The sequence below is a fragment of the Nuphar pumila genome, chromosome 2, assembly GCF_984573655.1.
Source record: "Nuphar pumila chromosome 2, dmNupPumi1.hap1.1, whole genome shotgun sequence".
Lineage (NCBI taxonomy): Eukaryota > Viridiplantae > Streptophyta > Magnoliopsida > Nymphaeales > Nymphaeaceae > Nuphar > Nuphar pumila.
This window is the reverse complement of record NC_143250.1, coordinates 75,102,092-75,246,270: the sequence shown is the minus strand read 5'-3', so window position 1 is coordinate 75,246,270 and position 144,179 is coordinate 75,102,092. Positions and strand designations below refer to the sequence as shown.

Here is a 144,179-nt window from a genome sequence, read left to right as displayed (position 1 = left end):
AGTTTCCCCATTCTGACGAGGAATCCATATTTCTTTCATTCTCGTTCAGGTTAGGGTTAAACCTGAGCCTCATTTTGATGATGTATTTCTTTCATTCTCAATATGGTTTCCCCATTCTGATGAGGAATCCATATTTCTTTCATTCTCGTTCAGGTTAGGGATGGCAGTGGACCGGGGGAAAGCAGGTCCCTGCCTCGCCCTGTTTGGACTGGGGATGGAGGGCATGAAACGGGGATGGAGGCGGGGATGAAGGTTAAAATTCATCCCCTTGGCAGGGATGGAGGCGGGGATGGACCGACACTTTCCCCTGACCCGCCCCATCCCCGCCCCTGCCCCATCCCTGCCCGCCCCATATTACTAAAAGACCCTGAATAAAAAAATAAACCCTAATCCTATGTTTTATCCGTCTGAGTCATCATATCTTTCCCTTCCCCATTTGCATTCCCGTCGTCGCCTCTTTCCCTAAATTTCTCGTTGGAGTCGGGCAGTCGCTGACCACCGTTGGCCGACGCCATCTCTCCCTCCTTCCTACCTTCCTTCTTCCCTCACTCCATCTCTGGCGCTGCCCTGTGCCACTGCCGTGAGCCTCGTCTAGGGTTAGCACTGGAGCTTGTGGAGCATTACCCACATCAAAGATTGCTCTTAGTTTGATTTTATAGTTTAGGTTTCGGTTTGGTTTATCTTGTAGAAAGACAAAGTTCAGAATGTTGCAATACTGAATCATTAACACCTTTTCGTTTTTCTACGATATCTTGTGTTTACTAGGCAATATTGATCTTTGGTTAAGATTTTTCTTTCTTTGTTGCAGATACATAGTATTGAATATTTTCCCCTGAAGCGACAATGAGTGGTCGTTCATCTCGAACAATATATGTTGGAAATCTGTCAGGTGATATCCGAGAGTGGGAAATTGAAGATCTTTTCCACAAGGTTCTCTTTATTCACTTGTATTTCTTTTACTGATTGACAAGTTGAATACATTTTTGCTTTGATTTCCTGTCCACTGATAAATTAGTGCTTATTTGTATTGTTTGAAATGGATTATGCATTGTTTTCTGTTGATATTTGGTTTCTTCCATCGCATATGACGTTCCATTGAGAAGATGATGAATACTATTTGGTTTCATTTTCAAGAAAATGGGGACGGGGCAGGGCGGGGCAGGGCGGAGCGGGGATGGGGCGGGGACGGGGGACGAGGCGGGGGTGGGGACAGGGATTAGTATTTTGAGACGGGGCAGGGGTGGAGGTCCAAAGTCTCCCTCGCCACGGGGTGGATCGGGGATGAAGGTTAAATTTTAGAGACAAGGCGGGGGTGGAGACCTTGTCCCCCGCCCCGGTCCACTGTCATCCCTAGTTCAGGTAAGGGTTAAACCTGAACCTTGTTCTGACGAGGTATTTCTTTCATTCTCAATATGGTTTCCCCATTCTCACGAGGAATCCATATTTCTTTCATTCCCGTTCAGGTAAGGGTTAAACCTGAACCTCATTCTGATGAGGTATTTCTTTTATTCCCATCATAGTTTCTCCATTCTAACGAGAAATCCATATCTTTCATTCGCATTCATATAAGGGTCAAACCTGAACCTCATTCCACGAGGTATCCTTCGTCCCATCCAGGTCAAGGGCTAAACCTGAATCTTTTCAAAGGCTTATCTTTTCTCGGCCATAAGATTTCACTCTTATGATCAAAATCTCTCCTTTTTACAATCTTAGGATCTTCATCCAAAAGTCCCATCATGATTTCCTCATTCCTTTTATCCAATCATTTCATTATCGAGGACTTTGTCCTTCTCCAAGCCATTTAGGATAAGGTGCAAAACTTGAACCTCACTTCATGAAAATCATTCTCACAATCAATTCTTTCGCACCCAGTCATATTTTTCTAACTGGGGCATTTTATTTTTGAAATTAGGTGTGTTTTTCTTTGCTACTAAGTTTGGCTTTCAACCGGCTTAACAGCAAAGAGAGGCATCTGTAAACACCCCAAATTTTCCAAGTCCATTCCAAACATCTTCATTTCACAGATGTCATTCCTCTGCAGAGCGATATCGAGTCTCACCCCTAGGTTTACCCTAGTCTAGAGTTCAGTTTTACCCCCCTTTCAGTCAATAAAATTATCATTTTACCCCTAGGTCACCCCAAGAGTTCTCGGCAGTTAGGTTTAACCAAACTCATCTCGAGTTCAGAAAAGTTAGAATGATTGTCATTTCTAACTCCTCTAAGCTCACGATGAGCGAATCTTGACCATTTCAGCTAATTTAGCTCATTTCAAGCCAAATAAGCTCACTTTAGCTCAAATTTTAACCAAACTATCCTTGAGTCAGTCAAATCCAGTAGATCTCATCCCAGTAAGTCTGATCTAAGTTCACCAAGAGTTCAAGTAGCTCAGTTTTAGTTCAAAATCACTTTTTTCACACTCAGACCTTCATTTCAGCTCATTCGAGCTCATTTTTAGCTCGTTTGAGCCCAATATAGTCCAGATTGAGCTGCCTCCAGCTGGTTGAGCTAGTGATTTAGCTCCAAAATCAGTTCATCTGAGTATAACTAGCTTTTGAATTAGTTCATTCCGAGTCAGTCTAGCTCAAATTCATTCAGACCAGTTTAGTACTGTGTTTTTGCCCTTGCAGGGCGGAGATCCAAAAAAATAAAATTATTTGGGACACTGTTTCCAACAATTTTTGAACTGTGACAAACCCTTAAATTCGGACTCGGATCCATTTCTTCACCTAATATTTCATCAATATACGAGATCTGATCCATTCCAATTCGGATATTTGATTCAATGCTGGATCTGGTGTCTAATTTCTTCTCAGACCTGGATTTTCATCTAATTCATTCAGAAATCCATATCCAGAGTCCAATTCATTCTTTGAACCTGGAATATCTCATCAAATATCCAGGATCCAATTAAACCATTTTGGATCCAGTTCAGTCTAGATCCACCTTCTGATCCATTCAGAAGTTCAGTTCAATCAAATTCTGAACTCAGATTAATCTAACATCTAAAATTCAATTTTACTTCTGAGATTTTGATTCAAATCTAGACCCAACTTCATTCTTTGAACTAGATCCAGATCTAAAATCTCAATTTTATTATGAATTCAGGGCTTTCTCCATTTGCAATCTATAATTTAGGGCTTGATTCCCATTTCGAACCAAATTTTTATCAGATCAAGATCCAGATCCAATCTTTTTCAAAAATTTTGAATCCAGATCCTTTTCAAAACTCAATTTTTTTATTCTAATTTCAAAATCAATCTTTGGATTTTCAAATGCAAAACACCCAGTTTATAAAAATCTTTTGAAAAATACCCTGGATCCACTTCAAAATTCAGTTTGGATTTCGAAATATTAAAATGGATCCAGAACCAATTTCAAAATCCAATTTTTATTCAAAATCAATTTGTGGATTTCATATTTAAAATCAAAATCATATTTTTATCCCAAAATCCAAAAACAAACCTTTGAATTTCAAAATTCCTTTGAAAAATATCCTTGATCCAGTTCAAAATTCAGTTTGGTTTTCAAAATGTCAAAATGGATCCAGATCCAATTTCAAAATCCAATTTTTATTCAAAATCAATTTGGGGATTTCAAATTCAAAATCCAAATTTTATCCACAATTTTAAAATAATCTTTGAAATTTCAGAAACCAAAATCGGTATTTTTGCAAAATCTCTCAAAATTCAATCTGATCCGGTTTTTGCCCAATTTGAATTTCGTAAATCAAAATTGAATTTTTTGAAATCCAATTATTTCCAAATTCCCTTTTTTCTCATGTTTTATTTTCTTTTTAACCATAATTTCAAAAATATTATTTTCAAAAAGGGGCGCCACTTGGCATTTTCAAGATTTAAAATCAAAATCGGCTTTTAATAAATCTTTAAAAACCCCTTCACTTTTAAAAACCCACATGAACATCACACTCTAAGGTGATGCCATGTGTCAAAATTTCAGCCAAGTACCCATTTATGAAAGATGAAAAAGACCTGCATGGGCACCTACTTGCAAAAGGGGTGCCATATGTCAAAATTTTTATAAAGTGGCATTTTTGCCCATTTGAAAAAAAAGAAAATGCCCACCTGGGCTTGGCACCACTCTTGCTGGAGATTGTTTAGTCCCATATCTAAAGTTTTGCAAAAATCAACCCCATTATCAAACTATAAATAGACCCCATGGGGGTCTCTCTTCTCAACAAGTAGAAGTTTGAGAAATTAAGAGAATCAAAGAAATTCTCTCTTTCTCTTCTCTTCTCCCTCAAGCATCCCTCCTCCTCTTTGGCTCCTCTCATGGTGGTTGAAGTGAAGAAAAAGAAGGAACCTCCTCCAGCCCAAGGTAGGCCATCTCTCTCCCTTTCTTTTGATTGTTTTTCTTTTCTTTCTATTTTCTTTATTTTCTCAAACATTTCCCTTCTTTCTTCTCTTCTTTCTTGCATTTTCTTTCAATTTCATGTAATAATAGTGTAGATCTAGTTCAATTCTATGTAAATTTCTATTTTCTATGCTTTGATCTATTCAAGCTGCTTTTTACTTTATGCGTTTTTATTTTAGCCATTTAGAATTAGGATTTGATCTTTAATAGATCAAATTCTACGTTCTATGGGCAAAATCAGTTTTAATTTATACCCCAATGCTTTTAATTTCATTTTATATGCTTTTCTTTATGTTTTTACATCATTTTTATTATCTTCAATGATCTAGAATGTTAGATCTCGCGTTTTGATCATTGGATTAATCCATTTTGAGATTTTATTTCATTCAATGGTGTTGAGATGATATTTTTTATTTTGGTTCATTTTTTCTTTCATCATTTAGCATATAATTAGGTATTATTTTGATATGGGTTTTTTTTACATCTTTACTAGTATGTTTTCGGGATCCATACCAAAAATCAGATCATTTTGATATGTTTTGTCTCTCAAAAAAATCGGGATTCGGACCCTACTGTTTAGCATCGTCCAGATTTTCTCTAAAATTAGACCAACTTGTTTGAGTGATTTCTCCCTAACCAAATATCATCTTTCAAATCTCTAAAATAGAAAATCTTCAACATTGAGTCTAGTTTCTTCATGTAAATTTTTATCAACTTATATGGTGTTTTGATATCTATTTTTGACCAAAAACTGCAACTATGTTTACTCTGTCACTTTTGTGGTCTAATTCTCCCTAATGAAAGATCATTTTTCGGATCTGTAAAAAGGATCCTTTTCATCTCTATGTCTAGTTTTTTCATGTAAATTTTTATTCATTTCTATGAAATATTTCTATTTATTTTACATTTTAAGTCGAAACCTTGCTTGTTTGCAATTACAGGCATTATTTCAACTTAAAACTAACTTGTTGCATTCATATCTTCCTAATGAGAGATCATTTTTTAGATTTGTAAAAAGAAGTTTTCTCCTTATAATGTCTTGTCTATGCATGTCAAGTTTCATAATTTTTCATTAAGTTTTTGTCTATCATTCGGGTAAAAAATCTGAAACTTGTTGAAATTTCTTTTATAGGCTTTTACAGATTTTTGATGAACTTGATTAGATGAGATCTCTCTTATGAGAGATCATTTTCTAGATCTGTAAATTGAAGATTTATTCTTTACATGTCTAGTTTATCTCCCTAAATTTTCAAAAATTTCTAAAAAGTTTTCATATACAATTCTGAGCAAAAGTCAAAACACTATCATTTTGCCCTTTTAAGCATTTCTCAAGCTTCATTTTAACTTGATTTGATGTGTCCTCTTCATTGAAAATTCATTTTTGAAATCCGTAAAAAGGGTTTTCTTTAAGTTTAGTTCTAGTTTATCTACATAAAATTTCATAATTTTTTGACAGGTTTACGGATTTTTCTTTTATTTTTTGGGGCATAAATAGGCAAATCTTAGGGTTTTCTTTAATTTTTTAATAATTTAAGAAAATCCATAAATGCCTACATTTATTTCTAACATATTTGTTTATTTTGCAGGATTTTTGTTTTCTTTTTAAATAATGTAATTCATTAAAGTGTTGTAATAATACATTAATGAGAAAATTTACTTTATGCTTAGTTTAGAATGAATGAGCATCTTAGTTTAATTTTCTTCATTTTAATTTGTTGCATATTTTTTTATTTCTTAAAAATACTATGAAAACACAAATGGCATGTGCACCCTTTAATAAAGGATAAATAATGTTAAGTAAAGTTCGTATTCATGGCCATAGTCGGGATATGAATAATACTTAAAATTGTTATTCTTTGTTAAAATTGTATTCATTTTAAAAGATCATCATATTTCAAAATACATTTTCTTCCTTTATTAAAATCTAAAATAAAGATTAAATTAAAGTATATTCATGGCCATAGTCATAAATATATGAAAAATTAATCTTGTTTTAATTATATAAAGGCACAAAAATTCATTTCATTCTTTATTGGAATTTAGATAAAGATTAAAATTAGAATATGTTTGTGACCATAGTAATGAATATATTAAACTTTTATTCTTATTTTAATTCTATTAAATAATGAAGTTTGATTTTGATTTTAATTTTAATTTCAAATAAATTCTTTTAAATATATTCATCATTTAAAATAGAATTGCATCATTATTTTCTATTTTTCTAAATTATTCAAAGTATTCTCAATTTTAAAATATTTTCCAAGTGATTTTCGAAGTTTAATTTCCATTTTGTTTTCAAAAGTAAAGTTCAAAAATATTTCGAAATTGAATTTCAATTTCAAATTTAAAATCATTTGCAAATTCAAAGTGTTTCCAAAATCATTTTCAAAATCTAAAATAATTTCAAATTTGACTTCGATTTCCAATTTCATTCAATTTTAAATTCTATTTCAAATTTCTATTTTTAATTTTCAAATTTCAATTTTATTTCCCTTTCCCATTTTCAAAATTTTAATTTCAACTTCTTTTTCATTTCAAATATTGACTTCAAATTCTTATTCAAATTTCAAATATTGATTTATTTCAATCTTAAAATGAATTTCAATTCTCCATTTTCGAATTCTAAATTTTGAATTTCATTTCAATTTCAATTTTCCATTTCCTTCCAAAATGTAATTTTAATTTTCTATTTTATTTAAATTTTGAATTTTAAAACTCGAATTCCATTTTCAAATTCAAATGTCAATTTCAAATTTTCTATTTTCCAAATTTCAATTCTTTATTTCATTTCAATTCTCAATTTTTATTTCGAATTTTATTTTGAATTTCTAATTCTAAATTTCAATTTCATTCCCAAAACTTCAAATTTCAATTTCTTTAGTTTAGATTTCAAATTCAATTACATTTTCAATTTATGATTTCAATTCTTCAATTTTAAATTCAAAATTCAATTCTAATTTAAATCTAATTCTGATTTTCAAATTCAATTCTAAAAGCAATTTCAAAATTCTAAGTTTGATTATGAATTCACCTCTCAATGCAAAAATCAAATTCCAAATTCAATTTTCAATCAATTCAGACTACATATTTTTTAATTTAGAATTCAATTTCAAAATCTTCAAAATTCAAACTTTCAAATTCATTTCAATTTCCAAATCCAAATCGATGTCTGAACTTCAAAGTCATCTCTTAAAGAATACCTTCAAATCCATTTCAAAATCACTTGAAAGATTCAAATTTCTAAAAATTTATCAAAAACATACATATTCTCAAAACTTAAAAGCATAGCACAAGCATGATTCAATATGCATTATAGGACTTAGAATAATTTCTTAAACAATTTTAGGCAAGTCAAAGGCATAAATTTGATCCTTGGTTCAATTACCCCTAGTAAAGGCGCCAGGAACGATTGAACCTCGTACCGACGAGTGAATTTCGTCTCTATATTTTCTCATAAATTTCAAAACGGAGGCTAGTAATTTTAAAACATCTTTTTAAAAGGTCAAGTGAGTCCTTGCGAGAGTTTTTCTCTTTTTCTCTTAAAAAGGAAAAAAAAATCAACGATCACAAGGGTGCACGCTGAAGTATCCAAGTGTATGAGGATCTACATAAATCGGTGCACATATTGAATCGTAATAACCAATTTGCAAAAAATTAATTTTCATACCAATGTGTTCAACAACCCTAATTTTTTTTAGTGTTATGTGTTAATCAGCTTAGTTACAAAGTTTAATCTTTTAGTACCTCATGTAGTTAGTTCGTTAAAACGTGAATGAACCTATGCAGTAATTTAGTTTATTAGATGTGCCTTACAGTAAGTAATTAGCATAGTGAATTGGCCATTCCATAGTGTATTATAATAGTTAAACATTATTTTGTGTTAGTTATCTTCAGCCGGTAGCTTAGATTAAAATACTTTTTTTTACCTGATTTCATATCATGCATAGTTGATTTGGTTTGCAATTAGTTAATAGAGTCTTAGTCGGCTATCAATAAGTGGGTTAGATTCACAGTTCATTAAAGAGTTATAGTTAGTTGGTGTTCTTGTTTTGCATTAGTGTGTTTTAGCATTGGTCTTGTTTTGTTCCTAGTCGAATTTAATTAATTGGTTTTCTACTTCACACCTTCTTGAATTAAGGTTAGTAAGTGTTTTCAAATTGATTTTTTTTGTTAAATATTAATCGAATACATGATTAGTTTAATTGCCTTAAGTAGTTGAATGTTCTATTGTTTCAAGAAATTAGTTTGTTCTTATAATATTTCATAGTAGTGCCTAATAGTTATTAATCTAGTCAGTTTGTTAATTAGTTTCATAAATGGTTATTAGTTTGTTACATTAGCTAGTTTCTTTATTGTTATTTAGTTAGTTTTGTTATTTTGTCTTTTAGTGAAGTAGCTTATTAGATGTAGTTAGTTTGTTTTACGTTAGTTAGATGTTTGTTTTTTGTGATTTTTGATAAAACTAACATTGAATTTATGTCTAGTTTTTTGTGTTTTGTTTTTGTCTCATGTTTGTGTTTTGCAGGAAAGCAGTTGATCGTGCAGTGAGCCCTCAAAAGTACCCTTGAAGAGCCCTCTGAGATCCCCAAAAGGTCCCTTCAATCTTTTCAGAGAGCCTTTCAAGGGAGCCCTTCATGAATAAGAGCATAAATCAAAGACATCAAAGGGACTAGAAGCTAGAGCATTGAAGACCCTTCTTTTATTTTTAACTTAGGATTTATTCATTTTGGGTTTGTAATAAGATCGTTTAATTATTCTTTTATTATTTGTTTAAGCCCTTTACGAAGGGCCATACTCTCAATTGATTAGTTAATTAATTATTTTTATTTTCAAAACTATAAAGAGTAGATTTCTGTGGAATACAAAGTTTTCTTTCATTCCCAGAGTTCGACTCGGACTCCACCCTAGTGTGAGCCAGTTTTTATTATTTGGTGTCTGGCTTGCATAAATCATTTTCATCAAAAATATCTTTTAAAAATCTATTTCATAAAACTTACACTAAGACACCAAAGAGTTATTCAAGAATTAACAAGACTATTAAGAAATGATGGTTCTTGGTCTTGCCGTACATCGCACTTTTGCATTGTATCTTTATTCATCACCTATGCTCCATGAAACGAGGTCAAAACTCTTGCGAGCTAGTAAGCAAATCTACATAATATGCATAATGATAATTAATCAAGCATCTATCATGGATATCATAGCATACTTTATAACGATCATATAATTGTTGATAATTCAACATGTAAGTCTAAACATCATAATATGGAATCTCAAGTACATAAATATCATGGATAACATGAAGAAACAATAATCATGTTAGTCAATTAGCAGTGTTAGTAACTTTTGTTTTGATGTGCTTATACCTATGGGTACGCAATGATAATTGTCATCGTGTCTGCTAGAGTATACTACAGTGTTCATTATATAAATTATATTTTTGTCGTAGTACCTACAAATCAGATATACACATCCAATCTCATGGTCCGTGGCTGAGACACCCAAGCCCACGGTTCGTGACAGAGAAATTTTTGGCACAAGGGCAAATCGGATTGCAATCCCCTACTACTGCAATAGTTGAAGTATACCACTTTTGGGCAATCTCAACCTCCCTAACTCTTAAGTGATTGGAGCTCCAAGAATGCCTTTGCTCCTTAATTCAAGTTGGAATGACATTAGCTAAAACGTACATATGACATCATTACTCGGAGTTATATTGTTCCACCCTCTCTAAGGTGGTCCATGGTGTGAATGGGTTATATAGGCGATTTCATCTTTATTAGGGTAGTTAGTACTATATGCCCTCACTTTACGAGGCAAATAGGCTCAATAGTCTTTATATTCTCCTATATATGTCATGACATGGTTTCACCCAACCCAATTCATGTGTTATGGCGCCTTTAGCCCATATGAGCACCTCGCCAGTGATGGTGATAACAAAGATCTTTAATGTATGGATGTATTCCTTCGAAGTGAAACTTCCTCTCACAAATATGGGGTTGCAACCCACCCAAGCTCACAAGAGAGCATTGCCCAACAATGCATTTCAATAGTTAGTTCATATTTCAGATAATATTCACACGCAAGTCCAATGATGTTCATATATGCCTCAATATTTCATATTATAGCATAACTTTCAAATGCATATAGATGTATCTTTTACAACATACTATATACTTCCTTTATATGTAGGCTTCATAGCCAATTCGTGAGGCAATATCTTACATGAACAATTTATGTAAAAAATAAAGAGCATCATTATCATATGCTTTTATGCATCATATGCTACTTATATGAGCTTATACAATTTCTTTGAAACAAGTATAACTTTCATGTCATATGCATTTTATCTCATTGCATTTTCGTATAGCCTTAGATATTTCATATGCAATTTGACATGTTGCATTTAGCATAAACATAAACATTTTATGTCATATGTCACTCGACACTAGCATGGATATTTCCTATGCATTTTCAACATATTGCATTCATCACAAGCATAAGCATAAGTAAAACATAATTATTTCATATGCAATGGTCACATTGCATTTATCGCAAGCATAAACATAAGCCTAATATGATTATTTCATGTGCAATGATCATACTGCCTTTGTCATAAGCATATATATATTTCATATGCAAGTATCACACTGCATTTGGCATAAGCATAGACATTTTCTTATGCATTTTATCATATTTGCATTAGGCATAAACTATGCATGAGCAATTTGTCATAATTTGCTTTTGGCATAAAATATTTCATATGCACTTTTCTGAGTTTTCATTAGCAAACATTCATATGCATGAGCATTCTGTAGCATAGCTCACTACATGCCCAATACAAGGATTTTTCAATGGTTCACGTATGGAAGTTTGGACCTGTACATAGATTTTACAAGTATGTGCATAAGATGGTTTTGCTAATGCACTTGAGCATATCACATATATGCTTGCATATGTAATACTTAGATCAATAAACACGCAAGCATACTACTTAATTGGATTCAAAATCCAAAATAGAAATCCATTTAGAATTTAAATAAAAATTTTTTATATGAAATAGAACTTAGGAATTAATTAGAATTAATAAAAAGTAGGATTCCAATATGGTGGAACATCTCCTATGTGAGCCCCTCCTATATTGTAAAATTCTAAAAAATTTAATAAAATCTTCTATTTGAACCCAAAGTTAACAAAGTATATTAACTTTCCTAATTTAAGACAATAATAATTAATAATGGACTTAGTAGTAAGATTGGGATCCTTTGTGAAATTAGAAAGAGTCTTTCCTAAAGTGGGACGTCCCACCTTAGTGGGCCTTCTTAAATGGGTGGAACCTCTACAAGAGGCAGGCCTATTACAAATTAAAACATACCAAAATAGTTTGATAAGGCCTAAAGCTAAAGTTTTCAAAATTTCCTATTATCACTAGTAAGTTAAATAAATATAGGACTTTTGGAAAAGGAAAAAAAATCAAAAGGGAAAGTTTTGGGATGAAAGTGGGTGAGAAAAAGGTAATATTAGAGGCATATTGGGAGTTTGAAATCCCAATGAATTTATAAAAAGGGGCTCGCACGCCCCTCTATTTTTGCTCTCTTTCTCTCTCTCTAAATTCTCTCTTTCTCCCTTGATCTTCTTCTCTCAATTTTGGACCAGACTTCCTTCTCTCTTCTTTAAGGTGGTGACCTCCATTAAAGTGGAGGCATAGCTACGAAGGAGAAGGGCCAGCCGAACGATCTTGCGGGCCCATGCAGATCGTGTACCTTACGACTTGGGGCTCGATTTCGTCTTAACAAGGTAGGAGTTCTAACCCAATATTTGTAGGTTGAGATTTGTATGCGTGAGCATACTCCGGGGGTGTATGGGGTTGAACCAGTATATCGATCCTAATCTATGGTAGGGTCAATATCGATTCAGACACAATAAAAAACTCAACCCAAATTAGTCCCTACGTATTCTTTTCAAAAGGGGGGGGTGTTGTGTAATGCTTGAATCCCTGGGTCTGATCAATTTATGGATCAGACCTGCACCAAGATGTGGGAATGGATCAGACCAGTCCCAGTTGGGACATAGTCTGTTCGTTTCTGTTAAACCTGTTTTAAATATGATAGTAAAAAAAAACAAGTTTGGCATATAGGGGACGTGGGTGTAAACACACCAAATTTTCCAAGTTCATCCCTGGACACCCCCTTCACAGATGTCAACCCTGTAGTACAATGTAGGAGTCTAACCCCTAGGTTTATTCTAGGTTAAAGGTCATTTTATCTCGTTTTACCTATAAAATTATCATTTTACCCCTAGGTCATCTTAGATCCTTGTTAGTTAGACCCAGTCAAGCTCGTTTTAAGTTTAGAAGAGTTAGAATGTCGATCATTTCTAGCTCACGATGAGTGAACTCTATTCATTTCAGCTAAGTTTGGTTCATTTCACATGAAATGAGCTCAATTCTAGCTCGAATTCTACCAAATTGTTCTAGAGTTAATTAATTTCAGTTGGTCTTATCCCTCTGAATTTAACTTGAGCTCACCAGAAGTTCAAGTGATCCAATTTTAGTTCAAACCTGTTTCTCACATTGTTGGAATCCATTTCAGCTCATTTTAGCTAAAATTGAGCTAACCCCAGTCAACTTAGCTAGTGTTTAAGCTCCAAATTTAGTTCACCTCAGTATAATTGACCTTTATTTTAGCTCAAACTCAGTACATTCTCGTCACTCATTTTACTCTATAGTAAATTTCTTATCATTTCTCTGAAAATTATGTCATTTCTCAATCACTTGGTCTAGGAATCTAGTTGAGTCAACATTTTTTTAGTTCATATGAGTTTAAAAACCCTAGAAACTAGTTCAATCCAGTTTAACCAGTTCAGTCTAGTGTCACTCTTCACCCTGCAGGGCGAAAATCATTTCTCAGACATTTTTATTTAGAATATCAATTCTGTCAATTTTCAAGCTGGGACAATTCTCAATCTAGACTCGGATCAATTCCTTTATCTGATATTTTATCTATATTCGAGATCCAATTCACATTTCAATTCAAACATTGGATCCAATACCCGATCTGATATCCATTCTCTATTTTGAACCTGGATCTTTTATTCAATTTATTTTATTACCTATATCTAGGGTCTAATTTATTTTATGAACCTGGATTATCTCATCAGATATCTAGGATCCAATCATTTGCCATTCTAGATCCATTCTTCAATTTTAATATCTAAGATCCATTTTCATTACATCATCCTGGTCTGAATCTAATTTTCAATTCTATCTTTGATCCAAGATCCAACTTCTTTTCATCATCCGGGATCCATTTTAAGTGTTTTATCTTTGATCTAGGATTTTTTCATCCTTTTCAAACATGGATCAAGCTCAGGGTTCGAGATCCAGACCCATTTGTCATTTTTAAAATTGTGGATCCAGATTCGAATTTAACATTCTTCTAACTTGGGCCCAAAACTGATATGTTAAATCTAAGACCCAGTGCTTTACATTTGATATTTTGAAATACTTTTTCAGAAGAAAAAAACATCTTTTTCAATGTGTCAGATATGGATCCGGATCGGATTTTTTATTTGGATTTTTATCAAACTCAAATTTTAAAATGGGTCTTAGATCCAATCCAAATCCAAAATACCCACCTAGGTGGCATCACTTTTGAATCATCCCTTTCATGTTATTTCAGAAGTTTAGTTGTTTTATAACTTTGTTTCACCTTTTATTTTATTTTTATTCCTTTATTTTCAACTTTGTTTTTAAAACCTTTTTAAACCTATAAGTTCTTTTAAAATCAAATGTGGGGACCACCTAGGTGGCGCCACATTTGGAGTCCTTCTTTAGAGTTTTAATTAGGTTAGAGTCAATTAGGAAAAGTCAAAACCAAACTTTGAATTAGAACTCCTCTAGGAAAATTGTCCCCCTAATTTTCCCTAATTAAATGGTAATTAGGCTAATTAGGATCCCTATCTTTAACCTAAAAAAACATTATAAATAGGGCTCTAGGGTGGACGTCCAACCCATCTCCTCCTTCTCTCCCTTAGGCCTACTCTCTCCCTTAGCTCCATCTCCTCCAAACCCCAAGGTAAAAATCCCTCTCCTTCTCTCTTGTTTATTTTTTTATTTTTTCATGGTGTCGCCCCTTTTTCTTTTCTTTATTCTTCTTTCTTTAATCTATTTTTTGTGTGGTAGCATCAATGACCAATTCAGCTGTAGGTAAACCCTTATTTTTCGTGCTTCCTTTCATATTTTTGATGCTTGAATATCGATTTTATTTCAACCATAAGAAAGGAGATTCGATCTTCCATAGATCGAATCCTTCTTTTGATCGGCTACATCAAAGCAAACAAATCCCATGTTGTTTTTGTTTTCTGTATTTTATTTTATTTATGGGCATATAATATTTAGATTTACATTATTTCATCCATAAAAAATAAAAAAAAATATTGCATCTATAGTTTTTTTTTCGTTTTATGCATGTTAGATCAAGTTCTTTAATTTTATTTGACAGCCCTGCATGAATCTTTATTTTGACCATGCGTTAGCAGTGTTATTTCATGTGCATTTTTTGTCATTTTGATTTGAATTTTTTATGAGGGTTATATCCATATATTTGCATGAATCTGGCAAAATTTCATGATTTTTGGGCATCTGATGACTGTTTATAAATTCAAGAACCGAAACTTGTTTTCTGCACCATCAAAACTTTGTGCAGAATCAGGAGCAACTTGCCGGAGTCATATCTCCCTAACCGAAGATTGTTTTTCAGATCCATAAAAAATAGCATCTTTGTCTACGTATCTAGTTTCTTTTGTGTGTTTTTGTGATTTTTGACGATTATTTACTATTTTATTTGCATCCGAAATTGGAGTCCGCTTTTCTTAAATCGTCAGGCATGGTTCAGATCCATGAGCATCTTGCCGGAGCGATATCTCCCTAACCGGAGATGATCTCTCTGATCCGTAAAAAGTGACTGATTTGTCAACATGTCTAGTTTGTGTCATGTAATTTTGGTGATTTTTGCAGATCGTTTGCTATTTTCTTTTAATCAAGAATCAACATCTATTTTTCTTGAATTGCCAGGCGTTGCTGAGACCCAAGACCTTCTTTCCGGAGTGATATCTCTCTAAACAAAGATGATGTTGAGAAACTCTGTTTTGATGTCACATAATATGATACACTGTCGTATTTGATTTTATATGATATGATAATATGTCCTCTTGAAAAATGTTATATTATGACTGAATATGTTTTTCCATAAATCTAACGAGTATTTGATGCAAGGATATCTCACCCAAAAAGGATGGAGACTTTCTGTTCAAGTACAACTAGTGCAATCATACTCCTTGAAGAAAAAGCTTGATGAGTCATGCATTCCTAAAGATCAACTGAAGAGATCGGCTACCTCAAGATGAAGACTTTTTTCTTCTTTAGAGTCATATGTAACAGAACCTTCAGGAACATGCATATTGCATATTACATACTCATTCATAAAAACTATATCATAAAAGTATACGATAGTTTCAAAAAGCTCCTTTTTGAAAACTAATAATTGTACTTTCTTACAACCCTTTATGAAAAAGGTATTTTGACATGATTTCAAAATGTAATAATTGTACCTTACATCATATACAAGACAACATGAAAAGAAATGTAGGAAAAAGACAAAACATGAAATCGGCTACATAAAGAAAAACAAATATAATATGTTTTGAAAAGACTCTAGTTACCTTCTTTAAAGAAATAATTTTAAATATAGGAAAAAGACAAAACATGAAATCGGCTACATAACAAATATAATATGTTTTGAAAAGACCCTAGTTACCATCTTTAAAGAAATGTCTTCAAATATAGGAAAAAGACAAAACATAAAAATCGGCTACACAAAGAAAACAAATATAATAAAGGTTTTGAAAAGACTCTAGTTACCTTTTTACAAACCCATAGAATGTCGACTTACTTGAAGTCATCATTCTCTTTGTATAGCATTAAATACCTCCTGTAAGAAATCCTTGTTAAATATCCTTCTCAAGAATGTCGACTTTCTTGTAGTCCTCATTCTCTCTGAAGACTTTGAAAAACACAACATAAAGAAAACACTTGACATGACTATGTACAAATAAATATCTCAAAGCACTCATTGTACTTACACTCATTTAAAGTAAAGAAGTACTTATGTACCTCAAATCATTAATTAGAATAAAGACAAAACCACAATCCAACGTTCAATGTACTATTGTAAGAAATAGACTTTTTACATAAAATATGTATTACCTAAAATATTACAACGACTAGTGTACCCTATATTTTACTTTTATGGAAAAAGACTTTTTCGAATTTCTCCAAAGATGTTTTTGAAATGACATATCATTTCACATCTCAAGAAGGCTACGATTTCAAAATGTAACGACTACTTTTTTAAAGCTATATAAACACACTCAAATAAACTATTCAACATGGAATGGACATGTGAGCTTACAACGAGAAAAATTCTTATTCGATATTTGAAAAGAGAGCCTTGAAAAAGAAAGAGAAAAAGGAAAGAAAGAAAGAGAAAAAAAAGGAAAAGAAAGAAAAGAGAAAAAGTCAAGTCCAGCTCTTTGACAAAGAGTATCCTCTGAGTGACAAACAGAACATTCTGAGAATCCTTCATTCGTGCATTCATATCATTCTGAAGGTTCTATAGGAAGTATTGTAACTCTGTTATTCACTGTTTTCCTTCTTTGTTGAAAGAAGTAGACCTCTGTGAAAGAGGGTGTTGCCCTTCTCTGTTGAGAGAAGAAGACCTCTGTGGAAGAGGGTGTGCCCCTTCTCTGTTGAGAGAAGAAGACCTATGAGGAAGAGGGTGTTGTACTATTTATCCGATGACTCGGATGTTATAGTGGAAAGCTCAAGTGGTTTGCTTGGGGACTGGATGTAGGTCTGGGTATTGACCGAACCAGTATAAATTCTGTGTTTTATGTGTTGTGCCTTATTGCCTGATTATTTTATTTTATCGATCTTTATCGTATTTCACTATTCACCCCCCCTCTAGTGGAATTTCAAATGATCTTTCTGGTCCATAAAAATTGATCTCTCTATCTGCATGTCTAGTTTCTTCTGTGTGATTTTGGTAATTTTTTACTATCGTTTGCTATTTTCTTTTAACCCAAAAGCAGGATCTGTTTTTCTTGAATCATTAGGCATTGATCAGAATTTAGTGCATCTTATCAGAATCGTATCTCTCTAACCGGAGATAATTTTTCTGATCCATAAAATGAAGTCTTTGTCATCATCTCTAGTTTATCTTTGTAAAAATTCATAAATTTTCATTGATGTTTGATATTTAATTCTGATCTGACAATGTAACATGTACAAGATGGCTTGTTATACAACCTATTTTTCACCTTTTTTATTTAATATTTGTTTCCAGCATATTTGTAAAATTTATTTTTTGATTGTACGTTGTTCTTAGGGTTGTTAACAGTGTCCATATCAATTTTCATGATTTTTGAAGGTCATTTGATATGTTATCTTACTGTTTTGCAAAAACTGGTTCCCCTAGGAGCCCTATTTTGCAAAAATACGGGCAAAAATTGATCTTTTTCTGTAATACCCGTGAATTTTATCCGATAAATAAACTTGAAATTTATGTTCTTGAACTGAATATCAGATAATTTTATTATTGTATGTGTTAATTGTATGTAGATATCGGATATTCTATTTGGATCTTCAATGTTGGAACCTTTATACCCTGTTCAGAACTTCGATTTTCCATTTGAATCTTAGTTAACGGATCTTAAACATTTTAAGTAGATAACCAATAAGGAATTTTAAGCAAATGGATTGGATCTTTGATATTGGATCCTCCATATCAGGGTCATATTGGATAGTGGATCCAGGACAAATGGAGTTGATCCACGATGTTAAAACCGGATTTTAGTGAGGAAAATTTCAATATCGGATCTAAAACACTTTCATGGGATCCGTAGTAGCTTATGCGAAGTTTAGACCCACAATATTTCTTTTGGATCCTGGACATCGGAGAGGTAAAAAGGGTAGGGAACCAATTAAAATTTACTTGGATCCGTTATAAGCCACGTGGAAACCACAATAGTGTAATCTGGATCCACAGTTCCAAATCATATAATCAAAATTTTGGATCCATGGATCCAGATTTAGTAAGGGGACTTGCGAAGCCGAATGGACTTTGGATCCATAATAAGTTGGTAGGGATCCATAATAATGTAACTGAATCCACTGAATTTTATTAGAGTTACATTTTAAAAACTTAAATATCTAATAAGTTAAACGTTTTAAAACGGGTCCGGATCCTCTGGTGGACCCGGACATGCCCAAACCTGGACCCAGCTGTGAGGGGTCGCGGGTCACGGGTTCGGTCAAACCAAACCCGCAACAGTGGTGCGCTAAAAAGGTAAACACACACACACACATACATTTGGACCCGGGTCGGCTCCGGATCCGACCCGGATCTGCCAACCCGTTAGGGTTAAAAACTCGCATGGCCAGGGGGTTCTTTTAAAATTTCCCCTGTGCCGCTCTCCCTCTTCCTATTTCTGCTGGGGTTTCCTGATCAACGCCCTCCCGCACCCTTAAAATCACGCAAGGGTGAGGGGAGGCCTTCACCCCTGCACTCTTTGGCCTCTCGCTCACCGATGGCCTCAGCCAACACCCTAGCTTCCCCTCCCATTCCTTTCCAGCCGCCAGCAGCAATCGCTGCCATTTCCCCTTCACTCGTGTACTTCTGTTATCTCTCTCTTTCACGATTCAAGGAAGAGACTCTGCGGAGTCATGGCTGATCGATAGTCGCAGCAATGCTAACAGGGTCATCGTCGTCGGAAGGCCTTCCGACCACCTGTTGTTCGGTCACCGGTCACCTCCTGTCGCCAGCCATCTCCAGTCGTCAGCGACAACTCTTCCGCCGGAAAAGGTAGGGTCTGTACACTTTTCTTGTTCGGGGTTGATTGGATCCGGGTGTGGTTTGGGTTAATCAAGAAAGAAAGCCTGTTTAGATGTATCGGAGTTTGGGGTTTCTCGTGTGTAACCCTAATTAAAAGAAGGGTGGGAGTTATGGTTGCCGGAAAACTCGAGTTTGTCAATTAGGTATTCCAGCTGACATTTTGAACTGTAGGGACCATCCGTTGCCATAGATCTTTTTCGACAGACTGGGTATTCCGGTTACCCTACATTCCATTGGTTAGGTTGCAAGAAATTCAAATCAACCGGTTTATGTTTTTTTTTTGGGGGGGTTTCTGTAGATGTTGCCTACGGGAAAACCCTGTTTCATACATAATATGATCTGGTCTTCGGTTGTATTTCGGATATTTACTTTAAAATATGTTACAATCGTGAGTGTGTATTTTTTTGTAAATAGCTTCTTTTTTCATATATTCTGTTTACGAATCCTGCTAAATTCTTTGTTAAGTCATCGATAATAACGGAATCTGGATTTTTGGTTCTAGTAAACTACAACTCAGTCGATCTTTGTAACTGCATTAGTCTGCATAATGTTAAATAATTGATAGTTTGATTTGGGTAATTTCGGTAACTGTTCCTAGCAAAAAAAAAATGTGCATACTTTCTTGGGTAATACTCCTGATCTGAGTAGTTGGCATTAGATGCATAAATTGTCATTCTGATAATGCTTGAACCCTGAATAGGATATTCCTTATTACCGAATGATTTTCAATTAAGCTGTTCAGATATGTTCCTTTTGAATCACTCTACTTATACATATACCTATATCTATATATATGAAAAAATTAACTAAATATATATATACATATATATATATATATATATATATATATATATATATATATATATATATTTACACCTATCGGAATAAAGACTGACCTGTGAAGTCTGAGTGAGCATTCAATATTTACTAAAATGTTTGTGCATGCATCTGTAGGTGCTTATGAGTCTGATGATCATCATGTATGCTATAACTTTGTATTTTGAAGGCCTGACCAACTTATAGATTTTATTTTAAATGTTCCGTACAATGATAGTGAACATGCCATTTGGTTAATTAGGTTTATGCTAATGACAATACTGCGAGATCTTGACGCGAATGCTGGCATGTTTCTTGTTTTGTCATCTTTGCCCAAGAAAGAACAAACTTCAACACTTGAAAGATAATATAGGTTGAATTTTAAGAAAATAGAAGTATTTTGGTTGATTTACATATTTGGTGTAATGGACCATCTTCTATCTGCAAGTTAAATGGGACATCTTGAATTCTGTGTAACACAGGTCGTAGTAAGTTCAATCCTTAGCAATTGACATATATAATGATTACATGTTATATTATTTATGTTCAAATTATGAATCGGATCCACATAACTTATAGTTCTGTTAAAATAGCAAATCTTTAAGTGTATGATAGTCTAAAGATGTTATATTATTTTGACGGTTTTAATACTTGAGTAATACGTAATTTTGTGGATTGCTATTAAGTCGGATTTTCCTATTATTTTGTGGGTTGTGATCAGATCTGAGTACTTGTGATCATGTATAAGCTTATACAGTTGTATGCATGATGTGTGAAATTAAATATGTTGCAGTCTCATAAGCTTTTTTCTCATCGTTTAAAGTATGTTGACTGCGATTTGTTTTAGTGGAACCCATATGCCTTCTCAGAGTAAAACTGATTCAGTCCTGTGCTTCTCAGTGATGTTTGAGATACATTCTCTAGTATGTCTTGTTCAGTTGATATTGAAAATTTGGTGTTCAACTACATAGTAACTTGTATATTCAGTTGATAGTTAGTTGCATATTAAGCTGCATAATTTATGATGTTAATTGCATATTACTTAAAATGTTCCAATGCCTATTATATGTATATCATCTAGAAGATTCATATGGCCATTAAGATGCTTATTCTTCAATGTCCATACGCTTGTTAAACTGTATATTTTTCTGAAGTACTATTGCCTAACACTACATAATTGCTGAAAGTATCAAATGCCAACTAAGCTGTATATCTTGTGGAATGTTCAAATGAGAGTGTGTTGGGAGAAATGTATATAGTTGTATTACCAAATCTCTAGGACTATAGTGCATGCTCAGTAAAGGACACCAACAGTGTCTTTGCTTGTTGGCGGAGTTTTTAATACATGCCACCTTGTGTTGGGATGTCACAAGTCAAAACCTAATGGTACGTGGTGGCAATTTGCTAATGAAGAATAAATAAATAATAATAAGGATGATGAATGAGGAACTGAAAACCGAACCTATGGGTCGGTTTGTTGTGGACATATGAATGTCAAGCCAGTGTGTTGAGGGTCATGCATAGACCATCGAAGTTATGATGTGAATCCACATGAAAATGAAAAGATAATATTGTTGTCCGACTGGTTTAAAGGCACCGGGGGCATTTGTGCTTGACTGGTTTAAAGGCACCGAAGCACTTTGAGTGGGTTATGCAATCAATACGACAAAGGATGGGAAATGTTCTATACCCTTTGGTAAAATGACTAAGATTGGGAATTCTACTGCGATGATAGTAGAAAGAAGTTGGGGAAATGCCCCATACTTCGGGAAAATAATTAAATGAAAAGATTAACCCACTCAGATTCGGGCTTACCTTGGAGAGGGTAGGTGGTACAAAACTCTGGGGACATGTGTTTAGTTTCGAGCGTAAAGCGACTCGTTGGTCCCAGTCCTCAGAGTTGGGGGACCCGGACTACCAAATGTGTCCTAGGTGGTAGCTCCATGTTCTTCTGCAGAAGTTAGGGATGCATCCTGTTTTGGTTTTGGCCTTTGGGAGGTTCTCTCGGTCATTGACCGCTCCCTTAGGATTTTCAGTCTCAGTTAGAATGTTCGGGTTAATAAAATACCCTTGAATAATATATCCCCGAACGTTCTCTTCTGTGATGGTTGCCTTGGCCCGTGTGTACCCGCGGGATAAGATAATATAAACACTATTTAGAACAGTTAGGTATCACAGTGAGTGGAGTTATTAAAGGGACATTTGCATATTCTTTCAGCATGCTCTATATTTTGAAATTTAAATGAACTGAAATCCTGAAATGGGTAAATATGAGATGATTGAACTATTACATGAAAGTTATGTATGTTATTGTTATTGCTGTTGCATACTTACCTCACTTGCTTATTAATGTTGCATACCATGTTCTACCTGCCCATGTGAATGACTGTTGATTACTGGTGTTGTTTTACGTGCTATGGTATATGCTAAAGATTCACACTTGACACTCACATCACATGTTAGATTCATGATATACCTGCATTAAGAGTTACAGTTTTCCTACTTAGACGTGGTAGTCTAATTCCAATCAATTTACTATTTTTTTTCAGGTAAAGAATAGGGTTTATGAGCGGCTTCGGGATGAGGCATCGGATCAAGATTTTTGGATTTATTGTTCTAGGGATCGCTTGAGTTTATTGTAAATTTTAACTGTTACTCTGATGATTTTCATTAATATTGAAATGAAATAAATGTCTTGGGTTTTCTCTCCACCGTAATGTCTCGAAATGCTTAACCTTATTTTATTTCTTGTTTCTGTTGTTATAATTAAAAAAAAAAATCTTCAAATTTTGGGTTAAAATTTTGGGGCGTTACATTTTCTATTATTTCATCTTTTTTATGAAAAGGTTTATATTTTTAGAATCTAATTATCTTCTTAATCATGTCAGAGAGATCTTCATTCGATTTGACATCGTTTTGAATTTGTTTGGTCTTCAAATTAAGCATATTTCAAAATTGTTTTCTAAAAATCCTAATTTTCAACCCTGTTTTGTAATTAATATCAATTTTTAGGGGTATTTTAGTTATTTTTCTTCAATTTTGAATTTTTAATTTTATAATCAGTTTAGTTTTATATTTTATTAAATCATGTATCATCCTTTATTTTATTTAAAATTTTTATTTCATGAATACATGACAAAAAGGCTTGTATCAGATAATATCCCTCAATTTCTAGATAATATTGGATAAATCCCAAAAAGCCTACATTTTTTTACTAACATGTTTGTTGATTTTGCAAGAAAACTCAAGATCTTATTTTCTTTATTTTTTCTTTTATTTATTTATTTTATTATTCAATTATTCAATATAAATTATAATCAAATATAAAAAATAGTAGAAATTTACTTTTCTGCATAGTTTAGGGTTGCATTTATATATAGTTTATTTTCTTAATATTAACTGTTATGGTTTGTCATTCATATGCACATTTTCAAATTCTATAATGGTCAACGGGAATGGCACGTGCACCTTCTTCTGAGAAGTCAATAAACTCAATGGAGTTCGTATTTGTGGCCATAGTCAGAATACAAATGAAACTCAGATTTATTAATTTGTTTCAAGTTACAAACGACCTATACTCTTAGGTCGTCTTCAGAAATCATTGTATATTTCTAACAATTTTCTATATTTCAAAACCCTCCTATTAGGATTCAATGGGGTATATTCAATATATATTCATGGCCATAGTCAGGTATATGTGGTGAATCTATCTTGTTTGAATTCTATAAGGCATAAAAAAAAAACCTTTCTCCTTTTGCACAAAACAAAATTCTAAAACCAAAGAGGATTTCTCAATGATTTTCTTAAATCTTTTCCAAAAAGAATTTGGACAAATTATATTCATACATCACTTAGAATAAGGAGGCATCATAGGGCCACATGCCCAATCATCTGGATTTTTTTCTTTAAAAATCGATTCTCTCAAAATATCTCTTTTCAAAGCAATTCCAAGAATTTTAGGCATGCATCATGTTTTCCACAAACCACTTTTCCAAATCATGTCATATGAGTGTTTAATTCCTTATTTCAGCATTCTAGGATTCAGAATAATATCTTAGATATTTGAATAAAATAAGGCATATTATTTAATTTTTGGTTCGATTACCTCTGATTAAGGCTTCAAGAATGGTTGAACCTTGTACCGATAGTGAGTTCCCTCTCTCAATTTTTTTCATATTTTTCAAAACGGAGGCGAGTTTTCAAAATCCTTTTCAAAAGGTTAGTTGACTTGTGAAAGTAAAATTTTGCATGATAACAAGTTTGACGACCGAGATGGGACATGTCTTCAAATTGATCGAACTTATGCCTTGCCTTGTTTAACTGTCTAAATTATTATTCTATAATGTTAGCCTTTATTTGTGAACCTAGGAACCTAGAATCTAACCCAGCTGACATGGTGCATGTAGGCTTAGGCATTGTTTGGTAGGATCGATTGAGGAGGGTCTATTCATGCTCACTTAGACCTAGGACAAATACAATCCTCCTTAATCAAAGCTTGAATGCAAACCTTGTATACAAGTGTATGCTCTCATACTTTTCAAAACTCTATCTTCTTAGGGCTTAGAGGTCTTTGATTGTTTACAGCCTTGACTCATATTTCTAAAACATCCCCTACCTATGTTGTCTCGGCTACCACATTGTTGGGCTTTCTCCCTGAACCATAGTTTAGGACAAAGCCTCACAACTGGACCACTTATCTAGGATAATACCCCTCTATCATGTACCGAGAGTCATAGTCCAAAGTATATCAGCAAGTGCTCAAGGATGTCAAAGACCCATACCCTTAGAACCCTGGAGATATTTTATGCCACGTACATTGAGTCTCGGCTCAAGTATATAGGCATAGCATGATTGGATAAAGATGGTCTGAACCCTTAGAGTTAGGGTAGGGTCTTATAAGCCTTTTTAAAAATATGCATGATAGAGTCAGCCTTTAGGGAGTGTTGTATGCACATCCTTGTTTGTGCAACTTTTTTTGTGATGTGAATTTGATTCTGTGATCCTTATTATTTGCTTCCTACATTTTCTTGTATTTTTCAGCATAATTTTCTCAAAACTTTGGGTGTCTTTTTCAAATTCTTTCTTTATTTTTAAAACCCCCGGTGTGTCTTTTTCTCTCCTTTTTATCCTGGATCTTGATTCTTCAACTAAGTCTCGATCCTGTCACATTTGATCTTCAATAAATGGAGCTCTTCTATTATTCTTTCTATCTTTCTTGGACCCAATATGTCTTTTGAATATCTAGAGTGGTGGGAAATTGTCCACTCACCTTCCTTTTGTGCATGATATTCAATAAAGTTTTCTTATTTTCTTATATGGATCATTTATCAAAAGGCATTCCTTTTTCAAAACTTTGACATTTTCATCACGGTTGATGACCTCGCCTAGGTAACCAGGCATCCTTTAGTTGTTTATTTCTTCTCATGGAATAACAACACAATTGTCACAATTTCAGTGATGACCCAGTTCCTAGTAATGGAACATCATTGCTTAATTGTCAGCCTGATTATTGTCAATTGTTTCTTCATTCCTTAACTCTATATGACATCTCACTCCATTTTGTGGTTGACGACCCCGCCTGGGTAACAAGGCACATTTTAGTTGTTTACTTCTTTTATAGGGGTGATGATGCAATTATCACAATTTTTGTGATGATCCAATCCCTGGTAATGGGATATCCTTTCTAATTGTCAACCCGATTCTTGTTGTTTCTCCCTCTAAATATTTTTGAACATTTTTCACATTCTCACCTATTATGTTTTTCCTTCAAAATTTCTCAAAAAAAAATCTTAGCAATGATCATTTGTCCTTTCTTTGGTCCAACATCTCTTTCTGGCAACCCTCGCTCTAATACCAACACGATGTGGACTCGGTAAGCACCGATTCAAGATCCAAATGGATCTCGATACGTGCAGAAGCATTTCATGAGATGAATCCAAACAAGGCTCGAGAAACAAAGTTTTTGAACCCTATGCACTCTATTTCGATAGAAAAAGTCCAAAGGAAATTTGTGCGTGACTCACGTGCCTTTCCAAAGAATCTGAAATCACCATATTTGGATCAGAAGAGTTCGCTCCACGGACTCAAAACTGGTAAACAAGTCGGTGACAGACTTTCAAACTCAGCAGACAGTCTTTGTTCAAAAAGGTTTTTGACCTCTCAAATGGCAGAGTTTGTGAAAACTTTCATCAGAGGAAATGTAGGTCAGATTTAGACCTTTTTAACGAGCTATGATACAAAATTTTTAGCCGACTCTACGGGCCTCTACAGATTTTGTAAAGTCTGTGACGAGCTAGTTGTTAACCATCCTAACTCGAGAAATAGGTTCAGTTTGGTCATGTGAGTCACCCCAGATTTGGGCACTCTGATGGGGGTTTCTGACGAAACTTTGAACTTCACTAAAGTGTAAACAAATGTTAGCTAACCAGACTAGTTTTCATTTTTTTATTTCACAACACAAATATCCAGTTATTCAAAAATATGAAACCATACGCAGCATGCTATAACAGGAAATACTCAGACCTAAAGTAGATGCAGAAAGATTGACTCTTTTTGAGTAACCTACAGAATGATTCAGCAAAACTTGTAAACATGAAAGTTATAGATCTGCATCCTAGCTTTCTACAGAATCAAACGGATTTAATTTTCATGGAGGCAATCGATAGGAATTTTGAAAATATGGAACACTATCTAGGGTGTTCTGGCTGGATAGGGACTCACAAAATCTGACTGTCTGACAGTTTGACAGAGTTTTTGAAGGACTCTGTGTGCTGAATATGGCTAATTGCTCAACTACAAAGTTGGAGGCCTGTGTATTGGATTTCCAAAAAGTTCAAGAACATCAAAATCCGACCAGTATCGAGGCAAATACAGTTGATTCTTTGAGGTTGTCTCTGACAACCCTAGACTCGTGTGACTCGTTTCTTGACAAAAACCGAGTTAGGTAAAACCACGATGCTCCGAGATAAGATGGAACTAGAAATCACATACAATACCATAAAATACTCTTAAGCAATCAGTACATCAACAACAATCAGTTAGTTTGCAGTTATATTCAACAAACATCAAGATCGAAGTATCACACTAATAAGAGATTGAAATATTAAACAAAGTTCTGGAGGGTGACAATGGAGAAGATGCAATTGGACTACAGCCGACCCCAACGTTAAGTGATGGATGATTTGATGAAGTAGACTCCTCTGGACTGCAGCTACCATGACCTTCTCTAAACAAACCTCCAAACACACACCAAGCTCCAACTCGAGTTTTTCTTTCACCTTCTTTCTTGATGTTGTTAGCAGACAACTTGTCCAGGACTTTAGCTGCTTAATCGAGCCAACTCAAGCCAAATGGTAAACAACAAACTTGTAGAGCAGAATCTTAGCTTTTAAGCAAACTAAAAATCATGCAATTTAGACCAGTATCTAGGGAGACATGATCAAAATACAGAGATTGTGTTCACCCTTCAAACAACTTCTTCTCTTCTCTCATCACCATTTCAAATTTCTTTTTTTTTCTCAAAACAACAACCACCCCCCATGATCGACCACCATGAGGGTTTTAAGCCCTCAAGAAGGTGAAATGATGATGCCACCACTCAGCTCCAATCACTTACAAAGGGGGTGGGCTTCTCCAAGTTGCCGCCCACTTGCCCAATGCATTGGCTCCTTTTGAAAAAAAGGCATCATTGCCTCCAACAGCCACATGTTCTTTTTTCCAGTTAAACATGGAGTTTGACTGGGGTTTTGGGTTGTCCATATGAGGTGGCGCCAACTAGGATTGGACCCCAAGTGGTTTGAATCTTATGTAAGATCCAAACATTCGATAATCCAGATCCAACTCCAAAAATGCATTAAAAATAAAATACGAGAAAAAGAAAATCTACTTGACCTTCTCATACAACCTCTAGTGCCGCAAATCAATCTTACAGGGCACTAGAATTATTCGGATCTATAGAATACGATACTTAAAAAAAAATTGATGTGATTCCGTAACATGACAAAATGGAATCAAAACATAAAATTACAATCTCTAAGAAATATATAAAATATCTCAGATATTGTAACATGATATTAAAAATGGATCTAGGTACTTAAAGATCCAATTGGACCCAGATGGTCCTGTTTAATTGGATCTACCATGGATTGCATCCTGGATCGGAACTTGGGAATTGGATTTGGATCCAATTCATTTTCAAATCTCGAATCTTCAGGATGCTCTGCATCATTCCCCCTGGGTCAAAAGGCTTCATCCTCGGAGCCTTGTTCTTCTCATGTGAAGTTTCATAATCCTTACAAACATTCAAAATAAAATCAACACAGAATCTGCTCATGGCAATAAGAATAGACTTACGCAAGGCAGAAAATGCTATATTGAAATAACAATAATAATTTATGTAATGTAATTCAATATTCTTTGTAACACAAAACATAGAAAATTGTGATCGAAGCACAAAATTATCTAAGGCATTGTATTTGATAAGTTTACCTTGCATTAAAGTCGTAATGGTTTCAACAAAATTTGGATCATCTACATATAAGATGTTTTGATAGATCACGCCACATAAAATACCAAATTACATACTAAGATCATGATAATCATATAGCAATTTATTTTGAAGATGAGCCACACAATATAACAAGAATTTGAATTTATTATATGTGTTCGTCGATAACACATAAACAAAATATTTTGTATTATCAATAAAACCCTAATGTTCTAAAAAGATAATTGAAGCTATCATTCTTGCCCTTTCTAACATGCTTGATTCACATTCAAGACTAACATGAGTCTCAAAATTTTCTAATTTAACAAGAAAATTTTTATTTTGAGCTTCTAAATTTTCAATTCCTAAAAGCTCTTTGTCACACCTCTTGATTGAATGTTCAATATTAGGATCGAGCTTTTCAATTCTTACATCTTCCTCGAAGATGGGTTCATAAATGAGACTTTGAAGGTCGTGGTTGACAACAATGTCAGTTGCATCTTGAGGAAAGTTTGTTTCTTCTATTTGCTCATAAAATTTCTCAAAGACCGGATCATCAAGATTGACACCAGACTGGTCTTTTATAGCTTCAATTTTTCAAAATGAAGAAATATGGGACAACTCCTTATACATCTTCTCAAAAATAGGTTCTTCAAGAGTTTTGCACAAAGGAACATCCTCAATTTCAAGTGAGAGTCCCTTATTGATTTTATCAACTTTATCGGTCAACGCATTGAACGTTATATCGAGGATAGGTTCCTCATAAAATATTGGATCACCGACAATTTCATGAAAAGGCTCCACAGGAGGATCCTTTGTGAAATGGACTTGAGTGCGATTGATTTATTTGCACTTGGACTATCTTTCAAATTTTGAATTAATTTTGACATAGCTACTCTTGCTTGTGCGCCCTTCCAAAGAATCTAAAATCATCGGATTTGGATCAGAAGTGTCCGCTCCACGAACTCAAAACTGGTAAATAAGTCGGCGACAGACTCCTGAGCTCAGCAGACAGTCTCTGTTTGAAAAGGTTTTTGACTTCTCAAACGACAGAGTTTGCAAAAACTCTCATCAGAGGAAATGTAGGTCAGATTCAGACCTTTTCAAGGAGCTATGATACACAATTTTTTCCCTACTCTACGGGCTTCTATAGATTTTTTAAAATCCCTGACGAGCTAGTTGTTAACCATCCTAACCCGAGAAATAGGTTCAGTTTGGTCATGTGAGTCACCCCAGATTCGTGCACTCTGATGGGGGTTTCTGACGAAACTTTGAACTTCACTAAAGTGTAGACAGATGTTTGCTAACCATACTAGTTTTCAGTTTTTGATTTCACAACACAAATATCCATTTATTCAAAAATATGAAACCATACACAGCATGCTATAACAGAAAATATCATACTCAGACCTAAAGTAGATATAGAAAGATTGACTATTTTTGAGTAACTTACAAGATGATTCAGCAAAACATGTAAACATGAAAGTTATAGATTTGCATCCTAGATTTCTATAGAATCAAACGGATTCAATTTTTATGGAGGGAATTGAGAGGAATCTTGAAAATACAAAACAATATCTAGGGTGTTCTAGACTCGACAGGGACTGACAAAATCTGATTCTTTGACAAATTGACAGAGATTTTAAAGGACTCGACTGTTCAAATCTGGCCAAGTCTTCAACTACGAAGTTGGATGTTTGTGTCTTAGCTTTCCAGAAAGACCAAGAACACTAAAATCCGACCAGTATCGACGCAGATACAATCAATTCTTTAGGGTTGTCTCTAACAACCCTGGACTCGGGTGACTCGTTTCTTGATAGAAATTAAATTAGGTAAAACTATGATGCTCAGAGACAAGATGGAACTGGAAATCACATACAATATCATAAAATATTATTAAACAATCAATACATCAGCAGCAATAAGTTAGTTTGCAGTTATATTCAACAAACATCAAGATCGAAGTACCACAATAACAAGAGATTGAAATGTCAAACAAAGTTCTGGAGGGTGACAATGGAGAAGATGCAGTTGGGCAGCAACCGACCCCAACATTAAGTGATGGATGATTTGATAAAGTAGACTCCGCTGGACTGCAGCTACCATGACCTTCTCCAAACGAACCTCCAAACGCACACCAAGCTCTAACTTGAGTTTTCTTTTCACCTTCTTCCTTGATGCCATCAGCAGACAACTTGTCAAGGATTTTAGCTGCTTAACCGATCCAACTCAAGCCAAATCGTAAACAACAAACTTGTAGATCAGGATCTTAACTTTTTAGTAAGCTAAAAATCATGCAATTTAGACCAGTATCTAGGGAGATACGGTCAAAATATAGAAACTGTGTTCACCCTTCAAACAGCCTCTTCCCCTCTCTCATCACCATTTTGAATTCCTTTTCCTTTTTTCTAAAAACAACAACCACCTCTCATGGTCGACCACCATGAGAGTCTTAAGCCCTCAAGAGGGTAAAATGATGATGCCAACCTCCAACTCCAATCACTCACAAAGGGGGTGGGCTTCTCCAAGTTGTCGCTGACTTGCCCAATGCATGGGCTTCTTTTGAAAAAAGGCTTTATTGCCTCCAACAACCACATGCTCCTTTTCCCAATCAAACTTGGAGTTTGACTTGGGTCCTTGGCTATCCATATGAGGTGGCGCCAACTTGGATTGGACCCCAAGTGGTTTGGATCTTGTGTAAGATCCAAACGTTCGATAATTTCAATCCAACTCCAAAAATGCATTAAAAATAAAATACAAGAAAAAGAAAATTTACCCGACTTCCCCATACACCCTCTAGTGCCGCAAATCAATCCTATAGGGCACTAGAACTATCTGAATCCCTAGAATCTAGCACCTAAAAAATAAAAATAAAAATAAAAATAAAAACAAATTTAATGCGATTTTGTAACATGACAAAATGGAATCGAAATATAAAATTATAATCTCTGAGAAATACACAAAATATCTTAGATATTGTAGCATGATATTAAAAATAGATCTGGGTACGTGAAGATCCAATTGGACTTAGATGGTTTTGCTCGGTTGGATCAGCCATGGATCACATCCTGGATCAGATCTTGGGAATTAAATTTGGATCCAATTCATCTTTAATGCTTGGATCTTTAGGATGCTCTGCATCATGAACCAGTACTCAAACTGGCTCAATACTCAATCAATTTTCAGTCCTTTTATCACTTGTTCAAGTAAGGATCAAACTTGAGCCTCTCTTCAGGGAAAGAGAGAGCTCCAATCAAGTCAAGGATTTCATCAATTTGATATAAAGCAATTATTTTCATAAAGGGTCATCGGATTTGTTGTCAATATATTACCTAAAATATTTGTTGATTTCAAAAACTTTTATTCAATGCACAAAAATTCACCTCAAACTACCTTCTCTATTCTCTTTAAAAGGGTGAAACTTCTATGAGATAAGAAGAAAAATTTAAGCTTTTTCTATTGGTCAACTAAAAGTGATGAAGGAAAAATCCTCGATATGGCTGACAAAGAAAAAATTAAATGATGTTGAGAAGACAAAAATGAATTGATATTAACTATAGTAATGAAACGTTTGTAAAGGCACTTCTTTTGGCAATAAGGCAGTGGGAATATCCTGTGTGGTATAAAACCACTTTATTTCTCTAAGCATTCAAGCATAATGAAGTACCTGTAAAAGGGATCTCTCAAGTATCTCTAAGTTGAAGGATGATATGAGAGTTTTAGATCTCAAAAGACAAAGAAGACTTGGATCAGCTCAAAACGATGAAAATAAGCACATAAAATAATGATGCTAACGTGAAGGCCACAATCAAGATTTAGAGCATGACTATTAAACAAGATTAAAACCTAATCTAAACATGTATAAAAGAAAAGGAAAGATTAAGTATTCTTGATTCTGTATGGATGCAAAGATGAGCCTAGATCTATAATACATATGAATAAAATAAAAGAAACAAAGAAAGAAAAGAATAATCAAAGCATGGGATTTATTTTTTTGTTGTAGCCTATTGGAAGGAGGGACTCGGTTTATCAAAAACTGAGTTCCAGCCTTCTCATGTATGTAAAAAAAAGAAAAATACAGCAAGTGAAATAATAATAATAAAAGAAAAGAAAAGAAAAAGAGAGAGAGGAGTTACCTGATGTAGTTCTTCCTTCACTACAACCAAAAAAGAAAAAAAAAGAAAATGAAGAAAGAAGAAAAAGGGAGGGGCGACACTATGGAAGAAGGAGGAATCAAGAAGGGAGAGAGAGATCTATAGAAAAGAGGCTGCATTCCTGCTCGACGTCCCCATTAAGCCTTTTTATAGAGAAGATTGGTAGAGAATAGGGATCCTCTTTGTTGAAACTAATCAGCACATAATTAGCAAAATTAGGGGAAATCGACTTTCTCAAAAGAGTCCATATTTGATTTTATTTTTGACTTTTTCTTTTTCAATCTAATTGAAACTCTAAACAAACAAAGTATCCATGTGGCGCCATTTGAGTGGGGTCCATATCTTATTTTAAAACACATAAAACGGTTAAAATCAAAAGGATAAAATTAAAAGATAAAAAGCAAAAAACAAACTCTTAAATCAACTAGTTGTTTGAAATAAAAAAATTAAAAAAACCAAATGAGGAGGATGATCTAGAGGTGACGCCACCTAGGTGGGCTCCATCTAATGTGGATTGGATCTAAGATACATTTTGAAATTCGAGACTAATAAAAATCTAAATCAAAATCCAATCTGGATCCAGATCTGGTATATATTGTTTTTCTGAAAAAGGCATTTCAAAATATCAAATGTAAAACACTGGGTTTAGATTTGAAATGTAAAGATCAATTTTGAACCCAGGTTCGAAATTGGAAGAAAGTTTTGAATTCAAATCTGGATTTGATGTTCCAAATGACAAATGGGTTTGAATCTCAGACAATGAGTCTGACCCATATTTTAAAAATGGTGGATGGATCTTGGATCAAAGATAAAACATTTAAAATGGATCCTGGATAGTAAAAGGGTAAGCTAGATCTTGGATCAATAATGAGCTTGCAGAAGCGGATCCCAAATCAAGATAATATGGTGGAAATGGATCTTGAATATTAGATAAGAATTGAAGAATGGATCCTGAATAGTAAATGATTGAACCCTGGATATCTGATGAGATAATCCAGATTCAAAAAACAAAATGGATCCTAGATAAAGAAGAGTGAATTGGATACACAATCCAGGTCCAGAATAGAAAATGGATATTGGTCATTAGATCGAACATTGGATCTAATGTCTAAATTAAAACATGAGTTGGATCTCGGATGTAGATATAGTCTCAGAAAAAGAATTGATCTCAGTCCAGACTGGAATTACGCTGGCTTGGAAATTGGCTGAATTGCCCCTTTGTGTAGAAATGAGCATAAACGGGGGCGTGAGGTGGAGTGAAGAATGACACTTGGAAAACAAGCTTTGAACTGGTTTGAATAGGGTTTTAAGGTTCCTGAACTTAGGTGAACTAAAAAGACATTATCTCAACTAGACTCCTAGACCAGGTGATTAAAAATAAACACACTTCTAAGTGAAATGGTGAGAAATTCACTACAGAGTGAAGTGAGTAACAAGAGTGTACTGGGTTTGAGCTACAATGACAATCAATTAAACTAAGATGAACTAATCAAGAGCTCAAACGAGCTAACTCCTAGCTAGGGTTAGTTCAATTCTAGGCTAAATGAGTTGAATTGAGCTAAAAATGAACTCCAAAAATGTGGAAAAAAAAGTTTGAACTAAAACTGGACCACTTGAACTTCTTATGAGCTCAAGTTAAACACAGGGGAATAGGATCTACTGAACTTGACTAACTCTTGAACAATTGGCTTGAATTTGAGCTAGAAATGAGATCATTTTATATGAAATAAACCAAATTTAGCTGAAATAAACAAGGACTACTCATCGTGAGCTCAGGGTGTAAACCTGTAAAATTTTCAAGAAAATTCAATAAAATAAAATTTTAGAAATGCTTATATAGATCTATATATATGTATATATGTAGATATGAATCCCTAGAATAAATACATATATTCATATGAGCCGAGAATTATTTTTAAAAGCATAAACCTATTGTATTTTAGATAATTGGACAAGAGAAGTGGTTTTTAAGAAAATGCATGAGTTTTTCAAGAATTTAGAAAGATGATTTCAAAACCTAAGTGTAATTTCAAAAAAAAATGATGAATGAAGTAACAAACCAAGAGAGGGCGTGCTCTATAAGAGCGTGGTCTGCAGGGGTATTTTTGAAAGGTATTCAAAAAAGAAAGAAACCCTAGAGGGCATGTGGGGCTGTAGAGGGCTTTTTACGAGTTTGCCACTACCTAGAAGGGTGTGAAGCTTAAGTGAATGAACCCTAACCATCCATTTTGAAGATTAAGTCCTAACCATTGATCTTGTAAACTCTAAACTATATAACCCTAAAAAGAGAGAGAGATAGCTCATTCTCTCCTCTATCTTTATCTCTCCCTTTTCTCTCCCCCTCTCACTCTAGCCGACCGTACCTCATTCTCTTCTCTTTCTTGCTAGTGTTTATATCAATAATTGAATTGAAATAAATGAAAAATAAAAGAAAATAAACTATTTAGCTTTCCTGCAAAATTAGCAAACTCATTAGTGGACAAATGTTGGCTTTTCGGGATTTATCCAACAATATCTGAAATTGAGAGATTTATCCGAATATAAGCATTTTTCATGCTTTCTTGAAATAAACACAATAAAAGATGATGCATAAAAGAATAAATAATAAAAATAAATGACTTTAAAATTCAGAATTTTAGGGAAAATGGCCAAAATAACCTTGAAAATTAACCTTTATTGTTTTCAGAAAAGATTTTTGTAAAACACTAAATCCAGGGATCAAACAAATTCAAAACAAAGCTAAATCGGGTGAAGAGCACCTTAATATGATTATAAACATGATTAAACCCTAAAAATATAAAATTTTCATGAAAAATCGAAATATTAGAAAAAAATAATTTTTGCCCGTATTTTAGTTAAATCAGGACTCCGCGGACATCCTATTTTTATGAAATAACAAAATAATGCATCAAATGAATTTCAAAATTCATAAAAATCGACATTGACACTTATAATAACCCTAAAATTAAAATTTAATCGAAAAATATAATTTTGGGGATTATTTTGATATAAAAATTAAATAAAAAGATAAAAATATGTGATTTTTCTTGCAGTCATGTATTTATCACAATGTCAGACCCAAATCAGATACCAAACAACCATAAAAAATTATAAAATTTGACAGAGGGAAACTAGACAGATTAATGTAGATAACCCTTTTTACATATCTGGATTATGATCTCAAGTTAAGGAGATACGTCTCCGACAATACGTACCAAATTTCGGCTTATGTGTAACGATGTAAAATAGCTAGACGTGGTTTTAAGCTTAGGGAAATATAGCAAACCAGAATCAAAATTTATAAAATTTCACAGAGGAAAACAAAAAAATTACAGAGAGAAGAATCATTTTTATAGATCAAAAAAATGACCTCCGGTGAGGGAGAAATTGTTCCGGCAAGTTGAACCTTTATTTGAATCAAGATTTTTGCTCAAGAAATATAGACTATGATTGAGAACCTCAAGAAAATAGAAATCCACAGTAAAATTTTATGAAATTTATACCACTGAAAGTAGATCTGCAGACAAATTTGTGGCTTTTTACGGATCATTGATATGATCTTCTGTTAGAGAGCATTTGTTCTGGTAAGTTGACCCAGACCTTGAATCGGGTCTGTTAGTTCAAGAAATACATATGTTGTTCTTGGATCAAAGAAGCATAGAAATCTACCATAGAAATTTATAAAAAATTTGTAAATTGCAATAGACATCATTAGAAGTACGTTGCATTTTACGGATCATCGATCTAATCTCGGATGAGGAAGATGTGACCTTAAAAAGGTGCTCTTGGATTTCTATAGCATTTTCTTGACTCAGAAAACAAGTTCCAACTTTGATTTTTGAACACAGGGTTACAGACCTCTAAAAACCTTAATTTTTTTATTAAAACTTGTAGACACATGTATGATTTCACCATAAAAAATTCAGATTTTATTATAGACTATAAATTGGCAAAATAAATGCATTAACAGACAACCAGATTTGTAAATAATGAATCTAAAACCCTAGAATAAAATAAAATTAATTATTCATGGTAAAAACATAAAAAAAACATATACATAATGCAATGAATCATGATTTGATGCTTGAACAACTAAAATAAACATGAATATGATTAAATAAATAAATAAATCATGGAAGCATGGTCAAAATTTTGATTTAGCCATTAAAAAAGGGATTCGACCTATAAAAAGGTTGAACCTCAATCTTTTTCAGGCATTTAACATGATAATCATATTTCCAACGATTCTACTGGATCAAAAACGTGAAAGTAACTATGAATGATTGGTAGATCATCCTCTTGAATCATTTTTAGGGTCCCTTGAATAAAAAAAATGAAAAAGGCTCACACATAGGGGGCGGCAATGGTAAAAACGCATAAGAATAAGCAAAATAAAAAGAAGAAGAAGAAGAAAAGCGACTTATCTTGGCTGCTACAATGGAGGAAAAAGGAGGGCTGAGAGAGAAAAGAGAGAGCAACTCAATTGAGAGAGAGCGGATGCCCTGGTCGACCCCCCCTTGTGCCCCTTTTATAGATTTTTTAATAGGTTTAATTAGAGAGTTTCGATTTTTTGGAACTCTTCTTAATTAATTAGGATAAATCAAATGGGGGTGATTTTCTAAGGGAGTCTTAACCTAAGTAAAATACTAATTAACCTAATTAATTCCTAATTAAACTTAAAAACAATCTCATATATGGTGACACCCACTGTGGGGCCACATTTGGTTTTTAAAACTTTAATTAAAAGTTAAAAACAAGGTTTAAAAATACTAAAGTGAAAATAGAGTTTTAAATTTGATTTTTTTTAAACTTTTAATCTAACTTGAATACAAACTAAATCTTAAACTAACCTAATATCCTCAAATGTGGCACCACCTATTGTGGGCCCTATTTGATTTTTCAGAAAATGATTTTACAAACTTAAAAATAAAGGGGTTAAAAACATTTTTTTTGAAAAACTTCAAGAGGACACCTAGACTTACTAATGTTTTTGTATTTTTGAAATGGATAAAACATGAAATTGAATGAATTGAAATAGAAATGAAAAAATTAGGGTTTGCACCTCTGTAGGGTGGACCTCATATGAAGAAAGTTGATAAAAATGGAAATTGGTTTAAAAAGCGAGTTCAAAACAAATCTAGATCATTTTTTTCTAAGGAAAATACTTTGAAATAAATGAATATAAAGCCCTCGGGAGTTGGCCAAATGGCAAATGTTGGTTTAAAACCCTATTTTTTTTAAATTGATTTTGAAACAAAGGTTTTAAAACTTGAATCTGGATTGGAGATTTTGAAAAACTAGAGTGCGGGATCTTGAAGATGACATGCAATGCGATGAAATGACATGAAATGATAAGAAATGACATGAAATGATATGAAATGATTACAAAATGTAAACCCTGAGCGAGGGATTTGAAGTCTCGGACCTCTAACAGAGACAAGGAATTAGAAATTCATGTCCGAAGACAAAAATTGATGATTGAATCTCAGATCTGATATTGGCTCCGATCCAAATGTGAATTGGGTCTCGAATATATTAATGTTTTTAAGACAGAAACCGATCTGAGCCCAGATTAATACTTGTACCAGCTTAGGAAATGACAAAATAATGTTTCGGACAACATGGCCCAAGAAATGATTTTGCCCTTACAGGGCATAGAGTGACACTGAAAAATGGGGTTTTACTTGGTTCAAACTGAATTGAACTGGTTTCTAGAGTTTCTAAACTCAAAGGAACTAAAAATCCACTAACTCGACTAAGCTCCTAGATTGAATGATTGAGAAATGACACAATTCTCAGAGAAATTATGAGAAATGATCACTGGAGTGAAGTGGGTGACAAAAATATACTGAGTTTGAGCTGAAACAAAGGTCAGAAATACTAAGGTGAACTAATTTCAGAGCTCAAACACTAGCTCAACTGACAAGGGTTAGCTCAATTTCAGCTGAAATTGGCTAAAATGGACTCCAACAGTATGGAAAACGGATTTGAACTAGAATCGAGTCACTTGAACTCGTAGTGAGATCAAGTTAGACTCAAGGGAATAGGATTGACTGACTCATAAACAATTGACTAGAATTCAAACTAAAAATGAGCTCATTTCTCGGGAAATGGATCGATTTTAGCTGAAATGGTCAGAAATGAACAGTTTCTGCTCATCGTGGGGTCAGAGAAGCTAGAAATGATAGTCATTCTAACTGTTTTGAACTTAAAATGAGCTTGGTTGACTCTGATTGACAGTGGCCAAGGGGTAAAATGGAATTTTTACTGACAAAAAGTCCAAAATGACAAATAAACGAGGACAAACTTAGGGTTTGACTCCTAAGGGGATTGGCATCCGCTGAAAGGGGGTGTCTGAGGATGAACGAGGAAAATTTAGGGTGTTTACATTCGTAGAATCTAGAATAAAAATCAAATTATTGTTGTTGAGTTTCTTTAAGGAAGCTATCCATTTCCTTGGTATGAAAAGAAAGGAATTTGCTCTCAGTATCATAAAAGCAATTTATGAAAAGATATTGATAAAAAAAAATTTGCATGAATAAAGATAATTCTTGGCAGTTTGATATCTGGGGTTTACCCATGATCTTTTTGTACTCTTTTTAGACGTAGAGATTGAGCTTTCTTGGGGTTTGGCAAGAATTTTATCACATCAACCTTCAACTCGGTGATGTTCTGATTTTCTCTGGAATGATATGCCACATGCTCCTTCAACTTGGAGATGATCTGAGTCTTCTTTGGTCTCAGGAATTACATTGATAGTATTGACTCTCTGATTGAAATCTCTTGATGATCTTTTGCACTCTTCTGAGACATGAAAATTGAGCTCTCTTGGGATTTGACGAGAATTTTATTGCATCAACCTTCAATTTGGTGATATTCTGATTTTCCCTAGAAGGACACATCGCAAGCTCCTTCATCTTGGAGATAATCTGAGTCTTCTTTAATCCCAAGAATTAGATTGATAATATGGTCTCTTTGGTTGGAAATCTCTTGATGGTAATAGTTATCAAATATCTTTTAGGGATTGGCGGGAGGTTCATCGCATCGGCCTTCAACTTGGCGATGATTTAAACTTTCCCTAGAAGGACACATCACATACTCCTTTGACTTTGAGATGTTCTGAGTCCTCTTTGGCTCCGGGGGTCTAGCTCATCCATCCATCTTCAACTTGACGATAGGTGAGAGATCCCTTTTGCAGATAGTTAATTGCAGCTTGATTGATTGGAGAGATATTGAGATTGAATGTATTCTTTTTATCGCCCAGGATATTTCCACTACCTTATTACCAGATAAATGGTATTTAAAAATATGTCATAGCTACGATCAATACCAATTCAGTTATGGCTTTTCAACATCATTGAATTTTCCTTTCTAGTTATATCAAGGATTTTTCTTTGTCCTTTTGGTTAACCAACAGAAAAAGCTTGAATTTTTATCTTTCTTTGCAAAAGTCTTTATCCTTTTGGAAAGAATACTGAAGGTAATGTGAGGTAAAAAAATTGTGCAATAAGATTTTTTTGAGATTAATAACTATTTTTTATGACAAATTGGCAAAGTATTCTTAAAATCCTTGGTGAAAAAAAATGCTTGACATCTGATTGACATATCCATAACTAAATTATCCCCTCCTTTCCCCAAAGGAGAGACTCGGACTTGACCCTTACTTGCACAGGTAATAAAAAGATACTTCTCTCTTCCCTAAAGAGGAGATGTTTGCAAAGCGATCTTTCAAAGAAAAATTAAGTTTTCGTCAAAACTTCCTAACTTTAGGCTTCTCTTATGGAAAGGTGGCCGATTGGATAAGGTCGATGAATTGTCATAGAGGAGCGAGTTCATCATACTCTCCCCAAAAAAGGGTCCTCGATGATGGGATAGTTTAACAAAAGACATTTGGGGGGTCATAAGGAAAACAAGCTTTCATCGAACGTCTCTCTGGAAACAGGGTTTCTTGTGTGACAATAAAGATTATTTTGCAAATTGTTTGTGAAGACACGAGTCCCTTCAAACTCTCCCTAAAAAGGGGTTCAGTGAACGAACAATAAAGACATGTGAAAGAAACGATCTCCCTTAAACTCCTCCTGAAAACATAGTCCCTCGCAAGAAAGATGATTGATATATGATATTCAGCCAATTGGGAATGAGTCTGACACGAAGGTCAAATCTTGGATGGCCATGATTGGCAAAAGCAACCCGTGGGTCAGAAAATGATTGATTTTGATAATATTGGTAACCCGAAGGTTTGCTTGATAAAATTGGTTGATCCAGAGATTTGACTGATAAAATGGGTGACCCGGAAGTCTGATTGATAAAAATAGGCATTTAAGCATGAAGTTGAATCTCGAAGTTCGACCAACTCAAAGGTTGGATTTTAAAATAAAGCTTGAGTCAGAACTCGAATCTTCAAAGGTAAACGAGAATGATTCTTGGATTTGAAAGGAAGAAAATTCGAGTCAGAACTCAAATCGTCAAAAGGAACTTGGAAAATTTGAGTCGAAACTCAAATCTTCAAAGAAAAACTAGACCAATTCAGAGTTTAAGGAAAGAAAATTTGAGTCGGAACTCGAATCCCAAAGGAAAATTACACCAATTCAGATTTAAAGAAAAGAAAAATTGAGTCAGAACTCAAATCCCAAAGGAAACTGGAAAATTTAGATTTGAAGGAAAGAAAATTCAAGTCGAAACTCGAATCCCAAAGGAAACTGAAAAATTCAGATTTGAAGGAAAGAAAATTCGAGTCGGAACTCGAATCCTAAAGGGAAATTAAACCAATTCAGGTTTTAAGGAAAGAAAATTCAGGTCGGAACCCGAATCTTAAAGGAAACTAGAAAATTTTGAGTTGAAACTCTAATCTTCGAAGAAAAACTATACCAATTAAAGGAAAGAAAATTTGAGTCAAACTCGAATCTCAAATGCAACTGGAAAATTTGAGTCAGAACTCAAACCTTTGAAGAAAAACTAGACCAGTTCGGATTTTATGGAAAGAAAATTCGAGTCAAAACTCGAATCCCAAAGGAAATTGGAAAATTTGAGTCAGACTCAAATCTTTAAAGGAAAACTAAATCAGTTCGAGTTTTAAGGAAAGAAAATTCGAGTCGAAACTCAAATTTCAAAGAAAAATTAAACCAATTTGGGTTTAAAAGAAAAAAATTTGAGTCGAAACTCGAACCCCAAAGGAAAATTAAACCAATTTGAGTTTAAAGGAAAGAAAATTTGAGTCAGAACTCGAACCCCAAAGGAAAATTAAACCAAGTCAGATTTAAAGGAAAGAAAATTTGAGTTGAAACTCGAATCTCAAAGGAAAATTAAACCAATTCGGAGGTTGGACTTGAAAATTGGATTGAAAGCTGAATTTTTAGAGCTCGATCAGTGTGAAGAATGAATTTTGGAATAGTTCAACCAGTGTGAAACTGGATTTAGAGAGTTTGACCATTAGAAACTGGATTTAGGTGGTTCGACCAATAAAAACCGAACTTAGGAAGGCTTAACTTGAAGGTTAATTTTGATATGACTGGCAAAAATGGTTTTGATAAATGATTTGACCCGAAAGGTCGAATTTGAAAGAGATTGGTATTTAGAAAGCAGAGATTTTCAATTTTTACCCTCGCGATGACTTAGATAATTGTCGGGGTCTCAGGATTATCTTTTATCCTGAATGAGTAATAAATTTGATGCAAATGAATGCAAACGAATACAAATGAATGCAAGCAAATGCATAAATGCAAATAAATGAAAATGAATGCAAATAGATGGATATTGAAAGATTTATTTCAGGAAAACATGGAAAAGGCTTATATCCGGATAAATCCCTTAATTTCAGATATTGTTGGATAAATCAAGAAAAGGCGACATTTGTCCATTAACCAGTTTGTTAATTTTGTTGGGACACTCAAAGACTGTATTTTCTTTATTTTTTTTTCTTTATTTCAATTTATTATTGATGTAAGTTGTAAATTTGGAATAAGAATTTACTTTTCTGCTTAGATTAGGGTTGCATTGCATATAGTTTATTTTTAATAATATAATTCGTGTGATAGATGATTCATGCATATTAAAATTCATAATGGTCTACACAAATGACATGTGCACTTGCTTATAAGGAATTATTAAACTCGATTGAGTTCATATTTGTGGCCATAGTCAGAATACGAACAAAATCCAGATTTATCATCTTCTTCTAACCCACAAACAACCTACACTCTTAGGCATTTTCAGAAATCATTACATATTCTCAAAACTTTTCTAAGTATTTTCTCCTTTTAGAACCAAATGAGATACATTCAATGCATATTCGTGGCCATAGTCAGGAATATGTACTGAGTTTATTTCATCTAAATTCTATAAGGCGCATAAATTCTTTTACAAAAAAAAATTCTCAAAATTCCTCAGAAAAATATTTTCTCAAATAGCATTCATGCATCGTCTAGGTTAAAGTGCGTCATGAAAATAATTTCATAGGGCCACACGCCCATCCCTTTTCCAATTCCATTTAAAAAAATCGATCTTCTCAAAGTCACATGAGTTTTATTCTAAATCAATTTTCTCAGAACCCTTGGTTTTTTAAGAAATTTTCAACCTTTCTAAGTTTAATTCATGATTCTCCAAAGTTTCAATTTTAGAATTCAAGTCCAGAGAAATCAATTTTCTCAAAGTTATTTGAATTTTCTCAAAAATCGATTTTCTTAAAACATCAAGATTTCTTTAGAAATCGATTTTCCTTTCCTTAAGAAATGTTTTTCAATTATAATTCACGATTTTCAAGGTATCCTATTTTCCAAGTATTTCAAATTTTTGAAGCAAATATCATGTTTTCAATCAAATTTTTTTCTAAGTTCATAGCACATGCCCGATTCTTTGTGCATTTAGGAATAGAACATCGATTTAGACAGTTGAGCAAAGCAAAGCATATGATTGATCCTTGGTTCAATTATCCCTGGTTATGGCACCAAGAATGGTTGAACCTTGTACCGACAGGCGAGTCTCATTCTAAAGAATTTTCGCACATTTTAAAACAGAGGTGAGTTATTTTCAAAATATTTTTCAAAGGTCAGTTTAACTTACAAAAGTAAAATTTTGCGATGTTAACATGTCGTCAAACCATGATAGAGTGAAAGATTATTGAAGGAAGGTAATTTTATTGATAATAGAGTTGACAAAGAGGGGGTGGACAAACAATCTGCCACCACTCAAGATAATCAAAGGACACTTGATGACCAGATAAAACAGTAAGGATGACAAAAGAATCTCAGCTATATTTAGCGAAATGGTATGTTTCAGACCACTGAGCAGACTTTAGATCAAACTTTGGCACAATGTCTAATAATAGTCAAATGTCAATTCGCTTCTATCTCTGCAAGAACTGCCTGACACATCGCTCTGACTGGTAATAAATGACGAAGAACGGTCTGAGTAACTTGAGTCGCTTGCATTGCACATAAGTGTATCGAGGGGGTGATTCTCGATGGTCGAAGTAATCCCACACAATTTCTTCTTCATGGAGGTTCTCGAACAAGAATTTGTACCAAGCAGTAGGTAGTGGCTTCTTGTCGTTATATCTGAAAGAACTTGCTCGAGTTGGCACATGTTGGAAGAACTAGGACTGTAATGCGTAGATGCACCCCTCTACTAAGATCGAATCTTTGAGCGTGAAGCGGGTCAATCTATGGTACAAGAAGGCGAGTACGACCATGGTGATCGAGAGACGGTTGGTCTGCCGACTTTTTCATCTTCGCAAAAGTTGTACTATTCTGATGTCAACGTAGTTTTGTCCGTCCTGGAAAAAAGCTAATCCTATTATGCCCTAACCATTGCATGTTGAATCCTTTCTCATGTTGTTTGGGATAAGGAGTTGACTTTTTCAAATGCCTTATATTGTCGGTATAGCTCAAACAAGTCGACAAACTGACTTTCATGTGCTTCTATCAGGGGCCAGGATTTGCGTCCTGTCACTTAGGCTAAAGCGTCTCGGGGGTCAAGTCCCTCGATGTTGATAAAAAACTGTTGCTCTAATGGATCCTCTGGCTGACCAGTTGGCTTAGGTAAACTCAGAATCTCCGAAAATTCATCCACTAGTAGAGTCATCTCTCTCTACGAGAACCAAAAAGTACAGGTGCATGGATTTCACCGTTTTGCCAGTGCTTGAATCAAATTGCCATTGATGACCGGCTTGCCAATAGTTGTTGTTAGCTCTAATCTGCAGTCGCTCAGATGGTCTGGGAACATACGAGAGAAGTTTTTGAACCAAGAATAATACCACCAAGGAAAGAAAGGTCTAGTGTTCAGAGTTCGATGTTCAGTAAAACCTTGCCACACCTCGTAAGAGATGTGATCCTCAGGAAAGACCGAATCAAGCTGACTGAATGCCATCAGGATAAACTAGAAAATAAAGAAGAAGTAAGGATCAAACTTAAAGAATATACACGATTTTTTAAAAAAGTTGCAGGCAAGATCAAAATAAGGCTTAAATTCGAGATCCATATAAAAGAAAAGAAAAATTGCCTGGAGTTTTTGAAAAAAAAATAAAGGATTTTTCTGAAAAATTATCCTGAGTTTTGTGAAGTCCTTATAAAGAGAAGAAAATACATGGAAAATAAGGGGTTTTGGAAATCGTTTAGGATTTTCAAAAAAATTATGGAAAATATAATGAAATAAAAGGAATAAAGAGAAATAACTAAAATACATTCAATCACATCCTGCACAGGCAAGTATGCGCATACAACACTCCCTAAAAGGCTGACTCTAAATGCATAAGATTTTGAAATAGTTGTAGGACCCTAACCCTAACTCTATGGCTCAGATATTCTGTGTTCAATCATGCTATGCCGACATACTCGATCCAAAGCCCGATGTACCTGGCATAAAAAGAAATTTTCGCTTCTAGGCTCATGTTTTCCAACATCCTTGAGCGTCTGTCGATATACTTTGGACTATGGCCCTCGGTACGTGGCAAGGAGGTATCAACCTAAATAGGTGAACCAGTTGTGAGGCTTTGTTTTGAACTATGATTCTAGAAGAAAGCTCAACAACGTAGTGGCCAGGTAAAAGTAGGTGGAGTTGTTTTTTAAATATGATCAACATGCAAGAAAACAGAAAACTCTAATAACCTAAAGAAGTAGAGTTTTGAAAAATTATGAGAAGCAAACAATGTTTTCAATCAGATCTTAGATTAAGGAGGATTATATGAGACCTAAGTTTATGTGAGCATAAACAATTGATCCGCAATCGGTCATACAAAATCATATCTAAGTCTATATGCAATTCATGTCAGATGGGTTTGATTTTAAGCTTTTAGGTTCGCAAGATAAAAGGTTGACATTGTAGAACATGATTTTGATAGGTTGAATAGAGCAAAACACTAGATTGATCAGACGATGATAAGTCCCATCACGGTCACCAAACCTGTTATTATTGCAAAATTTTACTTTTGCAAGTCAAACTGTCATTTTGAAAAAGTTTTGAAAATAACTCGCCTCCGTTTTAAAATGTGGGAAAATTTCAAAGAATGAGACTCGTCTGTCGGTACAAGATTCAACCGTTCATGGCAGCATAATCAGAGGTAATCAAACCAAGGATCAATCATGTGCTTTGCTTTGCTCAACTGTCTAAATCATTATTCTATTTCCTAAATGCACGGAGAATCAGGCATGTGCTATGAACTTTGGAAAAAAATTGACTGAAAACATGATGTGTGCTTGGAATATTTTGAAATACTTGGAAAAAGGGAAACTTGAAAAATCGTTTTTTACACTTGGAAAATATTTTTAAAGAAAATAAAGCTTGGAAAATAGTGAACTGGACTTAGAAAAGATAAAAAATTTCTCAAAAAACTAAGGGTTTTGAGAAAATCAATTTTGAGGAAAAAACTTAGAATAACTTTAAGAAAATTGATTTTATGAAATAACTCAGCAGGGATGGGTGTATGGCCCTATAAACCCATTTCATGATGAAATCTAAGCCTATATGATGCACGAATGTAGTTTATAAAAATATTTTCTGAAGAATTTGAGAAAATCATTGATAAAAGGATTTTGTGCTTTATAGAATTTAGATGAAATAAATTCACTATATATCCCTGACTATGACCACGAATACATATTGAATATATCTCATTTGATTCTAAAAGGAAAAATACTTGGGAAACTTTGAAATATGTAATGTTTTTTTAAGATTGCTTAAGTGTGTAGGTTGTTTGTAACTTAAAAAAAGATAAATATGGGTATCGTTCGTATTTTGATTATGACCATAAATACGAATTCCACCGAGTTTATGAACTCCTTAGAAGTGAGTGCATGTGTCATTCGTGTTGACCATTGTGGATTTGAAATATGTGCATAAATAATCAAATAATAGCAATTATATATCAGAAGTAAACTACATGCAAATGCATCCTAAACTAAGCAGGAAAGTAAATTCTCTTATTTCAATATTACAATTTGCATCAATAATAGACTAAAGAAAATATAAAAAAATAAAGAAAAATTCAATCTTGAGTATCTCTGCAAAAATAGCAAACTTATTAGTAGACAAATGTCAGGTTTTTAGGATTTATCTAATGATATCTGAAATTAAGGGATTTATCCAGATATAAGTCTTTTTTCATGCTTTCGTGAAATAAAAATCATTAGATAACATAATGGATGATGCATAACTAGATAAATAATAAATATAAACAACTTTGAAATTTGGATTTTGGAGAAAAATGACCAAAATACCTTAGAAAATTGACCTTTATTGCAAAATAGGGTTAAAAACAAGGTTTTTTTTTAGATTTGTTTTTTGTAAAACGCTTAATCCAGGGATCAAACGAATTCAAAACAAAGCCAAATTGGGTGGAGAGTACTTTAATATTATTATGCACATGATCAAACTCTAAAATCACGAAAATAATAGATGAAAGTAATTAAATATGCAAAAAGAACAAAATTTGCATGTGTTCGGGTTAAATCGAAACTTCGCGGTCATCCCGTTTATATGATATGACTAAATAACACAACAAATTAATTAAAAAAATTACAAAAAATGACATGAACACTTCCAATAAATCTAAAAATAAGATGCAATTGAAAAATATATTTTTGAGATTATTTTGAATATAAATATTAAATAAAAAAACAAAAATATGCTATTTTACCTACAATCACGTACCTGTCACAATGTTAGACCAGAATTGGATATCAAACGGTAGTGGAAATTTATGAATTTTTTCAAAGAGAAACTAAACATATTATTGAAAAGAACCCTTTTTACAAATTAGAAAAGCATCTTCGGTTAGGGAGATACAATTCTGGCAAGATGCGCCTAATTCTGGCCTATGCATAACGATGCAATAAAGACAAATCTGGTTTCGATTTTAAAGAAAGGTAGAAAATAGAATAAAAAATTATAAAAATTTCATAAAAGACAGTAGACATGCAGATGAAGACATAACTTTTTATGGATTGTCTATACGAACTTTGGTTAGGGAGGAATTATTCTGGCAAGTTGGCTTTACCTATGAATTGCGATTGAAGATTCAAGAAACACAGACTCTGGTTTTGGGCTTTAAGAAAATAGAAAATGATGGTAAAAATTTATAAAACTTACACCATATAAAGTAGACACACAGATGAAAATAACTCTTTTTACAGATCAGAGAGATCATCTCCGGTTAGGGAGATATCGCTCCGGCAAGATGGACCAAGATTCGAACCAGCCTGGCGATTCAAGAAACACAAGGTTTAATTTTGGGCTAAAGAAAAATAAAAATCAACTGTAGAACTTTATAAACTTTTTACAGAATAAACTAGACACTCTAACAAACATGACCGTTTTTACGGATTTGAAAAAATGATCTTTGATGAGGGAGATATGACCTCGGCAAGTAGCACCTGAATTTACACAATGTTTAAACAATGCAGGAAACAGGTCCCGACTTTGATTTTTGAAAACAGGGTTACAGACTCAAAAAATCTGATTTTTTATGGAAAACCGTGGACATGTGCATGATCCTACCATAAAAAATTTGGATTTAAATAATAAGTATAAACAGGCGAAACATTATCATTTTCAAACAGTCAGAATTGCATATCTCAGAAATAAAACCCTAATCATGATATATTCCGATTTATGCATGTAAAAATCATAAAAATATGGAATCAAGGGATCTTGATCATGCTTGAACATGTAGATGAAAATAACATAAACACAACATGGGAAAAATAAAAAAAATACAAGAGCATGGATTTGCATTGATCTAGCCATTAAAAGAAGGATTCGACCTATAGAAAGGTCGAATCTCGATCTTTTTCAGGCATTTAACAAAATAAATACGATCTAATCGTTTCTAATGGATCAAAAACGTGAAAATCATGTTAAGAGAGCATTAGATCATATTCTTGAATCATATTTATGATTCTTGAATGAAAAGAATGCAAAAATCTAACACATAAAGGGGCGACAATGAAATATTCAATGAAAAATCATGGAAAACAACAATAAAAAAAAGAATAAAATAAAAAAGGAAAGGGATGCTCACCTTGGGGCTGCTGCTGGACTTGAGGGGCTTGAGGAATAAGGAGATGAGAGAAAGATGTCTTGGTCGAAATCCCCAGGGACTATTTATAATTTTTTAAGCTTTTGTTTTTTGAGAGTTTTGATTTAATCGAAACTCTGTTAATTAAAAGGGGATAAGCAAAAAGGGGGGGGGATTCTTCTAGGGGTGTTCTAACATAACAAAACATTAGATAATTAACCTAATTGAATCATAATTAAACTCTAAAAATCTCAAATGTGGGTCCATATTTATTTTTTAAACCCCTAACTAGAAGTTAAAAATCAAGGTTAAAATGCCAAAAAAATGTGGAGTTTTAAAATCAATTTTGACTTTTTAAAACTTCTAACTTGAGTAAAACACTAACTAAACCTAAACTAACCTAAACACCTTCAAATGTGGCGCCACCTAATGTAGGCCCCATTTGATTTTTTAAAAATGATTTTAAAACTTGAAAATAAAGGGGTTAAAAATGAGTTTTTCAAAAGCTTTAAAAAAAGACACCAAGATTCATGCAATTTTTTTTTGTATTTTTGAAATGGACAAAGCATAAAATAAAATTAAATTGAATAAAGATGGAGTTATTAGGGTTTACACCCCTGTAAGGTGTGCCCTGCTTAAAGAAAGTTGTGAAAATTAAAAATTGGTTTAAAAAGCGAGTTCAAAATGAATCCAGATCGATTTTCTAAGGAGAATGTTTTTTAAAATAAGGAATGTAAAGCCTTGGGGATTGGCCAAATGACAAATGTTGATTTAAATCCCAGGTTTTTAAAATTGATTTCAAAACAAGGTTTTAAAACTCGAGTCTGGATTTGAAATTTTGAAAAACGAGACTGATGGATCTAAAAAATGACATGTAATGACATGCAATGCGATGAAATGCAATAAAATGATATGAAATAATAAGAAATGATGCAAATGACATGAAATGATATGCAAACCTGGGATGAGGGATTTGAAGCCTCGGACCCTTGGCAGAGACAAAGAATTAAACATTCCTATTCAAGGATGAAAATTGAGGACTCAACATTAGACTCGATATTGGATCCGATCCAAACGTAAATTGAGTCTCGGATATAACTAAAATTTTCAGGAAGATAACAGATCTAAGCTCCGATTAGTGGTTGTACCAGTTGGGGAAATGATAAAATGAAGTTCTGGACAAAAATTATTCGAAAAATGTTTTTGTCCTTACAAGGACTAGAGTGACACTGAAAATGAGGTTTGAACTGATCGCGACTAGTTTACATTGAATTCTAAGGCTTCTGAACTCAGAGGAACTAAAATAACACTAGCTCAACCAAAATCTTAAGCTGTATGAACGAGAAATGGTATAATTCTTAAAGAAATGATAAGAAATAACCACTGGAGTGAAATGGGTGATGAGACCGCACTGGGTTTGAGCTGGAATGAAGATCAATAATACTAAGATGAACTAAATCTGAAGCTCAAACACCAGCTCAACTAACTGGATTTAGCTCAATTTCAGTTGAAATGAGCCGAAATGGGCCAAAATGGATTCCAACACTATGGTAAATGGATTTGAACTGGAATCGAGCAACTTGAACTCCTGGTGAGCTCAAGTTGGACTTAAAAGAACACGATTAACTGAAATAGACAGACTCGGGAACAACTGACTGGAATTCGAGCTAGAAATGAACTCATTTCTCAAGAAATGAACTTATTTATCAAGAAATGAAGCAATTTTAGCTGAAATGGTATAAAATGAATAGGATTTGCTCATTGTGAGCTCAGAAGAGCTAGAAATGACAAACATTCTAACTATTCTGAACTTAAAAACGAGCTTGGTCGACTCTGACTGACTGGGATCTAAGATTACCTAGTGGTAAAATGGTAAATCTTTTGACAAGATGGGGTGAAATGACACCTAAACTTGGATCGTCCTAGGACTAGACTGCTAAGGGGGCCGACATCCGCTGAAAGGAATGTATGTGGATGAATGAGAAAATTTTGGGGTGTTTACAGCAGGAGGGTGTTGCCCTCATGCCCCTCTCATCTCTCCCTGCTTTTCAGTAGGAAGGTGCCACCCTCTTGCCTCTCTCGTCTCTCTTTGTTATTGGTAGGAAGGCGCCAACCCTCCTGCCTCTCTCATCTCTCTCCATTACCGGCAGGAGGGCATCACCCCTCCTGCCTCTCTCGTCTCTCTCTCTGTTACCAACAGGAGGGCACCATTTGTCCTACCTCTCCTGTCTCTCCTTGTCGCGCCACCAGGGAAGGGTTGGGGCCCTTAGCTAGCCGCCACAGCCACTACCTTTGGCAGTGGTCTAGGTGTTGACCTCGCCCCCTTTCCCCTGTTGGAGGATCGAGCTAGGGTTAGTCTTGTCCCAATTTGGGACCAGGCGTGGCTCGGCTTGACTGCCAAGCGCCCTCTCTTGTCCCCTTGCTATGCTCGAGCAACATTAAAAGCTAATGCTGTCTCGATTCGGTCCAACCCATGGGATGGCTTGGGTGCATCGAGTCTAGCTCGGTTTCACTGAACCAGCTCGGTCGAACCCAACAATTCCTCCCTCGGCCTACCTTGTGAGGCGCAATCGGGCTGAGCTCGGCTAGCATCGAGTCTAGCTCAGTTCTCCTTGATCCGAACCTGGCTCGATCAGAGGCAGCATCAAGCTGCCTCTTGCTTGACACAATCGAGTTGAGTTCGGCCAAGGCCAAGCTCATCTCAGTCCCTTATGGAGACACCAAGCTCGGCCCAGCTAGCCGTTGAGAGCGGCTTGGTCTTGGATGTGCGGTCCCCTGTTTCCTTGTTTGCACCGAACCTGACTCGGTCCAATTGGCTTGAATGGGGTTCAAGTTCAACAAGGGAGAGAGAGAGGGAAGAAGCTCGAGGCGGGGTAGGGTGAGGCAATTTTTTTAACTAATATATATAATTATATTTTATAATATATACAAATATTATACGAGCCAAGCCTCATAAAGTTGATTCGGTCGATCAAGCTCGGCTTATTTAATGGACCAAGCCTCAGAGCTTAGTTCAAGCTCGGCTTATTTATGGGATGAGCCGAGCCCGAGCTGGCTCGGTTCGTTGTTCAACCTTACTCGCATGTGGCCCAGCAAACCAAACGTGGAGGGGGCGAAGTAGACGTGGTCTGTGGTTCATTTTCACATACGATTTACTTTCATATGAAAAAGTACATGTGAATATTTCACCTTTTCTCCAAACGTGCCTTAAATTCAAGGATTCATTCTCCGAGTATTATTTTGAAACCTCCCCTCCTGCGGCTCTATTTTGTTTCCGAGGATTCGTTAAGGTTCGCCAAAGCCCTAAAAGCCCTCACTCGTTGCGGCTTGGAGCTGGAGAAGTAGCAACAACAACAGCAGGAGGGACGTCGTCATCATCATCGCTATCGTAAACCCTCGCAGGGAGTCAGCCGTAGCAACTTCATGCGCAGGCTCCCACTCAAATGCAAGCCCTCTTTAGATTCTCGGTGCTCCGGAAACCCACCGCCAGCATCCTCAACCCCCTCTCCCCCATAAACAAATTGCTGACCCCGATCACTGCATCCCCCCTTCCTCCCATCCTCCGTTCCTTCGGAGCTCAGCCTCAACCCGAAGAAGAAGATTCCTGCGTCCCCGCCCAGTTCGACAGTGCCGATTTTGACATCCCCGGCACCACCACCACCACCACTACCGCCAGCCAACCCCTATGGGATCAGGCATACCGCGACAAGGTGGATAAGTCCCTCTTCGGCGAGGATAGGAAGCCCGTGAAGGAGAAGAGGGATGGTCAACATGATAAGCGCGCCACGAGACTGGCGAAGGCGCTTCTCCAAGCGGCGTTGCAACGGCCTGACGATGAGGAAGAGGAGGATGAAGCGGTGAGGGTTGGCGGGATGGTGGTGAAGGAGGAAGACCAGATGTCGTTGTCTGTCGGGATCGTCGGGGCACCTAATGCCGGCAAATCTGCTCTCACGAACTTCATGGTTGGTTCCCTCATTTGCGTATTTTCTATCTCCTCCCTCATTTTCGCTTTCTCAGTTCCTGATTACATGAAGATGCATTATTCATCTCAGGAACCATAATTAGCAACTTTCATCACTTGATAGCACTTTTATTATTCTCAATCGTGTTTATTCGCCATTCTTTGAATATAAAACTAAATCATGATAGGAAGATACTGAGTTATAAGCTAGTTGGTGTATCATTGGCATGAAAGTAGCTCAAGGCTTTTTGAGAGTATGGAGCCGTCTCAATTTGCTCTTCGTTTTATCTAATTTCCTTCATGTCACATATGGTGGGATTGACTCTTTTTGAAGCAGATGACTTATTTTTTTTTTATGCGTGAAAAGATTTGGTTGTTAGAGTTGGAAAATGTTTTCGTAATGCTCTCATCAGTTCTCTATTTTTTTTTTGGTAGTTATAAATTTGTCTCACACTAGGCGGATAAATATTCTATCCAGAGAGTTTCAAGTAATTAAATAAATAAAGAAATGGATATATAACATGGAATTCAATGTGTAGTTTGTACTTGTGGTAACCGGATATTTCAAATTGATGCCACTATTTAATCAAAACGAGTTCCACTTTGTCAACATTGTTTTCCGTAGTTCTGCCGTCCATGCAAAATGTTTTCCTAATTGTGCTTGTAATTCTGTGTTAAACATGATTATGGCAATTACTATTGGAATTACTTTATCTTATCTCTTTCCAAATTCCTGTCACTGTGCTTGTCCTTCTTTATACAACATTTGCGTGTTTTTGTGCCGTACATCAACAACCATGCACAATTTTTGTATTTCTCAGTGTTATTATTCTCTTCAGTGTGGTCAACCGTACAGTAGAGCACATAATTTCTTATGAATTGTGTGATGTAGGTTGGAAACAAAGTTTCAGCCGTTTCGCGGAAGACAAATACAACTACTCATGAAGTCCTTGGAGTGATGACAAAAGGAAACACTCAAATTGTACGGTGAACATTTTCTCATGTCTTAAGTGCTATTCTGTGTACAATGAAAAAACTAATTGTATTTTGGTTAAGTCGAGACTAGTGATTCAATCTTGACGTGCACATAAAATTTCGCTCTTGAGCCTTTTTGAATCCAAGCTTCTCAATGCAAAACTCCTTGGATTATCAATTGCCAATAATGCAAAAAGCAGTCATTATTGTGCAGATTTGTAGACAATATTTGTATGCTGACTGTGATTGAATTGTTGGTATTTCGTCACAACAACCTTAAATCCAGGATAAAGAATAACTTGAAAGGAACAAGTATGCTTATAAGATCATCTTATAGTTGGCATACAACTTTATGCTCTCATGACTATAAATATGGCAATGTAGGAGCCATTGGATATTTCTGTTTCTTTTACAGTATTTGTATGCATTTATCCATTCCACATATCCTACCCCACCAATTATATAATGTAATTCAGAATGATAAATGGGTTGCACAAGTGCTATCTACAATTTTACATACAAATGGTTGGTGTATATGCTCTTTTCAGGAAGTAAATATTCTACATACCAAGGTAGTAAGTATCGTATCTTACCTGAATCGATCGGGTCCAAAATAAGATAAGTATTGTGTCGTACAAAATCATAAATTATGAATAAATTTTTTCTAAAAATTTCAAAAAATTCATAGTAAATAGCAAAAATTCTAAAAAAATCATAACAAATGAAACAATGATGAATTGTACAAAATACAATCATAAAATCACATATGAAACATTTGTCTCTATGAGCTGCATAAGACATCATAACCAAGTTTTTTAAAAATAACACATGAAACAATGAACAAGTTTTTTTAAAATATACCATCAATCAATCATCATCATCATCATCATTATCATCTTCTTCTTCTCCTCTTACAACTTTTGCATCATCTCCAATGTACATGGGCTCTTTATCATCTACGTTCTGAGCTCCTTGCACATTTATCCACTAAATGTACTTTTCATTTAGAATGTCTGCTTCTTCTAGAACCCCTGCATTTAATACATAAAAAAATTTCAAACTTATGAGATCAAATTGCTCTTTGTGCTTCCTTGATGATAATTTTTTTTAATTGTCTAAAAAGATGACATGAAAAAATTAAAATTAGTTGAATTTTGTATGATATAAAAACTTTAAATAAACACATAAAAATGACAAATAAACTTTATAAATTTATATACCTTTGCCTCAACCTTAGTTGTCAAAGGTGCTAGGTGGAGCCTAGGTGGTGAGCCCTTAAAAAGACTAGGCGGTACCTCAAATAAACACAAAAAATATGTAAACAAATTGTTAAAATTAATAACAAACATGTATACAACATAAAATAAATCAACAATAAGCAATAGACAAAACATAACATGTCGTCCAACACTTAAAGCAATTATATTAAATAATCTGCTAAAAAAATTGAAGAATAAATAAACAAACCATACAACTAACAACGTGAATGAACAATATATAAAAAATAAAATCATGTATACAAAAAAATTAATAAGTCAACAATAGACATAATATAATCAATAGACAAATGAAAAGAAAAAATGAACAATTGAATAAAAAAACTGCAATTGATAACCTTCTAAAAAAATTAAGAATAAATGAACAATTGAATAACCAAACCATACAACTAACAACATGAATAAACATGATAAAAAAACTAAAATTATGTATACAAAAATCTTAACAACAATTGACATAATATAAGCAATAGACAAATAAGAAGAATAAATGAACAATTGAATAAACAAACCATGCAACTGATAACTTGTTCAATGTAAATAAAAGGCAAGTAGGCAACTACATAATTTAAACACATTTAAACTCTTAACAATATTAACTTTACATCCAAATCATAAATCATAATTAAACTATTGAGAGTTCATGATAACTAAAAAAGTAAAAAATTACATGTAACCCATGTCTTATGTGCTAATCTTCATGTCTAAAGTCTAAACTATAAATATATAATATATTACATAATAAGTAATCCTAAACATGCTTATGAGATTTTATAAAAAATTTCAAAGAAACAAATAAAAATTCAGAAAGTAATGACTATACATATATCAACAAAATTAACATACTATTGGACTGTAAAAGATAGAAAGAAAATCGACAACATTAACTATGCATGCTTTCACAGAAAAATAAAAATTCAACTAATAAAAATTCATATTATATTACAGAAGATACATAATTACATATATATAACAATATATAAATATATATTCAATTACTCATAATGTATTAGTATAATCAGCAAAATATGAATTCAACATTTCACAAAAAAAATCATAGAAGCACAATAACACACATATATATAATCTGTGTCACAGGGATTCGGCTAGCAGGGTGCCGCACCCGCGTCGACGCGACTCGACGCGGGTGCGGGTGCGGCACCGGGTGCGGTCAACCCGATCCTGGGTGCGTTGACCGCACCCAGGATCATTTAGGTCCATTTGTTTTTTGGATTTAAAAAAAAAAAATTGCCCTGTGAAATGGGCCGCGAATTTGATTTTTTTTTTAAAAAAAATCTGCTGTCAGGGCCCTGACAGACAGGGCTGGCAGGCAGCTGCTGTCTGTCATTAAAAAAAATCTGCCTGTCAGCCCTGACAGACAGCAGCTGTCTGTCAGGGCTGACAGACAGCAGCTGTCTGTCAAGGCTGACAGCAGTCAGCTGCTGTCAGCAGCTGACAGACACCTGCTGTCAGCTGCTGACAGCAGAAAAACCCCGACCCCCTTATATATATATATATATATTTACATTTTTGCCCCTGCCGCACCCCCGCACCCGGGTTTTTTGGAAGTGCCGAATCCCCGCACCCGCACCCGCGCCCGCACCCGCACCCGCACCCGCACCCATGTGACATAGTATATAATACATTACATAAAAACTAATACTAAACATGCTTTTGGACTTTTATAGAAAAATTCACAGAAACAAATAAAAATTCAGAAAGTAATAACTATGCATATATCAACAAAATTAACATGTTATAGAAAGAACAGGAAGAAGAAGAAGAAAAAGGGACGAAAAAACAGGAAGAAGAAAAAAAGAAAAAAAAGAAAAGAGAAGAAGGAGAAAAAGGGGGTGGGGAATAAAAGAAGAAGAAAACCTGAGACAGAGTGAAAGAAGTAGTGAGAGAAAGAGGGAGTGAGAGAAGCAACAGAGGAGCAAGAGAGAAAGAGAGAGCGAGAGATAAAGAGAGTGAGAGAAAGAGATAAACAAAGCGCTTAGTTGTCAAAAGCTGCACCTAGGCTGTAACGATCCCAATTGACCTGAGAAAAATAGTGGATTTTTTTTTAAATATTTGCGGAAAACTTCCAAAGGATCCGGGGCACATCATAGATTTAATATACCAAATCACAAACCATTCCATGCATTGAATCACCTTCAAGTAATAAAATCAACCTTCATTAATTTAATCAATAAGTCAAAATGTCTAAGAATATAAAATCGACTATATATCCAATCATGTGCTCTAGTCAGAACTCAAACACCAATCATAAGCCTCGCAACTTCCAGTTAGCTAGTCCAAGACATCACTGAGCATTTATGCCTGTAAAACAATTTTAAGAAAACGGGTAAGAACCGCAGTCCTCGTACGAATTCCTTTAAAAATCCAAACAGTAAAGGAAATAACACAAATTTCTTCATGCATAAATTTCAGAGGAAATATCACAGGCAATAACTTACCACAATTATCTTACCATCCAAGCATTCAACCAAACATCATACAAATTCAAATATGTAAAGATGTATGAACTAATGCCGAACAGTAAAATATGCATGATTTACTGCACATGCATGAATAACTTATTAAGTTATTTATCAGAGTTGCTTTTGCATGCATGTCCCTATTTAAAGGCACACATTTAATTTCTATTTTTCTTAAATCTGCGGATACTCAAAATGGGTATAATTCTTGAAGTTCGAGTTAGGTTCTCAGTCCTAACTTAACACACAATTTGTATTTAATTACTACGTTTCACATTTGTTCCTCGATTGATATTAAGAATCAACACCATCTATCGAAATATTAAAAATCAATATCTAATGTCGGGGCATCAGGGAAATCAACATCTACTGACGCCGGTTTCTTGGTATACCAATAACTACAGCTGAGATAACAATACCATCTCAGGCAAAGTGGCTGAAATCTCTTTAAAACCGTGGCCGGGAGGTGAACCACACATAGAGTTCAAGGGTACAATCACACATGGAGTTTTAGTATCCTCACAGTCTCTCATGACCGTCATCCAAGATTTTCACATTGTGGAAGGGACGTCAAGGAAGAGATTAATTATACTGTTTTGGTATCTTTTATCATTTTAAATCAAAATTTAAGTTCTTTACACAATAACTGTTTTGCAAATCAATATGCAAAAAACAATTTCGAGCCCTGACCCTCACAATTTAATAGTGTAATTAAATTTGAAAAAACAATATTTTTTAGAAATAGATTTTGCAATATGCATAAATAAAATCAACATTGGAGCAATACATGTTCCTGGCCTACATGACCCATAGTGGTTCACACGTAACCACTAACATATCTTAATAAGTAATTTATGCAAATTGGAAAATTTCAGTGAACATAAGCATACATAATTTTAAAAAATGTTCACAATGCACATTCAAAATACAAAATAAATGCACATTAAGCTAAGTACATACGCATGCGAATACAATGCTTGCAGTGTAACGACCCCAATTCATACCCCTTGAAAATGCATATTTTTTTTTAAGAGTTGAGGAAATCTTCTTAGAGACCTGGGGTCCTTACAGTTCCAATTTCAGCTGGATAACCACACACCACAAACAAACTTACATTTATCATCCATAACCGACCAACCAAAATCTTTTATTAAAGAATCTATAATAGTCTCATACTCAAGTCTGCAGGAAATAAAAAAACTAAAAGAAACAAAAGTAGAGCCACTCTGTTCATAAGTGAAACAGTTTGAAGCAATTGTGGCCCTTGTATTTCTATCAGAAGCCAGTCGACTTTACTGATCACTGGTGTCTACAAAAAACCATAAAAGTAGGGTGTCAAAATCCGAAGAATCCTGCCTACAGGTCCCTCTAGTGAATCAAATAAGAATAAAAGACATAAATAAGATTCATGTAATATTTTAGAGGGATACAATTATAACCAATTCATAAGACAATTAATCGTTCATGAAAGAGAGAAACAATTATTAAGCATGAGAGAACATTTAATAAACCACATGGCTCACAATTTAAGCAATAAGGGCATTTAACATGCATCAAAGAACAACACCATGCATTTATCAATATATAACATCTAAGGGAACAAATAAACATGCATGATCTAATGCATAACAGGAATATGCATGATTTATGTGCAATGCATGAACCCTTTATTATCTTTCATTTAAGCTTCCCTCTTTCCATATGCATGCCCTATTAAATACATACAATTTAAGTTCCTATTTTTAATTACCGTTGCCCGCGGATACACCAAACGGGTAAAATTCTCGAGGTCAAGTTGGGTTCTTAGGGTAGCTTAACACACAATTTGTATTTTATTACTGAGTTCCAAACTTAGCCCTCGGCCGATATCAGAAAACAACATCTTCTATCAGAACATTGGAAAACAACATCAATGTCGGGGACACCATGAAAACAACATTCATTGATGCCACTTTCTTGGTATACCAAAATAACAGTTGTGTTTACACACCACCCCCAAGCAAAGTGGCAGATTCTTCCTAAAACCGTGGTCAGGAGAAAAACCTCAATATCGAGTTCAGGAGCAACAACAATATACACAGAGTTTTTGTATCCTCACGGTTTTCCCCAAACCGCAACTTCCAAGATTCCCACACTAAAGAAGGGACATCAAGGAAACATAAATTACATTGTTCTTCACTTTGTTTTATCTTGTTATTAATTATCTCTTTTCATTTGCAAATCAGCATGCAAAATGAATAACATAAGCTTGCAAATCAACATGCAAACATAAGCTTGCAAATCAGCATGCGCAACTCTATACGGTCTACCACCCATGGCAACAATAGAACATCGCAATTAAAACCATAATATAAATGTGATTTTTGCGATGCATTTAAACAATTAAAGAAAGAGCAAGCCAGATCTCAAGGCTCTCCAAGCCTCTGATGATTCATTTAGACCATCGATGCATCATACGTAAAAACCATAACAACTTGCAATGTATGCAATAAGGTCAACATGCTTCCAATTGCATATTTATACACGTCAATTTAACCATGTGCATGATATGTCCCATTCATATGCATGTGTTCACCATTCATGTGCGTGTGCCTTTACAAAATCATTCTACATACATGCATTCACTCATGAGTCATCTCAAATAGAACAATGAACAACTCATGCATTTATGTACATGTGAAACACACATCAATGCATGTATGCACGTGCATATGCAAGCAATCTTGCGCTAATGTCTTACTCAAGCATAGTATGTCGATTCTAACACCATTCTTTCCTTGGCAAAACATGCATGTAAGTATATAAGTATGTAAGTGTAATAACAATAAACTTTCAAGATCCCTGTATTTTAGAACTACATGATGACTTAAATCAGTGATGCATCTATGTGTAAGTAGATACCCCCTGTATATTCAACTTCATGTAACTACTATAAAGTCTCCAACCTTTGTCTCTAAAATCTCAAAGAAGGCTCAGATTGACTATTCAAAAGACAACCATTAAATGCATGCAAAGCGTAATACAATTTCTGCAAGTCACCTACAAACTAAGAATAGGAGGAGTATACATATTATTGTATTAACACCTATTAGCATTATCGCATGGCAGTTTAACATAAAATGGTATATATATGCATATAAGATCAACTCTCACTCACATAATCTGATCCTGGATCAAACTCCCACACACACAAAACGATCAGAGGTCTGACCGTTTTATGCCAAGACCAATACCTAGCTTAGGATTGGACAAGCTTCATAATTTACACAGACTGCATGTTTAGAAATGACAATTATATTCAGATTATTCCCAAAACAATTCACGCCTTTCATTAGTTAACAATTTCGAAACACAGATATTCCATGCTTTATTAATGTACAACATTACACGTTTCCAAGTATAAGGAAAATGCTCAACATGCAGACTTATGCAAATAGAATTCTGTACTTACTACACTACCTCCTTCAATATTCGACAAGCATATTAATCATTTTTTTTTCATAAACAGTAAAAGAAAAAAAAACCTGTTCAAACCTATGGCATGTGATATCAGTCCCAATGAGTTTTTATTTGAATTTAGAAATATGACAGTGTAGCAAGATGACACAAAATATTAAACAATACATAATATAGAATCATACTACTCGATATATGATATTCCAAGGTCTGAATATCAATTTCCCAAAACTTTTTACATGCAAAATCAAACATTTGTATTCAGCACACACACTGAATTGAGATTCTGCATTTTGCACAAATTAAGCCCACATAAATGGGTTGCCGCACTGCTTTTCATACTTGAAACAAACACACAACCAAAAACACGGCAGACCCTACAACAATTGATTATGGAAACAACCAGAGCCCTTTGCTGCAGAATGTTTCCAACACAAACACATGAAGCAAAATTCAAATGCACATATCAGAGATTCTCATTTTAAACAATCATCCAAAATATTTTCCGAAGCCAAATACGCATATTTCAAGTTGAAAAATGCTTCAGAATATTTCCACCGCACACATGCTGATCAAAGATTCCCAATTTAAACATACATATAAAATATTTTCCAAAACAAGATACACATATCAGGAATTGAAAGTGCGTTAGAATATTTTCAATGCACACACACAGGTCAGAGATTCTCATATATATATTCCAAAGCCCAAAACCCGCAGATTAGAAAGTTTGAACACTTTAGGTTCACGCATATGGGTCATGACGTAGTATGTCACATGCTTGATACCCAATACACTGCTAGTATCGCAAGAACCCTACAAATCATACCAAACCCTACTTCAGAAATCGCAGACCCCCAACCTCTTTTTTTTTTTTTCCGATTAGAATTCACAGCAGCTGAAATCCTCCAAATCTGTCGATTTGGGAGTTACGGAAACCCAAAGCAAACTTGAAGGATAATACATCTGTAAGAACACCGAAACTCTACCAAACTATTGCATGAGATACAAACCTATATTCCCATTCTTATTTGAAATCAAAAGAGAACCCGTACCTTTGAACCAGTGTTTGGGGGTTGCTGCCGTGAGAGAAGGAGGTCGCCGACAGCGGTGGTCCTGCTCTCGCGCACACAAACAAGAGGGAGAGAGACGTCAAGGAGGTCGTTGATGGCTCTGGTTGCTGGTGACAGCAGTTGGGGGACTGACTTCGTCGATCGGCGTCGGTGGTTGCCGCACACAAGGGAAAGGACAGGAGAAAGGGGGAGAGAACGAGAGAGATGAGAGGCAGAGATGAGGAGGAGAGGTGTGGGAGGGCGAGACTCGGAGACCCCCCTCTTGTAGGAGAGTGCCCGAAAAATGAGGAAACCTCCCCGGCGGCTGCGCATCGCCCCCCTCTCCCCCCTTTGCGAATTTGGGGTTCTGCTGTGTTAGGGTTCATTCAGAACCCTAACTGTGCGTTTTATCGGGTGTAAGCCTTTTTTTTCTTACGTTTTACTTACCTGCTACGCGGGGTGCGGTTCGGGTCTAGGTCCGTGACCCGGGTCCAGCCACAGTTTTGGACCCGCACCACCCACGCGATATGGATCCACGGGTTGGATCCGAATGGATCCAATCGTGGATCCCATGATATACTTACGTAAAATATATATATGTGTCATTTTTTTTTTCTTAAGTATATATATAAGGTATTATACCTATCTACATAGAGATCATATCTGGATCTTGGATCCGGAATGTGGATCCTAGGCCCATTTACGTATTATTTTAAATAATTCTCAATTAAATAATTAAATTAGTTAAATTTATTGCATTTATATATACATATAAATTTATACGATATAAATTATATATATATATAAAGACCCCTTTATGGGTCCTGGATCCGAAACTTGGATCCCAGGCCCAAATCAAAATAATTTACCCATTATAATAAAAAAAATTCAAACAAATAACAAAAAATACGGTTATTACATGCAGGCCACACCATTCATGATCAATTTCATTCATATCATCATAGTCACATCTAATTATTTTCAGGTTCATGCGTATGACATGCACAATTGCAAACTGATTGGTTTAGAATCAGATCTATGTATCAAATAAAAAAATACATATTCCAATCAGATTCATGGACATGATCATCTTCATGTGCATAAATCGGCTATGCAGAAAATTTTCAAGAGTCGATCAGATTCATGTACATGCTTTATTCATGTGCACAAATCGGCAAAACAGAAAATATCAATATGCTGATTAGGTTCATGTACATGTATCGACCAGCAGAAAACCATTCACTGCTGGTCAGATTCATGTATATGATCAGACTTATGTACATGTATCGAATACTCACAAATATCATCAGCTAGGCTGATTCATATACATGCATGGATCAGCTACATATGTATGAACAACAACTGGTCTGATTTATTTACATGATTAAATTCATGTATATGGGTCAGCCAAACATAAGTTTTCATATTCCATAGCTGGCTGATCCATGTATATGATCAAAATCATGTACATGGGTCAGCAAATTCAGCTGGACAGAACAAAAAAGTAAACAGTTGTCAGACACGAAATAAACATGTTAGCAATTTACTGGGCTTATACATCTCATCCTGCTGGTCTGATCCATGTACATGGGTCTGCCAGACCTGAGGAAACATGTAAATAGGCTGGTCTGATCCATGTGTATAATCAGAATCATGTACATGGGTCTGTCAGACTTGAATATACATCTAAATGGGCTGGTCTGATCCATGTATATGATCAGAATCATGTACATGAGTCGGCCAGACCTGAATATCTTGCTCAAAAGCTAAAAATTAAAATTAAAATAAGATATACATAACAAAAAATATTGGCAGGACTGAAATGCACATATTTTTCTTTAAGCAATGAAATCGACAATCTGGACTACCTGTATTTTCTCAGATACATGAACAGGTAAATCGTTAAGTCTAAACCATATGCATAGTTTCATATGCATGAAAAATAAACAAATCTGAACCAGGTATATATATTTAGATGCATGATCAGTGAAATAGACAGATCTGAAATATATATACATGAATATATTCATTTTGCATGAACGTGAAACTCAACAAACCTGGATATATATATATATATATATATATATATATATATATATATATATATATATATAGAGAGAGAGAGAGAGAGAGAGAGAGAGAGAGAGAGAGAGAGAGAGAGAGAGAGATTGCTTGAGCATGAGAAATTCGACAAATCTGAACCACATGAAATCTTTAAGATGCATGATCAAGAAGGTCGACAAATCTGAGTATATATATATACATATATTCGGTATGTATGAATAAGAAAAAATCGACAAAACCGATCTACATGCATACTCTTATAAGCATAAGCAATAACATAGACAGATCTGGATCATGCACATATTTTTAGATGCATGAGTAGGGAAAATCGATAAATTTGAAATATATTTACCTATATATATATATTCAGATGCATGAATAGGGAAAACCGACAATCATGAAATAAATAAATTATATATATATATATATATATATATATATATATATATTTGAAATCAGATTTCCCTTTTTCCCCTCTAAACTCATGCTTAAATCAATTTATATGATTCTCTTTCCCGAGCAAATTAAGAGAGAAACCCGTACCTTGAATCGTAGATAAAAAAAACTAGAGAAAAATCATCGATGATGATTTTTTTTCTTCTTTTCCCTTTTTTTTCTCTCTTTTATTTTTCTTTTCTAAACCACATGATTTTTCTTCTTTTCTTGTTTTTTCTCAACTCTCTCTCTAGAACACGAGTTCTAGAGAGCGATCTCTCTAGACCCCTTTTGTATGTTTTTTCTAATTGTTCTAGAGAGGGGGTGATGTCTCCTCTAGATTCCTCTCATATAGGTAGAGTTCTACCAAGTATAGAACACCACTCCCTAACCTCCTTATCTTCTAGATTATTTTTAATATTTATTTTATTATTATTTTTAATTTTTTTAAGGAATATTCTATAGGGGACGACCCTTCTGGAAGATCCTCATGGGGTAGAGTTCTACCCCAGGGAGAACTCTGTATCATACTTGCTTTATTATAAAGTTGTTTTTAAAACTTTAAATTTACCTTAGTTTTAAAATTGTCATGGATGGATTTCATATTTAGATTGGATCCAAGATCCAAATCCATACCCAAATGCAAATGGATAACTTGGACCAAACCCTAATAGGGATGGCAGTGGACCTGTAACGCCCCAAAAATCCAGGACTTGTAACTTTTAGAATAGTTTATAAAGCTTTGAAATCATACAATAATCAGAGTTTAAATAGTACTTCAGCGGAAAATGATATTTTTAAAACCACAAGTCAATGGACCTTGAGCGCATTACAGCGTAAACTTTTCTTTACCGAATTCCGCACAACTATTTCAATCAAATGGTTTTAAAATGCAATTTCAATGATGAATAATTTGTTTGTTGAAACCAAGAAGAAGTTTACTAAAATAGTTTTAGTAACTCAAGGTTTAATAAAAAGAGAAATATTGAAATACCCTTTATACCAAATTTACCAACATGTTCTCAGGAGCGAAACGTCAGGGAAAAAGCTCTATCTTGATCTCATCACACCATCGTGCCATCGCAGACTGTATTACCTATCCAATACCTGCCCATAAAATGCGTCAGTTTCACTAAAAACTGGTAGGTGCACAGGCAGGACAATATAGAACATAATTAAGCAGAATAATTTAATATGTCAAGTAGGCAGGCAATTATATAGCAATTTAAATTCAACAGATTCACGGAGCAACTATCATGAGCACAATGCTAAAATTATTACAAGCATTCTACTCGCACAAGTAGGCTAACTATTACAAGCAAAGAACTGCATAAGAAATTTAACCAGCAAAATACAATGATTCATCAACCACACACACAATTCCATAAGTATTGAACCGGTGGTGCATCATAACTTTCATATACGCATAACTCAATATTAACTTGGATCATATGGATCTGATCCAGTGTGATCCAATCTAGACCCGGTCTTATCGAGGCGGGCCTTTTTTGAAAAATGCGATTTTTGGGCCAACCGTAGCCCGAGTTCAGAAAAGTGAAATATCGATGAATTCAGAATTTTGAGACACATCTGAATATATATCCTGAATTTCGCCTGAATTTAACTCGAATTTCTACTGAATTTTGCTTGATTTTAAAGGTCAAAAATAAAAGTTTTTATCATAGCTTGTTTGGCTCGTTTAGGTCTTGTCAATGAGACCTTGGCCGAACCCAGATTCAATTAACACCACCTAATATTGAGTATTTTACCGATGTTACGACACTTAGCCAATTTTTTCTAAATTCCAACATTTAATATAGTATAAACATACACGATATTACACTAGAAGTCAACCAATGTTGACTAATCATATATATACATACAATATATAATGTATATAAATATATATTATATTATATTGTATATATATAATATATATTTATATATATATATATATATACACGGATACATACTTATATATGTACAAAAGAATACATCTATCTTAACTCTAAACACATCTAACAGTTTGGATTTATCATAAAACGCTTCAAAGGGTCTGAACAAGAAAAGAGGGCCTAATATGTTCAGTTCTCATATATATATATATATATATATATATTCAAAAGCGCTAGGCAGTGACTAATCGGTACCCTAATTAAAATATAAAAAATACACAAATATACAACAACAACAACAACAACAACAACAACTACGCCTTCATCCCAAAACAATTGGAGTCAGCGATATGAACCAAAAAAGAAATTCATTTTGGGTCTTCCACATGAATCCTTTTCCTCCAATCATTTCTATCCAATGCCATGTTCTCGGTGAGGTTCAAAGCATTCATATCCTTTCCTATCATCTCCATCCAAGTCTTCCTAGGCCTACCCCGACCTCTTTTAACTAATATATTTTCCCATTTCTCCAACCTTCTAACTGGAGCATCATTAGGCCTTCGCCGAATATGTCCAAACCACCGTAAACGATTCTCTCGCATCTTATTTTCAATGGGTGCAACACCTACCTTCTTACGTATCTCCTCGTTCCGAATCTTATCTTTTATTGTATTTCCACACATCCATCTAAGCATCCGCATCTCAGCTACACTCATTTTTTGAATATGATGTCTCTTGGCAGCCCAACATTCCGTACCATATAGTAAAGCGGGTCTAATAGTCGTCCTATAAAACTTTTCCTTCAACTGCAATGGCATTCTACGATCGCACAACACTCCAGTTGCACTTTTTCATTTCATCCACCCAACCTTTATCCTATGATTTACATCTCCATCAATTTCTCCATACTTTTGAATGATGGATCCCAAATATTTGAAATAATCATTCACCGGTATTTCTTGCTCACCAAGCTTCACTACACTCCCATCACTAATTCATTGCTTACTAAACCGACATTCCATATATTCAGTCTTACTCTTACTCAACTTAAAACCTCTAGCTTCCAATGTCTGTCTCCATAATTCTAACTTAGCATTAACCCCAGCTCTAGACTCATCAATCAAAACAATATCATCAGCAAGCAACATACACCACGGTACATTTTCTTGAATTGATCGCGTAAGCTCATCCATCACTATCGCAAATAGGAAAGGGCTTAAAGCAGATCCTTGATGTAACCCAACCGTTATCGGAAAATTGGTTGTCACCCCTCCACAAGTGCAGACATTGGTTACTACTCCTTCATACATATCTTTAATTATACTAATGTACTTGAGAGAAACACCTTTCTTCATCATTGTCCACCAGAGAACGTCCCTAGGCACTCTATCGTATGCCTTCTCTAAATCAATAAAAACCATATATACATAAAAATATGTTTAATTCTTTTACTAATAAGATGTTTTCATTCCACAAATACAAAATTACACATGCTTTCACAAAATATGTTAATATACATAACCAAAATATACATATATATATATATATATATATATATATAAAATAGTAAACACACAAATATGTATATATATATATTTTCAATTATTCATAGCATATTCAGTATAATCAGCAAAATATGCTTTAAACCTTTCATAAAAGCACAATAACACATACATTTATAAATAACATATTACATAATTCATAATACTAAACATGCTTTCAGTTTCAGGCTTTTATAGAAAAAATCATCAGAAACAAAGTAACACACACATATATAAAAAACATAATCAATTAAAATTAACTGTGCATGTGCATGCTTTCAATGTTTCATAGAAAAAATCCCAAAAGCAAAGTAGCACACACACACACACATATATATAAAATAACTAAGCATGTTTTCATGATTTCACATAACCAATCACACACACATATATAGTTATATATATACAAAATAATAAAATATATATAAGAATAATAAATGATTAAACTACCCTCATGCCTAGGCGGAGGCAGCTTAGTCGCCGACTAGGCGCCTTAGTTGGTGCCTAGTCAGCAAAATTGGTACCTTCTAAGGTACCCACCTAGGAATTGCAAAGCCTATGCATTTTACTTATGCCTAGATCGACTAGTCGGTGCCTAGTTGGGGCTTTTGATTATATATATACCCTCCCCACAACCCCACACTCAAGTTTTTTTAAAGTGCCGCATCGCTGCATCCGCATCCGCATCCGCACCCGCACCTATGTGACAGTCTAAAAACTATGATTTTGGACGGTCCTAACAGTGACCTAACAAAACAGTGACAAGATAATCCTCGTTCTCTCTCTCTCTCTATCTATATATGCATATGTATGTATGTAAGTATATAGAGTAATCAGATGGTGTACCCCAAATTTTGGTGTGTGTTCAATATTATGCAATTTCATGAATTTTGTGACATGTTATACTAAATTACACACTTTATCTATAGTTACCATCATATGTTTGTTACTAAATTTAACTATTTATTGCCAAATTTTTGCTTTTCTTGATGTTTTATTTTTTTTATCCCGCCTAAGCCTCGACCAGTTCTGCGTAGGCTTTGACTAGTCATTTTAAGGGTCTTCCGCATAGGCTCCGACTAGCACTTTTGACAACTAAGATTTTGATAGAGAAAAAATTGAATGCTTGAATATGTAAAAATTAAATCAAGTGGGACAGAAAATCAGATTGTAGACATTTTCACAAGGGCCTATCAGAAGCAAGACATTAATAGTTGAAGAACAAGTTATGCTTGTTTATACACGATGTACAACTTGAGGAGGCATGCTAAACCGACTAGGGCTATTTTCATTTTGCTTGCCAGGGGTAGACTTCTAATTTTGCTCAAATCATCTAATATGGGTACAAATTCGCAGTCTCATGAACTTATGCTTATTGTATTTGTGGAGGGATACTTACTGCAATAGGAGATCTTATTGTCTTAAGAGTCTTATTTGATGTGACCTATTGTAGTAGGGATTTTTTTATCTATAAATAATAGAGGCCACTGGTTTTGCCTTTAACCTGAAAAAGGAACAAGGGGTCAAAAGCCGCCCCCCTCCATCTCTTTCCTCCATTCATACCAGTTTATAGAGTTCAAGCTTTTCCAAGTTTGAGCTTGTCTTCAAAGCTTTCCCAAGCTGACTGGGGGTATTGTCTTCTTTTGTACCTTGTCTAATAAATAACTCAAATTTGCTTGTGTATTCCCCTAGTTGTAATAGAGGTAACTGTAGAACATGCTAAGAATTTCCTCTATCCTTTTCAATAGGTGCTAGCAGTTGACAATATTGGGAATTCTCTATCATCAATGCCGTGGTGGAACTAATTCACCAGCGGTTGAACTGTAGCGTTATGTACATGCTAATGCTAGAATGATCAGGAAATAAGTCACAAGTACTCAGTCTAGAGTTTGTGCTTTCCTGTGTCTTTGTGTCTAGTTCAGAACTCTCCTAGCTTTTGTACCTTGTTAATTGCTCGATAGGCTTTAGATCCCACATTTGGCTTCTATGAGTAAAAGTCTACAGGCTAAGGTGAAGGCACTTGTGTTTTGAATGTTGAAGAATGAGTGGTTTGTTCAGAAGAATTTAGCATACTGGAACCTTTGGTCTATGAGGGGTTTTCACCCTTGCTTTGATGACCTAAGCAAGGCTTTTAGGGTTTCTTTTCTCTATGTCACAGGGACTCGACAAACTAGGTGCTGCACCTGCGTCGATGCGACGCGGGTGCGGTCAACCACACCCTGGGTGTGGTCAACGCACCTAGGGTCAATTGTGTCTAATTTTTAGACTTAATTTTTTTTTACGCCCGATGAACTTTGCTGCTGAGGGAGGATTAGGGCAAAATTTTGCCCTAATCCTCCCTTCCTCTCCTCCTGAAGCCTCTGTCAGACCGCGCTGCCGCCGCCGCCGCCCGCGCCGCCTCCACCGCCCGCGCCGCCGCCGCCGACCGCTCCGCCGACCGCTCCGCCTCCGCCGACCGCTCCGCCTCCGCCGCCCGCGACGCCGCCGCCGCCGACCGCCGACCGCCGACCGCCGACCGCTCCGCCTCTGCTCTCCTCCTCAGGTACACTCTTTGCTCTCCTTCTCTCCTCTTCGAGCCCTCCCCTGCACAAAGAGGGCGCAGGGAGGGGGCTCGGTCCCTCCCCTTTCAACAGGGAGCGTAGTGAGGGTCTCGACCCCTCCCCTGCATAAAGAGGGCGCAGTGAGGGGGCTCGGCCCCTCCCCTGCACAAAGAGGGCGCAATGAGGGGCTCGGCCTCTCCTCTGCACAAAGAGGGAGGACAGGGAGGGGGCTCGGCCCCTCCCCTGCCAACAGAGATTGCAGGGAGGGGGATCGGTTCCTCCCCTGCACAAAGAGGGAGGACAGGGAGGGGGCTCGACCCCTCCCTTGCACATAGAGAGCGCAGGGGCCCCTCCCCTGCCAACAGAGAGTGCAGGGAGGGGTCTCAGCCCCTCCCCCGCACAATGAGGGAGGACATGGAGGGGCCTCGGCCCCTCCCCTGCACACAGGGAGGGGGCTCGACCCCTCCCCTGCACAAATTATATATATATATATATAATTTTTTTTTGCCGCACCCAAGTTTTTTGAAAGTGCCGCACCCCCGCACCCATGTGACATAGCTTTTTCTTTTTTCTTTTGGATCAGTAATATCTCTAAACCAACCATGCTGCTGATTATTAACTTGAGCTTTGAATCCTTTTGCCAACTCATTCAAGCGTCATTTAGACTTCCAAGCCTAGCCTCCCTATGCTGAGTTCGGTTAGAACTCAAGCTTGATGTGGGATAAAGGCATGTACACACAAACATGAACATACACATGTTTGTTTGAAGAGTTGATATATGATGTCCATTCATTGGTTTTATGAGTCAGTACAATTTTATGTGCAGGAATTTTCTTTTTTTTACTTATGAACGTCCTACTTTTTGGTTGTTAAAATATCATAGTTTAGGGAAATAACATAGTTTTAATTTATATTTTCTGGTTTCATGCTGGGTAGTAATTAATAGTTTTTGATAGATGCCTTCTCCAGTCTAACTTTACCTTTCTGATAAAACATTGCTGATGACTTGTTTACAGTGTTTTTTTGACACACCAGGACTCATGCTGAAGCGAGGTGGCTACCCCTATAGAACAGATGTGACTGTCCGTGTGGAAAGTGCTTGGAGCTCTGTTGAGTTATATGATTTGCTTATAGTTCTGTTTGATGTTCACAGGCATCTCACAGCGTAAGGCTGCACACTCTTTCTTCTTATAATGTTCATATATGTTTTTTATTTAGCTTAGGGTTACTGGAACTACCATTCTTGCCTAAGAGATGCACTGTGAAAGTGCAAGAACAGCGATTCTGAGGTGTTGTGGAAGATGCTTCTTATCATGTTTCCTGCAGCACCACCCACATTTGGGGAGCATGCTTCTCAAATGTGGAAATCTGACTTTTTATAGGAAATGGGCGTTTGGGGTGATGTTTTTGTAAGGCATCCAACATCAACTGAACTAGTTGCTGGGAAAACATGATGCAAGCATTAGCTGTAGTGCAGATTTTGGTCATATAGATGATGATTGGTGAAAGGGAACTCTTCAGGTAATTTTTCAGTTAGCATCTGCCATCATCCCTTCTCCCAGCACTTACAGCCCCTTTTTTCTAGGGCTTTATGGATAGCAGCAGCCTGTTCCACATGGCAGATATTGGTAGCTACTAACTCGAAAAGAAGATTTTGGTTTTAGCAATCATTCATCTTTATCACAAAGATGAGTAATCAGTCCTTTGTCTATTCTGGGAATAGGGTGAATGGGAAAGCGAACTGGTCAGAGTCAAATCAATCTAACAGGCTATTATTGCTCCATGGGTGAGAGATCAAGGAAAATTGAGAAGTTATTTGGAGGTGTTGGTGATTCTTAGCTTGGTGCACCATTTCGCTTGAAAGGAATTGCCTTAGTTTTTGGAAAATCTTCCAGCAACCCGTTATAATTTATATAAGTATCTTGTGCTTTTAAAAGTATCTTCAACAAGATACTATGATCAAGACTTTAATATTCTTGATGATAAGCACGTGCACACACACACACACAATAAGAATTCTTTCGAACACTTGTGCACAACGGCACAATCCACTAAATCTCACAAAGCATAAAAATAAGGAACTTGTATTGAAGAAATTGGAGAGCATAAGCTCCACAAAGAATACTTTACAAAGGGGAGAAGACCCCTATTTATAACACAAAAGGGGGGCCTTGGAGGGGCCCCAATGTGATCATTGAAGCCCCTCCAACGATCACATTTCCGTTGGAGGGGCCCAGCGAACATATTGGGTCCCTCCCAAGGCAAACCAAAAAGGAAAAAAGAAAAAAGAAAAAAGAAAAAAAGTAAAAAAGTAGAAAATAAAAAAGGAAATTATATGCACATTCCAAATGGAATATGCGTAAAAATGAAAAAGACTAAAATACCCCTATGACTGACATATATTTATATATATATAATTAGATAGATACATATACATATATATTATATATATATATGTATATGTATCTTTCTTTATATATATAAAATATATATGGGCATTACAATGATAATGGATTATAATTTAACACCCCCCTCAAACTTTTAGGGCATGATGACCGAAAGTTTGCCAAGAAGAAAGTTGATGTTAAAATATTATGTTTCTTTTATATATATATATATGTATATGTATCTATCTAGGTATATATATAAATATATATATCTAACTCGATAAGGGTATTTATGTAAATTCACATGTTTTATGCATATTCTCATTTGAGAATATGTTGTATTTGCTTTTTCATTTTCGTTTTGTATTTCTCTTTTTTATTTTTTGTTCTTTTCTTCTCATTAAATGAGATGTCACATGGGGGGCCTCCACATAGGTTGGAGCACCCTCCAACGGTTACTTTTCTAACCGTTGGAGGGGCTCCAACATATGTATTGGAGCCCCCCATTGCTCCAATATAGTATAAATAAGGGTGACCCCCTTAGGCTTCTTTATTCTTTTTGTAAAGCCCCTTTTGGGACTCAAGTTATTAAAGTTGATATTTTTTTATGCCCTTGTGCATGTGTATCCGTGCCTTTGTGCACTTGTGAAAGTTCTCCTTTGTGCACACTTCGTGGTTTCGGCATTGTGTTTATATACAAAATCTCTTTTTATAGAGATTTTCACATGGTATCAGAGCAAGGTCACTTGGAAAAAGAAATCGGTGCGGTTCTTCACAAGTATTGAGTACCTCGAAAAGCGTGCCTTCATCTTTTTGGAAATTGGCGTGAAGACTCTTCTTCATCCAATATTTTAGAAGATTACTACAAGTAAGATTTAAAATCTTATTGTGGTACGTATTTTTTTCTCTCATCTTATCTCTCTAATGGGTGAAAAAGACTCCCATTTTTTTCTTGGTTTCAAGCTAAATGACTCCAACTATCACGTGTGGGCCAGAAATATGGAAGCTCACATTAAAGGAAAAGGGCTTTGGGGTTATGTTCAAGGCTCGATTCTGGAACCGGAGCCTAAAATCACTTTGGTCGAAAGAGGAGAAATAAAAATTCTTGAGGGAGATGAACCAACGAAGGCTCTTGAAGAATATAACAAAAAACATGAGGAGTGAGAAATAAAGATTTTCAAAATCTTGTCATGGATCTTCTCCTCCGTTGAGACGAGAATCAATGCCAATATTATAAAGTTCAAAAAGGCATCTCAAGCATGGGAGTATCTTGAAAAGATGTACACCTCTAAAGACTTGTCTCATAAGTATTATCTCCAAAAGAGGGCGTTAACTCTTCTCCAAGGGGAAATGACTACAAGAGAGTATTTTGCCGAACTCTCTTCCGTTTGGGATGAGCATGCTATGCTCGAACCTAAGTGGAGTGGAGAGGCCATAGAGCTTCGTCATAAGCAATTAGAAGAAGATCAATTTTTTAATTTTTTGAATGGGTTAGGGCCCGAGTTCGAGCAAATTAGATCTTCTCTTCTATCCTCCTTCACCTCTCATTCTCTAGAACATTATTACAAAATTAAGTGGAGAGGAAACTCGGATGGGCATTAGCACGCAAAGTCCAAGTGTTCTTGCAATGCCCACAAATCAAGAAGAATGTGATGGGGTGAATGCGGTTTCTAGGCCCGAAAACAACTTGAGGACATACAAGCCTCCACATTTTAAAAATCAAAATCAAAGATCCAATGGAGGACAAGGCGGTAGAAGAGACTATAGCAAAATTGTGTCACTTTTGCAAGGAACCGGGACACATCAAACCGGTTTGTCCTAAATGGAAGAAATTATTGGTTATGTCTACCACATCCCAACCTCAAAAAGAAGAAGGTGCATCTACTTCTATAAATGAAGCTCTCTCTTTTAATCAAATTATGGAAGCTCTTCAACCTCTTCTTAAGGGAGCCATTTCCGGTGCCGCTGTATCTACTCCTTCCTTTTCAGGTAAAACTTCTTGGCTTTTAGATTCAGGTGCTTCATTTCATGTCTCCAAACTTTTTTTCTCTTTCCAAATATTTTAAAAGTTTGTCACCATCTTTTGTTTCAACCGCGAATGTCACTTCTCTTGAAATTAAGGGGATCGAAAACTTTGAAACTCAAAATTTCTTTATTCTCAAAATTAGATTTATACCTAAATTGAATTTGAGCTTACTTTTTGTCTCTCAACTCTCGGACCTTGGATGTGATATTCAATTTTCATCTAATAAATGTTTAATACAGGATCACCGGTCCAGGAAGTTGATTGGAGAAGGCTCTAGGAAGAGAGACTTTTACTATGTGGATTCTCTTCAAATCCCTAAAACCCCTTTTTGTAATGTGGCCCAACATAAAGACATAAATGTTTGGCACAAAAGACTTTGTCATCCCAACATCACCAAGTTATCCTATTTGCATTTTATTAAAAATCTTTGTAAAAGTACTTTCTCGTGTAATGATTGTATTCTTGGAAAAATGAGAAGTATGCCTTTTGAACAAAAAATTATGGTTACCACAAAACCTTTTGAAATTGTTCATTCGGATGTTTGGGGACCGATACCTGTCATATCTAAGGGAGGCTTTGCCTATTATGTGATTTTTGTGGACGATTTTTCTTGATATTGTTGGATATATTTCCTTAAACATAAACATGAAGTGTTTTCATGTTTTAAATCATATCATATGATAATTAAGAATTAATTTAATAGTAATTTAAAGATATTTAAGACCAATTTCGGAGGCGGATATTTTTTTAATGAATTTAAGAAATATCTTGAAGACTATGGTATTGTCCATCAAAGATCGTGTCTTAAGACCCCACCCACAACAAAATGGGTTAGCCGAAAGGAAGCATAGGCATATCATTGAAACCACTAGAACCCTTCTTATTTCCCAAAGTATTCTAATTTTTTTTTGGGCTGAAGCGGCTCTTGCTTCAGTTTATTTTATTAATCGTCTCCCATCCAAAAAATTAGATAAAATCTCTCCTTTTGAGACTCTATATGAAAAAGAACTCTATTATAATAGATTGAGAGTTTTTGGTTGTAAGTGCTTTGTCCTTACAGATAAGAGTGATATTCTCTCACCTAAAGCCATTCCTTGTGCCTTTCTTGGTTACTCCGAAACCCAAAAAGGGTTTCTATGTTATGATACTAAAAATGCTAAGTTGTATGTCTCAAGGAATGTAACTTTTTTGGAAAATGATAGTGGTTTTGAAAAGAATGAATCTCATTTAGAAAATGCTGACTATTCATTTCTCTTTGATCTTTTATCTAAAGATGATGATATCTTTAGTGATGATGAATCAACATATAACAGTGACAATGAAGTGGTTGAAATCAACAATAACTCTAACCCTACTACCTCTCAAGAAGAAAATATAACTAGAGACCCTATCACCTATACTCATAGAGATAGACACACTTTTAGAAGTGCTATTGGGCAATATAGTGAACCTAGCGAATTTATCCCCTCACATGATTCAAACCCTAGAAGAACCGAGAGAACTAGATGAACTCCCTCTAGATTCGTGTCTTTTGATTCTTTCTCTCCTAAATATCGGGCTTGCTTAAGTGCCATTCACTCATATTTTGAACCGTAATTTTTTGAAGATGCCAAACGATGTATTGAATGGAGAGAAGCATGGAGAGTGAACTTAAAGCGCTTAGAAAAGTCAACACTTGGGAATTTCAAACGCTTCCTAGTGAAAAAAAACTATAGGATGTTGATGGGTGTTCAAAGTCAAAACCAAAAGCGATGGATCTCTTGAGAGGTATAAAGCTCGTCTTGTAGCTAAAGGGTATAGTCAAGAATATGTGATTGACTATGAAGAGACGTTTTCTCCAGTAGCTCGCATGGTTACTGTTAGATGCCTTATCACCATTGCTTCCATTAAAAAATTGAATATTTACCAAATGGATGTCAAAAATGCCTTTCTAAATGGTGATCTTAATGAAGAAGTCTACATGGATGCTCCACTTGGTATGAAAATTCCTAAAATTAAAGTTTTTTTATTTCGTAAAACTCTTTATGGTTTGAAATAAGCTCCCAAAGCTTGGCATGATAGGTTTAACAATATAATGATTGAAAATGGTTTCACTTTATGCTATACTGACACAACATTGTTTGTTAAGAACTCTGATGCAAAAATTGTTATATTACTGTTATATGATGATGATATGTTAATAACAGGTGATGATGTCAAAGGAATCAAGAGCATTAAATCTATCTTGACTTCAAGATTTGAAATGTCAGACTTAGGATTTCTGACATATTTTTTGGGAATTAAGGTTGCCTATTTTCACAGAAGCTATTTTTCGTCTCAGACTAAACTTGCTTGTGAGATTCTTGACATATCAGGAATCACAGATGACAAGGTCTGTCAAACTCCTGAAATAGTAGGTTCAAAGCTGAAGATTGATGATGGGATTCTCCTAAAAGATCCCACACCTTACCGACAATTGGTTGAATCCCCAACGTATCTCCGCATTACCAGGCCTGATATTTCTCATGCAGTACATGTTGCTAGTCAATTTCAACATGCACTTACTACAGTCCATATGAGCGCCATCCTTCGCATTATCAGATACATAAAGGGTACTCTAAACAATAGGGTATTTCTATCTTCTACGTCTGAATTAAGTTTAATTGCTTATACTGACTCTGATTGGGGAGGTGACCTAAATAACCGTCACTCCACCACTGGTTTCTGTATTTTTTTAGGTAAATCATTAATTTCTTGGAGATGCAAGAAGCAGCAAAAAGTATCGCTTTCATCCACCGAAGCTGAGTATAGAGCAATGACATTTACCACCATGAAGATTGTTTGGATTCACAGCTTGTTGGAAGATATGAATATTCAAGTTCAAGGGCCCACAAAATTATGTTGTGATAATAAAAGTGCAATCTACATTGTCAAAAATCACACATTTCATGAGCGCACAAAGCATATCGAGATGGACTGCCACTATGTTCGTGAAGAATATTTAAGAAGAACCATTGACCTTCCTTAAGTTACATCAGAATATCAACCGACAGACTTCTTCACCAAGGCGTTGTGTTCTCCAAGATTTAACTTCTTTCTTGGCAAACTTTCGGTTGTGTCACCCTAAGTTTGAGGGGGGGTGTTAAAATATTATGTTTCTTTTATATATATATTCATATATATAAAGATACATATATATGTATATGTATCTATCTAGGTATATATATATATATAAATATATATATCCAACCTGATAAGGGTATTTATGTAAATTCACATGTTTTTATCTCATTTGAGAATATGTTGTATTTGCTTTTTTATTTTTGTTTTGTATTTCTCTTTTTTATTTTTTGTTCTTTTCTTCTCATTAAATGAGATGTCACATGGGGAGCTTCCAACACATAGGTTGGAGTACCCTCCAACGGTTACTTTTCTAACCGTTGGAGGGACTCCAACATATGTATTGGAGCCTTCCCATTGCTCCAATGTAGTATAAATAGGGGTGACCCCCTTAGGCTTCTTTATTCTTTTTGTAAAGCTCCTTTTGGGACTCAAGTTATTAAAGTTGATATTTTTTTATGCCCTTGTGCACGTGTATCCATGCCTTTGTGCACTTGTGAGAGTTCTCCTTTGTGCATACTTTGTGGTTTCGGCATTGTGTTTATACACAAAATCTCTTTTTATAGAGATTTTCACAGGTGAATCGCGGAGAACACAGAGCTTTGGTGAAGAAATCTGCCAACTGATATTCTGAATTTACATACGGAAGATCTATGATTCTTTTGAGATATGCTTCACGAACATAGTGACAGTCCATTTCAATGTCTTTAGTTCGCTCATGAAATGTATGATTTTTGGCAATATAAATTGCACTCTTGTTATCACGATATAGCTTGGTGGGCCCTTCAACGTTGATCTCCAAGTCTTCTAATAGCTGATGAATCCATACAATTTCCATGGTAGTGGTTGCCATGGCTCGATATTCAGCTTTAGTAGAGGATAAAGACACTTTTTGTTGTTTTTTGTGTAAAAACCAAAAATTTTCGCTAATAAATATATTACGAAATATGCAATTTGGGCCTCAGATCCACATTTCGGATCTAGGACCCATAAAGTGGTCTTTATATCCACAATTATAATAAAACTAATGATAAAAATATAAATAATAAATATTTAAAGCAAATAAATACATATATATATATATATATATGTATGTATAAACCTAATACGAGGATCCACAGTTGGATCCATATGGTAGGGGTAAAGCACGAACCCCACTCGGGGTCGGTTACCGGGTCTCGGGTCCGGACTCGGGCCACACCCGATGTAACGGGTATAAGAGGAAAGAAAAGGGGCAACCCGATAAGGGTTGCCCGATAAAGCAGAAACAGAAACAAGAAAGGGGCAGGGGGGGGGGGGTTACGCAGGGCGTAACCGACCCCGCGCCTCTCAGCAAGGGAAGGGGTTTGGGCTGATAAAGGAGTGGAGAGGGGGTTTCGCCCTCTTCACTCGGTCTCTCTCTTTCTGTTTCTTTCTTCCCATCTCTCTGTCTCTCTCCCTCTCGCACTGTCGATTTGGGTGCGCATCGGAGAAAAGGGCAATCATCGGAAAAGCTGCGGCAAACAACAGCCATCACCGGCCACAATGAGTCTACCTGCCACGGTTGCAGTGAGGAGCGACACCAGCAGCTCTGCCTTCGCGTCTCCAGCCTCCGATCGCCGGAAAATCTTCAAAAAAAGGTACTGCTCTTGTCTGAACCTGGGTGAGGAATCGAACAGGGGTTCGATTCCGTGCAATGATTTGAGATGGGTTCTTGGGAACCCCTTCTTATGGCTATTCTTTTTCTCAAGAATCATGGGGGTGAACCATGGATCACTCTCCTTAGATCGATTTCCCCTTTTAAAGAGGGAAAATTTTGTGTATGCCAATGAATCCAACTGATTTTCTTTCTTGATTGAAATCTTGGTTTCTATTTAAAATTAAATTTGCTGTCTTAATTTGGGTATCGTATTCTTGGGTTAAATACATGAATTCATGTTCGATTTATGTTTGTGTAAGGGTAATACGTCAGGGGCTTAGAGCTGTGTTTTTTTTTCTGAAAGAGTGTTCACATTGAGTTTGTTCCACCAAGTAATGGGTGATTATGAACCTATGTTAGGTTGCCATTATATAGTTCAACGTGTGTCCTGCCTAAAACTTAACTCTGTATAGTGACCTGCGTGCTTCCTTTGTTTTCGGGGGGTTGGAAGCGAGAAAAAATCCGTACCATTAAGCAAGGTGAAATGAGTGTAAGAGATTACTATAGCACTCTTGGACCTTTATGGGATGAGCTATCTCTTCTTGAACCCAAATGGGTATCAAGTGAAGATGTGGAAATGAGAAGAGAACAAATGGAGAAAGAACACTTTTTCCAATTTTTACATGGGCTTAGGCCCGAATATGAACAAGTTAGGTCCTCCCTTCTTCATAGATCAAAACCGCTTCCATTGGAAGATGCCATAGCCGAAATATGCCAAGAAGAAACACGTCTTGGCATGATTAAAGGAGGAGATGAAGTTCTTGCCGTGTCTAAACCCGGCAATCATATGAAAGCATATAAGCCTCCACACTTTGGGAGGCAAAATAACTATAATGGCAATTATAGGACAGCCATTTGCCATCATTGTCAAGAACCGGGTCATATAAGACCTAATTGTCCAAAGATAAATGAACCTTCAAAAGGTAAAGTTGCTATTATTGAAGAAATCCCACAAAAGGAGGAGCCAATGAAAGGGAAAGAGTCCTTTTCCCTTGCTCAACTATCCGAAGCACTTCAAATTCTACTCAAATCGCCGTCAACTTCGGGAGCCGCCATTGCCTTTTCTTCTCCTCCAGGTACGCCTTCTTGGATTCTTGATTCTGGAGCATCTTTTCATATGACCCCTATTGAAAATGGACTATCCAATGTATGTAGCAACTCCAAAAATTCTTTTGTTTCCACCGCCGATGGTACCTCTTTACAAGTTAAAAGTTTTGGAACCTTAGACTTTTCAAAAGATTTTTTTGTGCCAAATGTAAGAGTAGTACCTCAACTAAATTTAAATCTTTTATCTGTCTCTCAAATATGTGATCATGGATGTAAAATCTCCTTCTCAACCAAGGATTGCTCTATACAGGATCTCCAGTCCGGGAAGCGGATTGAGCAAGGCCATAGGAGGGGAGATCTCTACTACATGAACAATTTGAAACTTCCCACTAACTCATTTTGTAATCATGTTCAAGATAAAAATATAGAAACTTGGAATCAAAGACTTGGACATCCAAGCTTCTCAAAAATATACTCCTTTCCTTTTGGAAAGAAATTTTGTAATGAGAAACATTTTGTTTGCAAGAGTTGTATTTTTGGAAAAATGAAATCCACCCCCTTTCCAAAGAGAACATTTGTGTCCAAAAGACCCTTTGAATTAGTTCATTCGGATGTTTGGGGTCCTTCTCCGGTCATATCAAAAGGAGGATACTCATATTATGTTACTTTCATTGATGATTTCACTCGATATGTGTGGATCTATTTTCTCGATCTAAAATCCGAAGTTTTTAATTTCTTTAAAAAATTTCATATGATTGTCAAAAATCAATTTTCAACTAATATCTCCATTCTTCGATCCGATTCCGGTGGAGAATATCTGTCAAATGAATTTCAAGAATATTTGGAAACCAATGGAATTTGTCATCAAAGGTCATGTCCTAGGACTCCCCAACAAAACGGTCTAGCCGAGAGAAAACATAGACACATCTTGGAAACCACTAGGACTCTTCTCATTTCCAAAGAAATTCCAAAATGCTATTGGGCCGAAGCCGCCTTAACCTCCACTTACTTGATAAATAGAATGATATCCTCATCCCTACAAAATATATCTCCATATGAAAAACTTTTTGAAAGAACACCCGATTTTAATAGATTAAGAATTTTTGGGTGTAAGTGTTTTGTTCTTACACATAAAAGAGATAAGTTATCTCCCAAAGCTATCGAATGTGTGTTCTTAGGATACGGAGAAAATAAAAAAGGTTTTAGGTGCTTCGATCCCAAAAGTAACAAACTATATGTATCCAAAGATGTTACCTTTTTAGAAAATGAGAACGGCTTTGAGAAAAACAAAGATATTGATGAAAGCGAATATGCTTTCTTATTTGATTTTCTTTCTCAAGAAGATGTGACTCCTCACGTAGAGGATGTTCCTAATGATTTAGAGGATACTCCTCTTAGTAATGTTGAAAATGGAAGTAATGATTTTGAAAATAGGTCTATTCAAACCTATGCTAGGCGTGGTCAAAAAACTCCCATAAGCGCTTTAGAAAAATATTTTCAAAGTTTCAACATAGAAGAAACCTCTTTAAGGAGATCTAGCCGAATCTCCAATCCTCCTAATAGGTTTGTTTCCTATGAGTCCCTAACACCTAAATATAGGGCATGCCTAATTGCATTACACTCTTTTCATGAACCATCACACTATAATGAAGCAAAAAACATTCCTCAATGGGTTGAAGCCATGAAACTAGAACTTAGTGCCCTTGAAAAGACTAAAACTTGGGAAATAACTTCATTACCCACTGGAAAGAAGTCTATTGGATGTAGATGGGTCTTCAAAATTAAAACTAAAAGTGATGGGTCATTAGAACGTTATAAAGCTAGGTTGGTAGCCAAAGGATATGCTCAAGAGTACGAAATAGACTATGAAGAAACCTTCGCTCCCGTAGCTAGAATGACTAGTGTTAGGACTCTTATTGCGGTTGCATCCGTTAAAAAATGGCCTATCTATCAATTAGATGTTAAGAATGCATTTCTTAATGGTGAACTAAGTGAAGAGGTCTATATGGATCCTCCACCAGGAGTATCTATTGGTGAAAACAAAATTCTTAAACTAAAAAAGACACTTTATGGGTTAAAACAAGCTCCAAAAGCTTGGCATGATAGATTTATCAATGTAATGACTAGCCTAAATTTTCGTTCATGTTATACTGACACTGCGTTATTCGTGAAAAGTGCAGGGTCCTCTGTAGTTATTCTACTACTATATGTTGATGATATGATCATCATTGGAAGTGATGAGCAAGGAATCCATGATATTAAGAAAAATTTAAAAGAAAATTTTGACATGTCTGACCTTGGTTTCTTAAGATATTTTTTAGTTATTGAAGTTGCATATTCACCCTGAGGGTATATTCTCTCTCAGATGAAACTTGCTGCTGACATTTGTTCCAAGTCTGGAATTTCGGATGATAAGAAGACAGAAACCCCTGAGGTTATCAATGCAAAGCTAAGGCTGGAAGATGGGACACTTCTTGAGAATCCTACTCCCTACCGTCAACTCGTTGGGTCTTTGACATACTTATCCATCACTCGGCCAGACATAGCTCATGCAGTTCACTCCGTCAGTCAGTTTCAACATGCACCTACAACTGTGCACATGAGTGCAGTCTTAAGGATTGTCAGATATATTAAAAACACCATAACTAAGGGAGTTTTTCTTTCCTCCTCATCATTCCTTGATTTAATTGCTTATACCGATGCTGATTGGGGAGGAAATCCCAATGATAGAGTCTCAACCACTGGTTTTTGTGTTTTCTTAGGTGACTCTATGATTTTTTAGAGATGCAAGAAGCAGCATAAAGTATCATTGTCCTCAACTGAAGCGGAATATCGTGCAATGACCACTACAACCATGGAGCTTGTGTGGCTTAGAAGTCTCCTCTGTGATATGGGCATCGTCATCTCAATTCCTTCGAAGATGTGTTGCGATAACAAGAGTGCTATCTATATTGCAAGCAACCACACCTTTCATGAGCGTACTAAACACATTGAGATGGATTGCCACTATGTTCGAGATGAATACCTAAAAGGAACCATAACACTGCCCTACGTCACATCCGAGTACCAGTTGGCGGACTTCTTCACCAAAGCTCTTGCTGCTCCTCGTTTCATGTTTCTTCTCAACAAGCTTTCCATTGTATCCCCGTAAAGCTTGTGGGAGGGTGTTAAAATATATGTAATATCTATCTATCTATCTATCTATATATATATACATATATTTATCAGTCACTACCCGATAAGGGGTAGTTTTGTAAACTCGCCCAATAGGGGCATTTTAGACTTTTTCCTTTTCTTCCTTTTTCCTTTTTCTTTTTCTATTTTTCTTATTTCTTTTTTGTCTTTTTTTGTTTCTTTTGTGCATTTAATGCACAACCATTGGGGGCCCCAACAAAGAGTCGTTGGGCCCCCAACGGTCACAATTGTGACCGTTGGGAGCCCAACGATTCCTTGTTGGGACTCCCAATGGTCCCTCTCTCTTGCTTTTCTCTAACTCTCCCTCACTCCTCTCTTGCCTATAAATAAGTGGGGTCTCCTCCTTTGTAAAGTGTGGCTTCTTCAAGCCCTTTAGTGCCTTTATAAGATTTTATGCTTTCTAGCCATTATTGGCTTTTGTGTAGGTTCTCTTTTGGACTTGTTCTTTGATTTCTATGTGTGAATGTCCATTGTAGGACATACATTTCTTTTCCGCATATTTCATTACAATCGGTCCATTAGAGACCATATTATATTTGTGCACTTGTGTAGCCCTTCTTTGGCATTTGTGATTGTGCACATCTTGTTTCATTACAGTGTGTATGTGTGTGCGTGCCTCTGTGTGTGTCATGAATTTGTTGGTCCTGCACACTTCTGGTTCTGTGACATGATATATAATATGATTTTTCTCAACATTCGACGTGTTGGTTATCCTCACTATAACTCACTCCCCTTTTTCATTGTGTCTTTCTTCTTGTGGCTCATGTAGATGCACATTGTTGTTTCCTGTCATGTCTATAGCTACAGGATGTGCACGTTGCTGTTGATCACACTTCTTTTCAACTCTCAATATTCCTCTTTACGATTGATCTAACTTATCTCTTTCCTCTTGTTTTCTTTTACAAGATGTAACTGCTGTTTTTCTGTACCATGATATGCAAGTTAGCTAGTTGAAACCAGCAAGAATAATATTCTTGCTAGGGCTATTTCTCTTCAGGACTTGTGGGACACTTTAAATATGCATTACAAGTTCAACTGAAATTCAGTAAAAGTTAACTTCAATTAACAAGCTTATAAACTTCCTCATTAAATAAATCAGACAATAAGATTCACAATTCATCAACCATGAGGATGTCTCTGTTCGAATTCCACCTTGGTACCTGTATTGAGAAAACGAGAGAGAGAGACGAAACATTACAGAGGTATGGATCCGGGTTCGGGTCTGGTAGATCTAGACCCGATTGATAAAAGGGTTACATGGGTACATGGCTCGGGTTCTCTTGTCACTGCTCTCATCCCCGTTGAGACTTTTTTTTGGAATGAGATTATTAGATACAAGTTTCTCAATAAAATGACTCCCACAATGTGCTAATCGACTATGCCATAAGAATGACTTATTACATTCAGAAATACTAAAAACATTAGCAGAAGAGGATGAACACGACTCCAATGAAGGTTTCGAATTCAGATGAACAAGGCGAACAACATGACATGGAGCTTCTTTAAAGACATACATATTGCCTCGTCTTTTTCCTTCAATGAATGTTTCCCTCGTGCGTAGGTCCTTGACCTGCATAGAGAAGGGAGTGAATTCAACTGAAGCATTATTATCATCAATAAGTTTGGAGACAGAGACAATATTTTTCTTAATGTCAGGAGCATGAAGAACGTTAGAAAGAGTAAGAATGAAATATGACATGAGAATGACAATTTTTCCAACATGAGAAACAGGATGATGGGATCCATCTCCAATGATAATCTTACTTTTTCCAAAATAAGGAATAGGGTTAAAAATCTTACCTGCATCACCTGTCACATGAGTCGCTGCCCCTGAGTCGACAAACCAAGTGCCTTCATCACTCTGCTTCAATTTCAACTCTGACAAGGCAGATATCAACAGATCTTTAATCTCTCCACTGTCTCTGGTATTTGAGAATTTCCTTTTGGTTTCTGTCTGTAGACTCTTTCCTTTATTCTCTGGATTATGCAAACAATTCGCCTTGATATGTCTCTTTTTGTTACAAAGAAAGCAAGTAGGGATGAATCTTGATTCCTGCGCATGAGCTAACATATTTGGAGTGGGAAGCAGACTACGCCCTCCGTGCCCTCCGTGCCCTCCGTGTCCACTTCGCCCTTGTCCTTCTCGTCCTCGTCCTCTACCATAAGTCACTCCTGTGTCAAAAACTTCTTGAGAATTTGTGTGAATGTGAGATTCTTCAGAGAATCCTTTCAGAGTCATTTCGTACTGGATCAATTTGGCTTGTAGCTCATCAAAGGTAGGGAGAACAGGAAGGCACAATAGTGAAGTGACTATCATATTGTAGTCAGATCCCAACCCACTCAGAGTTTGTTGCACTATGTCATTGTCACTTACGACACATCCTATAACGGCAAGCTGATTTGTGATGATCTTTATCTTGTTCAAAAATTTCATGATGGTCATGGAGTCTTTTCTTAGCAACTGAAATTCCCTTTTTAGAAAAACCATCCTTGCTTGAGACACCTGCGAATATGTCTGAACGAGTCATTCCCAGAGTTGTAGTGCTGTACAATTGTCGGGAATGACAACAAGAACCTCTTGAGACAAAGTTGAGGTGATGTATGCAACAACTGATTGATCTTTTCTTTCCCAATTGAGAAATTCCACATTTTTGACATATACGATCGAACTCGCCCCTTGATCATCTTTCTCTTCTCTCGGAACAAATTCTGGTGGGACTAGAGTGGTTCCATCCAGGTGACCTAAGAGACCTTGACTCCTTATAAAAGGAATAATTTGTCTCTTCCAAATCAAGAAGTTTGAGGTATTCAACTTTTCAGAAACGAGTTGGTTAAGAAAACTTGAAGAAAGATTTGATTGAGAGGAATAAGGATCCATAGAGAGTAAAAATCAACAAGAGTGTTCACGAAGTGTAAGAGTTTTCACGAAATGCTCAACCCCTTCTTTTTTTTTTGCTGTCAGATTCACAGAATAAAGGCACTGAACATTTTCTTAAGCACTCCAGAAAACTGAGATTGACGTGATAAAATAAACCTTCCCACGTTAAAAATATTTTCAGGCAAGTAGCAGAAATAAGAATCAGGAAGGGAACTATACAGTAAACATATATTTGAATGTGCAATAATAGGTGCGAGGAGAAGGTTGGACAGAGGAAGATCGAACATACAATAGCAATAAAAGAATGTCAAGCAGGCAATATCAATAAAAAGAAATAGGGATCGTGGTTGGTCTGGTGTTTCACGTGAGTCGATTTCAGCGATTCACGTGAAACATAGCCACTCCTTTTCACAGTCTGGGTTCACGTGAACAGGATTCACGTGAATCTCAGATCCAAGAGAGAAACAAGCCCACTTGAGACTGTTAAAACATATGTAATAATACCATAATACCTGATAGGGGTATTATGGTCATTTCACAAAGTACCCCATAGGGGTACTTATTTTGTTTCTCGTATTTCACTATTTTTTATTTTTCTTTTTATTTTTCTTTTTGTATTTTTTGGATACCGAAAAGGGGCCCCACAATGGAGTCGTTGGGGCCCCCAACGGTCACATATGTGACCGTTGGGGGCTCCCAACGACTCTATTGGGAGCCCCTTTGGTCTCCTCTTCTTATAAATAGGGGGAACCCCCCATGTATGTGGTATTGCTCTTGAGAGCTCCTCTTCAATAATAGTGATATTATTTTTCATGTGTGTAGCGTTTTTATAAGGCCCTTTGTATATCCCTTAGTGGATTTTCTCTCTTGTGCTTGTTGCATTTGTCCGTGTGGGACATAGTGAATGCTTTAGCATTCTTGGTTTCTTCCGCTTATTTCATTACATGGTATCAGAGCCATAAGATCTTCTAAAGGTAAAATCTTGTCTCTCTCTACTTCCTTTCTTTCTCAGATCTTCCTTGTGTAGCAATGGAAGTCAAGATCGATCTATCATTCAAACTCAATGGAAAAAATTACATGATGTGGGCATCCGCAATGGAGAATAATCTCAAAGGCAAGAAGCTTTGGGGTTATGTAATGGGAACCGTTCCGGAACCCCAACTTAAGCTCACAAAGATGGAAGGAGATCAAGAGAAAGCACTTGAAGGCGATGCTCGTCTCAAGGCCATTGAAGATTATAATCATCAAATGGAAGATTGGGAGAGCAACCATGCAAAAATCCTTGCATGGTTTATGAATAATGTCGAACTTAAGGTATGTGCAAATATTGCAAAATTCCGCCGGGCAAATGAAGCTTGGTTTTTTATGAAGGGTATGTTTACCCAAAAGGATCTTGCAAGAGCTTATTTCTTGCAAGAAAAAGTAAGAACCACAAAACAAGGCGACATGAGCATACAAGATTACTATAGTGCTCTAAATCCTTTGTGGGATGAATTGGCTCTTTTAGAGCCTAAATGGGTATCTATGGAGGATGTGGTTCTAAGACAAAAACAAATGGAACAAGATAGATTGTTTCAATTTTTATTTGGGCTTCGTCCCGAATTTGAACAAGTGAGATCCTCACTTCTCCATAGATCCACGTTTCCTCCCTTAGAAGAAGCTATTGCCGAGATTACTCAAGAAGAGACTAGGCATAGCATGGGTAAAAGCATAGAGGAAGTTCTTGCCGTATCTAAACCCGGCAATCATGTTAAAACATACAAACCACCTCATTTTGGTAAGCAAGGGAGTGGTGGAAGAAAAATGATTATATGTCACCATTGTTATGAGCCGGGACATATTAAACCCGTTTGCCCAAAGCTAAATGGGGCATTCAAGCCAAAGGTGGCTTCCGTTGAAGAATCCATCACCAAAGAAGATGACGGCAAGAACGGGGATCTCAAAGACACTCTTGGACAAATCTCCTTGGCTCTTCAACAAATCTTAAAGGTCACTTCTTCCACCTCCGGTGCCGCCATTGCCTCATCATCACCTCCCGGTACGTACTCTTGGATTTTAGATTCCGGAGCTTCTTTTCACATGACCCCTCATGAAAATGCATTAACCAATGTGCACACCAATTCAAAAATGTCTTGTGTCTCTACGGCCGATGGAACTTTTCTCAAAATAAATGGTGTTGGAACTCTTGATTCTAAAAATGTTCAAAATTTCCTTGTTCCAAAAGTTAGAATAGTTCTAAAATTAAATCTTAACCTCTTTTCCGTTTCTCAAATAGCCGACCATGGATGTGAAATATCTTTCTCATCCCAAGGGTGCTTTGTGCAGGATCTCCGGTCCGGGAAGCGGATTGGGCAAGGCCATAGGAAGGGAGACCTTTATTTTATGGATAATTTAATGCTTCCAAATACCTCGTTTTGTACTTATGTCCAAGACAAAAATATTGAAACTTGGCATAAAAGGCTTGGACATCCAAGTTACTCTAAAATGTATCTTTTTCCTTTTGGACACAAGTTTTGTAAAGAAAAAGATATCAATTGCAAAGATTGCATTTTTGGCAAAATGAAGTCTACTCCTTTTCCTATTAGATCCTTTGTGACAACAAGACCTTTTGAATTGTTGCATTCCGATGTTTGGGGGCCATCTCCGGTTCTATCTAAAGGTGGTTATTCATATTATGTTACTTTTATTGATGATTATACTAGATATGTATGGATTTATTTTCTTAACTTTAAATCGGAAGTTTTTAACTTCTTTAAAGAATTCCATGCAAAAATTCAAAATCAATTTCAAAGTCAAATATCCATTCTTAGATCCGATTCGGGTGGAGAATACTTATCAAATGATTTTCAAGCATATCTAAAACAACATGGCATTTGTCATAAAAAATCTTGCCCAAGAACTCCTCAACAAAACGGTCTAGCGGAAAGAAAACATAGGCATATTTTGGAAACCACTAGATCCTTACTCATTTCTAAAAATATTCCTAAAAATTTTTGGGCCGAAGCCGTGTTAACCTCCACCTATTTAATCAATAGGATGCCATCTTCAAAATTGAATAATATCTCTCCTTATGAAAAACTTTTTAATATGACACCCGACTACAATCGTCTTCGGATTTTTGGGTGTAAATGCTTTGTTCTTTTACATAAAAGAGATAAATTGTCACCTAAAACAATAGAATGTGTATTTTTAGGATATGGTGAAAATCAAAAAGGCTATAGATGCTTTGATCATAAAAACAATAAGTTATTTGTCTCCAAAGATGTAACCTTTTTAGAAGATGAAAATGGATTTGACATATTGGAAAAATCAAATGAAATTGATTATATGTTTATCAATGATCTTTTAGAAGATTCAAATGATGACTCTTTGAGTCATCCAGAAATTTTAGAAAATACTCATGATTCTCATGATGATGATGTATCACCAACTAATGGTGACAATCTCCAAGTATACACTCGGCGTGAGGAAGCCCAACCTATTAGTGCTTTAGAAAAATTCTTGCGGCTTAATGAACCCCTAGAAGAAACCTCCCTTAGGCGTTCTTCTAGAGAATCAATTCCACCTAATAGGTTTGTCTCATATGAAACTCTTTCACCTAAATATAGAGCTTGTCTAATAGCCTTGCATTCTTACTATGAACCCTCCCATTATAATCAAGCAAAAAGTATACCTCATTGGGTTGAAGCAATGACAGTTGAACTAGATGCTTTAAATAAAGCTAAAACTTGGGAAATAGTTCACCTTCCTCCAAATAAGAAAGCTATAGGATGTCGATGGGTCTACAAAGTCAAAACAAAAAGTGATGGTTCCCTAGAGCTCTATAAAGCTAGATTAGTTGCTAAGGGATACTCACAAGAATATGGCATCGATTATGAGGAGACTTTTGCTCCCGTGGCTCGCATGACAAGCGTTAGAACTTTAATTGCGGTAGCATCATCTAAGAAATGGCCTATATTCCAATTAGATGTTAAAAATGCCTTTCTTAATGGTCAGTTGAATGAAGAAGTATATATGGATCCTTCGCCGGGAATCAGTGTTAACCAAGGTCAAACCCTTCGGTTATTAAAAGCCTTATATGGTCTTAAACAAGCCCCTAAGGCTTGGTATGATAGATTTAGTGCTATCATGTTACAATTGGGATTTCGCTCATGTTATACTGACACTGCTCTTTTTGTTAAAAATGCAGGTAATAGTATCATCATCCTTCTGCTTTATGTTGATGATATGATCATCACTGGCAATGATGAAAGCGGTATTCTTAAAGTTAAAAATATGTTAAAACATAATTTTGATATGTCTGATCTGGGTTTTCTCAGGTACTTTCTTGGCATAGAAGTTGCATACTCTCCTCGAGGGTATATACTGTCACAGATGAAGCTTGCTGCAGACATATGCTCCAAATCTGGGATTTCAGATGATAAAAAGGTGGAGACTCCCGAGGTTATCAATGCTAAACTACGACTGGAGGATGGAGTTCTGCTGGACGATCCTACGCCCTACAGGCAACTCATAGGCTCCCTCACCTATCTGACTATCACCAGGCCCGATATTCCTCATGCTGTGCACTCTGCAAGCCAATTTCAGCATGCTCCTACATCTGTGCATATGAGTGCTGTGCTCCGGATCATTCGATATATTAAAAATACTTTGACTAAAGGGCTATTCCTATCCTCAATCTCTTCCTTAGATTTACTAGCTTATACTGATGCTGACTGGGGAGGAAACCCAAATGATCGAATCTCAACTACTGGCTTTTGTGTATTCCTAGGAGATTCGCTAATTGCTTGGAGGTGCAAGAAACAGCAGAAAGTCTCATTGTCTTCTACTGAAGCAGAATACAGGGCTATGGCAACCACTACAATGGAGCTGGTGTGACTTCGAAGTCTTCTTCAAGATATGGGAGTCGAAATTACCGGGGCTTCGAAGCTTTGTTGCGACAACAAAAGTGCTATCTACATTGCCAGCAACCACACTTTCCATGAGAGGACGAAACATATTGAAATGGATTGTCATTATGTACGTGATGAATATCTTCGTGGGACAGTAACACTGCCATATGTCACTTCAGAATATCAACTTGCTGATTTCTTCACCAAAGCCCTGCCTGCTCCTCGCTTCTTGTTCCTCCTTGGCAAACTTTCGGTCATTCCTCCGTAAAGTTTGAGGGGGGGTGTTAAAACATATGTAATAATACCATAATGCCCGATAGGGGTATTATGGTCATTTCACAAAGTACCCCATAGGGGTACTTATTTTGTTTCTCGTATTTCACTATTTTTTATTTTTCTTTTTATTTTTATTTTTGTATTTTTTGGATACCGAAAAGGGGCCCCACAATGGAGTCGTTGGGGCCCCCAACGGTCACATATGTGACCGTTGGGGGCTCCCAACGACTCTATTGGGAGCCCCTTTGGTCTCCTCTTCTTATAAATAGGGGGAACCCCCCATGTATGTGGTATTGCTCTTGAGAGCTCCTCTTCAATAATAGTGATATTATTTTTCATGTGTGTAGCCTTTTTATAAGGCCCTTTGTATATCCCTTAGTGGATTTTCTCTCTTGTGCTTGTTGCATTTGTCCGTGTGAGACAGTGAATGCTTTAGCATTCTTGGTTTCTTCCGCTTATTTCATTACAGAGACGTGGGTGCACAGAATAATTCAGAAAAGAGAAGAAGAATGGGGGAAGAAGAAGAGAAATAAAGAAGAGTAGATAAGGGGAGAAGCGAAAAACCTCAAAACTCCGATTGTCGCACCTGACGAAAACTTTTTCCGGCCCTTAGACAGAACCTGTCTCTGATACCATGTTAGAATTCCACCTTGGTACCTGTATTGAGAAAACGAGAGAGAGAGAGACGAAGAAAAGGATACAAGCGGAGGCTGTGGCTGTCACGATTTCAATCTTGAAATCGTGACCTAAACTGTGCATTTATATTTACATTACAGAGGTATGGATCCGGGTCCGGTCCACCAGACCCGATTGATAAAAAGGGTTACATGGGTACATGGCTCGGGTGCTTTACATGGGTACATGGCTCGGGTTCTCTTGTACATGGATCGGGTCGGATCCTTTTCGCCTTTTTTAGTCTCAATGCAACTTTTGAAGTGATTGGTTAAGATTTGAAAAATGATTGACAATGGGGATGACAAAGTCCATGAAAAACTTGAAAAGAAGTTGTTTGGATTTATATTCTACAACTACTTTTTATGTATCAAGGGTTGCAATTCAACCTCTGTTTAGTTGGTTATAATTGTTTTTATGCGTTTAACTGTAGGTAATAATGCCTGTTTTCTTCTGTAGTAAGTTGTCAGACTTTGTTTATAAAAGTAACAGATATTGCTACCTGTTTTGACATATTCTCTCTCTCTCTTCTTCTTCTTGTAGCCCTGATCCAAGAGTAATAAGATTAATTAAGCATATGGGAGAAAAAGTACGTCCCAGACAAAGGCGTGTGTTATGCATGAATAAAGTTGATCTAGTTGATGTGAAGAAAGACTTGCTGAAAGTCGCAAAGGAATTTAACAATCTTCCTGGTTATGAGAGGTTGTATATGGTTCTGGACGAGTGAACTTCATTCACACTTACATTTAGGAGATGACTCAAGTCTTCCATCTGTTTTGTAGATTTTTCATGATTTCTGGTCTCAAAGGCTCTGGTGTGAAAGATCTTACCCAGTATTTGATGGAACAGGCATGTTTTTCTATGTGAAATAAATCATTCATCATTTATATTTTTATAGCAGGCAGATTTCTTTATCTGAAATATATCATTCCTCTTCTCTTATTTCATATTGGATTGTAAGTTCCTATTTCTTTTTTGATGCATCTCTTTACAGTGGTGTACATCAGCATAAGTTTTTGGATGCATATCCACTATAAAAGATATATTTTGCTTGATAATTTTATTTACACTGTATAGATCCATGTTAGTCTTTTTGTATGAGCTATTAGTTTGACAGGATTATGCTGTGCCATATCTCAACTGGATGATGCTAAAAAAAATGGCTAATATGATTAACACGTAGAGAATTATTCATTTATTGCATTTTTTGTGGAGTCCACTATAAAAGATATATTTTGCTTGATAATTTTATTTACACTGTATAGATCCATGTTAGTCTTTTTGTATGAGCTATTAGTTTGACAGGATTATGCTGTGCCATATCTCAACTGGATAATGCTAAAAAAATGGCTAATATGATTAACACGTAGAGAATTATTCATTTATTGCATTTTTTGTGGAGTAAATGTTGTCTGGTCTTATACCATGAAATTGTCAATAGCTATGTTGTTTATTTGGTGATTTTGGATCCAATTTTTGTTGAATAGCATAATTTGCTAAAACTATTGGATGTAGAAGTATGCTATCCTCCTTGAAGAATCTCAATTTCATGAAACACCACGACCAAAACCATCTCCAAGGGATGTAAGGGTTGAGATGGCAATGTCCACTGAATATTGGGTTGGATATGCTCCCTTTAGCTAAATATTTAAGTTGGATTATTTTAATGCCAGGTCTTTCATTATCGTTTGAGAAAGTTTCTTGAGGGTACTAGGGCACATGATACTGCCTGTTTTTGCCCATTTGCACTGTGTCAATCTATCATCAAGATTGACGTGTGACCCGAGTTGAAGCTACCTTGTAGGAGATATTGTGTAACGACCCCAACGCGTGCTCATGAAAAAGTGACAATAAATTTTTTTTTTAAAACAAGTGCGGAAACATTCCCAGAAACCCGGGACCCTTACAGTTAAATACAACCACCACCACCTCAAGGGATCTTATACTGTAACGACCCCAACTAATACCCCTTGAAAATGCGGATTTTTTTTTTAAAGAGTTGCGAAAATCTTCTTAGAGACCTGGGGTTCTTACAGTTTCAATTTCAGCTGCATAACCACACATTACAAACGAACTTACATTTATAATCTATAACCAAACAACCAAACTCTTTATTAATGAATCAATAACAATTTTATACTAAAGTCAAAAGTGGAGTAACAATTGCAAGAAGTAAAAAGAACTAAAAGAAACAAAAGTAGAGCCACCCTGTCCGTAAATGAAGCGGTCTGAAGCAAATGTGACCCTCGTATCCCCTCAGAAGCGAGTTGACTTCACTAATCACCTGCGACTGCAAAAAACCATAAAAGTTGGGTGTCAGAACCGAAATCTTGAGCACAGGTACTTCTAATGAAACAAGTGAGCTAAAGAATACAGATAAGATTTCATGCAATAATTTAGAGGAATGCAATGATGACAATTACATAATTCAATTTAAGCATTCATGCAATAGAGAACAACTTCCAAGCATGATGAATCATTTAAGCAATAACAGAAATCACAATTTAAGTAAGCAAGACGTTAGAGATTAAACATCATGCATCTACCAACATGTAACAATTAAGGGAACAGATAACATATGCATGTTCTAATGCATAGCAGGAATATGCATGATTTATGTACAATGCATGAACATTTCATTATCTTTCATTAAGGTTTCCCTTTCCATATGCATGCCCTATTAAATGCATACAATCTAAGTTACTCTTTTTAATTACCTTTGCCCGCGGATACACCAAACGGGTAAAATTCCTTAGGTCAAGTTAGATTCCCAGGGTAGCTTTACACACAATTTGTATTTTATTACTGGGTTCCAAACTTAGCTCTCGACCAATATCAGGAAACAACACCATCCATCGGAACATTAGACCTTCACATCTAATGTCGGGGACACCAGAGACACCCCACCCCACAAGTGTCACTTTCTTGGTATACCAAAACAACAACAGCTGTGACAAACATACCACACCCAGGCAAAGTGGCGGACTCTCCCTAAAACCGTGGCCAGGAGAAGAACTTCAATATCGGGTTCAGGGGCAACAACAACGCACACAGAGTTTTTATATCCTCACGGTTTTCCCAGACCGCAATGTTTAAGATTCCTACACTAAAGAAGGGATATCAAGGAAACATAAGTTACACTGTTCTTTACTTTCTTTTATCTCGTTATTAATTCATCTCTTTTACATTTGCAAATCAACATGCAAAATTAATAACCTAGGCTTGCAAATCAACATGCAACCATAAGCTCGCAAATCAGCATGCACAGCTCTTCACGGTCTACCACCCATGGCAACAATAGAACAACACAATTAAAACCATAATATAAATGTGATTTTTGGCGATGCATTTAAAAAATTAAGAAAGAACAAACCAAAGCTCAAGGCTCTCCAGGCCTGTGATGATTCATTTAGACCATCCATGAACTACAATGCATTACCTTTGAATGCTTAACAATGCATTACCTTGTACGCCAATTAAAGATGCACATATAACAATGATGAGCATATACATGAGTTCACAAAATTTCAATGTAGCTACACTCATCCACAACACATTTATTAAATTAGGCACATGTATATGGGTCAACTATACATTACTTTGATTAAGCACATTACATCAATTCAATACCCCATAGCCTTTCATTCATAACATGTATTAGAGGCAACACACAAGTGCATAACCATGATATGGAGTTTAACATGTGTACCAAATGTAAAATTAACTCCTACGGAAGTAACATATTGATCTTCAGTTAAGCAAACACAGGGGACCAAAGACAGATGATTAATTCTCATAGATGTGACAAGCCAGGGAATTTAATGCCAAATAAAACTACAGGAAGCTATGAGTGGATGATATGAGAATGAGTCATCTCACTACAAAGCAAACTATGACTTCAGTACATGTTTAATCCACCTCAGAAGTCAAAGATATTGTTAGTTGTCCATGCCAGGTTAATATGTACTGCACATATTGTTAATTCTTTGAAAGTATTTTATAATTCAATGAAACTTCTAGGGATGTAGTGATAGTGCATTAATTAAATGGTTCAAATCAGTTGAATTAGAGAGGCAGTAACAAAAGGTTGCAACTCAGGTCCTCTGGTGGCCAGGTAGCTGATCAAGTAGTTTTCTTAAAGTAAATCAAGACAGCACAATTATGAAAAAAAAACAGAACAGACAAAATCCTAACATATTATATACACTAAAGAATTATACAAATATTGCCAGTGAGGTTAACATGACAGGTTAAAAATCATGATGGGTTCACGTTAAAGCTGAACCCCAAGACAATGTTACATGATCAACACGAGAAAAACTTGTCTTGCACAGGATAGTTCAACTTTGAGTACCAACACTCTACTTATCAACGTTAGGAGCCAACATGGCATCTGCTGAAATCAAGACATCCACATTGTACTAGAAGTAAGAAAGACAAAATTTGGATGGCAATCTACAAGTAATCGCAGACAACAAGCAGCATGTATTATAAATCACCTAAAAGGTATAATAACTTTAAACACAACTAAAGGATATACATGAATAAAACATTACTAAGGTCAAATCACAGCTGCAACGAGAGACTGTGCTTTGACACTTTCTTCAACAAGCTTGAATTTGCCAAAACAAGCACATAAGAAGAAACTGCATTGTCTAGAATGTATTGACATTGAGAGATGTAATCAGTATTCACTGAAAGGCACTTTAATGTACTCTCGGCATGAGCCCTTTCAGCTGAATCCTGCGAATTTCACAGCTTTTCGCATAGTGCTTCAAGTTGTGCTAAGCTCTCCATTGATTGAAAATAGAGGATTTTCCAACAGTCAAGTAATTAAGAATCCATCATTGAACATTGTCGAGCTAAACACTTTCCCATAAACAAGTTATAAAAAGCTGAAAGATCCCACAAAACGTTGTTAAATTTTTATTAGAAAGGATTTCGTAATTTTCTCCCAGCTCAAATTCAGACTATCACATTTGTTGACCAAAGTGAAGAGCTGATATAAATATAACTACCACAAGAGATGTTGCATTATATATAAAATTATGTGACAGTAGGTTCCAGTGCAACAATTTTCCGCATTAAACAATTGCCATGATGTGGTCGAATCCAAAAGGAGAGATCAAGCATGAAGCCATCCATCGCTGCTACACATAAAATATGCTACAACAAATATACACCCATGAAAAAAAAGGGATTCATGGATTCCTTATCCATGTACTCTAGGACGAACATATAGATTCATCCCTGTATCATGGGTTTACCCTAAATATTCTATGAAAATGGAATCGGCGTTCGATTTCTCAGTTGATTAAAAAAGAGAGCCCGTACCTGAGAACCGACGCGGAGGCGAGCATGCTTTGTTGCGTCAGCTGCGAAGACAGCTGGCGACGGGCTGTCGACGTCGGTTGCTCCGCTGCCGAGCTCGGGTTGAGAGGGACAGGGACACAGGGAGGTGAACTCGGGGTAGCAGGAAGGGTGCCGGCAAGAGAGGCAGAGGAGGGCCGACAACGATGGTCGGTCACGGCGTCGAGGCTACGGCGAGCTGCGCAAGACAGAGGGTGAGAGGGTCACCGATGGGGGACAAAGGTGGATGGTCGCTGCCTACCTGCAAGGGTCAGTAGGCATCGGTGTCTGGCATCGGGGCTGCAGGGCATCGCTGATGGCTTGCATAGAGGGAGACACAATCAGGGGAAAGAGGGGGAAAGGTGCAGGCGATGAGCCTCCCCTTCCCTCTTCACGGACTTTAAAGAGGTCAGGGGGCTCAAATCGGGGGTTTCCCCTTTTCAGCCAGAGGAAGGAAGAGGGAGCGGTGCGGGGATGGGAAGAGGGGCTTAACGAAACCCTCTCCCCGCGACCCCTTTATCCCTAGCGGGTTACGGATTCAGATTCGACCCTGGTCCGAAAGGATTTTTTTTAACCACTTATCAGTAACAGGGCGCAGCCCGGGTTCGGCTCCGGGTCCCAACTGTAGCGTGGATCCGCGATTTGCCCGCGGTTTGGATCCGTAGGTCTCGCGGTATAGATCCGCAGGTTGGATCCAAATGGATCCACCTGCGGGTCTGCGTATTAACAGGTTATATATATGTATATATTATGTTTAATATTATTTGTATTATCCTTAGTTATTTTTCTTTTAAATATATATATATATATAAGTTATTATATGAATATATATGGATCCTGGATCCAAAATGCAGATCCTATGCCCAACTTTAGAAAAATACCTATTATTTTTAGATAAATTTAAACAATTAATGTCAAAAATCGAGGTTATTATATATACACATCTTTCAAACCAAACCAAACCAAACCATACTTTATCTATTAAAATGCATAGAGTTTGAGACATAAGCAAATAAAATGTAAATAAAGTAAAGGAAGAGCCACGCTGTCCAAAGGTATTTGCCAAACAGTCGTGTAGTCTACTCGTAGCTCCTCTTAAAGCAAGTCACCTCACTGAGCATTTGAGGTTGTTAATATAACGATCCCAACTCATACCCCTTGAAAATGCAGATTTTTTTTTCTAAACCATTGCAGAAGTCTTCCCAGAAACCTGGGGCCTTTATAATTTCACTCCCAATTGGATAAACAACCAACCACAATAGAGCTTACAATTATCATCCATAACAAACAAAACCTTTATTGAAATAATGAGTAATAAGTCTCAAGACAATTGCATAAAGGAAATGTGCAGAGTGCAATATCAATTGATTGAAACAAAAAAGAAAATAAAAGAAAACTGAGCCACGCTTTCCATCTGTGATCTGTCTAGCAAGTGCATGACACCCGTGACTATCCCATAAGCCAGTTGCTTCACTGATCACCTACGACTGCGAAAAATCATAGAAGTAGGGTGTCAGAACCGAAATCCTGAGCACATGTACTTCTAATGAAACAAGTGAGCATAACGATTACAAATAAGATTTCATACATTCATTTAGAGGGAAGCAATTATGAAAACTTTATAATTTCAATTAAGCATTCTTGCAACAAGGAATAATTTCTAAGCATGAAGAATCATTAAGCAATAACATGGATCACAATTTAAGTAAGTAGTACATTTAACATGCATTAAAAGTTAAACCTCATGCATTCGCCATCATGTAACAATTAAGGGAACAGGTAAAATATGCATGTTCTAATGCATAGCAGGATTATGCATGATTTATGTGCAATGTATGAATACTTTATTATCTTTTATTAAAGTTTTATTTTTCATATGCATGCCCTATTAAATACATACAATTTAAGTTCCTCTTTTTAATTAATTACCGTTGCATGTGGATACACCAAACGAGTACAATCCTCGAGGTCAAGTTAGGTTCTCAGGATAACTTAACACACAAGTTGTATTTTATTACTGGGTTCAAAAGTTAACCCTCGACCGATATCAGGAATCAACACCATCCATCGAAACATTGGAAATCAGCATCTAATGTCGGGGACACCATTGAAATCATCATCCACTGGCACCATTTTCTTGGTATACCAAAACAACAACTGTGTCTAACACACCACCCCCAGGTCAAGTGGCAGACTATCCCTAAAATCGTGGCCAGGAGAAAGAACCTCAATATCGGGTTCAGGAGAAAAGCACACGGAGTTTTTGTATCCTTGTCTATCTCACACAGACTCGGCTAGGGAGGCACCGCACCCGAGTCGATACGCCCCGACACGGGTGCGGCTTCGGACACGGCTTAGACTCGGTCAACGCCGAGTCGGACTCGGTCAACGAGTCAAGGCCGAGTTCATCCTTGTTTTGGACTCGGTCAACATTGACTAAGTCCAAAAATGTCCATTTTTAGGGTAAAAAAATGATCTTTTTATATATTTTAAAAAAATATATATATATAGCATGAGTCTCAAACATATGCCCCAGCCCCCCCTTTCTGCAAGGGCAAAGGTACAATTTGCAAAGTTTATAAAAACACTCATGCTGGTGCCAAACTTTAGAGGACAATATCCACATATATGCACACATGATATATTATTATATATATATATATTTTAAAATAGACATCAAGCTCTCACTTCATGTCAGCATAACTTGAAAAGATTGCCAATAAGATAAAAAATATTATTGATTAAAAAATGTAAGTATACTTATATGAAAAGATATTTCCTCTTTTCTATCTGAAGTATTACCTCCAAATGGACTTAACTTCATAGAATCAAGATTCAAATTCAAATTACTTGCAATTGACTTTCTTTCAAGGAGGCTATCAATTTCCTTGATATGAACAGAAAAGAAAGGATTCTCATTGTGAAAGCAATTGGTGAAAGGATATTGATAAAAGGATTTCACAAAATTAAAGAAGATTCTTGGCAGATTCGACAGTTTGATATCCTGGGATTCTTTTTTCAGAATGGTCTTTCTGCCTGTACTCTTTTTTTTTTGACAGAATTAGAGCTTTTTGGGTTTCTGGGGAATTCATTACATCATCCTTCATTTTGGAGTTGTCCTAGCTTTTCAAACTTCTTCATCTTGGAGATGTTCGGATCCTTCTTTGCCTCAGGGATTATATTGGCTCATTGGCTGGTGATCTCTTGATGATAGCTGAAATTAAATATCTTTTAGGGTTTGTCGGGAGACTCATCGCAGTCGCCTTCATCTTGACGGTGCTCTGAACTTTCCCTGCAAGGATCCGTCACAAACTCCTTCATCTCAGAGATGATCCAAATCTTCTTTGGCCCCGAGGGTCTAACTCACATAATTCGTCTTCATCTTGACGACAATTGAGAGATCCCTTTTGCAGATATGTAATTGCAGCTTGGGTGATTGAGGAGATATAGGAATTGAATGAACACTCTTCTTTATCGCTCAGGATATTTTCACTGCCTTATCTTTACAAGAATAATGTTTAAAAATGTGCCATAGCTTCGATCAATATCAATCACTTATGGCTTTGCGACAACATTGGATTTTCTTTGCTGGCCATATCGAGGATTTATTCTTTATCCCTTTGGTTGGTCAATAAAAAGAATTTAGATTTTGAATCCTTCTTCGCAAAAGCTTCACTCTTTTGGAAGTAATACTGAAGGTAACTTGAGGTAGTTCTTTTTCTACAATAAAAGATTTTTTTGAGATCAACAACTTTTTTTTATAACAAATTGACAAAATTTCTTGAAATCCTTGGTGAAAGAAATTGCTTGAGGTCTAATTGACACATCCGTGGCTAGATTCTCCTCTCCTTTCCCCAAAGGAGAGACTCAGGCTTGACCCTTGCCTGAACGGGTAACAAAAGATACTCCTCTCTTCCCTAAAGAGGAGGTGTTTGCAAAACGAACTTTCGAAGAGAAATAAAGTTTTCGTCAAAACTCTCTACTTCTAGGCTTCTCTTATGGAAAGGGGGCCGCTAACAAAGGTTGGAAGGATATCGTAGAGGAACGAGTCCATCACAATGTCCCTGGAAAAAGGGTCATCGATGACGGGGTGGCCTAACAAAAGACATTCAGGATTATAAGGAGGACGAGTTTCCGTCAAAACTCTCCCTGGAAAAAGGGTTCCTTGTATGACAATAAAGATTGTTTTGCAAACTGTTCGTGAAACACGAGTCCCTTCAAACTCTTCCTAGAAAAAGGGGTTCAACGAACGAACAATAAAGACATGCGAAAAGAATGAGCTCCCTCGAACTCTCCCTGGAAAAATGGTCCCTCGCAAGAGAAAATGATTGATGATTGATTTTGAACTAATTGGCAGACGAATTCGACACAAAGGTCGAATCTTGAAGGACTATGATTGCAGGATATGACTCAAAGGTCAGACAAATATGATCGACATTGATAGGATTTGATAACCCAAAGGTTTGCTTGGTAAAATAGATGACCGGAGGTTTGACAAAATTGGTGACCCGAAGGTCAGATCAACAGAATGGGGTGACCCAAAGGTCTGATAAAGATTGTTTGATTCGCAGATCTGAAGATTGAGTCTGAACTTCAATGTGAGATTTATGTTGCGACCAGTATGAAGACCGAACTTTGACAAAGTACTAGTACTAGATTTTAAAAGATTACCAGTACGAGCACTGAATTTTTAAAAGATACCAGTACGAGCGCTGGATTTTAAAAGACTACCAATACGAGCACTGGATTTGGAAAGATTACCAGTACGAGCACTGGTTTTTTTAAAGACTATCAATATAAATACAGGATTTGGTAGAGCAATCAAGATTGGATTTCACAAAAGGACCAATTTGAAAATTGGATTTAACCGGACCGGTGGAAGACTGGGTTCGGTCGAAAGCTTTGAATTGGAATTCAAATCTTCAAGGAAAGACAAGATGAATTGGATTTTGAAAGAGAATTCGGGTCGGAACTCAGATTTTCTAGACCAATTTACAGGATAGTTTGAGTAGAAGTTCAAACCTTTAAAGGAAAGCTAAACAAATTGGATTTAAGAGAAAACTCAAGTCGGAACTCTAATCTTCTGGACCGATTCTAGACATTTGAATTCGATTTGGAAGAAAATTTGAGTCGGAACTCTAATTTTCTAGACTAATTCAGAAGGAAAAGAAAACTCGGGTCGAAACTCGAATCTTCGAAGGAAAACTAGATCCATTGTGGAAGGAAAAGAAATTTGAGTCGAAACTCGAATCCTGAATGAAAAGTAGATGAATTTGGAAGGAAAAGAAACCCTAGTCGGAACTCGAATTCTGAAGAAAAAAAAAATAGATCAATTTGGAAGGAAAAGAAATTCGTGTTGGAACTCGAATCCTGAAGGAAAAGTAGATGAATTTGGAAGGAAAGGAAATTCGAGTCGGAACTCGAATCCCAAAGGGAAACTAGACCGGTTAGAAGGAAAGGAAATTTAAGTCGGAACTCGAATCTTCTAAACCAATTCTAGAATCTGGAGGAAAGAAATTAGATGAACTGGATTTGGAAGAAAATTTGAGTCGGAACTCGAATTTTCTAGACCAATTCTGAATTGGATTTGAAAGAAAATTCGAGTCGGAACTCGGATCTTCTAGACCAATTCAAGACATTCGAAGGAAAGAAGAGTCGATAAGACATTTGGGACTAGTTCAACTAGTATAAGCATCAGATTTTGGAAGAGTATCAGTACGAGCGCTGGATTTCAAAATATTCGTCAGTACGAGCACTGGGTTTTCAAAGATTGCTGGTTGATTGTAATAGGGGATTTTCAATCTTCGCCCTCACAATGACTTGGATAGATGCCACGGGTCTCAGGATTTACCTCTTATCCTGAATGAGAATTTGATATAGATGTAAAATGGATGCATGCAGATGCAAAATGATGTAAATGGATGCATATGTATGCAAAATGAGAGATTTGTTTTATCCTGCCTGCACACATAGTATTTTGAATGGAAGACGAGTTTATAACAAAAAATTGCCTCAGTATATTCTGGGGGGAAAAAGAATATTCAGATGAAAACATAATCGGTCATTTATTGGAGAAAAATTATTGAAGAATATAGAGGATAGAACAAAAGTTTTCTAAGTGTAGAATTTTTTCAAATGTCGGACATTGATAGGATCGGGTAATTCTACCCCGTCTGCATTAATCAGACGATATGAATTACATGGTAGTGCTTCTTTCACCACGTAGGGACCTTCCCAGTTTGGTGACCATTTGCCACGCGGACGATGCTTAAGATGAGCCATTGATCTAAGGACCAGGTCATTAACTTGGAATCTTCTTTCGATGACTGACTTGGCGTATTGCCTTGCTATCCTCTGACGATAAGACTGGGCATGTTCTGCGGCTTTAAGTCTTTTCTCATCGAGTAGATCCAGCTGTAATAATCTCTGTTGCTGATACTGATCAAGTGGTAGCTCTAGAAGAGTTGCAAATTTAAGAGCAGGTTTTTGAACATGAAGAGGTAGCACTACCTCGGTCCCATAAACAAGTTCTGAAGGAGTTGCATTGGTTGGGGTTCGAATGGTGGTTCGATATGCCCAGAGTGCATCATGGATTTTCTCGTGCCAATCACGACCCGTCTCAACGGTTCTTTCCAAGATGCGGATCAAACTTTTATTTGTCGCTTCTGCTTAGCCGTTCCCTTGGGGATAATAAGGAGCTGAAAACTGATGATGAATTTTGAATTTCGAACAAAAGATCTTCATTCTCTCATTCTTGAAATGAGTACCATTATCTGACACAATATCATGCAGTATACCGAAACGACAAAGAATATTCTTATGAATGAACGAGACTACATGTCGACCTTCTACTGTACGCAAAGTGACGACTTCAACCCACTTGGTGAAGTACTCTGTAGCGGCAAGAAAATATTTATGACCATTGGAAGCGGAAGGAGTGATGAGTCCTACGACATCAAAGGCCCACATAGAGAATGGCCATGGAGACACGACTGATTGCAGGTACGTAGCTGGCGCATGAATAGAAGGTGCATGCACCTGACACAGAACACACTTCTTTACAAAGCGATAGCAATCTTGCTGCATGGTTTTTCAGTAATATCTTGCTCGAATAATCTGCTTAACAAGGGTTTGGTAGCCAACATGACAACCACAAATGCCTTCATGTGCTTCTCACACGACTTCTTTGGCTTCTTCTTCATCTAAGCACCTGAAATACTCAGAACTGAACCCACGACGATAAAGAACATTGGTAAGAATAAAATAACGGACAGACATATGCTGAATCACTTTTTGCTCCCTCTTTGATAGTTCTGGTGGAATCTCACCAGTTTTAATGAAATTTTTAATATCTTGGTACCAAGGCTTCTTTTTCTGTTCCGCCTGATTAACTTGCATTACTGGAATGAAGGCAGGTTGATCAAGTCTGCCAATTTCAAAAGAACGACAAAATTCTTCACTTCTGAAAGACATAATGGAGCTTAGGCTGGCCAAACCGTCAGCTATTTGATTAAACTCTCTTTTGATATGGAAAAGCTGAAATTCCTAAAAATTGTTGATGAGCGCTAGAACGATCTTTTGGTAAGGAAGTAACTTCTGGTCTTTTACCTGCCATTCAACTTTGACTTGGCTGACGACGAGCAATGAATCACCGAAAGCGTGTACTCTCTTAACATTGAAGTCTTGCAGAATTCTCATACCTTGTATTAAAGCTTCATACTCAGTCATATTATGAATACATTGAAAATCCAGTTTCAGAGAAAATGAGATCATCTCTTTCTCTGGTGTGATTAGTAAGATTCCGATTCCTATGCCGGCCATATTCTTGGAACCATCGAAAAATAAATTCCAAACTGGAGACTGCTGAATATTACAGATCCGCTCATCGGGGAAATCATTCTCGGCTTTAACATCTTCTGCCAAAGGGAAATCTGCCAATTGGTCTGCAATTGCTTGGCCTTTGATAGATTGCTGAGAAACATATTTCAAGTCATATTGCATCAAGAGGACTTGCCACTTGGCAATCCGTCCACTGAGAAATGGTTGTTCGAGAATGTACTTGAGAGAATTAAGTTTTGAGAGAATCTTGACTTCTGATGCTAACAGGTAATGCCTCAACTTCTGACACATCCAAACCAGTGCTAGACATGTCTTCTCTATCTGAGAGTACTTCTTCTCATAGTCAATAAAAGTCTTGCTTACATAGTAGATGGCATGCTCAATCAGACTGCCTTCCTCATACTGTGCCAAGAATCTGCCACAAGCGGCTTGGTTAACTGAAACATACGGCAAAAGAGGCTTTCTTAATTCCGGTGGCTTCAGAACGGGTGGTTTAAGAAGATATTTCTTGATACGATCAAACGATTGCTGACACTCTGGTCTCCATTCAAACTTCACTCCTTTTTTGAGTAAATGATTGAAAGGCTCACATCTTATGGCAAAATTAAATATGAATCTCCGAATTGATTGCATACGTCTCTGAAGACTACACAATTCTTTGAGAGTGGTTGGAGGTGACATATCAATGATGGCCTTTGCTTTAGCGGGATCCACTTCTATCCCCTTTTTGCTGACCAAGAAGCCTAATAACTTGCCGGATTCAACTCCGAAGACACACTTCTGAGGGTTGAGTCTTAGCTTATAAAGAATAAGTCGCTTGAAGACCTGACTTAAAGCATCGATATGATCTTCTTCTTCCTTGGATTTGACTAGGATATCATCAACGTATGCATCTGGTCATGGAATATGGCGACCATTGCGCGTTGATAGGTTGCTCCGGCATTCTTGAGCCCAAACGGCATGACTGTATAACAGAAAGTGCCCCATGGTGTAATGAATGATGTTTTGGATTGGTCACGAGCGGCCAGTTTGATTTGATTATATCCGGAGTATCCATCCATAAAAGAGAACATGACATGACCGACCGTACTATCGACCAAGAGATCAATATTTGGTAGCGGATAGTCATCATTTGGAGTAGTCTTATTGAGATCACGAAAGTCTATACAGATTCGAACTTTACCATTCTTTTTGGGAACTGCTACGATATTTGCCAACCAATCTGGATAATCTATTGCTCGAATGAACCCTGCTTTAAGCAAATCCTCAAGTCCTTCCTTGACCAGCTGCTCGATTCGAGGATCCATCTTCCTTAACTTCTGCTTAACTGGTTTCGCATCAGGCTTCAAAACGAGGCGATGTTCCACCAATTTAGCATCTAACCCTGGCATATCCTCATAAGTCCACACGAACACTTCTTGATACTGCTCGAGAAAATCGATTAGCTTTTTCTTCTCGTCTGTGCTTAGACTGGTACCGATCTTGAGAATTTTAGGATTATCCTCTGAACCAATATTGATGTCTTCAGTTGGATCATGAACTAGGGTCGATGGCTCATCTTGTTTCTGAATTGCTACAAATTCTGGCAACCCTGGAAGCACTGAATCAAATTCTGCTATTTCTTCTGACTGCTTTGTGTCCTTACTGTCCTCTGCTCTTGCCCTGACCCGATAGATCTTTGCAGTTTTCGATGTGATTGAAGAATTAATGACTAATCTCTTTATTGATTGGGAAGACATTCTGAAATTTTTGAAAAGGAATAGCTTTTTAGAAAAAGTTCATTCATTATGGCATAGATTGCATGAAATGAAAAAGGATAAGAACAATGAATTTTGAAGACAAATTGCAGAGGAGTAAGAGAAAGATGGCATGCAGATAGATGAGAAAATTGATAGCTTTATTGAAGACTTGAAATGGAATAATGCCTCTGCTTTTTGGTGATCTTCACATCCTTCTTCGCTGTTCGGCCTTTGACCTTTTTCTTATTGTGGGCTTTTCCTGAACTGGCCCCTATTTTCTCAGACAATAGTTTGCTCAACATTCTTTGGAACAACGAATACATCTCAGGATCGATGTCATCATTAGCTTGTTAACCTCCATTTTCGGCGGATTGTGAAGAGGCCATTTCTTGTACTGAAGCTGATGGAGAACTAATAAGCTGAACTGGCGCGGTTTTCTTTCCGGACCTCGTCTGAACTATGTAAGGGTGCAGGTGCTCTCTGCAAACTGAGGATTAGCTGTTGAAAATAGTTTTGAATAGGAAGTATTTGTTGAATATCTGGTAGACAATTTGAAGGATGTCCCATTACTAGGGACTGAGTCGTCGCTGGAGTCACGACAATTGCGTTGCTATTCTTTGCAAAATAAACAACTGAAAATACGCTTGTTACCTAGGCGATGTCGTCAAACCAAGATAGGATGAAAATTAAAGGAATTTTATTGAAGGAAAAAGACATGATTTTATTAGTAATAAACTTGACAAAGGGGAGGGAAACAGACAATTTTCCATCACTCTTGATAATCCGAGGACACTCGAGGACTAGAAAAAATAGTGAGAGTAACAAAAGAATCCTAGCCATGTCTAGCAGAATGGTATGCTCCGGACCACTGATCTGATGTGAGATCGAACTCTGGCAAGATCCCTGATAGTAGATGAATTTCTATGCGCTTCTGTTTCTGAGAGAACTGCCTGACACACCGCTCTGGATGGTAGTATGCGCAGAAGAATGAGACAAGTTGCCTGAACCGCTTGCCGTATGCATAAGTATATCTGGGAGGTGATTCTTGACGATCAAAGTAGTTCCATATGACTTTTTCTTCTTGAAGGTTGTCGATTAAAAACCGGTATCGCGCAACTGGAAGAAGCTTTTCACCACTGTATCTGAATGAACTGGCTTGGGCTGGCACATGTCGGAGGAACCAAGATTGCAATGCATAGATGCATCCTTCGACTAGGATTGATTCTCCGAGTGTGAAACGGGTCAACCCTCGGTATAGAAAAGCGAGTGCGGCCATGGCTATGGAGAGACGGTTGGTCTGTCGACTTCCCCACCTTCGCAGAAGTTGAACTATCCTGATATTCATATAATTCCGTCCATCTGGAAAGAGAGCTAATCCCACAGTGCATAAGACCATCGCATGCTGAATTTTTTCTCGAGCTGTTCGAGATAAGGAACTGACTTCCACAAATGCTCCATACTGTCTGTAGATTTCGAGTAGGTTTACATATTCATTTCCATTCTCCTCGATCAATGGCCAAGACTTGCGTCCTGTCATGCGAGCTAAAGCGTCTCGGGGATCCATACCCTTGACATTGATCAAAAATTGTTTCTCCAATGGATCTCCAGGCTGACCAGCTGGTTCAGGTAACCCCATAATCTCCGAGAATTCGTTCATCAATAAACTCATCTCCCCCCATGGGAACTAGAAGGTACTAGTGCTCGGATTCCACCGCTTCGCCAGTGCGTGGATCAAATTACCGTTGACTGTCTGCTTTCCCACTGCGGATGCCAGTTCCAATCCACAATTGTTCAGATAGTCCGGAAACATACGGGAGAAGTTCTTGAGCCATGAATAATACCACTGGGGAATGAAGGATCCGGTGCTGAGAGTTCGATGTTCTGGAAGACCTTGTCGCACCTCGTAGGAGATGTGACCCTCAGGCAAGACTGAATCAAGTTGACTGGATGCCAAAAACATGAAAAATTTGAAATAAGACTCAGGAAAATACAAGAATTTTGAAAAATTGCAGGCATGATAAAAATGAAGCTGAAAAATTCGAGATCCAGAAGGAAGAAAAAGATGGAAAATCACCTGGAGTTTTGAAGAAAAAATAAAGAAGGATTTGAAAAATCGTCCAGGGTTTGAATAAAACAGGAGTTTTAGACAGTATATGACAACAGATGAAAAAATTGGAGATTTTTTAAAATCGTCCAGTATTTTAGAAAAAATGTAATAAACAAAACTAATATTCAATCACATCCTGTACAAACAAGTATGCACATACAACATTCTCTAAAAGCTGACTCTAGATGCACAAGTTTTGAAATAGCTTTAGGACCTTAATCCTAACTCTAAGGTTCAGATCATCTGTGTCCAATCATGCTATGCCTATATACTCGAGCCAAGGCCCGATGTACGTGGCATAAACTCAATTTCTCCGTTTCTAGGTTCAAATTTTCCAACATCCTTGAGCGCCTGTCGATATACGTTGGACTATGGCCCTTGGTACGTGGCAGGGGGGCGTTAACCCAAATAGGTGGCCCAGTTGTGAAGCTTTGTCCCGAACTATGGATCTGGAAGAAAGCTCAACAACGTGAAGACCAGGTAAAGATAGGTGGGGTGATTTTTGAAAATATGATCACATGCAAGCAAACAGATGACTCTAAGTCCTGAAGAGATAGAATTTTGAAATATTTGAAGAAGCAAACATTGTTTTCATACAATTCCTAGATTAAGGAGTGTTGTATTAGACCTAAGTCTATGTGAGCATGAATAATTCTCCTCATTATGGTCCTACCAAACCATGCCTAGTCTACATGCAATCCATGTCAGTTGGGTTCAAGTCTAGGCTCCTAGGTTCACATGATATCATGAAATAAAAGCTGACATTCCATGGAACGCGATTTTGACAATTTGAACTAAGTTAAGCACACAATTTATCAGGCGAAGACAGGTCCCATCACGGTCGCCAAACCTGTTATCATCGCAAAATTTTTACTTTTGCGAGTCAAACTGACCTTTGAAAAAGATTTTGAAAATAACTCGTTTCCGTTTTAAAATGCGGGATAATTCCGAGGAATGGGACTCGCCTGTCGGTACGAGGTTCAACCGTTCCTGGCGCCTTTACCAGGGCTAATTGAACCAATGATCAAGTGTGTGCTTAGCTTTGCTCAACTTGTCTAAATCGTGTTTTATTTCCTAAATGCACAAAGAATCACGCATGTGCTATGAATTTTCTGAAAAATGCAGATTTGAAAACATGATGTTTGCTTTGAATATTTGAAATACTTGAAATTTTTTTGGAAAAGATGTCACTTTGAAAAATCGTGAATCATGGTGAAAATATTTCTGAAGAAAATGAAAATCGATTTCTGAAGAAATTCAAGTGTTTTGTGAAAATCGATTTCTAAGGAATTTCAAATAACTCTGGAAAACTTGATTTTTCTAAATTTAAACTTTGAAATTGAATATATAACTTGGAAAATCGAATTTTGAACTTGGGAAATGCTTGAAATACCATTTGAAAGCTCAGAGTTTTGAGAAAATCAATTTCTGAGAAAGACTTGAGAAATTTTGAGAAAATTGATTTCTCTAGATTGGAATTGTAATTTGTAAATTGAATGAAATGAATGAATATGTATTTGAAAAACTTGATTTTGAGGAATTGAGAAAATCCTTTTATATTTCTGAGAAATGCAGTGCATTTTGAAGTTAGCCTAAGAGTGTAGGTTGAATGTGGTTAATACGAAGATCACAAATCTGAGTCTCATTCGTATTCTGACTATGGCCATAAATACGAACTCCCACCGAGTTTGTCAACTCCATAAGAACTTGTGCACGTGCCATTCGTGTAGACCAGAGTGGATTTGTAAAGAATATGCATAAATTGGCATACATAGCAGCTATATATCAAAGTTTAAAACTATATGCAATGCAAATCCTATTCTATGCAGGAATTGAAATTCTTATTCCAAATTTAATTACAATTTACATCACTAATTGAATTTAAATACAAGAAAATAAAGTCTTCAATGTCCCTGCAAAACTAGAAAAATAGATTAGTGAAGATATGTTGGCTTTTCTAGGTTTATCCAGCAATATTTGGAAATTGCTGGATTTGGCTAGATATAAGTATTTTTCCATGATTCCCTGATATAAACTTAATGAAATATGAAATAAGATTGAAGAAATATGAAAATAGAATTTGAAAATTTCGAAATTGGGGTCAAAATGACCAAAATACCCCTGATAGCAAGACTATGGCCTTGAAACCAGGGTTTTCAGAAAGATATTTTGTAAAATGCAAGTTTTGAAATTCAAATGAGGATAAATTAAACCAAATATGATATAGCATGATTAAAAATATAAAAACTAGGGTTTAGAATTTCGAAATTTAGGTCAAATGACCAAAATGCCCCTGATAGCAAGACTATGGCCTTGAAATCAAGGTTTTCTGAAATAGATTTTGGTAAAACTTGGGATTTATGATTGAAATAAACATAAAATCAAACATGAAATATCCTAATATGATTCTAAACATGAACAAACCCTAAAAACATGAACTTATACACGAAAATCAAGAAATATCACAAATATCATGATTTTGGCAGTGTTTCGGGATCCTACAGGTACCCAGTTTTGTAATTTTATTGATTCAAGCATCAAATGGATTTCATAATTCATAAAAATCGACACTTGCACTTGTTATAACCCTAAAGTCAGATTGAAATTATAAAAATATATTTTTGACATTATTTCAATTCAAAAATTGCATTAAAACCCTAAAATAAGCTATTTTAACCCATGGTCACAGACAAGTTTTAGTGTTAGACCCGAATCAGGGGTCAACTCACCATGAAAATTTCTGAAATTTTACAGAGGTAAACTAGACAGAAAACAAAAATTTCCTCTTTTACAGATTGGAAAAACCATCTCTGATAAGGGAGAAACCCTTCCGACAATCTGGACTTAAATATAACGAATCTAACATTGGTTAAAACAGATACTTCCGGTTGAAAATACAGAAACAAATATCAAACTTCATCAAAAATTCTTGAAATTTCAGCAGTGAACAATAGACATAAAAATAATAAACTTTCTTTTTTACAGATCATGATTCGGATCTACGGGTTGAGATCTCTGATCATTATAAGTCCGATTAGGGTTTTGGTAAACCCTAACGAGTTTTAAATTTAAAATCCGACTCTCTGACAGAGGAAAAATACTAAACAGAGGCAAAAAATTATCAAAATTTCACAATAAATAGTTCACATCAACATGAATCCACTGCACTTTACGGATCTTGAATCGGATATCGGATGAGAGAAATAACACAACTGCAAGTTACCTATGAATTTCAACAACGATTCTAAACGATTGAAAATCACGGTTTAATCTTTTATTTTTCTGTCAGGGTTTCCGAATCCCAAAACATCTAATTTTTTTACAGTAGTTCACTGACATATCCTTGTATCACATATAAAAAAATCAGAAATTTACAGTGAGTATTTCAATACGAACTAACATGCTCTTTATTGATCTAAGCTTAAAACACACAGAAATTTAATAAAACTCAATAAAACATGCATTAATCAATGAGAACAATAAAAAAAATACTTAAACAGTAAAACTAAATTAATTTCTATGCTGGAATACATGCAATAAACATTAATATATAAAAAATAAATAAAACACAGGGAATCCATGGCTGAAATTGCTTTCACCTTTGAAATCATGGATTTAACCCATTTAACGGGTAAATCTCACGTTTCTTTGGTTAAGAACGTAGAAAACATACCTTTCATCGATTCTAACATATTAGAATCCTGGAAAACAACATGTAATAGGTTTAGATCATCTTCTTGGGTTGAACTTGAGGTTCTTGATGGTGATTCCATGGTTTAAACCATGAAAATGGAGGCTCCCATGGTGAAATCTATTGAAAAATAATAAAAACTATCAAAAAATACTAAGGAATCCTACCTTGGATGGTGCAGCAATGGAGGGAGCAACTGGGAGGAGAGAGAAGGTCCAAGAAACTGCTGAGAAAGCCTTAGGGGTCAACCTCCCCTCTAGCCTCTTTAAATAGAAAAAATTAGGTTAAAAAAAAGGCTAATTAATTCCAATTTTGTCCCTTTTAAAAACCTATCTCAAACAATTAGTGGGGGGTGATTTTTCCTAATTGAATTTGACTCTTGACCTTCCTAATTAAGCCCCTAACTAACCTAAGACTACTAATTAGACTTCTAATTGACCTAAAGACCCGAAATGTGGTGCCATTTGGGTTTTTCAAAAAAACCTAATTTTTTAAAACTTTAAAATCAAAGTTAGAAACTAGAGTGAAGATAGGGGTTTTTTAAAATTAAATTTTGACTCACCTAGACATCTAACCTAGATAGGACATTGACTAATCCTAGTCTAACCCTGACTTTTACAAATGTGGCGCCACCTTGAGTGGGCCTCACTTGAATTTTCAAAAACGATTTTAAAGCTTGAAATTGAGAGAATTTTCAAAAGATCTTCAAAAGTAAACTTGAAATTAAAAGTTTTGAAATGGCATAGTGTAAAAGTATCTTCAACAAGATACTTTAGCCGATAACACAACAAACTTAAGAATAAATGTGTGAACATACACACCCAAGAACACTTGTGCACAACAAACACAACACACCGAATCACAAATGTGCACTTGCACCCATAAGTTTCATAAACACTAAAGAGGTTGGGCTATAATCCCAAATCCCTTGAGAAATACAAGAGGAGCTGCCCATATATATAGGGCTTTGGAGGAGGCCTTGGGAGGGGCTCCACATAGTCGTTGGAGCCCCTCCAACGGTCACAAATGTGACCGTTGGAGGGGTCCAACGACTAGGGGGTTGGGCCCCTCCCAATGCATGTACAATGCATTAAATGCAAAAGCAAAAAATAAATAAAGAAAAAGAAAAAAAGGAAAATACAAAAAAGCATATTCTCGAAAAAGAATATGTGTAAAATTCCTAAACTACCCTTACTATGACTATATATATTTTATATATATAATTGGTAAATACATATACATATATTATATATATGTATATGTATTACCTTATATATATAAAATATATATACGAAATTACAAGTTTGATTACATAATTTAACACCCCCCCTCAAACTTAGGGCAAGATGACCGACAGTTTGCCAAGAAGGAAGTTGAACCGCGGAGCGCACAAGGCTTTAGTAAAGAAATCTGCCAACTGATATTCGGACGTGACATAAGGGAGATCGATTACTCCTCGGAGATATGCTTCACGAACATAGTGACAGTCCATTTCGATGTGTTTAGTCCGCTCATGAAAGGTATGGTTCTTTGCAATGTAGATTGCACTTTTGTTGTCGCAGCATAGCTTGGTGGGTCCTTCAATTTTGATCCCCATGTCTTCTAGTAGTTGGTGAATCCAAACAATCTCCATGGTAGTAGTGGCCATGGCACGATATTCAGCTTCAGTTGAGGAGAGCGACACCTTTTGTTGCTTCTTGCATCTCCATGAAATTAGTGAGTCTCCTAAGAACACACAAAAACCAGTGGTGGAGTGACGGTTATTTGGGTCACCTCCCCAATCTGAGTCAGTATAAGCAATCAATTTTAAGTTAGAGGAAGATGACAGAAAAACTCCCTTATTTAGAGTACCCTTTATGTATCTTACGACCCGTAAGATGGCACTCATGTGAACGGATGTAGGCGCATGCTGAAACTGACTTGCAGTATGGACTGCATGGGATATATCTGGTCTGGTAATACTCAGATACATCAGAGATCCTACAAGCTGTCTGTAGGGTGTAGGATCCAACAGGGGAACTCCATCTTCAATTTTCATCTTTGCTCCTACAACCGCAGGAGTTTCACAAAGCTTCTCATCTGTAATACCTGACCTGTCAATAATCTCAGAAGCAAGCTTAGTTTGAGATAAGAAATATCCTCTAAGAGAGTATGACACTTCAATTCCCAAAAAATAAGTTAAAAAACCCAAGTCAGACATTTCAAATTTATCTTTTAAGATAGATTTTATACTTTTAACCCCGTTAGAATCACTCCCAGTGATGAGCATGTCATCAACATACAGAAGTAAAATTACAATCCCTGCATTGAATTTTCTAACAAATAGAGCAGTGTCAGTAAAACAAGAGGAAAAACCATTCTCAATCATAACAGAGTTAAATCTATCATACCAAGCCTTGGGAGCTTGTTTTAGGCCATAGAGTGCTTTCTGAAGACGAAGCACCTTTCCCTTAGGAGTTTCCATTCCAGGAGGAGCATCCATGTAGACTTCTTCGCTTAAATCGCCATTTAAAAAGGCATTTTTCACATCCATTTGATAGATGTTCCATTTGTTGATAGAGGCAACGGTTATAAGACATCGAACAGTGACCATACGAGCTACAGGAGCAAAAGTTTCTTCATAGTCAATACCATATTCTTGACTATATCCTTTTGCAACCAAGCGAGCTTTATACCTTTCAAGGGATCCATCACTTTTAGTTTTTACTTTGAAAACCCATCTGCACCCTATTGTTTTCTTGCCTTTAGGAAGATTTTGGAATTCCCAGGTTTTGGCTCTTCTCAGAGCCTCAAGTTCATTGTCCATGGCATTAATCCATTAAGGGCATCTACGTGCTTCTTCAAAATTTCTAGGTTCTATATAAGAGTGGATGGCACTAAGGCAGGCTCTATATCTTGGTGAGAAGGAGTCATAGGAAATGAACCTAGAAGGAGGCCTTCTACTTCTCTCAGTTCTACGAGGGATCACTTCATTCTGAGAGGCACTGGGACTCGCATCATTATATCTGTCAAGAGCACTCCTAAAGTTGTTTTGATCTCTATGAGAGTAGGTGATAGGGTCTCTAGGTAATTTAATAGGTTGATGTAACGAAGGAGATAAGGAGATGTTTTCCTCGGTTTCAAGTTCATTTGGGTTACTTTGATCTGACTCATTATCACTAGTATCATCGTCCTTATTCAATAAATCAAATAAAAAAGAATAATCCATATTTTCATTATGGGGGTCACACCGATCAAATCCACTAACATTTTCCAAAAAACTCACGTTTCTGGAAACATACAATTTATCACTTTTGATATCATAACAACGAAACCCCTTTTGGGTTTCAGAATAGCCAAGAAAGGCACAAGGAATGGCTTTTGGAGAAAGTTTGTCATTCTTATCAGTAAGAACAAAACACTTACACCCAAAGACCCTTAACCTGCTATAATCAGGTTCCTTATCATACAGTTTTTCAAAGGGAGAAATTTTGTTTAAATTTTTCGATGGGAGTCGGTTTATGAGATAGACAGAGGTAAGGGCTGCCTCAGCCCAAAGATTTTTTGGAATGTTTTGAGAAATGAGCAAAGTCCTAGTGGTTTCAATGATGTGCCTGTGCTTTCGTTCGGCTAACCCATTTTGTTGAGGGGTTTTCGGACATGATTTTTGGTGAAGAATTCCAAAATTTTCAAGATAACTCTTAAATTCATTTGAGAGGTATTCTCCTCCAGAGTCAGACCTAAAGATTTTTAAACATCCATTGAATTGATTTGAAATCATCATGTGAAAACTTTTAAAGGTTGAAAAAACCTCATGTTTATGTTTAAGGAAATAGATCCAACAAAACCTAGTATAGTCATCCACAAAGATCACATAATATGAAAAACCTCTTTTTGACATTACCGGAGCCGGTCCCCATACATCGGAATGGACAATTTCAAATGGTTTTGTCGTAAACATGGATCTTTGAGGAAAAGGCAAACATTTCATTTTCCCAAGAATGCATTCATTACACAAAAAGTCACTTTTACAAAGATGTTTAACAAAAGGCAAATACGAGATTTTAACAATATTGGGATGACCCAATCTCTTATGCCATACATGAATGTCTTTGTTTTGGACGACGTTGCAAAATTGACTCTTGGGAACTTGAAGAAAATCTACGTAGTAGAGGTCTCCTCTTCTAGAGCCTTCCCCAATCAATCTCCCGGACTGGCGATCCTGTATCCAACATTTATTAGAAGAAAATTTTATATCGCAACCATGGTCCGAGAGTTGGGAAACGGAAAGAAGATTTAGGTTAAGGTTTGGGATAAAACGAATTTTTGGAACAAAGAAGTCTTGTTTTTCAAAATTACCTATTCCTTTAATCTCAAGAGATGTACCGTCCGCGGTTGATACAAAGGATGGAAAAACATTTTTAGAAAAATTTGAAAGAGTGCAATAACTAGGGATCATGTGAAAGGATGCCCCGGAATCTAAAAGCCAAGATGTCTTACCGGGGGAAGAGGATGACATAGCGGCTCCGGAAGTACCTCCCTTGAGAAGAGGTTGTAGGGCTTCCACGATTTGTTGAAGAGAAAGAGACTCACTTGATAAAGAGGGTCGTTCTTCAACTTGAGATGCCATAGCCGTTGCAATCAATTTCTTCCATTTAGGACACAAGGGTTTGATATGTCCGGGTTCTTTACAATGATAGCAAGTTACTTTGCTATAATCTCTTTTGCCATACCGATCATTTCCTCCTTGACCTTGATTCTTGAAATGAGGAGGTCTATAGGTCCTCATGTTATTTCCCGGTCTTGACACAGCATTAGCCATTTCACCATCTTCTTGAGTAGAGGAAGCAACAAGAATGCTAGGATTATTTTTGCCAATCCCCATACGGGTTTCTTCACCACTTAGCTTGGTGATAACATCTTCGAGTGAGGGGGATGTGAAGGCGGAGAGAAGAGAGGACCGAACTTGTTCAAATTCGGGTCTAAGGCCATTTAAAAAATTGAAGAACCGGTCTTCTTCAAGTTGTTTGTGCCTTAATTCGATTGCCTCACCACTCCATTTAGGTTCAAGAATTGCGAGCTCGTCCCAAATAGAGGATAATTCGGCAAAATACTCCCGAATGGTCATGTCATTTTGTTGGAGAGTCAAAGCCCTCTTTTGGAGAAAGTACTTGTGGGATAGATCTCTTGAGGTGTACATTTTCTCAAGATATACCCAAGCTTCGGAAGCCCTTTTAAATTTGATGATGTTGGCATTTATCTTGGTCTCAACGGATGAGAAAATCCAAGATAAGATCTTGAAGTTCTTCATTTCCCAATCATCATGTTTCTTCGAATACTCTTCAAGGGCCTTTTGTCTTTCATCCCCTTCAAGGATCTTAATATCCCCTCCTTCAACAATGGTAATTTTGGGTTCCGGTTCCGATATGGATCCATGAACGTAACCCCAAAGCCCCTTTCCTTTAATATGGGCTTCCATATTACCGGCCCAAACATGATAGTTTGAGCCATTAAGCTTAAACCCAAGAGAGAAATGGGAGTCTTTTTCGCCCATTAGAGAGGAAAGAATGCAAGAGATAGTATGTACCTTAATTACTTTTTGCGTCTTTCTTGACAAAAGAGGCTCCTAAAATATTGCTCGAAGAAGAGGATCCTCTTTGATTTCAAAAAACTTGAAGGCACGCTTCCCGAGGAATGTAAAAGAAGGCGAATCACAATTCTTCTTCTTCAACGAGGCTTTGATACCATGTAAAAGTATCTTCAACAAGATACTTTAGCCGATAACACAACAAACTTAAGAATAAATGTGTGAACATACACACCCAAGAACACTTGTGCACAACAAACACAACACACCGAATCACAAATGTGCACTTGCACCCATAAGTTTCATAAACACTAAAGAGGTTGGGCTATAATCCCAAATCCCTTGAGAAATACAAGAGGAGCTGCCCATATATATAGGGCTTTGGAGGAGGCCTTGGGAGGGGCTCCACATAGTCGTTGGAGCCCCTCCAACGGTCACAAATGTGACCGTTGGAGGGGTCCAACGACTAGGGGGTTGGGCCCCTCCCAATGCATGTACAATGCATTAAATGCAAAAGCAAAAAATAAATAAAGAAAAAGAAAAAAAGGAAAATACAAAAAAGCATATTCTCGAAAAAGAATATGTGTAAAATTCTTAAACTACCCTTACTATGACTATATATATTTTATATATATAATTGGTAAATACATATACATATATTATATATATATATGTATTACCTTATATATATAAAATATATATACGAAATTACAAGTTTGATTACATAATTTAACACATAGAGTTCTAACTGGGTCAGAACTCCTCAGGATATGGTGCCAACTAAGTGGGCCCACATCAGGTTTTGAAAAATTTGAAATAAACACTGAAAATGACTTTGAAAAGGGGTTAGAATCAATAGTTGAAATTCAGAATTTTTGAAAATAAAGTTTCAAGCGAACTGGAACTCCGGGTTAGAGTCTTGAAATTTTAGGATTCTGAGATTTTGGATTTTAAAAGCCAAACAAAAGAGTTTTTGAAAAGATTTTATCAAAAATGATGAAATAAGTCAAAAAATACAGTTAGGGTTAGACTCCTAACTCAATCAGAACTCTGAAATAGAGTTTTGAATTAACTGGACTCTACAAAATGACCTAATTTTTGAAAAACAGATGAAAATAAATGAAAATGGAAGTAAAAACAGACTTTAAAACAGACTCCTGACTGGATTAGGACTCTGGGACAGAGTCCTGATCGGACTGAAACTCTAGAAATTTTTTGGTATTTTCTGAAAAACAGATGAAAGAACTTATGAAAACAGTGAAAACAATAACAAATATTGGAATAAAACAGAGTTCTGATTCAACTGAGACTCTGGGGACAGAGTCCTAATTGAACTAGGACTCTCAGATTTTTGGATTTTTGGATTTTCTGAGAAAACAAATAAGAGAATTTTGAAAAACAGTATAAAATTGAAGTTTTGGTTCAGAGTCCTGATCTAATTAGGACTCTGAGAAAGAGTCCTGATTCAATCAGAACTCTAAGAATTTTGGTTTTTCTGGTAAGCAAATGATGAATTTTAAGCAAAGTTTTTGAAAACCAGTGAAAATGAAGTGAGAAAATGAACTTTGGATAAAGTCCTGATTCGATCAGGACTCTGGGGTAGAGTACTGATTTGATCAGGAATCTGGGATAAAACCTCAGAATTTTGAAATTCTTTGATAAAAGTATAATAGTTTTGGTAGATGGAAAGATTTTTGAAAGATTCTTTCAAAATTGAAATCAGAATCAGAGTCCTGATCCAACTATGACTCTCTGAACAGAGTCCTGTTTTGACTAAAACTCTGAGTTTTTGACTCATTTTGAAAGATTTGGTTAAAAACAGGTAAAAATAGTGACAAAAGATAGAGTCTTAGTCCGACTGAAGCTCTGAAGAATAGTCTTAATCCGACTGGGATTCTTGAAGAAGAGTCGTAATCCAACTAGGACTCTGTGATTTTGGCCAAAACGGTAGATTTTGAAAGGTTTTCTCCAAAACAGGTAGAAAAGGTAGTAAAAAGTAGAGTTCTGATCCGACTGAGACTCTGGAAAAAGAGTCCTGATCCAACTAGGACTCTAAGATTTTAGCCAAAACGGATGAAACTGACAAGGGATATGACTATAACTGGTTTAAAATCAGAATGGAGTTTTGAAAATGTTTTAAAAAGATAAAAAGATAAAAAGATAGAGTCCTGATCCAACTAGGACTCTGAAATTTTTGAAAAATTTGATAAATGAAGGAATCCAGTAGCGACACCACCTAAATGGGTCTCATCTGAGAATTGAAATCAGTTGAAAATTGAGTTTAAAATGAATCCAGATTGTTTCCTGAGAAAAACACTTCAAAATATAAGGTCTTAGAGGTTGGCAAATGACAGAATGTTGATTAAAAACCCATGTTTTAAATTTGATTTTGAAAGAAAAGTTTTAAAAGCTCGAATCTGGATTAAATATTTTGAAAACAGGAGTGCTGAACCTCGATAATGAGATGCAATGACATGCAATGACATGCAATGCTATGCAATGCAATGAGATGACATGTCAAATGGATGAAATGATATTGCGATGATATATGAAATGTAAACACTGGATGAGGATAAAAATTTGGGGTGTTTACATAACCCCATCTTGCAAATAAAAAAAATGATGCGTGCACTTGGATGTGGATTATAATTTAGATTCGAAATGGAACTGGGTCTAGACTTGGGTTTGAAATAAAATTAAGATCAAGTTATACATGAACCTGGATCCAAAACAAGAACCAAAATTTTAACATGGAGCCAGTTCTGGACATTGACCCCTTCTAAAAATGTATTTATACCTGAGAGAATTAGATCATGACCTATATTTGGTTCTATCTATTAGTCTAGTTGGATCCACTAAATTTTAAATAGGATTAGGCAATGAGCTGGGTCGATCTGATCCCTTGGATTGGTTGGGCCTGGCCAGGCTTGGGTGCCTTGTCCACAGCCCACTTGGTATGTCCACAAACCTACACTATGCAAGGTCAGGCTACTAGACCAGCCCATGAGTGCTACCTATATCCGACGTGACAAGTCCTACCCACTTGGTTAAAGATCAGCACTAAAGAGCAATTCTCTCAACAATTCACAACTTTGACAGTTTAACACCTTTGAGCAACCAGTCCTGGCTGACACAAGCACTACCTTCTTGGCGGAAGTTTGAATAGCTTTTATCTTTGAACAAAACTGGTTCTTTAGATAGCGCATATCATGTTGATACATGGTAAGCTCTGGATGAATGGCTTGGATCACTCATTCCATCTTGGTTCACGGTGGTCTGTATCTAGCTGTCTGATATATTAACCAATTAGTCATTGATTATTCAAGGTGGCATCTCTTGAACTTTGCATCAGGGTAAGTAAAACATCCAACTTTGGATGGAGTAGACATTTAATTTCTTGAGCACAATTAGGTATGTGTATGGTAAAATTTTAACTTCTAGAAAACATGAATGCCCTCTGCGAAAAAAAGCCACAGATGCCTCCTACAGTAACAATGATGAATGACAGAAATTCTGGTACATATTAGTAATGCTAGATGTCCGTACTTCATGATTTAACAATCAATGTGGTAAAAATATAGATATGTATGCCATTAATCTGAACTCTTAGCATGATCATCTCTACAAATGATTTATGTTCCTACAGTAGTAGTTCCTCAGGTACAGTGAGAAGTATCCACTAGTTTGGGTTTTGTGATCATGCTATTTGTCTTTGGAAATTGATTGTTTTTCTTCTCTTTAGAGCTTGAAAAGGTTGCCCCAAGAAAAGCTTATCTCTGCGTGTGAAAGTGACAGTTTCATTTACCAAGCCTCCTTTCCATTTTATTAAATCCCAATGCTCCCTTAACTATGTATTTTGATTGGTTTTAGATATATTTGCAGTCATCTCCTCTTATTGGTTTAGATATTATTTGCAGCCATCTCCTCTTAGGGGAAAAAATCTTGCTCATGTGTTCAAAAGATTCATTTTTGACATTTTATTCTCATCATTAACCTGATCCTTTAATCTATAGTTTTGAAACTCTAACTTCAATATCTGTCAAATTCGTTTGTTTTTTCTAGTTTCTAAGTTCCTGAATCTAGCTTCATTAGTATGCTAAATACAGCACTCAGAGTGGCATTTGTTGGTAGCATGTGGTAGCTTTCTCCTAGTGTTTTAGGCTTTTCACCAATTGATCAACATGATTTTTGGTTTTCTTTACTTTTTTTATGAGTTTGTTCGAGCTGTACGACACCAGATTTTGAGTCATGTATACAGGTAGGCAGCCAACTTTCATGCTTGTAGCCAGATGACTGCTATTACTTAAGATTCTATTTTGTATTAGTTTGGTTGTGGAATCCATTACCCTGAGTTAACTTTTTCCCTCATGTCTTTGTTCTTTTTGTAATAAAATGTTTCAAGGGTCTTGTACTTTCCAGAGAAAAATGTCAAGGTGAACCCTAGTGAGTAACATCTCTCCACCAAGTTAACATCTATCTTGCATTACTATCTTTTTATGAAAAGCAGGCAGAAAATGTGAGCTGGAATGAAGAAAATGGATGAACTGCACGGTTACTGTCCAAATCGTATCTCCTATTCATCACCTCTTTACTGGGGAATGGAAGATCACATTAAGTAATAAATAAATAAATTATATATATATATATATATAGTGAACATGCTTTCATCATCTCTCCATTTTCAATATTTGGTGAATTTTGATGATACTGTTCACTACCTTGAAACTAATAGCAATAGCTGCTTAAAGGATGTTATACGTCAGATGTTTTTGTATTATGTGGCTGCATGTAATGTGCTAATTCTTCGGAGTCATTTTCTTTCTCATAGGCAGTTAAAAGACCATGGGATGAAGACCCTACAAGATTGAATGAAGAATTTTTGAAGAGTTTGTCACTAGAGGTTGTTCGGGAAAAACTGTTGGATCATGTCCATCAGGTACTAAGAGATTCTTAATTTAGCTTTTCACTAGTATCGACCTAACTATCTTACCATTCAGGAGATTCCTTACACTTTGGAGCATCGCCTAATTGATTGGAAAGAATTAAGAGATGGGTCTTTGAGAATTGAGCAACATTTCATCGCTCGCAAACGAGGCCACAGTAAAATTCTTGTGGGCAAGAATGGCTCAAAAATAGGGTATATATGCAAGAAATCCATCATTCTCTCTCTCTTTCTCCATTTTGATTTTCTTGTCATGATATTACATGATTTGCCAGTTTTTTAAATTCCATTGTCATTGTGAAGTATATGCATTCTTTTAATTATCTTTGATTAAATTTAGATGCCAATTACATTTTGGTACTAAATAAAGTTAGGTTTGCTATCTGCAGACATCTTGTAATATACGTATCTTATTAGATATTTATATGGCATAAATTTAAAAGGAATTAGTTTGATCATTCAACTATGTATTGTTTTGAAGTGTCTTTTCCATGAGGTTTGGAATTACTTCTATTGCTGGGGATTGGTTTGGGGAGCTAGTTTCAGCTTTTCAACTACCATGGCATGACTTTTATTCTTGAATCTTCTGTATGTCTAGTTACAAATCATATTTGTTCATTTATTGGGTTAATCACTGAAATGGTGTGACCCTTGTTCAATTCTATTTGGTGTTGCATCTTAAATTACTTTTCCTTTTGGAGGTGGATGCTTTTCTGAGCTTAATTTAAATCAGTTTCAGGCCAGCTACCCATTATTGATTCAGCACAAATAGAACATTCTTGAAAACCAATTGTTGAGCTGGGCCTATAGTTGCACCATCGTAACTGAGGGGTCTCATGTTTGAATCCTGAAATTACTGGCCCAGTTGGTTTATTAGAAACTTGAAAACCAGATGTTAGTCTATATGCATCCTTTTTGCAGATGTTTGGTTGGTAGGCTTATGTTTTCCCGAGTCTATTTAAGACCTAACTTCTCTGGAACTGCCACGTGCAGGAGAATAGGGATGGAAGCTACTGAAGAACTGCGATCCATCTTGAAGCGGCTTGTGCACCTTATTCTGTTGGTCAGAAAGGCATGATGACCAAACTCTAAGAAGTTTCTTTTTCACTTTTTAAGAGTTGGAAACACCATAGTTGACTGCTCTTGCTATAGTTTGTATCTTTGTATGTACATATAGCTGTTACGGAAGAGAAAAATATGAATGCTGCTAATTCCAGATGAAATTCATTAGAGACGAAAGACAAATCTGCGAGTGTATTTTCATCCTTGCGGGAAAACAAAAAGGTTTTGTTGAAAACTTAGATCTAACGCCTAATAACAGGGTTGCATTAGTAATTATGCTGGTGAGATGAACAAAATAACGACTAAAAATGTGCATTTTTGGTAGCGTTTGGTAGGAACCAAGCAAGGATGCATCACCTAATAACATGTTTGGTGTTATTAGCACCCTGGCACCACGAATGGGTTTAAAATGCATTTTTTGGTAACCTGATGTTTTTTGGCTAAACACTGAACAACATTTCTTGCATAATCAACAAATTAAGCCGTGCGCTGGTGGGGCATTGACCCTTGATCAGCGCACCAGCAGCTTGCCACTGCCTAATCTGTCCTGACTACTGAATACTTATCCGGATCGACCCCTGTCCAGCTGTAGTGTTGAGATAACTTGGATTGAAGAGGCTCGAGCTGATCCACCTCAGGCTAGTGAATGGATCAGCTGAAGAAACTCAACCAAGACGGGTGATCTGGTGCTAGTTGGTTATCTACCCCATCTGACCTTGCCCTTGTGCTGTTCAAGCGTTCTCGCTCAGCTGCATTATCTTGCAAATCCATAGGCAGATCAACATCCATGGACAGGTTATGGGCTCAACTAGATAAGCTTGCGAAGCTTATGCAACTAGAACTAGCATGTCAACTAGAGCAAGAAATCACTGCCAGCATGAGTCCGATTATGCAAAAGTGAGAAATTAAAACTAGTAACATGCTCCCATTAAGTTGGTTTTAGAAACTGCAGCTAAAAGAAGGTTGCAAAGGCGAGAAATGGACATGTTAAACTATAACTTCAATGAATGACCAAACGGAAAATGGCCTTGTCATGTGTTTGTCGCCCATTATAACGTTAACTTTGCTATTAGGACTCTTGAATCAATACCATATTCCACATTCCTTTGTGTTTTTTTACTCTTCCCCTCCCTCGCTGTTCTCCTGATGTTATTCATCTTTTTTGCTTGTTGTGCTTGAAAAGATTTATCTTGATTGCAATAATAGACTTGGCAAGGGTCTTACCGAATGCCAGAATTGCATTTAAGAAGAAAAAAGAAAGCAAACAAAAGGTAACATATAAGTTGGTCTTTAAGGCCGCATCGTCTGTATAGAGGCGGACTATTCTTCAAAAATTATCTTTCATGTACAATAAGCAATCCGTTATGGTTTTTCAAGAACTCAATATGGTTACAATGGGTAAGAATTTCAATTTGCTGCGACTTTGTAGGGAATTATGGTTCCCAAAGGGCGCATCACTCAAAGAATCCTCCCAAATGGTTAAGGTTAAGTTGATCAAGTTACCACCGGGGGGCTCTGCTTGTATGGTAGGAGCAGCTAGTGCACGTCACCTTGTGTTGGGACGTTGCAGGTTCAAAACCCAATGGTATAGTTGTATAACTAGTAGGGGTCTGCCTACCCCAGCTTGCCTTTCAAAAAAAAAAAAAGTTGATCAAGCTGCCTTATGCTTAAAAGCATCTCAAGATGAATGAACCATGTTCAGGTCCAGATCCTAAAGCTGTAGGAAGTTTGAGGATATGAAACACACCCTACAAGAGTTGGTGGAGGTAAAGGAAATGGCTCCCTTGGGCTGCCTTTTACTCTCGGTTGTATAATCAACAAAGGATACGGAGCAAACTGTCTTATACATTTGTCAAACGGGGAAAGTTGACATTCTGTGTGAAACTTGTGAAAATGTTCATTTGATATCTTCATGCATCTCAAGATATTGTCTGCCACAACCAACCGCTTTTAACCACTCATTGGCAACAACTAGAAGTTTAGAGCAGCCATAGAAGGTAAATTGAACCTCAGCAGGTTTATAAGACCTGCCCCTCCAACTAGCTTCGCTGCAGCTCCCTTGATACGCTCAAGTGCAAAGGTATGCCCAAGTACTTTATTGGGAGAGATCCTGCTTCACATTCAAAGATGCTAGAGGCTATCCGTTTAATAGTAGAACTAGAATGGTAAGCGACCCTTCCATATGGCCGGGCTCTAGATAAATAAAGTTCATCTCAAAGTTTTATTATGAGAACAAATAAAATTAAGGAATTCATAAAAATGTATACATATAACTCTCAAGAAAAAAAATGTATACAAATAAAAAAAATGAAATACTTGTTCTTAAAAACATTATGAAAAATAAAACAAACAATTGGCCTTTTATACTACTTGTATATGAAAAAGAAAGTTTTGAAAAGATTAACAAAGCATCTGTCAACAATTGAAAGGTGTTAGCACACCAGATCCAAGATCCAGTGACACACCAGATAAAAGATCCAGTGGCTCACGATCCAACATGAGAATCATTGTAGAAGATAAGCCAGAGAGAAGACCCAATCAAGCAAGTCTTCTAAAAAGATTGGACGTGAAGACAGAGGGCTTTCTTAATCTAATTAGAGTTTCCTAGACTTGGTAAACCTCTGTTATTCTTGTATTTTTGGAAACTCTTGCAACTCAATATATTAAGAGAGCAATGGAGGTCGTCCTCACAAAGAGAACGATGAGGTTATCTGTGGATGTAGGATCACATTGATCCGAACCACGTTAAACAGTGTCTTACTTCCCTTTTTGTGTCTCCTATGATTCGTGGCTGTGTGCGCACCATTTTATGGAATTAGAGTACACAGCCTGACTTTATGGCACAGTCGACATCCTCTTCCCAGTCATCCACCCAGTCAGGCTCCGTCGGTCATGAGATAAGTCATTCAATGTTACATCTCTTACCTGCACCCACCATATTGCAACACTTTTTGAGCACTAAGTTGTCGTCAGACAACTATTTGCTATGAGAATCACAATTTGTTCCCTTCCTGATATCTTCTTATGAATTTTACAGATATATTGATGGATCTAAGACGTGTCCTCCAAGATTCATAACTCAAAGAGACAGCCAGGTTCCTGAGTTCATTACTTGGCAATGCCAAGGCCAACTTCTTGGCTAAATTATTTCTTTCTTGAGTGAATCGGTCCACACGCAAGTGGTCGGTCTAAAGACCTTGTTTGAAGTATAAGCAATATTAAGAAATTGCACTCAAGTCATAGATACATATAAAAATTTATCATTTATTTATTTTATTTGTCGAAAAAATATCTCGGGTTTTACATCCTACCCCTTAAAAGAATTTTATCTCTGAAATTCAATATAAGTATTGGCTCAAAACAAATGAGAATATTTCTCCGGCATACTAGCTTTATGCTCCAGGTGCACTCCTTGATACCACGATGTTGCCACTATACTTTATCTAGAGGAATGATCTTCATCCACAAAACTTGTTCTTTCCGATCCACAATCACTACTGGACTCTATTCAATGGTTAAATCTTTCCTGATGTTTACATCCTCATATTAGATCACGCGTGAAGGATCCATAATATACTTTCTCAGCATAGACACATCAAAGACATCATGTATCTGCGAGTACTAAAGAGGTAGCGTTACTCGGTATGTGACATCATCTATCCGCTCTAGAATCTTGAATGACCTGACATATCTGAGATTCAACTTTCCCTTCTTACCGAACTGAAACATACTTTTGGTAAGAGATGCCCTGACAAAAATGAAATTTCCCACAACAAAAGTGAGCTCCCTGTGCTGCTTATCAGTGTAGCTCTTCTGTTGACTCTAGGCTATGTACAATCTATCACGAATCAACTAGACCTGCTGGGTGTAATGCTGCAATATGATTGATGACTCCATTGCACGTTCACCAATCTCATCCTAGTAGACTGGAAATCGAGAGGGTCATTCGTAGAGAGCCTCGTATGGTGCCATCCCAATACTAGTGTGGTAACTATTGTTATATGCAAACTCAGCTAGTGCTAGATGTGAAAGTGCACTAGGATCGAGGCAACGAACACTAGAGGGGGGGGGTGAATAGTGCTTTTATAAATTGTCTGCGGAATATTGAAGAATTTTGCAATTTGAAAAGCAAACACACAAAGAACACAAGATTTTATCCTGGTTTGGTTTATCCCGACCTACATCCAGTCCCCAAGCAAAACCCGCTTGAGATTTCCACTATCAACCTTGTTAACTACAAGATCACACAGATCAAAACCGGTCCCACTTTCAGTAACAACCCTACTGAAAGCAAATAACTCCTTTAAACCAAGGAGTCATTCTTTTTATAGAAAAATAAGTAACAACTTACAATACAACCTATGAGCCTTTCTTTTGAATGCAAATGAGGTGCAATTGAATTTTGAGGTTGTTGAAATACTCTACTCACGAATTCACTATCTCTCAAAGTGATTTGAGTGAAAAACTGAAGTGAAAATATCAAGTGAGTGAGAAAACAAATACTTGAATGAATAGGAGTGAAAAGCAAGAAGTAATTCAATATAATTCTATTGAATTTGATGTTTTTAGTGTAAAATGCACTCATATTTATAGTTGAAAGTTTTCATACGTTGAGGGTGTGAAAGGGTGTCAAAACAGTCCATTTTGAATGATCAAAACGTTTGAAAAATGAAGACACGCCTTTTTAACGTTTCAGGAAAAACGACAAAATTAGTCGACTGAAACATCAGTTAGTCGACTAATAGTTAGTTATTAGTAGACTGACAGTTATCGTCGGTCGACTGATCTGTTAATCGAGCTGTTTGAAAATCTGAACTTTTGAAACTTAGTCGACTAGAGAAAAATTAGTCGACTGATAATATCATCAGTAGACTGAAAAACCTTTCAGTCGACTGCTGCTAAAATCTTTTGAAAAACAAACATTCTGTTCGGTCGACTGATAAAAGCATTAGTCGACTGCTGCTAAATTTTAAGAAAACACATGTTCTGTTCAGTCGACTGATAAAACCGTTAGTCGACTGCTGCTAATTTTCCAGAAAACAGACATTCTGTCTAGTCGACTGATAAAACCTTCGGTCGACTAATTTGACAAAAATGACTTTTTAGAAAATATGGCGCGAAAGGATTAGTCGACTGGTAAGTCTATTGGTCGACTAATAAACATGAAAATTTAAGAAAAGAGTTTTCTAAAAATATTTTCAAGAAGGTTCTTTTTAGAAAAGTTTTTCTGAAGACTTTTAAGGTGAAATGCAACCTAAATATGCACTCTAAGTAAGGCTCTTACAAGAATCTAAGACTTTTAATGAATTAAACATTTGCACACTAGTCTTCAAAGATTCTTCATCGAATTCTTCAATTTCTTCATAGCCTTAGCTGAAATGCAGTTGCTTCACTTGTTCATCATCAAAACCTTGTACTTGAAGTATCATGTACGACTTCATTGTCGTAACAATCTCCTCTTTTTTGATGATGACAAACTTAATCAAAGATGAAGCATTTAGATGCATAGAATGAGATTTTACTCCCCCTATCAATATGCTGCAAAACATTAAAAGTTAGCACATTTAAAGCACATATATCACATATTGATTGGTTTGCATTTTCATTCATCATTACTTCATGCATTTACAAATGCATTCATTCAAAGCTTACTTTTTCTCTTAATTTTGCATTTCTCTTGCAAGATCTCCTGCAATTTCAATGTAATGCTATCTTTTATCTTTTTCTCCTTTTTCTCCCCCTTTGTCATAATAAAAAGGAATAAGAGCAGAAATAGCATAAGCAAAATAGAGATATAAGTTTAAAATATTACAACCCATAAAGTATGAAAGTTTAGACACAAAGATCAGAAAAGTGAGTTGAGGAAATTCTTGATTGAAGTAATCTCTTTCTGAATCGAAGATAGTTGTTGAGTCACATCTTCACGAAAAGTGTGTTGATGCTGCTCCAAAGCTTCCAGTCTCTGCATAACTTCATCATTGTCTTGATTTGTAGAAAATTTCTTTCTTTTTGCATGAGATGAAGATGTCGCAGAAGGTGAAGGTTCAGAAATTGATGGTTCAGTAGGATCAGATGGTTCAGTTTGATCAACATTTAAATGAGGCAGATATTTAATTTTCATTCTTTTAAAAATTGTTTGATCAAAGAACTCTTTTTGCTTAATATATTTTTCATTTGTTAAGGGAACTTTGAAATGTCTAAAAATACGAGTTAGAAGACATCCATAAGGAAGAAATAGTTTTTGTTTCCACAAATTTGTAAAATACACATTGGCCCAATTTACAGAAATATTTCCAAATAAAACATAAAGAGCCGTAGATAGATCTGTGGAATAATAATCAAAAGAACCAGTTTTAGGAAGAACATTATGGGCAAGGATTCGTCCAGCAATACGTGCATGAGTTTGAAGATTAGTATTTTTGAAAGGAGGACAGTGAGGTGCACCTGGAAGAAGAATTTGTTCAAAAACTCTTTCATCATTTAATTCAATAGTGTTGAAAAGAGTGTCTGAAGGTGGAATTTCAAGAATTTCTCCAAGTAGTTTCGAATCAAACTCGATTTCAACATCACGAACAAGAGAGGACAAAACTCCAGTTTCATGATCCATTTGTAAATTCGTGTAAAACAAGTGAATAAGAAAAGGATAGTGAACGGTATCTGCACAAGCATAAAAAAGATGTGAAATTCCAGGAAATAATTCTCTTATGTTGTAACGAGAAAATAAGTGAAATAGAACATTTCGGCCTGGTAAAATAGGTAGTGCAGAAATTGATCCAAAAGTATCATACAAAAGAGGATTTCTGAGTAATCTGAGTGAAAAACGATGTCTTGAAGAAGGTGTAGGAGGAGGAGAACCTAAATCTTTTGCAGATGCAGACTTTGTACGAGGCATGATTAAAAACAGAGTTACTAAAAAATGTCGGCTTCCAAACGATTTCTAGCAGAAGGAGAACGCTGTCCGACATTGTGAAACAGAAACAGAGGAGAATACGATGACTGACGGCGAGTGTGAAGTCGTCCCCAAGGGGATTTCAGCAATGGCGAAAAATACACTGTCACGGCAAGAGGGTTCCGGCGTGTTTTGAAGATGCGCCAGTTACTGCAAGAGGATTTCGACGTTTTAAGATCACGGCCAGAAGATTTTGGCGTCTCCCTGTCACGGCAAGAAAATCCTGGCGAAGATGGGATCGAACGACACTCTGAGGATTTTTCGGAAGAAAGAGAGGCAAAAGAGAAAGAGGGTTTTCGTTTTAAGGGTTTCGTTTTTAAGAAAAATGAAAAGGTACGAAATTGAAGTGAAACGATGCCTATTTAAAAAAAAACGGGTTTTAAAAAAATCCAAGGGGTATTGGGTCCCTTCATTTAAAATTTTAAAAAAAAATTTAGTCGACTAAAACTTTATCGGTCGACTAAGAATGTGCGACTCATTCTAAAAACATCAGTCGACTAGAAATATATCGGTCGACTAATATGGTGCGATTCATTCTAAAATTTTAAAACATCAGTCGACTAGAATTTTATCGGTCGACTAATATAGTGCGATTTTGAGATTTTGTTAAAAAATCAATCATTTTTACAAATCCAAAAATGAGCAAATGCCTAGTTCTCTCCTAATTCTCATAAAATCTTCATTTTTAAGTGGTTTAGTGAAGATATCGGCATGTTGTTCATTAGTGGAAATAAAATTTAACGAAATATCTCCTTTTAAAACATGTTCTCTTATAAAATGATGTCTAACTTCAATATGCTTAGTTCTTGAGTGCTGAACAAGATTTTTCGAGAGATTTATAGCACTAGTGTTATCACAATAAATAGTTGTTATGGAGTAATTTAAACCAAAATCTTTTAAGGTCTGTTTCATCCATAGTACTTGTGAACATGCTAAACTAGCCGCTATATATTATGCTTTAGTTGTTGAGAGTGACACTGAATTTTGTTTTTTACTAAACCAAGAGACTAAGGAATTTTCTAAGAAATGACAAGTTCCACTAGTACTCTTGCGATCAGATTTACTTCCTGCAAAATCTGCATCACTATATGAAACTAAATCAAAGGAAGATGATTTTGGGTAAAACAAACCGAAATCTGAAGTATCTTTCAAATAACGAAGAATTTGTTTTACGGCAGTTAAATGAGATGCCTTTGGATTAGCTTGAAATCTTGCACACATATAAACACTAAACATAATATCAGGTTGACTAGCAGTTAAGTATAATAGAGATCCGATCATACCTGTGTAGAGCTTAGTATCAACACTTTTACCATTTTCATCTTTATCATGAGAAGTAGTTGTACTTATAGGGTTCCTTTTTGATTTTGATGAGTCCATCCCAAATCTCTTGAGAAGTTCTTTTGTATACTTAGCCTGATTGATGAAGATTCCTTCTTCAGTTTGCTTTATTTGAAGTCCAAGGAAGTAGTTTAATTCGCCCATCAAGCTCATTTCAAACTCTTCCTGCATAGCTTTAGCAAATTCTTTACAAAGAGAATCATTAGTAGAACCAAATATTATGTCATCAACATAAATTTGCACAATAAGAATATCTGAATTAAGATTTTTAATAAATAAAGTGGAGTCTACCCGACCAATGGAAAAACCAGATTGTTTTAGAAAATTTCGTAGTATTTCATACCACGCTCTTGGTGCTTGTTTAAATCCGTACAAAGCTCTTTTTAATTTGTAGACTTTTTCTGGATATTTATCATTTTCAAAGCCTGGAGGTTGCTCTACATAAACTTCTTCATTGATGTGTCCATTTAAGAATGCACTCTTAACATCAATTTGATATAACTTGAAGTTCATGTAACTAGCAAAAGCAAGCATCATTCAAATTGACTCTAATCGAGCCACTGGTGCATAGGTTTTATCAAAATCTATGCCTTCTTCTTGATTATAGCCTTGTGCTACTAGCCTTGCTTTGTTACGAATGGCTTCACCATTTTCGTCCAGCTTATTTCGGAAGACCCATCTTGTTCCAATTACTGGATGATCCTTTGGTCTATCAACTAGATCCCAAACATCATTCCTAGTAAATTGGTTAAGTTCTTCAGACATGGCCAAAAGCCAAAATTCATCATCACAAGCCTCATTGATATTTTTTGGTTCTAATTTAGATATGAAAGCAACATTTGCAATATATTTTTCTAATTGCCTTCTAGTTTGGACACCACTCTTTATTTCACCAATAACTTGTTCATGTGGATGATTAGGAACTTCTTTCCAAACCGGTTGAAGATGAATATTTTCTTGAGAAGTACTCTCTATCAAAGGTTTTTCTTGAAGTATTACTTCTTCTCCTTCGCTTAGAGGTATAATCTGCTCACAATTCTCATCAAATGCAACATGTAAAGATTCTTCAATACAAGATGTTCTTTTATTGAAAATACGATAAGCTTTACTTCTAGAAGAATATCCAAGAAATATTGATTCATCTGATTTTGAATCAAACTTACCAAGATTATCTTTGGTATTTAACAAGAAACATTTACTACAAAAAATTTTGAAATATGAGATCTTTGGTATACGATCATAATACAATTCAAAACATGTTTTATGTAAAATTGGTCGAATAAGAACACAATTTAAAACGTAACATGCTGTATTTATTGCTTCAGCCCAAAAGTATTTTGGTAAATTTTTATGTTGAAGCATGGTTCTTGCATATTCTTGCAAAGTTCTATTCTTTCTTTCAACAACTCCATTTTGTGGAGCCGCTCTAGGAAAAGCAAAGTTGTGAGATATACCATGTAAATCACAAAACTTTAGAAAAGATTCATTTTCAAATTCACCACCATGATCACTATGAATATTAATTATAGATGTAGATTTTTCAGTTGTAATTCTTCTACAAAGTTTAGAAAATTCCAAAAAAGCATCATTTTTGCTTTTTAGAAAAATTACCCATGTAAACCGAGAATAATCATCTACTATAACAAAAGCATACTTACTACCATTCAAACTTTGAATTCTAGATGGTCCAAATAAATCTAAATGTAAAAGTTCAAGAGGACGTTTTGTTGAAACATTATCTTTTGCTTTAAAAGAACTCTTGATTTGTTTACCCCTTTGGCAAGCATCACATAAGTGATCTTTCTTATATGGTATTCTAGGTAGGCCTCTTATAAGATCATTCTTGGATAACTTTGAAATAATTTTAAAGTTAACATGTCCAAGTCTCTTGTGCCATAACCATTGAATTTCATTTGAAACAATAAGACATTTTTCATTAAAAGTGGGTAATTCATCTAGATATAGTTTATACACATTGTTCCTTCTTTTACCTTTAAAAATGATCTTTTTAGATTGAAAATCAGAAATTAAGCATAAATCATGTTCAAAAGAAACACGAAAACCTTTATCACATAATTGACTAACAGATAATAAATTGTGCATTAAACCATCTACTAAAAGAACATTTTCTATCAAGGGAAATTTTGGATTACCAATACCTATTACTTTTCCCATGTTATTGTCACCAAAGGTGACAGTTCCTCCATCCTTATTTTGGAGGGTGGAAAATAACTTCGGCCTTCCAGTCATATGTTTGGAACAACCGCTGTCCAATATCCATTTGCTCCTTATGTTGTGTACCTACAACAAAATTAGAAAACAGAGCATTTGACCCCTTTCTATTTTCGGGTCCATGAGAGTTAGTCTTAGAAACCCATACCCATTTGGATTTTGGTTTCCTTTGATAATAAATATTCTTTCTATAAAAGGATTTAGCATGTCTAGAATAATCATGTCTAGGCTTATAAGCATTATAGTTTCCATGATTAGATGCATTTCTATTGGAACTAGAAAGTTTAGTTCTATGAACAAATGGTTGAGAATAATGTCTTTGATTTTTCACCACATAGTTTGGTCTATTTTGAGTATCAAAGAAGCTATATTTCAATCCGGTTTTATTAACCGAGCATCTTTGAGAACCAAGAAGTTTTTCTAGATTCTCTTTATCATTTGTGAATTTGGTCACTATGGAAAGAAGATCATTTGATTTTTCTTTTAGACTAGATAGTTCTTTTTGTAAGAGATTGGTTCTAACTCTAATATCTTTTATCTCAAATGCTTGGCAAAAATTTTCCTTCTTGAGATCCTCTATCTCTTGAAGTAACACTTTATTTTGAGAGTCAAGAGTTAAATTTTCAGTTTTTAACTCTTTATTTTTAGAACTTAGACTCTTAAATTTAGCATATAAATCATTAAATACTTCAAATAATTCATCATAGTCAAATTGACTTACCGAATCTTCTTGTGCTACAAAACACATGTTAGCAACTTCTTCATTTGATTCTTCATCGAAAGAGGAGTCACTATCATCCCAACATGCTTGAAATGCCTTTTTCTTCTTGAATTGGTCCTTGGGATTGATTTTGAGAAGAGGACAATCTTTCTTGATATGTCCTGCCTTTTTGCAGTTAAAGCACTTGACTTCATTGAGATTGGAAGAATCTGCTTTCTTTACCTTTCTTTGAAATCTTCCCTTTTTGATAAATCTTCTGAATTGCCTTGTGATGAGGGCAATATCTTCATCTTCTTCTAAATTTTCTGAGTCAGAAGTATCCTTAAAAGCAAGAGATTTCTTCTTGGGCTCTTCTTCTTGTCTGTCTTGAAGTTGGACCTCATATGCCATTAGGTTACCAACCAAATCTTCAAGAGTGAGAGTGTTAAGATCATTTTCTTCTTCAATAGCAGTGGTTTTTCTCTCACATTCAGAAGTTAAACACCTTAGGATCTTTCTGACTAAATCCACTTGTGAATATTCTTTTCCAAGGGATTTCAAAGTGTTAGTTATATCGGTCATTCTAGTTACCATGTCCGATATAGATTCATTTTGCTTCATTTTGAACAATTCAAATTTATGAACTAAAGAAGCAATTTTAGATTCCTTTACCTTTGACGTACCTTCGTGTGTTACAAGAAGAGTATGCCAGATTTCATTTGCTGTAGAGCATTGAGAAATGCGATTGAACTCTACCTTGTCAACGCCACAATACAATGCATTCATAGCCTTGGCATTAAGTGAAGCATCTTTCTTTTCTTCATCGGTCCATCAGCTGAAATCAGTTGATGACATTTGGTACTTTTCTGAAACAACTCTCCAAATTTTGAGATCCATGGATTGTAAGAATATTGTCATTCTTACTTTCCAGTATCCGTAGTTTGTTCCGTCGAAGAGAGGAGGACGAACAAAGGAGCATCCTTCTTTGTGCTGGGATGTTGTAGTTGCCATGCTAGATGATGATCAAATCAAAATAATAGCAAACCTGCTCTGATACCAAATGAAAGTGCACTAGGATCAAGGCAATGAGCACTAGAGGAGGGGTGAATAGTGCTTTTATAAATTATCTGCGAAATATTAAAGAATTTTGCAATTTGAAAAGCAAACACACAAAGAACACAAGATTTTATCCTGGTTCGGTCTATCCCGACCTACATCCAGTCCCCAAGCAAAACCCGTTTGAGATTTCCACTATCAACCTTGTTAACTACAAGATCACACAGACCAAAACCGGTCTCACTTTCAGTAACAACCCTACTGAAAGCAAATAACTCCTTTAAACCAAGGAGTCCTTCTTTTTACAGAAAAATAAGTAACAACTTACAATACAACCTATGAGCCTTTCTTTTGAATGCAAATGAGATGCAATTGACTTTTGAGGTTATTGAAATACTCTACTCACGAATTCACTATCTCTCAAAGTGATTTGAGTAAAAATCTGAAGTGAAAGTATCAAGTGAGTGAGAAAACAAATACTTGAATGAATAGGAGTGAAAAGCAAGAAGTAATTCAATATAACTCTATTGAATTTGATGTTTTTGAGTGTAAAATGCACTCATATTTATAGTTGAAAGTTTCCATACGTTGAGGGTGTGAAAGGTTGTCAAAACAGTCCATTTTGAACGATCAAAACGTTTGAAAAATGAAAAGACATGCCTTTTTAACGTTTCAAGAAAAATGGCAAAATTAGTCGACTGAAACATCAGTTAGTCGACTAATAGTTAGTTATTAGTAGACTGACAGTTATTGTCGGTCGACTGATCTGTTAATCGAGCCGTTTGAAAATCTGAACTTTTGAAACTTAGTCGACTAGAGAAAAATTAGTCGACTGATAATATCATCAGTAGACTGAAAAACCTTTCAGTCGACTGCTGCTAAAATCTTCTGAAAAACAAACATTTTGTTCGGTCGACTGATAAAAGCATTAGTCGACTGCTGCTAAATTTTTCAGAAAACACATGTTCTGTTCAATCGACTGATAAAACCGTTAGTCGACTGCTGCTAATTTTCCAGAAAATAGACATTCTGTCCAGTCGACTGATAAAACCTTCGGTCGACTAATTTGACAAAAATGACTTTTTAGAAAATATGGCGCGAAAGGATTAGTCGACTGGTAAGTCTATTGGTCGACTAATAAACATGAAAATTTAAGAAAAGAGTTTTCTAAAAAGATTTTCAAGAGGGTTCTTTTTAGAAAAGTTTTTCTAAAGACTTTTAAGGTGAAATGCAACCTAAATATGCACGCTAAGTAAGGCTCTTACAAGAATCTAAGACTTTTAATGAATCAAACATTTGCACACTAGTCTTCAAAGATTCTTTATCGAATTCTTCAATTTCTTCATAGCCTTAGCTGAAATGCAGTTGTTTCACTTGTTCATCATCAAAACCTTGTACTTGAAGTATCATGTATGGCTTCATTGTCGTAACAAGATGTGTATCCCAATCACCCTTCCGATCAAGGATGTGAGCTCACAACATGCCCTTGAGAGTTTGTATCATGTACTTTGACTGTCCGCCCGTCTTGGGATAGAAATTTGTACTAAACTTCAACTTCGTACCCAAAGCCTTCTGTAACTATTTTTAAAATTGAGAAGTAAAACAAGGATCTCGGTCAGATATAATCGACATAGAAATATCGTGCAACCGAACTATCTCACAGATGTACAACTCTGCTAAACTGTCTAGTGACTGGTTGATCCAGAGGGGTAAAAAGTGTGCCAATTTGGTGAGTCTATCGTCGATCACTCAAATTGTATCATATTGACATTGGGTCCTAGGTAACCCCACCACGAAATCCATCATGATCTCCTCCCACTTCCATTGTAGAATCTTCATTTGCTGCATGGTACGACCAGGTCTTTGATGTTCAATTTTGACCTGCTGGCAAGTCAAGCATCTCGAGACATACCTTACAAAATAAAATAATAATGTGACATAAAATTCATAAAATGTCATACAATCATTAAAAATATACTAAAACTACCTACCTTGTGATCTCTTGTTTTATTTCATTCCACCAATACCTCTTATATAGGTTTTTATATATCTTAGTACTACCCGAGTATATGGTGTACTTGGCTCTGTAAGCTTCCTCTAACAACTCTTTTTTCAGTTTGTGACCGTTGGGGACCCAAATACGCTCTCTCATCCATATGAACCCATCAACTTTCTGCTTAAAGGGTATATGCTCTAATTGAGCAAGAGCCCTCAATTAACTACATTAGGGGTTTTCCTTCTAAGCCTTAATGATCCGAATGATGAGATCATACTCAACGATCATGCTAGACAACTAAAACCCTCCTGCATCATCGACAAAGGGCTACTCCACGAAATCTTCTAACAGTTTTTATCCTATTCCTAGCGAACTGGCCGAAATGCCTCTTGTCTTTCTACTGAGCACATCAACCATAACGTTGGCCTTTTCTGGATGGTATGAGATAGTGAACTCTAACCATCTTTATTGCCTCATGTTGAGCTCCTAAGAGAATAAGTATTTCAAACTCTTGTGATATGAGAATACTTTAAACTTAATTTCTCTTATGAGTCTTTAGCTGTTGAGATGCGTACACAATAACCTTCTCATGTTGTATCAGAACACATCCTAGGCCTATGTTTAAGGCATTTGTATAGACCACAAAAGCTCCACTATCGGACGACAAAGCCAATATAGTGGTTGTCATGAGCTTCCTCTTCATAGTCTGGAAACTCTCATCGCACTTGGTGTTCCACTCAAACTTGGTTCCCTTCCGTAGGAGCTTGGTCATCAGTGAAGCTATCCATAAAAAGTCCTAGATAAAATGTTTTTAGTATGCTTCTACTCAAACTTGTCTTACTTTTCCTTAATTCATACTTAGTCTAGACTTGAGAAATTAACTCCAATTATCCCTACATGTCCTTAACCTATCCACTAAAAATCGGATAATTGGTTCTCATTTAAGAGAATTAATTCCGATACCAAAACTTGTTCTGCCTAAATCTTAGTCTACAAATAGTCCTAACCCAAACCATGTCCTAAATTTATCTATTTTTAAGTCATTCACCAGACTGACCCAAACTCCCAAATTTTAATCAGACTTTTATAACTTGTTCTTAGCCTAAACATATTTTTTGTGTTTTTTTCTGAAGTTTATTTTGATAGAAATTATTGACGCTTTCAGGGTGTGTCAGAAACTGAACAAAACCCAGTCCCTGGACAAACCTTGAACTTTCCAAAATTTTATCTTTGCAACTCTGAATCTCCTAAACCTAAAATTTTAACCCAAGCATTTTGATGTGTCCTTAGCCACCTCTTAGTTTCTCAACATTTATTGTATTATATTTTAGGAGAAATTATTTTTTTTAAACCCTACCAAAACTATAGCCAGCCTCAATCAAGTCCAACAACTCAACACCACTATTCAAAATGTCTTCCAGTTCTGGATCGACAACAACAGAGGTGGAGATAGCAACCATCATGAAGATTGCGAAGAAGAGGAGATACTTGAGTCCATCCTCAATCGGTGCCTAAGAGATTTTGGACTCAAGACGAAAGCTTTCAACAATGGTGTCTCGCTACCACGGCCCCATGAAGATTCTATTTTTATTGCATGATATTTGGTTAAATGCTTGAATGGTAAAATAATTGTGGTAAGTTATTTCTTGTGATATTCCTCTAAAATTTATGCATGAATTGATTTATGCTATTTTCTTTACTATTTGGATTTTTAAAAGAATTCGTATGAGGACTTCGATTCTTACCCATTTTCTTAAAATTCTTTTACAGGCGCCCATGGTTAGTGATATCTTGGACTGGCTCGCTGTGAGTGTTGCAAAAATTTTTCCTTTCCCTTTTTCCTTCTTTTCCTTTCAGCCTTTTTCCCCATTTGAAGGGGAAAGAGAAAGAAAAAAGAGAAGAGAAAGAAAGAAGGAAGGAAACTCTTTTGCAAGGTCTCACTTGACCTTTATTTGAAAAAGATTTTGAAAAATTACTCACTTCCATTTTAAAAATTTGCGGAAAAAATAAAGAGACGGGATTCGCTCGTCAGTACGAGGTTCAACTATTCCTGGCGCCTTTACCAAGAGTAATTGAACTAAGGATCGAATCAATGCCTTTTGCTTTGCCTAAATTTGTCTAAGTGATTATTCTAAAAATCCTGAATGCACAATGAATCATGCATGTGCAATGAACTTTGAAAATGATGATTTGAAATATGATGCATGCTTTGAAAATATTTCAGAAATTTGGATGTTTCAAGTGATTTTGAAACAAGTTTGGAAAATATCCTTGAAGAAGTGGTTTAGAAATTGAACTTGTTTTGAAAGACTGAAATTTGAATCTTAAACTTGAAATTTGAAGTGAATTTGAGATTTGAGAAGGAAACTTGAAATTTGGCTTTGAAATTGGAATTCAAGATTGAATTTAGGAATTGGAAATTGAAATTTAAAGTTAGAGTGGAAATTGGATTCAAATTGAGACTTTGGAATTGATTTTAAAATTTGATTTGATGTTTGAAATCAGAATTGGACTTGGAAATTGGATTGGAAATTCAAGTTGGAACTTTGAATTGATTTTGAAATTGAAATTTAATTTTGAAATGGGAAATGAATTTGGAAATTTAGAATTTAAAATTGAAATTGGAGTTTGAAATTCAAAGAATGAATTTAGAAATTGGAAATTTAGAAATTTTAAAATAAACTTTGGATTTTGAAATTGAGAATAGAATTTGAATTCAGACTTGGAAATTGAAATTGAAATGAGAATTGAAATAAAGTTTAGAATTTAAAATCTGAATTTATAATGAAAATAGAATTAAAAATTTGGAATTTTGAAAAAAAATGAAGAATTTGAACTTAACATTTGATTTTGAAATGAAATTCAAAGTTTTAAAAGGTGAAATTCAGAAAGGTGAAATTCAGAAATAAGAATTGAAAGTTGAAATAAGATAGAGTTGAGAATAAAAGATGAATTTGAATTTGTAATTAGGAGTTGAAAAATGATTTTGAATTTAGAAAAATGAAAACTATGCTTTTGAAAGTTTATTTCAAATATCACTTTGAATTTTGAAAATGATTTAAAATAATTTGAAAAAGAATGCAATTCCATCCTGAATGCTAAATACTTAGAAATTTATTTAAAGATTGGAATTTAAAAGCAAATTTTATTCTTTAATAGAATTGAAATAAGATTAAATCATAATACATTCATGACTATGGTTACAAATATATTATAATATAATCTTTATTTAAATTCTAATAAAGAATAAAATAAATTTTTGTGCCTTTATAGGATTTAAAATAAAATTAACTTTTAATATATCCATGACTATGACCACAAATATATCTTAAGTTAATTTACATCTTAAATTCTGATAGAGGAAGAAAAATGTTTTCAGAAAAATATGATGATTTTCAAAAAAGACCTAAGTGGAGGTCAAATGTTATTGCATAAAAGATAAAGATTCTAAGTATTGTTCACATTTTGACTATGACCATAAATGTGAATCATTTACTTAGGGTTATTTACCTCTTATTAGTAAGGTGCATGTGTCATTCATGATTCACCATTGTGAATTTTTGAAATAAAAATAAAAATAAAATGAGATGTCACAAGTAATTATGAGAACTATATGCTCATACATTCTATTCTAAACTGAAAAGTAGAAATTCTCATTAATATCAAATTATTATAGTCTTAAATTGAAATTGAAATAAAAATATCAAAATTCCTAATCTAGGAAAGGAAGTCAACATCTTTTAAGCTTCCTTGCAAACATAAGATAACATAAGTAGAAGAAATACAAAATATAGAGAAGAAATTTAAAATACCATATTAAAACTAATATGCAGATGATTATGCCTAAGCTATAATGGAAATGTACATATTAATAAAGATGTAATGCCTAATGCATGAATGAAATGCATTTGCCTAAATGCAGTGCTTATGCTAAATGAGAAATGCGTGTGAAGATGTGCATACTAGGCTAAGGAAGAAGTCTGTATGCATTTGCCCAAGGGCAATGAATATATTAAATGAGAGAATGTATATGAAATTGTCTAAATGCAAATGCCTATGCTTTGTGAGGGAATGTTTAAGAGGATACACATGTATTGACCTACATATACTGTTGAGAGGGAAGGCACACAAGTTACTAAAGCACATGTGTTCCTACAACTACAATGTATATGACCAAACTTCAATGCATATGCATAGGTATTTGCAAATAAGGAGTGCATATACAGATGCACATACTGAAATTAGGGTGCATGTGTTATGAAAAATACACAGTGACATACTGTGAAAACCCCAAATAATATGCTGTGAAAACACATAGTAGCATACTATAAAATCCTCAAACGATATGTTGTAAACTTAACCAATGCCATGCTAATGCTAAACATGCTTAGATGAAGAATGACTAACTATACTGGATGCAATATGGATAAAAATGTATACAAATAAAATGATAAGGTGGTGGTATTGTGTAAGTGACTGATATGAGAGTATGAAGGGGTA

General features: G+C 35.9%; 1 protein-coding gene across 1 annotated transcript; it reads left to right on the top strand.

Moving 5' to 3' along the window:
• Positions 1-52,608: 52,608 nt before the first annotated feature.
• Positions 52,609-125,582, top strand: LOC149845778 (GTP-binding family protein). Its single transcript, XM_089995997.1, has 8 exons — positions 52,609-53,246; positions 54,138-54,227; positions 71,977-72,125; positions 93,654-93,812; positions 93,893-93,963; positions 124,234-124,337; positions 124,399-124,538; positions 125,337-125,582. Exons 1-8 carry the CDS (start codon positions 52,728-52,730, stop codon positions 125,419-125,421), a joined length of 1,317 nt encoding a protein of 438 aa, XP_089852123.1. The 5' UTR covers positions 52,609-52,727; the 3' UTR covers positions 125,422-125,582.
• The last annotated feature ends 18,597 nt before the right edge of the window (positions 125,583-144,179 follow it).

Excerpts from the sequence above, each read along its gene's own strand:
- LOC149845778 (XM_089995997.1), top strand. The coding sequence starts at position 52,728 with ATGCAAGCCCTCTTTAGATTCTCGGTGCTCCGGAAACCCACCGCCAGC. Across the intron at positions 54,228-71,976 it reads CAAAAGGAAACACTCAAATT|TGTTTTTTTGACACACCAGG; the intron begins GTACGGTGAACA and ends ACTTGTTTACAG. Across the intron at positions 93,964-124,233 it reads GTATTTGATGGAACAGGCAT|TTAAAAGACCATGGGATGAA; the intron begins GTTTTTCTATGT and ends TCTCATAGGCAG.